The 139,964-nt window shown below is 42.6% G+C and overlaps 7 protein-coding genes across 15 annotated transcripts in view; 3 read left to right on the top strand and 4 right to left on the bottom strand.

Moving 5' to 3' along the window:
• Positions 1-23,562: 23,562 nt before the first annotated feature.
• LOC311009359 (mitogen-activated protein kinase kinase kinase 11) lies at positions 23,563-67,882 on the bottom strand. The gene is made up of 10 exons (XM_084003481.1): positions 65,971-67,882; positions 47,424-47,604; positions 43,385-43,533; positions 42,145-42,320; positions 41,338-41,590; positions 39,088-39,204; positions 35,166-35,337; positions 34,960-35,072; positions 34,187-34,807; positions 23,563-31,764 (listed from the first exon to the last, which is right to left on the bottom strand). Exons 1-10 carry the CDS (start codon positions 66,725-66,727, stop codon positions 31,166-31,168), a joined length of 3,138 nt encoding a protein of 1,045 aa, XP_083859607.1. The 5' UTR covers positions 66,728-67,882; the 3' UTR covers positions 23,563-31,165.
• Positions 67,883-70,894: 3,012 nt separating this feature from the next.
• On the bottom strand, positions 70,895-76,397 carry drap1 (DR1-associated protein 1 (negative cofactor 2 alpha)). The gene is made up of 7 exons (XM_084002313.1): positions 76,197-76,397; positions 75,558-75,630; positions 75,309-75,402; positions 74,694-74,819; positions 73,773-73,863; positions 73,535-73,623; positions 70,895-72,266 (listed from the first exon to the last, which is right to left on the bottom strand). Exons 1-7 carry the CDS (start codon positions 76,236-76,238, stop codon positions 72,092-72,094), a joined length of 690 nt encoding a protein of 229 aa, XP_083858439.1. The 5' UTR covers positions 76,239-76,397; the 3' UTR covers positions 70,895-72,091.
• Positions 76,398-76,819: 422 nt separating this feature from the next.
• Positions 76,820-78,493, top strand: cUnh11orf68 (chromosome Un C11orf68 homolog). The gene is made up of 2 exons (XM_084002312.1): positions 76,820-76,972; positions 77,451-78,493. The coding sequence occupies exon 2, from the start codon at positions 77,492-77,494 to the stop codon at positions 78,233-78,235; it is 744 nt and encodes a 247-aa protein (XP_083858438.1). The 5' UTR covers positions 76,820-76,972; positions 77,451-77,491; the 3' UTR covers positions 78,236-78,493.
• An 82-nt stretch (positions 78,494-78,575) lies between these two features.
• On the bottom strand, positions 78,576-89,469 carry rela (v-rel avian reticuloendotheliosis viral oncogene homolog A). 2 transcript variants are annotated; one of them, XM_084002310.1, is made up of 11 exons: positions 89,306-89,469; positions 87,435-87,470; positions 87,066-87,211; positions 86,423-86,568; positions 84,724-84,815; positions 83,802-83,936; positions 82,445-82,549; positions 81,004-81,219; positions 80,801-80,881; positions 80,616-80,699; positions 78,576-80,440 (listed from the first exon to the last, which is right to left on the bottom strand). In XM_084002310.1, the coding sequence occupies exons 1-11, from the start codon at positions 89,310-89,312 to the stop codon at positions 79,599-79,601; spliced, it is 1,890 nt and encodes a 629-aa protein (XP_083858436.1). In that variant the 5' UTR covers positions 89,313-89,469; the 3' UTR covers positions 78,576-79,598. The 2 variants fall into 2 exon arrangements, with proteins under 2 accessions (XP_083858436.1, XP_083858437.1); XM_084002311.1 differs by having other exon boundaries at positions 78,576-80,437.
• A 1,766-nt stretch (positions 89,470-91,235) lies between these two features.
• Positions 91,236-106,430, top strand: LOC311009179 (serine/threonine-protein phosphatase PP1-beta catalytic subunit). Its single transcript, XM_084003195.1, has 8 exons — positions 91,236-91,388; positions 101,725-101,856; positions 101,943-102,173; positions 102,255-102,359; positions 102,602-102,673; positions 105,002-105,153; positions 105,562-105,696; positions 105,860-106,430. Exons 1-8 carry the CDS (start codon positions 91,337-91,339, stop codon positions 105,962-105,964), a joined length of 984 nt encoding a protein of 327 aa, XP_083859321.1. The 5' UTR covers positions 91,236-91,336; the 3' UTR covers positions 105,965-106,430.
• A 3,696-nt stretch (positions 106,431-110,126) lies between these two features.
• On the bottom strand, positions 110,127-122,453 carry LOC311008866 (equilibrative nucleoside transporter 2-like; the record flags this gene model as incomplete). Of its 4 annotated transcripts, none has more annotated exons than XM_084002803.1 (13): positions 122,250-122,451; positions 118,333-118,389; positions 116,906-116,987; positions 116,039-116,184; positions 115,635-115,774; positions 114,831-114,965; positions 114,507-114,604; positions 114,049-114,118; positions 113,545-113,738; positions 113,216-113,318; positions 113,038-113,123; positions 112,730-112,929; positions 110,127-112,493 (listed from the first exon to the last, which is right to left on the bottom strand). In XM_084002803.1, exons 2-13 carry the CDS (start codon positions 118,362-118,364, stop codon positions 112,382-112,384), a joined length of 1,398 nt encoding a protein of 465 aa, XP_083858929.1. In that variant the 5' UTR covers positions 118,365-118,389; positions 122,250-122,451. The 4 variants fall into 4 exon arrangements, with proteins under 4 accessions (XP_083858929.1, XP_083858930.1, XP_083858931.1 ...); XM_084002804.1 differs by lacking the exon at positions 122,250-122,451 and adding an exon at positions 120,966-120,982; XM_084002805.1 differs by lacking the exons at positions 118,333-118,389; positions 122,250-122,451 and adding an exon at positions 117,091-117,719 and having other exon boundaries at positions 116,906-116,990.
• A 2,569-nt stretch (positions 122,454-125,022) lies between these two features.
• Positions 125,023-139,964, top strand: part of LOC311009532 (basement membrane-specific heparan sulfate proteoglycan core protein-like) — a 17,653-nt gene continuing 2,711 nt past the window's right edge. The window contains exons 1-10 of one of the 5 annotated variants that reach the window (XM_084003770.1): positions 125,023-125,135; positions 125,594-125,944; positions 126,807-127,145; positions 127,482-127,835; positions 131,173-131,523; positions 131,788-131,904; positions 132,016-132,205; positions 136,220-137,503; positions 138,203-138,565; positions 139,690-139,800. In XM_084003770.1, coding sequence (XP_083859896.1) covers positions 125,078-125,135; positions 125,594-125,944; positions 126,807-127,145; positions 127,482-127,835; positions 131,173-131,523; positions 131,788-131,904; positions 132,016-132,098 — 1,653 coding nt within the window. In that variant the 5' untranslated portion in view covers positions 125,023-125,077 and the 3' untranslated portion in view covers positions 132,099-132,205; positions 136,220-137,503; positions 138,203-138,565; positions 139,690-139,800. Of the gene's footprint in view, positions 125,136-125,593; positions 125,945-126,806; positions 127,146-127,481; positions 127,836-131,172; positions 131,524-131,787; positions 131,905-132,015; positions 132,206-132,400; positions 133,793-135,262; positions 137,504-138,202; positions 138,566-139,689; positions 139,801-139,964 lie in introns of those variants that run through there. The other 4 variants (XR_014596658.1, XR_014596659.1, XR_014596660.1 and 1 more) reach the window with 4 other exon arrangements.

Below are 139,964 nucleotides of genomic sequence, written 5' to 3'. Positions count from 1 at the left end.
CTGGCCAGCTTTTGCAAGGAACAGACATTAATAGAGTACATCATGGTGAAATAGTGCCGTAGAGCAGATGTTTGTGTGTGATACTTTGTGTATCCTCGTGTCTCAGCTGACCTCTAGACATGGAGACGAGCCATTTGTTACGCTTACTTTGCTGTGTTGGTATGAGCACATTAGTGTGTGTTCTATACCTTGTTGAAATTCTTTGCACCGGCTACACCACAGCGCTTGTTTACAAGGCCAACATCCACAATGGGCTAATGGAGCATGCAGCGCAATTAATGCACTTCCACACACATCACTTAGACATTAGATCCCAATGACAGACCAATTAAACAAGTAATTCCAACAGGCCTTCCTCCTAAGTACGAGGGGAAGGGGAGGACTGAGTAAGAGCAACATGTTGCTGAGACACAGTGGCAACCTAGGAGGAGAAGTGTCGATTTTTGAAGAGCTTTGAGGCGATAACCCTGAGGATTCATTAGCTGTGGTTGGTCAACCACTTCTGTCCTGGCTCTAGTGGTTGGATGGATTGCCATGACATTCATAGTCCCGGGAGGATGAGGTCTAACCCCTGGGTCCCCACAGGGTGAACTGTAATACTGATGATCCCCTGACCATCATCAGGCCAATCCAATACTGGCGTAGGATGAATGTTTCAGGATTCAGATGGAGCAGGTTCGGTTATTAGTAATTATCTATCAATAACACCACAAACAATAAAGCATTAATCTATGACTTCACTAATAACATCACACAGGCAAAACGAGTGTGTGGTTCAAAAAAGAAAAGTCTGACTGACTGTAAAATACAACAGTTTTTGTTACAAGCCGGGCGAACAAACCCTGGTTGGTCGACCGCGGTACCGGCCCTTTAACTGACGGGGTTAATGTTGGTCTTTTAACAATGGCGAAGAACTAACACAAGTGTGGAAAACACAAAGCAGCTTAACAGGCTGAGAAACCTCAGTGAGCAGCAACAACAGGAACTGATGTCGTCTCAACACCATTAAATGGGACTCGGCGGTCCGATAAACCTTACACCAAAAATAAATCCTTAATACACGTTTACGAAAGCTAGTCTCTGCCCAGACTAAGCATCTGACTTGTGATAACTTCAGAGCGGTTACGTTGTGTGAAAAGTCCGTTTTCTCTGGCTTGGAGTTATAATCTGTTATCTGATATTTATTGTTTTTTAAATCCAATATATAATTTCTTAGCAACAAAAGTCAACAGCCACCGGGGGGCAGTAGTCTATAGTTATCAATCACTCACCCTCCACTGGAAGAAGAGCTTCAGTCAGTTGTAAACCAACCATTCTTATTTAGAAACAAAGGCACTACTTTGTGCTGTCCTGGTACAAAGACAAGATGAACTGACTTTTTTTTATAAAAACGAATTCATTAAATATGCATTGCAGCTAAACATTTTTTTAACTAAAAAAATATTGAATGTAGCTTCACTGTGATGAATGTAATACTTTAGTTTTGTGTTTGTACGCCCTCATCCACCAAAGATGAAGAGATTCCTCTCTGAATTATGTTTAAAAAAAAAAAAGCAGCTGAAAAGTTTATGCAGTTCTCTCTCCACAGGGGTCGACTGTCACAGAGAACTTCCAAATCAAATCAAAAACTAGCTGTTTGTGTATCTGCAGCGGAGGTTAGAAAAGGTAAGGAAGGAAAGAAAAACTGCATTTAGTGTGGTGTTTCCTCCGCATTTCATCATCCACTCTTCTGTCCAACTGTGAGATGTACCCCATGGCCGCTTTTCCCATTTACTCGGAAATCTGAAAAATATGATGCGTGGATCACACTGAAACAAGACATCTGAAAAACTCCCAGACTAAACCAGATGACCTCCTTACGCGTGGCGCCCCTCCTCCTGACAGAGCTTTGATTCTGACCCGCTCGGCTCCACACTAAAGAATTAAAGAAGCCAAAAACAAAATGCTGGCATCGTCTCCCCGCTGGCAGGAGGCGTTGCTGTAAACATGCCGGAGAACTCGGCTTTCACTCACAATACAACATCAGTGGTTAAACAGACAATCAGCAGTGACCCCGGCTCAGCAGCTGCCCAACACACACATGATCAACGCTGTGCATGAGTGTGAATCCGTGCACGTGAGCATCAGAGGAGCACATGCAGCTTCAGACTGTTTCTAGGCCTCTGAGGACCTCAAACATATATATGTGTGTGTGTGTGTGTGTGTGTGTGTGTGTGTGTGTGTGTGTGTGTGTGTGTGTTCTGTTCAGGGTTTAAAAGTGTGTTACGATAGAGAAGAAGCTCCCTCAGGAAAAGTTTTCCCCAAAGACAAACAGGCAGGTAATCCTCACATTGTGTCACCCAGCTTACTGTGTTTATGTGAATCTACACCTGCAGACTGCAGGAAATGTTGTGCTGCAGCTACAACCTTTAAAAAAAAAATACCCAGTGGACTGATATTAAAAAGACATCCTGTGGAATTCTGACCACCAGATTATGAGCAATACATTCAATACATTCCTGCAGACAAATTCCTGCTTTTGCACTCAGAAACAGTTTGTTGCGATAAAGCACCAAACAACTGCTGGTTAGCATTGTGCTAAAGCATGTTACATGTTAGCATGGTGCTAAAGCATGTTACAGAGTTCATGTCGGACATGGCCGAGAGACGTGATGGCTGCTTGAACTAAGAGCTCCGCCGACCTCATTTTAGTTCTTACCTCCACTCAAAGGAATTACACATTTCAGATTTGAGAAAATAATTCTGTGGTAAAAGGAAATAGGAAGCCAATGCTATAACGATATAAACCCAAAGAAACAAAGCATCAAGGACAAACACAAAGTGGGGCAGATTCCCATGAGATCCAGAACGGTATAAATGAGATAATTTCTGAGTTCTCTGAAATACTGAGCCGTCTAGGTGGCATTGGCAATCGTTTGGAAAAAGTGTCAACGACGAAAGAAGCATTGTCTTTTATAAACCGAGTATAAACAACAGCAACAAACAGCGGTGTATGAATGAAGCAGAATGGCAGATTTCAACAACAGAAGATACTTTGCACGCTACTCAACGGGATCGACACCAAACTATAAAACTGATAAAAGCATAAGAATCTGAGACTGATGACATTGACAATGACAGTAGAAGAAAAACAGGCGGGAAAACAGCCAAATGCTATTTGAATATATTCAACAGAAATGGCCCGGCAGGCTGAGATCAACCACTCGAGCTGGAGCGACAGCGCTCCCCATGCCCACATCCAGGACCTGGAAAGCCTCCAAGGCCGGTCTTAATCCACTTTCTATGCTTCAGAGATGAAGAAATGATACTACAGTCTGCAAAGAAAATATCAACCCTCAAGGCTGCAGCTAAACTCACCGTTGGCCAAGACTTGTCTGCAGGGGTTTGTTGAAATCACCAGGAGTTTAACCGGCTAATCAAAGTGTTCCTCAGCAGGGGGATGTTTCCAGAGTTTACATACTACCATCGGCTTTGTGTCTTTCTTCAAAACCCCATTGTTTCTTTTGAAGATGCGGAGGAGGCAGAGTATTTGCAGAAAGTCACATTTCCAAAAGTCTGAACAAGAGGGGATATAAGCAGCTGATTTCTACCCTGGAGGGGATTTTTCAGTTCAATTGCCGATGTCCGTACTTCCTGCAATAATAGGTAATGAACTATATGGGATGACAACAAGAATGAAAGTAAAGGAGGGGTTTTAACAAGATGGTGCAACTTCACGTTTAGTTTTTCTCCCTGTCGCTTTATCTTTGTCCAACACAAGGGCATTATTAGTGAATTTCCTTCTTTTACTTTCTTTGATACTATGGTCCCAAACGACCCACTGATGCTATTTGTATTGGCTTGCTGTACACAAATGTGCTGCTGTCATTACGTCTAATGTGTAAATACACTCATGGAATGTTTAAGGTTCGATAAGTCTCATCAAAATGAAAAGATTGACATTGCTTGTCTTGTCTTTCAAAAAATCTTTTTCATCCACTCAAAATATATGCAGGTGATAAAATTTTTAGCTCTTACTTTATCGGCAATGATATGTTGTGGTTTCTTCCTTTTGACAAATGTACTTATTGTACGTCACTTTGGATAAAAGCATCTGCTAAATGCCCTAAATGTAAATGGAAATGTATTATTATATATTATTAATAATCATAGAGAAAACTTTATGGTTAAGCGATGGACATTTGTTTCCTCTTAAAAATGAAGAATTTAAATTGAAAATGAGACTGTGGATTCCAAATTATATAAAGGAAAACTATGATCTCATCATAGATCCCAATATAATCTGGGAAGTCTCCAAAGCCACTTTAAGAGCATTCATTACGTCATAACACATTAAAAAACAGGAAGAATGTAAGCGAAGGCAAGAACCTGAGGGAGAAGAAGAAACGTGTATTTCAAAAGAACACATCGAAGGAGGCGAATTGGAGACTATTAACTGTAGCCTGAGCTAAACTTAATCTTAACATTTGAAATTAAATCAGAAAAGAATGAACCATATCAGACAAAAGCATTATAACCCAAGAAGATTACTTGCCCATCAATTAAAAAGGGATCAGCCGAAAGGGTTATCAAAGCAATTAGCACCGAAGATAATAACAACCTATCACCCAAAAGAAATTAACCAAGCTTTTTATTAATCTTATAATAAACTATGTAAATCCCACAGTTACTATTCACAAAAGGAACTGGGTAATTACCACCAAAGTATCCACTGACTTAAATTATCGGAATTGGACCAACAACACCTCAATTCAACATTTACAGAAGCAGGCTGCAATTCATTTAGTGGCAAATAAATAACAATGAAAGCCCTGGGCCAGATGGCTTTTCAGACGGATTTTATAAAGAATTCTGGACTGATTGTCACCTTTTTTTTAAATACTAATTATGACACATTTTTTGCAATACAAAACTCCCTAAATCAAAGAATCATGCACATAGGATTCCTTAAATTGCTCCTCCTTTACACCTATAAGTCTCCTCACCAATATTATAGAATTATTACTTACTTATTAGGAAGTGTCTTATTAATCAATCCGGACCAATGAGGTTTTATACGCTGTATGCTGCTCACAATATAAATGAGACATTTCAATATTATAGATTGATTAGATGAGTCCATTTCTAAGAGTCTTAAGGTTATCACTATTGGGGATAGTTTTTTCTTTAACTGGAGGGAAAAGACGAGGCTGTCCATTGTCTCCTTGGCTGGTTGCAATGCTGATGAACCATCGGAGTCATGAGTATGAGACAATCTCAACTCTACAGGGATTGAAGATGAATAACAACAAACACAAAATATGTCTATATGCAGACGATTCGACATGTAACAGACCAAGAAAATCCAATATTGCATTTTAGGGATGACACATACAGTACAATTGTTGGAAGCACCAAAAGGTGTTGAACCCACCGAAATGTACCAAACATTTCAGGTATGAATACCGTTAAACCCCTACACGCTATTGTTTCCTCCTCATCACCACCATCATTTCCTTCCAAAGTGTATTGTGTCATTACTTATTCATAGCAGTGTGCTGGTGGACTGGGCGGGCGTGAGCGTCTGATTGGTGCTTCTCGCCAAGACGCTGAGTAGGATGGAGTGGTTGTCTAATGGCACGAGTACTGATCTGGGATTTGTTCTCCCAGCGGGAGGTCCCTTTGTGGTGCGACACCAGGCAACACCTTCCCACATGCCTCCTAACTGTATTTATGTCAAACGTCTCTCTCCATCTCTTTTCTTTTCTTTTCCTCTCCTCTCCCTCCCTGCCTTCTTCCCTCTCTCTTCCTCTCTCCCCACAAAATGCGTCACAGTGTTTAGACTAATTGACAGCACCTCTTGGGCATGACACAAATAGAATCTTAATTTACAAGTCAAATATGTATAAGGAGCGGTGCGTAGATGAAGGGGAGCCAGTCAGAGCTGTGGAAGGAAAGGGGTGAAGAGTGATAATAAAAGAACTGGATACAAGATAGTGAGCAGAGGCTAAAAATGGGGCATAGAGGGTGCTGGAGAAATGTAAGGGAGGCTTTGTAGACCCATTTACAGGCATCCAGAACAGTATGAGGATTTAGAGTGTTACCAACATCAACATGTCATTGTCATGTTTGGATGACAGAATCGATATCCCAACAACAGACTCACTTCTACAGAAGCAGGTGGTTCAGTTTAACAAGTGACCGTGTTAACTGATGACTTTTAGAACGATGCATCCGTAGTTGCTCATTATAACTTATGGTGACGTAGAATCAGATGATTGAACAGCAGCCGTCACTATGGGCAACCACAGATGCATTTGGTTGAGTCACCATTTAACATGGTCACTTATTAAATCGAAACACCGGCACATCAATGGCTGCAGGCTTTTAAATGTGTGACTAACACTGGACTGATAAAAAGGTGTTTTTATCCATTTAAAACACTTTCTGCATTCATGTAGAATCAGTTCACTTTGGCATCAGAAGGAGGCGTGAACAACATGACAATGTCATGTCATTATTATCGTGGCCACAATAAAAGAGATTCAAGATATTATCCTGATAATCATTAAAATAAGCTTAAAACTCTTAAAATGGTATGTAAAGAAATTAAATACTGCACTACATCACTTGACGTTTAGTTGAAAAACAAATATTTTTATTGCATCACAGATAAGACTTTTTCTGTGGAAAACAGTCAGATAATCTTAAATATGATGATCATAAGACTCTCTGCATAAGTAAAGGATAACTATAAACAAATATATTTTTGTATCCTGTATTTCTGAAATCGGGCTCTATTTTTTCACCCCGATAGCGAGCTAGACAGCATTTTCAGATCACTTGTGATGATATTTACGATAATCCTGAAAATGGAAATTCACTACGATGAACTGATTGTGTTTTTTTATATCATCCCATCCCGACATTCTGTACACGAACACAAATAATGTAGTTGGAAGCATCTACTCTAGTAACAAATCTGCTCGTAATTTCTCATTAGTGTTACACGCCAACAAATATATGTATACATGCAGCCACTAAGTATTAGAATAAAGTATTCTAAACTCTCACTAATAGCACAGGGATCTGGAAGTCAATAAGTTTAGATTCAATCAATGACGTTTGATGTCGTATCACTGTCTCCAAACTGCATCATTGTTAACAAACTGTAGGGTCTATAGAACAAGAGCGTGTGTGTGTGTGTGTGTGTGTGTGTGTTCAAGTGTGTGTGGCTGCTCACTAAAGTTTTGAAGTGAGTTTTGTCTGCATGTGTGAAGGTGTGTGCTCGGGTCATATGCAAGAGTGTGTTTTTATACAGTCGGCGGTATGAGGGTGCCCATGCATGTGTGTATAATACATATAAGCATCAGTGTGTGTGTGTGTGTGTGTGTGTGTGTGTGTGTGTGTGTGTGTGTGTGTGTGTGGTTGCCGCTGCAGAGAGGAACCCAGACTGCGGGGCAGAGAGGACGATGATGGATGAATAGGTAGCTGCCCTCCAAACCTTCGCTGCTGGAATGAAGCCGTACAAACACACCACACTTACCAATCAATCTGGCTGTCAGAGGATTACACCGTCCGACACACATACAGTACACACTCCCACCAAGTGTGTGAGACGGAGAGGGAGAGAGGAGCCGGGCGAAACAGATGCCGTGGAGGGAGGAGACAAACGTGGAGCGAGACTGCAAAATCACTCAGCTTCTGAGAGGTCTTGCGTGTTGATGAGCGAGTGTGTGTGTGTGTGTGTGTGTGTGTGCGCAAGCCCCCTCCAGCATCCCTCCCCTTCTATTTTTCGCCCAGTTGCCATGGCAACCACCACCCTTACGTCTGTGTGCGTGTGTTTTGGGGAATGTAAAGTCAACGGCATCGTCCACACCTCAAAGCCGGCTCTATGGGGAGAGATGAGACGACTCCCAAAAATCCACTCCACCCATAACCCCCAAGTACCCCCCCTTCACCCCCCAGCCCCGCCCTCCTCCTCGCCGCCACGCCCCACCTGACCCGCACCGCTCTTAGATAATCATTCACAGTTTGAGATTATTCATGGCCTCAGTTATGTGGAACAAATTAAGGACACAGAGAATGACTAGGTGCTCATTAAGGGCTATTCCAGATAGGGCTCCATTATAGAACGCTCTAATTAAAGTGCCGTGGCATTGAAGCAGCATCCGGCTGACCTCGCTGCCTCCGAAGACACTTCAGCTCCATCACGCAACCAGGATCCACTCATTACCACCCTGTACTTTCCCTGGGCTAATGAGTGTGTGCGTGTGTGTGTGTGTGTGTGTGTGTGTGAAGTCATCAGCTTTGTACCAGGAACACTACAGAAAGTGGTACAGTCGAGGGTGTTGTGTATGTGCACACAGCTACTGTATGCCATGTTTTTAAAGCTCCCCTCATCATTATTTGTTAACAATAAATACAGTGGTATTTATGCGAAAATGCGATAGAGATATCTGTGCGATTTCAAATGAAATATTAAAATGATATAAATAATACAGATGATAATATCGTGTAAATAATCCACTGCCTCTTAAATAATTTCACAGTTATGAGTAGACTCTCTCTCTACTTTGTTACAGTTAGTGAGTGAGCTAAAAAATAAACTTACATAAACATATTTTTTATTCTTTTCTATAGATATTGTGATAATATTGTCAATATACAATTAATTGTATTGTGTAGCATTTAGCGGTATTTATTGGCAGAAATGGAAAATAAGATTAATAATGAATCATTTCTTAGAAAGAGCTGTTTATATCTAATATAGAGCGCGTTCTGTCCACAGAGTCTGCTATGCTGCACTGCCATGTTTCTACAGTAGCTAAGAATCAAGCCCCCAGGATTTTGGGGTCCACCAGGTAACGCAACTGGGCCCCTAAAGACTTGATCTCCTTGATTTAGGATTGGGAGACGCATTTAACCCAGCTGGTATTTTTATTCAAGTGAATTAAAAAAAACATCAAAGTTGTAAAATGGCAGTAATGGCCGAATCTAGAGTTAATTTTTCTTCCTCCATTCGTTTCAAAGAGGCGGGGTTAAAGGATGAAATCCAGAATGGACAAACCGAACACCTCTAGAGAGGCCCGCTGCCTTTAGTCAACGTCGGTCAGCGTAGTTCTACAGACTTGCTACTGAGAAGTTTCAGTTGGGTGCAATCTGCAACCTCACCACTAGTTGCCGGCAAACACTACACTGGACTTTAAAGCATGAAGAATAATCCCCACTGCAAAGACAATATATATAAATAAATCATACACAAACATTTCTCAAGCTGAATCTTTAGAAATCCTGCATGATGAAATGCTCAAGAAAACAACATCATTATTAAAGGGTTGTTATTCGTAAAATACATTTGATTAGTTTGATATGGCTTCTTTTCTGGTTGTTAGTACAACTAATGTGGCTGAACAGAATATCAAAGTTTCTCTTTTAAGGAATGTTCTATCGCTCGAGTTTATACTTTAAATATCTGTATGTATTTGTGTACATTCCAGGCAGTGCCAAATAGGATGAGTGCTGGATCAAAGAAATATCTTGGAAGGTTGAAAAAATGTGAACTGCACACTAAAAAGCTGCTGTTTGGAGCAGCAGCTTCCTCCCCAGGCTTCTTACACATGTGCATATATACGCTGCATGTGTGAATATCAGCAGCTGTGTGAATATCAGCATATTGTATTCCCACACATAAAGACCCATTTGTGTGTACGTATATGTGCAAATGTATGCATTTCTGTGAGTTTGTCAGTGTGGATGTCAGCATGTACAGTGTGGGTGTGAGAACTGTATGTGTGTTTTCATGTTTGCATTAGTATGTGTGACACACACATTAATGCAGACGGGGAGAAAATGGCTTCAACTAACATTTCTATATCTTCGGAGATGGTCTCAATAAAAGAACATGAACGAATGAAATGAAAAGGTGTAACAGGAGCAGGAAGCAGCGAGGAGTTGGACTGGATGTATTCTGCCATGTTGAATTACACCTTAAAAATGGGAACTATCGCGGCTGCTCCGCTTTCCCAGTGTGGGATTGTTTATCACAGCGTTCCCATCGCTCCCAGGCACGGCTGTCACAACCACGATCGTTGACTTGATGATTGATTGTCGTTCAATTAATTGCGATTAATGATTTAATTGCATTTTTTTTTTTCAGTTAATTATATGCCACACAGCAGTGCTGTTGTGTTAGCTAGACCTAAATTCATGTTGTTCATTTCAACGGCTGCTCATCAAAATGGTGCCATGATTGGCAAAGGGGTGTCAATTAGTCCTGAAATAGTTTGCTGTGACAATATGTCAGCTCTCGCTCTGCTGCACATGGTTCTGTTTCAGATAGCTTGTCGTAAAAGTGGCTGAGTGAACCTAATGTCACGAAAAAGGGCTTCGAGAAAGTGATTCAATGTAGGAAGAGGTTTGATTTAATTTTCAAAAGTTAATATACAACAGGGATTAACTCTTCCTGCTTCAGATACCAGGAGAGACTACTGCACTAAACCCCTTCACTTTTCCCAGCATGCAGTTGGAAAGCAAAACACAGGAACTTAAGCACGTTTTAGTAATTGTCGGTTTTCTGCGACCAAGCAGCAACCTCCGGTTCTGAAAAGTGAAGCCAATGCCGAAGCGCCTTTGACTTGCGTTTTTCTCTACTCGCCATCAGGGGGCGAAAAGAAAGTCTGATTGCATGGAAGTCTATGAGAAAATGACCCTACTTCTTCAGGCTTCAAAACCATCGACTACGTCCACTTGTTATATACTGTCTGTGCTACGTGATGATACATTTCAGTCCAAACCAACAAGGAAATCAGGGAAGTAAAACATTTGCTCACTAACATCACGACAACTACACCTTATTGTAAGTCACTCTGGACAAAAGCGTCTGCTAAATGCCCGAAATGTAAATGTAAACTACAATAATAAATTGTGGCAATATATTCTAAAAAATAACACTGTTAGGAAAAAGCATGAATAATATTTTCTAGTTATGTGTTAAATATATGATAACATGTTTTATATTTAAATCCTATTGAGATATATTCTGCAAAGCCTCAGTAAGATTGTAGTAGAGTTCATGGAAATCTGTTCAACTCAATTCTGTGTTTTCACAGTGCATTACATGAAACTACATTCAATCCACTTGTTAATGGTGCCAATAGGGACAAAGGTAGTGTCACAGATATCGTGAAATATATAGTGAAATTTAAAAACTGTGAATGTATTCATATATTCATATTTATCCAGAAGTTCACTGCCTCTCACCATCACCTAATTGTCACAATACAAACATCACAATAAATTAAACACTAGTTGTTCACATCTGGATATGTATTTTTATAACGACATATTACACATTCTGAAGGTGTAAAAAAAAAAAAAAAAATCCCAGAAACCACATGATGCCAGCTAACATTCAATTGTCCAACTAGTTTCCTACGTGAATATTCATCCTTACTATTATTAAAAACACCAAATCCGCCGTCTTTCATTTTGCATCCGTCTGTCATGAATGGAGAGCTAAATAATTGTCAAACTCATCCAGCTGCTGCAAAGCAAATGAGTCCTCATTTATTAACAGTACAAACAGAATGAAATGTTGAATGAAGCCTTTTCTTTTTAATCACCGTTTCACAGAATCCTTTTGCTAATAATGTATCTCACATAATGGCATATACCTGCTTGTCTAATGAGAGACTGCTGCACCATTATAGTCAACACTTACAGGCTCAAAGAGCTACAAGATGAATAATAAATAATACAATCTTAAAGGATTCTACGACAAACACACAAAATTATCTTTTAAATGGACAAATGAGAGTAATTCATGGCACAATTAAAACAGGATCCAAAAAAAAAAAAAAAAAACACTTCTCATCATTGACTGCTGTATATATTTGTATCCTACTGAACGCTGAGAGGAATGTGATCACTTGATCCCCAAAGATCAAGTCATCCTGTAAACCAGCTTGGGTACTCTGAACTTTAAAGCCCTAAAAGTTGAGCTCTGCCAACAATGACTATAAATAGTGAACTGTATAGAGAACATATAGTCTTTCAGTCACTGTGTTCTTACACAGGCATGGTGGCCCTGGTGCAGCTTTTCATACTATAAGTGCTTGCACTGATACTCGCAGGCTTGCCAAGTGCAAACTGGGATACGATCCAGCTCCCTGTAACAGTGAGCAGCGTAAGCAGGCGTAGGAACTGACGGATGATACTAGTAGAAGCAGTAAAACCAATACTGCTATGATTACACGCCGTCAAAGGATTACTTTAACATCTTTGCTTTTTGATTTCAAGTCTCATGTGAATGATAACGGACAGTGATGGCTGTGGTAGGTGATTTTATTCATATGAATGCACTCGTTTATCTGAATGGCTAAAAGACATCGTAAGTTATTCTAAAGTGATACTTATGGACAGATGTGGATATAAAAGGAGAAGACAACAATGGAGTGGAGGAGGAGGTAACGGATACCAACACACAGTAAGCACAGAGGTGGGTTAACGCTGAGGTCTATATACAGGCAACAATTCAACCAATTTATTATCTCCTAAGCGGGATGAATGGACTTCCCGGATTTCATTTGGATAAGAAATGAGGCACGGCAAAGAAAACCAATCCGTCATCATTTCCCCTTGCTCAGGACAGGCTATGAATGGCTGTTAAGAACACCATTTATTAAGGCTCACGCTGTACTATATACCCCCGGTTCCTCTTAAAATGTTCAATTGCACCACAGCTGGTCATGAATCACAACACGGACTCTCAAATCCCCACGGACAGAGTCTCAGGCAAAATAAATAAAGTGCACCATCAGCCCTCTGCAGTAGGACGACTTACTGTGTGTGATGATAACATATCCCTCATTTATAAACTAACAGAACATATTTTATGCTTGTTTTCTTCATTTTCTTCAAATTTTTTTGTTTAACTCACCCTAAAGCTTCAAATTAAAGCCCGTCTGATACATCAAACCATGTTAGCTTATCACACATATTATTGCAGTATAGAAATGCAGAAGATATCATGTCCTCATGGCCACCATTAAAGCAGAAACGATTTATGATGAGTCAGTGAACAAAACACTGATCGACAACGATTTAGATAATTAATTTATCGCTTATGTTACTTCTAGACTGGCGTCCTGTCCAGGGTGTACCCTGCCTTCGCCCAATGACAGCTGGGATTGGCTCCAGCCCCCCCGCGACCCTAAATACACGATAAGCGGTAGAAAATGGATGGATGGATGGATGTTACTTCTTAGCAAAAATACCACAAATGTGCATATTTGCTGGTTTTCTTGGTCTTCTGCTATAATAGATTGAATATCTTTGGGTTTTGGACGTTATCTTGAGCCTGGGAAACTGAAACATTATTATCTTTTTGGCATTTAAATTATCAATAGTAATCCTCCAAAAGTCAATCGTAGTTAGTGACAGCGGGCTTCATGGTGGCTCTGACAGCTTGATGGAGAGGATGGGGGCGGGGCTTAGTGACGGGTCAATAACAGCACAGATATTCTGTCTTGATAACTGTGCTGCAGGCACATACGATGCAGACACATGCAGCATACTTTAAACCCCATTAGCAAATGAAGCAATAGATCCACCACGCAGTAATTAGACTGCACCGCCGCCCGGTGCGGTCGACTCATTCGTATCTGTCCTCCTATGAAGTTACATGAGAGCTGCTCGTGTCTCTGGCAGCCTGCAGGAGAGTGCAGCCGCTGACATACAGTATCCAATAAGATTTATCTCCCCCACTGCCGGGGACTTCTCAAGCTAAATTAACGGCAAATAGCTGCTGTCTCGGACCGTTTTTGTCACAACAATGAAGCATGTAATTGTTTTGTACACATGCACGAAGGCCAACCGCAATATTTACCCTGAAAACACTCTCCCTCTCAAGCCTTTCATGCATGCAGGCACATTTATTCGGGGCTCTCTTATCGGCTGCCACAAAACAGCCAGGTTTGGTGGCAGCGTTGCGCTGTGTAATTGTTTGTGCACTGCTGGCAGGCACTTCACAGTCCTATCTCAGACATGCTCCTGTTGATGCGGCTTAGTTGTGAAATCAAGCGAGAGGATGGATGTTTTTTTTTGTTGTTTTTTTTTAATGTAACGATATAGGCGTGAGAACAGTGAGGCAATTTGGCACGGGGACAGGTGAGGCGTTCTGACATGAATTAAATTCATCTTTGATCCCCACCTCGGATATCTGGAGTAAGCCATCATGATAAGTGTGTGGGGGGTTTCTTCAAATCTGGAACAACGGCGGGAATTACTGATTATTGTTCACACTTCCTTTCTTTCGCATTGCTACTCTATACGTTATGATGAGGCGTGAGAGCTGTGTCATATTTAAATTCCACATGCATTTCCATAAGAGACACTTTAGTCTGTAATTTCCATGATCTCAATCTGTCAATCAGTGCTCCTCTGAGGTGGGAGGAGCCACTCTCCAAAAACATCGTCAGTCAGCCCCGATGTGCCAAGATGTTTCTGACAGCGGCTCATCAAAGGGCCTCCGGATGAGACAGGAAGAGGAAATGCACCCTGACCTCCGACCTCCGACGTCCGACCTGATTCACCGGCGATACTCAATCCAGCCGGTGTGAGGTGGGAAACCACGGCGGTAAAATGGCGGGTAACGGAGATAGAACAGGCTAGATTAGTGCACGAGATCTCATGATGGCTGTGCACTTACACATTGCCCTCTGGTGGTTCCATCCACACAAACAGAACCTCCTCAGTCTGATTAATGCATGCTAGGGAGAGATTTGTCTTTGTGCAATCAGAGCGGAGCTGAATGTGTTTTATATTTGTAATAATTCCACTTTTAATGTGACATTGTGGCGTTCAAATTAACTCAAAAAAATGTAAAGTATAACAGACAACACATTCATCTGTGGGCTAAATGATTACATTCCTTTCCTGAGCTCAGTAATACGCATATTAGTGAAAAGGGAGCTCTGTTATCCCTGAGTTGAGATGTCTTGCTTTCCCATTATTACGGCACTGAGGACATCTTTGTTCCAATGTCAATTTGCTATAAGTCATCCTTATCAGGCTGCTGGCCTCCTCCTGCTCTGACTCACTTAAAAGCGCTCTGTGTAATTGGACTGCGTGAGCTCGTATCACACATCCGATATAACATAACAGATTTAAAGCCTGAGGTTGAGACATTTTCTGTCTGGAAATTAAAGTTATGGAAGGAGCTCATATAGGGACGATATTATACGTGGCACCGCTGCTACGTCTGCTGTTTCGAAAATTATGATCGGAAGCAGAGCCACCTCGGTAGTTAATGCCTCACTTTCACATTTCAGAAAGCTGTATACATCAGATTTGGTGGGATACAATATAATTTTATTATATGAATTACGTCCTGCATATATTATAAATAGTGTCATATATTTGTATATATATTATATTTTTCTCTGTTTATATTGTATATACTTTATATTATAGTCACTGTTTGTTTATTGTCATTGTCCTCAATGTATGCACCTTAGTCACCATGACAAATAATGTATGGAGATTTTATTTAACTGACTATAAAGTAAAGGACATAGAGAAACACTGCTTTTTGATGATGATCTTACTGAAATGGCTCCTTGAACATATCAATTCACTTCACCAAAGAAAGAGCTCCTCGGTTCGACAGAAACTATGACATGAATGTTAATTCTCGAGTGCTAAAAGGTGGTGGAAACTATTCCGGGGCCTAATTAGAACCTTTTCATACGGGTTCATATTTAACATGCACTCGCTGATGTGAGAAAGAGTTAGCGACCTCCTGAAGATCACCTGCATGAATGCTTTTCTGAGGAACTTTTGTAGGAGCCTTGGTTGGAGAAATAAAAGGGATGTTTTAAATATATAATATATGTATGAAAGGTTCAGGCAGTGGAGGCTCCGGCAAACAATAGTTTTTTCACATCAACAGCAGGAATAACAAAAAAAGGTTTTATTTTTACTCAAAATTATTTCAAAGGATTGCCGACACTTTCAGCAAAAAGTGTTAAGTTGTCACCTTGAACTCGCTTGTTCAAAATGTTTTCACATTTAATTGACTGATTAATAAATGAAAGAAATAAATGCCAGAGTAATCAATAAGCATTCGTTTCGGCCCTTAATTCGCATCATCCTCCTGATTTAAAATAAACATGTCTTTTTGGGGGGTGTACTGGGTTTTCCTGGGAGTCTGAGGTCAGTATCTTAGCTACCTACCAGAATGGTGTTAGGATTCTGTTGAGCTACACAGCTTGAGTGTGGAAGGAGGAGTGGCTTCACCCGCTGGCACACCCGTTCCCCATGATCATCACCTTCTCCATAGCAGCCTGGTCCTCTCGTCACTACAACGCCACATAATTACATCTAGTACTACTTCTCGTGTTTCCTCATTAGTCCCCACAGTTGCTCTAGGTTTTGACTTTTTGGAGACCGATCAGGGTTTTCCTTCCTCTCCGTGCTCTGCCTGAATCGCTGCCTGAATCTGAGTTTCTCAGGCTCACAGTCCTCGTGTAGGTGACAACTATCTCGTGCCAGACAGCTTCCTGTCTCTCCTCCTGCTCTAAATCAACTCTTTTTGTACCATCGACTTGCTTCAGTCTCTGCTCTGGGCTCCATTAAAAACTGCTCCCATAACATGGACCCCACAGAGACCGGCAAATGAAGCAGCTCCCCTGGCTAAGACTTCACAACCACATCGGTCTAGCCCATAATCAGTAGGAGTCTGTTCTGTTTCTCTCATTGAGTGAGATGTGAAGATATGACAAGGTTAGTTTTGGTTTAAATCACACAAACACTGTAGAATGTTATACAACTGAATTTCAACTAAATAAAATGCCTATATATAAAAAACTAAAATCCTAATTCTGACCAGTCAGAAGTTTCAAGTGTGACCGAACAGAAACTAAATTCTAGGTCAAATAAAAACTACTAAAAACGACCTTACTGTATCCTTATTCTGCCGGGCTTTAAATATCCAAAATGTCTCCTCACTAGCTCATTTCTGTGCGTATCATTTATACATGTGGCCCCAGATGTTCCGTCTCTTGCAGTGAGTGTGACCTCGCCGGGCACGCTGACACACTCTCTCCCGTCTCATCAAGTCTGTCAGTCAACGGGATCACACAGAGAATGGAGAATCAGCAGCGTCAGCGAGGACGTGATGGAGGAACCGCCTGACCCTCCTCTACCCCGGCCCAAGTCTCCAAGGCTCTGGTTGCCATGGACACTGTGAATGAAAGTGTGTAAAGCAGAGCTCTGCAGTGCCGTCGTACTAAGTATCTCCTGCTTCATTGTTGTTATTCACGTTGGATGTTTTCTATCGTGGTTAAATGGAACATTTGATGTATTATATTCAAGTCAACTTTTAAATACTCCTTAATGAACAGACCCACGTTGAAAATAAAAAGGAGAATGTTGTAATCTATATAAAACATGAAAATACAAAATGTATGCAGAAAATAAACCATTTAAAAATTAAATTATTGGCCTTAAGTTAAGTGAATGGTGTTATACAAATAAATAAACTTGCCTTGAAAGCTGCTTTAATAGATTTTTTCAACTACTTTAGTTTGTATGATTTGGAGTTTGCAACCAGATATCAAGACTTTTTCCCGTAAAACAGCGCCCCCGTCAACACATGAGTAAAGGTTCAGGTGAAGAGTGGTACTGCAGCACCATTAACATAATAAATCTAAAATGACACATGAATGCTAAGGTTGCTCTGTGTCTGCTGAATATGTAATTTAGCAAAGGTTTGTAAAGTTGTTTGCAATAACAACTTAATGAGGTGATAAGTGGCAAAAGAGGGGAAAAACATCCATTTAAATTTAAATTATTTTTATTACATGTCAACGCTTAGGTATTAGTCAAATTGTGAAATTCTGATTCCAAATTGTCTCTTCCTCACAATTATTTAAAAAGTACTCATCATTGTATTAATCTTTGAATTGAAATAAGAAAAAAAAAAACTTGTATTCGTCATCGCTGACCTTTTGTTGAAGACATTCCTTTTTTAACTGCAGACATCTTCATGTCCCCTGGTCTGTGTTAAGCCTCACCATGTCCAGAATAAAGTTTTTTTTCTCTCTCTTTACCAACATCTGTATGTACAGCACTGAGCTTGTGTAATGTTTGTGTCAGTTCAATAATCCGGTCCGGCTCCCTCTAGTCAGGCTTCTATTTCCCCAAAGACAACATCTTATCAACGTTAATGAAGAGTGAGAATGAAGTTTCCCTCAATTGCTCTCTGCTTAGCTTCCTTTAAGCAAAAACAATTTTGTGTAGCAGAGAAGCAAAATAAAAAAAATAATGAGTGTTTCACACATTTCATGAAGCTGCAAAGATGATAATTGTTTTGGGCACTTTGATCCATTTCAATCAGAGAAAAACCAACGTATATAGATTCTAAATACAGAAAGTCAAGCCGTGAGTCGAAGGAAGCATGAAGGTTTGAAGCTACTTTTCTGCCTCAGGGTACACGTTGTGTCAGACGAATATCAGGACAGCTGTGAGCTGGGTTAGAGAATCTGCACCGTCGACAATACACAGACTGAAATATTCATTTTGTGAATGGCTAAATCTGAGAACAGACTTTAAGCTTATTATAACGCTACGGCATATTTGATCTCAACTTCCTTGGCAAAACACAGCAAGTAGAACACCACAATATACATATCATACAGCTACGAGTATAAATGTTTCATATCCAAAATATGAACTCTGGTAGTTAACAAATCACAGAAAAGTCTTATTTTCTTCCACAGGGCCCCGGACGCATGAGGGCCGCAAGGATTTGTCAATTGCATAGCTATTTGTGAATATGCATAACTGAAGTACAATATGCATGTGCATGCTTCAGGGAGCTGAAGTCTGTATTTCTGCCTCACTGTGACCGTACAGACATCCAATCACTTATTTGTACAGACACACAAACTATTTTAATATGTGTTATACACAAAATCACAGAGTCTGTCTGGTGACATTTGTGAAAAAAAATACTACTTTAGAAAATAATATGTGAACGGGCTGCACACCCTGCTATTGGTCCAAATACAAGTCCTTGATTGAGAGGGATTCTTTTACTATCAGTCCATGGTTTTTAGGCAGCGAGATCATTTATTCAAGGCCACACTTTAGTGCTTTAAAAAATGATTATTCATCTCCATGAGTTCGCTGCCTTATAGCAGAGGGATCATCCATAGCTTGAGGCCAGGCCTCCAGACTGCGACCATTTAGTCGCACTTTGCAACCCTTTTTGTGGACTTTATAACAAGTGTGACTTGCAAACAAATACGGCCGCTGTTTATTTTTTAGTTTATTCTATTAAACATCATACGATGTGAAACACCAGGAGGGTGTGAGAATTAGTGCGGGCGGGTCGTCCAGACAAACAGCAGGTCACATGTTTGAGGAGGCACTAATTGCATCCACTGCATGATTAAAGTCATGGATGTATAAAGAGAACCGGATACAGCAAGAAGGAAAATAAGTCTGGATTTGACTATGTGTGAAATTTACAATTTCAGACCATGAGGGCCATTTAAGTGTTTGTACTTAGTGGAGTAAATTCCACTGACTTCCAGACATCTCTTTACCCATATGTCTATGTATGGGGAAAATCATTTTTGGGCCAAGCATCTCGTGACCGAACCGGAGTTTGTAATTCCACAGTTTATTCCATTGTGTAAAAATGTGCTTCGTAGCCTGGTGCTCTTCCTAGGGCTTTATAAAAATATCAACACTGACTGCCACATATTGATTTTCCATTTTTCTTTTGCTATTAGCGCCTCCGTGTCCGTTCAGAACACCCGATCGCTGTCGAGAACAACTCAGAGCTCGTTGAGCAAAAGTGAAATGCAATTAGTGACGTCACCAGAACCAAGTCGATGCAAACATAAACATGATGGGCGATAGTTAATGTGTTTGGGACACGCTGAACTCATTGTTGACTAAGCAGCGGAGGATATGAAAACATATCCCGGCCAAAATATCATGATATGATCCTGATAATATATGCGGATCAAGAGATCATCCATCGTGAGGAGCGTGTTTGAGGAGAAGCAGCGTCTCCCGGGTGAGACAAAGGCAGTCTCATTGTTTCAATATCATTCAGGCGTTCGTTCTAAATATATTTAAATTGATTTCAGTGGGTCATTATGTTTCAGGCTCGCCAAGTCATTCTCGCTGGAACTCTTTGTTCCTCATCGTAGAAAAGATTTGTTCACCAATATGAGCCGCCTGGACGGACGAGCCAAACGGCTTATGAAGAGAGAGAGAGAGAGAGAGAGAGAGAGAGTATAATCCACTGGGTTGGATTTCACATTACATTACATTAGATGAATGAATACATCTAGTAGATTTTAGTTAACTAAACATCATTTTATATTATTCCTGTAGCATGATGAAATCAAATAATGTACAATATGTACATCATAGACCTATTACTGGTACCTGCTGTGTTCTAACAAGCAAGCAATAACACCGACTGCAATGACATACATTTATATTTCAGCTTCTCAAACAAAGAGTCTCTGCACTCCACTGGTGGCGGGATAAGACGGGCACTTTACCTTCAGGCTTACTCGACACCTCGGCTCTCAGTAAGGAGACATCTCGCCTGCTTCCTGCTCAACACGTTGATTTTCTGTAACAAGAACCGTTGAATTCTCCATCACGTTCTGTTTACATTCTGCTAACATTGTTTGGGTTGTTCGGCTGTGGTCGTCTCTCTCTTTTAAAAGAAAATCCATTAGCTTCCGTTAGCTTCTGAGCAGCGTTTGTGAATTGCAGGTTTAGCTGCTGGTTAAAAAGCATCAAGATCAGACATGCATGGCGGTGTGACGTCTTTCATTTTTGCACCAAATTATAGAAAGTATCAATAAGTATCTGTATCTTTTAACTGAACATACTTTTGAGTATAAACAATCAAATAACCTTCTCACCGCATAAATCCCTTTTCCACTTCTCCACCATGATAACAAGCTGGTCAGCTTTTTCAAGTCACTCTGACTTGTGTTGCTTGTTTTGACATTGATATTGTATTGAGATTGAGAATGGACGACTACAAGGCCATCGGTGCGTGAATGTGTAGATCCTCCTCTGTATGAACGTGTGTGAATGGGTGTTGTATGTATGTATAATGGGTAAATGTAGACTGAATGTAGTGTTAAGCACCTTGAGTGGTCCAAACAGACTAGAAAAGCACTATAGCAGGTCCATTTCCCATCATGCTCTAGCAGGAAGGACCTCGAAGACTAAATGGCAATAGATGTTTGTTTGAGCCATGTCGAGCCAAAGCAGTGCATGACGCTGTGTGGCGAGCAGGTAAAGTGAGTGATTACACGGGGATGTGCGACTGCAGCGGGCAGTGTTTTAGAGGGAGGGCAGTATTGAAAGGAGGAGAGGGAGCGGGCGTCTCTGGGGAGTGGAGCTTGGTGGAAGCTCCGGGGTGGAAGCCCGGCCGAGCATCAGCGTTGCCCTCGTTACCGGGGGGTGGTCACCGTGTACAGGCTGTAGGGCTGCCAGCGGCGAGGATAGGCAGGGGGTTGTAGGGCGAGCTTCAGTTAGAGGCGGGGTTGAGGTCGTCTCAGCGGGGAGATGTAGTTCCTTTACCTGCTCCCCAGCTTGATGACGAGGCTCTCCTGCTGCAGTGGAGACGCCTGGCTGTGATGCCCCGGGGGAGCGTCTCCAACCCAGAGAAAGTTATGTGTTGTTCTGGAAAGATTGATTGTTTCAGTTTTGGGTGTGGGTGATTTGGGTTGCAGTGAAGGGGTGTGACTCCTTTGTGGTGTGGTTGATACGGGCCAACACTGGTTTTACGGCTGTAAGGCTTCGATTGCAAGGCTGTTTTACTGACTATATCAACTGGGTTAATAAAGGTTATTATTATCTGAAGTTTCAGTATGTATCTTCTGCACGGTGACGTATTTCTGTGTGAGAAATGATAGGAGGCGGGATAAAAACTTTGGGAGGAATTGGATTTGATCGTCCCAAAGATTAGCCTGACCTTCTCTAGCTTCTCTAGCTGTGCCGATAAAAGTGGTATTTTCATGATTATATTTTTTAAATTGGTTGGTACTAGCTGATGTAAGAATGCGTCATATTTGATTCTCCAAGATGAAAGAAATATTGAATTTTGATCTAAAAATATGAAGTCATATTTTTTCTTCTAACAAATGTCACCAGGCAGGCTCGAGCTAACAGCTTTAAACCCAGCATCATATGTGTGTGGACATCAGCACACAACCACAAAGACATCACTGTCAGAGGAACCATACCTGCAGGGGGATATTTATCATGGACATACAGTATGTACAGTATATAGATACAGTATATACATATATGTGACTATTAGTATAACTTCTGCAGGATTTTACTGTTGCATCTAGCTGAAGTTAAGCTTATTGTTAACTATTTTGTATAAGAAAGCGATTCATAATTATTTTTCATCACGTGACTGTTCGTGCACCCAGCTCCACAATGACTCAGTGTATAAAACATAATTAGGCATACTGCAGCTTCATGAATCTGCCGGAAAGCACAGGTATATTTCTATCTTTCTGCCGAGGCCAACAATAGTTTAAGTTGTGAATGTAGTTTACATTAATGCAGTGGAACACGTGCACAAGAGTCCATTCATGAGTGTGAGCGGTCTCAACACGTGTGTTGTTTAGAGGAAAAGGCAAACACGCATCAGCGCTGTACTCACCCCGTCTCCAAGCTGCAGCTCTCACCACTGACAACACATCTTTACACACAGTTACAGCACAGAAACACACACACACACACACACACACACACACACACACACACACACACACACACACACACACACACACACACACACACACTTCATTTCCACTGAACCAGGGTCTTCATTGCATTTTATGGTTTGGAAATAATGTGAAATGATGTCGTTATATGGTAATAATAGAATATTTCCTTCCGCTTCTGTGGAATTTTAGGTATAATATTAAAAGCAGTGCCAACTGGAGTCAAATGGTTACACGTGACCTAGAGGTGACTACGGCACGGGAGTTTGTTTCGCCTTTTCTGTGAGTAGCAAGGGATTAAAGTGAGTTGGCCCACTTCCATCCACAGAAGATACATGTTTATTCAGAATGTTTTATGATTCATTTTTTAAATTGTTACTGCAAAAACTCAACAGATGAAGACCATAATAAATGACTCAAAGCTCAAGAACAGCGGCTAAATGGACCTCGTTTTTTAAAACAAAATAATCATAATCATAATTACATTGTCAATCCAACATCGTCCTGATCACAGAATAATAATTATTATGTTGAAACCATAAAGTGATCACTTGGCATGACAAGAAAACAACACAAGGGAGATAATGACATGCATGTCCTCTCTGGGCTTCCATAGCCGACAGTGATTCCATAAGGGGATGTAAATGAGAATTACCAAATAATTACATCAATACATCAGCTTTACTCGTAAAACATTAAACCATTCCCTTAGAAGTTTTATGATTGACTGAGATCGCTAAGAGAAAAACGACTTTCTTGAATAAATAATAATAATAATGAATAACGTCACAAGTCAGGAGTGTTACATTTTATTTGGTCTTATCTCTTTTTGAGCTTTTTCCTTTGTTTTGTTTTTTTTCCACAGGTTAACACCCATTATAATAGTCAAGAGAAATAAAAACATTTTCACATACTGTATACAGAAATATCCTCTTGACACACGACAATAAAAACAGTTGATTAGGCCCAGCCCAGTGCGAGATTTCACAAAAATGCAACAATAACAAATTCTCAAAGCCCGACGACCGCAAAAAACCTCCGACTCGCATGAGCGGAGGCCGTTCTGAGAGAGATGTAAAAATGGCTGCCAGGGCAATGCAACAATTGTGTTATCACATCGCCTGGGTTGTAATAAGACACAAAATAGACATGGAAATGAATCTGGAACAATTACAATAAAAGCAAATAGATACAAAGACAGAGAGGAGGTCAACTTTGTCTCCTACTTAAGGTAGCGACACAATGCTCATCTCCATCTAGCAGTTTTATGCACACAAACTGTGTATGGGTGCCTCAAGGAGACGTCAGACCGCAATTTGAGTTTGGGATTTGGCTGCAATGTACACAAGGATCTGGATTTCAAGCGCGACCAGGCAAATTCTCTTGAATGTTCTGCTACACACAAATACCGGGGCTTGTCGAGGAACCGAATTGAAGGACTGGAATGTAAAGTGAACCCGCCTCACGTGAAGCACCCATACATACATCTTAAATACTCCAGTGAAAACCTATACAATGTTTTGTTCATATGAAGCAATCGATCCGTCATCCTAACGTAGACCGCGTCCATGGCCATCTAGAGAGAGAAATAGTTTTTGATCCAGTGTGTAAAAAAGATGGCCACTTATAAATATCCCCCTCCCCCCCGTGGATAAGTTGTGTAAATGTCCTTAGCTGGCTGGTAGGAAGCTGTCACAAGGAAAAAGCCTTTTACAGTACTGTGATGCTGCGAGTGGAAGAGATTCCAGTGAGTCATGGGGACCGTCTCAAATTGCCTCTGTGGCCCATTTAAAGTTGCTCAAGCCCGAGTAGGAGCACCTGAAAGAGCCCACCTGCTGTTTAACGTCAGTTTAAATTATATCTGTGCCTTAGAAGACATTAATCAGAGCAATGACCTGATCTAGGACCAGTACACACCGCTCGGTTGCACCATTTGTAATGGCTGGTAGCCCTCAGCGTCTTAATGCTAACTTAGTTTGTCACTTCACATCTTCCAACCGTCGTTTTGTCTAGAATAACCAGGTGAGATTGGATTTCATTTGAACATTTACACAAGATCCATGCATAGTTTGCATTACTTTAACTTTGGTGAACTTTGAGAGAGCTTGGACCCGAGCTAATGGAGCGAGCTAGCAACGGCCCATTTTATTTAAAGTCATTGACCCCGCCTCCAAACAGGCATTCGCAAAATATGGAACATGAAGAATGTCGAAACACGTGGAATGGTAGGCAAACAGACGTAGTATACCACAGTATTATTATATTTCAGTCCTTTCATCTGCCAACAACATTGAGGAGAAGACAGTACATTTAGCATTTGCAGCCTCTATATTGGAGAGCAGTTTACCAATTTTACCAATTTACCAATTTTGCTTTGCAGCGTTCTGAACACAGAAACAGAAATGTACAGATTTAACAGCTTCTGTTCCAGGAAGATCGCAAGGTAATTGAGTGTCAAAAGCTCGGCAGAACAATACAAAGGGGGGGGCTTGGACTTAATAACCTCATAGATAAAAATCCTTGTTTATTTTGCTAAATAGAGCACCAGCCTTCTCCGACAGCCGTCACTGTGGTCTTGGAAACAAATTGGTCGGCGTCTCCCATTCATTCGCTTTTTCGTTGTCACAGAAAAAGAGGACAGCAGATGGTGACCCTGGACGCACGGACTGAAAAGAATCAGGAATAATGTTCACACTTTTGAGAGACCGAGCATTAGCTTACGCACCTGGCAGCGCCTCTCGCACACATGGCTTTCGTCCACGTCCCCTTAGGGAGGTGCAATTCCTGTACAGTCAGCGGAAGGTCATTTTTGATCATTTGGTCTCGGCCTGTTAATGCCAAACAAAGGCCTCGGCAGGTGTTTCGGTTAATACGAGCCACAAAAGAGCAATGATGCGTCTCTGGCGCCGACGGCTGGCTGCAAGACAACTGAAACGAGGCTGATAAGCAGGTATATTTGTAACCTCCGCTTAATTGAAGACAAGCAAGCAGCGGCAGCGAAGGGAAATGGGGTGAAAGCCGCCGAAATGCCAGGCCATCCATTTTGCTGTTTCCGAATTTACTCTCCGCCGACGCGCCAAGGTAAGATTTCATCAATAAAATAAATGTGATGCGTGTTCAGCCGGAGTTCTCATCCATCCTTCAAATCTTTTCAGTCACCGTGAAGGGGAGAAAACACGATTAGAACGGCAACTTAAGGAACGCAGACTCCTATCTGACTTCTCTAAAGTCAAACATTAGAGATGGCGACGTTCACATGCACACCGCGCTCCGTTACTTTGACTTATCAGGGCGGTTCGATGCAAGCGCTCAAGCTGCTTAATGGGATTCAATTTGAATCAGTGGCTTAATAGCTCGAAATTAAATCATTAGTATGCGTGTAAATATATCCAGCGTTCACGAAGCCAAATTAAGTCCAAAGTGTGAGTGTAACACCGATGGATGGTTACATTAGGCGGCGCTTTCCACTGTTACCCTTCACAAAGCAAGTGAAAAGCGAGTTTGCAACATGATTTCCTTTTTTGCCTCGGGATAATGGCTCCGAGTTCTTTCAGCTCTGCAATTCTGCAACAATCGCCGATCAAAAGCATCCTCTCGGTGGATGAGGGTCACGGCCTTGGGCTCCTCTATTGTGCCGTCTCATTAGCTTTTATTCTTGTAATGTATTGACCATTTGCCATTCACTGATTAGGGGCAACAGTCGGAGCTTGAACTTTAATCTAAGATTGTCAAATCATGTCTGCTGGCCGCCAACCGCGGGCGCATGAAGTGGATCTCCGGTGGCCACATGGCCCTTCTCTCCTGCGGAGAACTCGCTTCCATTGTCCCTGTCAGTTTGGGCTCGGGACGCTGATTTGCGATGACGGATGGGGCGATGCCTGGAAGAGCGGAGCGTCACAAACAACTCATCAGTGCTTTCTTATTGGAGCGCCGGCTGTCAGCTCAGGAAGAGGAGTGGCAGCTACGCTCCCTAAATCTGACAGGCAAAACCAAATATCAGTCGTCCCTGTCCACAAAAGACTTCTTCCCCATGTGTCCTACTCAATCCATCAGCGGCGAAACGAGAGTTTTGTCAGATTAAGAGCAACGGTAGTTTTGTTTATGTAAAAACAAGCAAACAGTTGAACTATTCTGACGTGTTTCACAGGCCGAAAGGTTTCTCCCAACTACAAATAAACCACTTCCTTCCGCCCGGACTATAACTTAATAATGTGACTCCCTTTATTACAAGTGATATTTCATGAAGTAAATTACTTTCCCGCCAGCCGGAGAGTGGCAGGCAACACTTCTCGCCATCAGGTCTGATGGAAAATTAAAGTATGGCGCCCAGCGAGCAGACAGACAAGACATGAGTGGCAGGTCCAAGTGGATGCTTGACACTCACACAGAATTTGTGACAGAAATAATCTGCCAGACGTTTCAATCATCTCAATTTCCTTCATGTATCATTTCTCCTCACAGAGCTTTGTTGACAATAAGAGCCATCCCAGCCAAATGACTATCACAGGATAGCCCGTGTTGCTTTGCGTGTTGACACGGGAGAGCCGAGGCAATAACTCATCACCCGTCACATCTGTAAAATGTTAGCGGTGAGCCGAAGGAAGGTAGGGGGACACTGCTGAGAGAGACTCATTCTACAGCAAACCTTCACCTTGTGCACAGCAGGAAGGAGGATCCACAGGGCTCAAGTCATGGTGACAGCAGGCGAGTTGTTCTGCTGGACCAGAGGTCAGCGTGAAACTTTTGACAAGCAAAAGAGTGAATTTCTTTGTTTGGATGCAAGATACACCTACGTTTTAAAGGAAACCATCTTACTATGATGTAACTATAGTTTTAAGACGAAAACACCCGGACTGGACAACACCGTACTAGCAACCTGTCAATCACAAGGTAGCCCCGCCCTAAAGCATCCCCTGCTTTATGGTCTATTTGACTCTAAATGGACCATTATTACTAAATGAAGAGGACTTGAAACTAGAGATTGAGACTATTAACTCATGTTTACAGTTTAGCACAAGTGAAGTACAATCACATTTATTTTTCCAACCAGAGGAGGCGCCCCCTGCTGGCCATTAGAAACAATGCAGGTTCAAAGCTTCACTTGTCAGACCAGGAGGTTGACTCTTGGGCTCAACCAGGCGGCAACCTCCGGTTCTGAAAAGTGAAGTCAATGCCGAAGTGCTTTAAACTTGCATTCTCTCTGCTGGCCACCAGGGGGCGACTCCTCTGGTTGGAAAAATAAGTTGGATTGTATAGAAGTCTATGAGAACATGGTCCTACTTCTCTCTTGATGTATTATCTCAGTAAACATTGTAAACATGAGTTTATGGTCTCAATCTCTAGTTTCAAGTCTTCTTCAACACAGCATGATGTTCATTCAGTACATTATGGCCCATTTAGAGTCACATAGACCATAAAGCAGGGGATGCTTTAATCTAACTTCGTTAACAGCTTCACACCAGCATCCAGATGGAGCAGACGCAGTGAGGTTGCTGCCCTGCTGCTGACGAACCAAACAGAGGTCACCATGACTACAACGAAAGGCTCCTATCTTCACCTGCAGCCATCCAGAACAGCTAGAAACACTTCAGCCTTTAGATGTGTTTGGGTGACACATTGTTTGAAGCAGACCTTTACAAGCACAGTCTCTTTGTTACTGTTGAATATTACTTAGATGTCCAGCAGATGATGAACAGGCATATTAACGCGCAATAGAAATATTCAATAATGCTCCCGTTTCAATTTCAAACAAATCCAATTGCCTCTGTAAAATGAGCACTCCTCTGTTAATGGACTCTGCCCTAGAACAGACGCCATTTCTTTTTCCCAGACCCGACTGTTACTGAATTGAATGCTCTGCGGTGTCGAACAAAGCTGCCCTCCAGACAACTTTCCAGAGAAGGAGAGAGCAAAGGAGTAGGAGTGACAAGCAAAAAAAACTAAAATCTCCCACATCACCTGAAGGCGAAGGACGTAGGAAAAGGTGAGACGTGACGGTGGAGATTTCATACGGCTGAGGAGCAACGAGCAACACAGAGAAAAGAGGGAAAAAAGGAGGAAAGATAGTTGATTCTTTGAAACTTAATGCATAAAAAAGGACTTAAATCCAGACGTAAGCTGATGCAGGAAGCAACTCAATATAGCTGGCGAGGAGGACACTTTTTGTAAAAGTCAGGGGGGGATTTAATTAACTAAATATCTGAATGCTTTGTTAATGCTCTCTACTCTTATCAAGAGGCTAATTATCACTATCAGCCTGCTCTGTTCGTCAGAGGGATTATTAGGCTAATCACAAAGCTTTCCCCTTCGGAGACAAGGTTTCACTCGACACCGGAACAAAGCGGGTATTGTCCTCCGATGACACGGTGTCAGTGATGAAGCCAATCGGTACAATATTTGGACCTCGTAATGCTCCGGAAAAGACGTGAGGAGTTCGCGCCATGTGTAAGCGGGTCTCTTCCAGTTCCTTACATGCTTGACCTCCACTAATTATGGTAATAGACCTCATGCTCGAGGACCAGTTGACTGCCATTTTAAACATATTGGATAATAATAATTGGATACTGTCTGTGGATATTTCCAGATAAGTATTTGTTGCTGCTGCCATTTTGCCTAACCCTGCTTCCCCACGTATTTCCCAGGATGCCTTTTTTTGTTGAGAAAAGCCCGGAGAAAGTGCCTGAACATTTAATTTGCCGGGTGATCAGTGATGATCATGTCTGTTTAAACTGGTGCTGGTGGGAACATTTGATATTTAAGCATCTTTTCAATTATTTTCTTCCTGTATTATTGTTTAATGTTGAACTTCTCTGCTGGATCTGTTCTGGAAGTATTTAAACATGCCAACACAGGTCTTCACAGGATCCTACCAGATCGTTTTAGCAGTTTTAAAATGGTTAGGATGGAGTTTTATCACACACACAAACAAAACAGGGAGGGACAAGGATTGGGGAACCCTGCTCCTCTAGTCTAGCTTGAGACCGACTAGATATGTGAGTAATCAGTGAATGTTTTGATGCTCCTACGCTTAGACGGTTAGCTTAGCTTAGCATAAAGACGTGAAACGGCTCTGTCGAAAGGTAGCAAAATTTGTTGGGTAAGTTCAAATAGTAATTTAACATTTCCAGAACAGCCACAATGGTCCGAGACACTTTGAAATTTGACTGGCTTTGCGGGGCTGCTACTGTGCAAATACATTAAGTACTCAGTGTAGCTTCCTTACAGACGTTTTGAAGTATTTGCAAATACTTGAAAGTATTGGGTTGAACCTTCCTACAGCATCAGACGGGTAGCGATATGACAGCCTGGATCATATTCAAAAGGATTACCACAGAAAAGTATTTTAAAAGTTCTCTTTAAACACTATTAGTGATTGTCGACACTTTCTCGGTACTGTCCAGAGTGGCAGACCCCACCCTCTAAAAACAATGCATTTGCAAACACTCTTTGTCCCAGCGCTGACACTGTCACAGTGGCACTCTTTGGCATATGAAGGACATTCAGACCCCCCCCCCCCGTTTCCTGTTCTGTGCCGCCAGCCAGCCCAATGAATCTGGCCAATCCCTGGTATTTCAGAGAGGAATGCGACTGGAATGTTATCTGCTTCCAAGTGGAATGTCTAGGTCATGGATTTGTCCTGGATTTGATGAGTGGCCTGAAATATCCTCTCTGAGTGCTTTCTCCCATAATGCAACAGGCAGATGCTGTTTAAAGAAAACAAAAACAGTAAGCTTTCCTTGAGACATACACACACACACACAACATTTTCTTCCACAGCAAAGCTAAGCTGATTTGCAAATTTCAGCCAAATTCATAGCCTTTTCCCTACACACCAGAATAACCATTCAAGATATCTTGAAAAGATATATATATATATACTAAAAACACTTCACGAAGTAAGGCACGCCAATTTGGCATTGTCCTGAATGCTTTGAGTTTGCAGAGAGGTAGAGGCAGATGAAGCTGTGCGAGTCGCCTTATCCACCTCTGCATTGTCACAATGCTTCAAAGGCAGCGGGGGAGATGAAAGCGGGTGATATGAGCGGTCTGATAGAATCTGAAGATGGGACTAGTGATCTGTGTTCTGCTCCTTCAAAGGGATAGAGACACAGAGATAGGGAGGGAGAATGAAATGGGAAACCGGCTATTGGTTCAGAGGCAGCTATCCCACAATCCAATGCAGCAGCTTTCACTGGCTCGCAGGTTTCCGGAGCAGCAGGCTGGCGTATCAACAGGACCTGCGATGATTGAGGGGGGGAAACCTCCCACATGGGTTGAGTGATGGGGGCGTGTTTTCTTTTTAAAAGATTCTAAATCCTCGTCAAGATGTAAGACATAATAGTGGGAAGGGTCGTGGACTGTACTGCTGTGATTAAAACCAAAGCCTCGGCACAGGTTTAGAACCGGTCGTCTCTGAGTTGCGTCGGGGACTTGAAGGGCTTGAGCCCCAGTGTCTTGCGGGGGTGAGCTTTCTCTTTGGTGCCATCCAGGGGCTTGCCGCAGGCGGCCCAGCCCAGGTCGATGAGGGGCGAGTCGGCCGAGTTGAGGGGCGCTATACGGAACGAGGGCAGCGTGGGCGAGCCGTTAGTGGAGCACGGCGCGGAGCGGGAGGTGGGGAAGGGAGCCGAGAAGGGGTCAAAGGGCGAAGCTGTGTCCGAGCCGCTCGGTGGGTCGGCCTTGAGGGCAAATGGATCGCAGTCCGGTGAGGGGAAGGGGTCACAGTTGGTGAAAGGGTTGGTAGGGGAGGGTTGGTAGCCCAGAGGGTTGCTGTCCAAGCGGTGTGGGCTGCGGCCACCACCTGAGTTCGCGCCACCGGCTGAGATGAAGCTCCAGGGGTCGATGCGGGGGCGGATGGGGGATGGGCGGGGACGGGGGATGACGGTGACCTCCAGGCGGCGGGTCTTGGGGCTCAAGAGGGCAGGGTTGGGGTTGAGGGAAGTGGGCATTGAAGGCTTGTCATCCTCCTGCGTGTCTTGGCACAAGGGCAGGTCTAAAACTGGAAGGACAAGAGAAAAAACATTAAAGGGGCACGAAAAGAGATCCATTTACTTTCTCACTGGGTTTGTAGACACACTTTAAATAGACTAGTATAAATAAAAGCAGTGCCAGCAAGCTAGATCCTACATTTCCCATAATGCCCCTCAAGAGAATCTATTATTAGACCGTCCCTGCCCGTTAAATTCCCTCAGCTTTCACACTCCAGTTTATAAAAACAGGTTTTCTGTGAAATATTTCAAGTCTCGAGGCCTAACTCAAAATATCAGGGTTTTCCCTCCAGCGACACAGAAGACATTATATAACTGTTTTTACAGGCCGAGTAGTACAACAACTAAACTGACCTTCATGTCTAAAACCTCTAAACCCGTGAGGTTTCCCTTTAAACAAAGACACAATTCCAGGGAAACGCTGAAAAGTCAACATATTAGATGTTCATCGTCCTTTCCTTCACTTCCTTGCTTGAGGAGACTATTAATCTGAAAGTAACATGTACTCAGCATCCACTGTGTTGTCCTGGTGTTATTTTATATTATATTATTCTGCAAAACACACAAACCTGTACGATGACATTGATTAAAACAGAAACACCAAAGTGGTACATTATTGTTACAGAAAGAAATGGAACAATCACCAGCACGGAGCGTTGATGCAATTAGTCTAAATTAAGTTTAACATAAGCGCTGTGTTACTGGTTGACAGGGCTGCAACAGCATGTGTAAATTAACACCGACAAGAACATTAAACTCAGGATAAATCAGCTCCAATGAACATTTGCTATTTCCAAATGTGATGCGTCTGCCAAATGGCATTATTTACATCAACAGCAACTCTCCGAGGCTGCTAAGCCATTTAGCTGACAAGATAGAGCAATCAGGAGTCACATGAGAGCACAAGGAAAACGCCTGTGAAGGAATCCTCGGCGCTCGCCTCTCGCTTTGGAGCGCGCGTTCACCGCCAGCGACCTTGTGGCAGTCTGTCTGTGCATCTGAGTCATTACAGTCAATAGACATAATAAGATGTTTAGCTAGAGCACTCGCTGCTTAATTATGTGTGGCTTTTTGCCCGTGCGTGCCCGTAGTAATAAGTGCATGCGGTTTCGTGAGATTGCGGATGTTAGCGGCGGTACCTGGGGGCGGCGCTGGGAGAAGCTCTCTGTGGAGAAGCCAAGGCTTTGGGAGTCAAACGGGCCAGATAAAGTGTGTGAAATGTTACCATGGGGCACCCTTAAAGCCCTCGTAAAGCCCGCTCGCTCTTCAAACAACCAATACCCCAGCCTCCGACACCACGGCTCTAAACTGTGTCAGTGCTCTAAAGAAAAGCCAGTTACCCGTTGGGAAATACATGTGAACGTACTGTACAGTAAATGGATGTGATATGCAGCTAATCTCCGTTAGCATGAATTCAAACAAAAGTATACATAAATCCTATAAGAACTGAACATTGTGTACTTCCCGTGTCATTTTGAGGTGGGGGGAATACATGCTAATCCCTCTTGAATGTGATCTTTTATCATGCGTCATGTATGCAGCCTTTATGCGTGTTATAAAAGGCACACAGCTGACACGCCTCCATAGGAAAATGTGCTGAATCTGGAGTGTAAGTACACCCAAGAGACACTGCTGAGCTCCAGCCAAACTATCTGAGGAAGTGGCCAGAAAGAGTCGACCCTGGTGGCGGGGAAGTCAAGAATAGATAAGCAATTTTGAATCCAGCACTTTCTGCTTGCGTGACCTTGGCTGTGCCCCTCGGATGTTTTGCATTCATCTTCAACTTTGCAAAAAAAAAGAGAGAACACTGACTTGGAAAAAGGGAAAACAAAAGAAAATTGGATGCTAGGTCTGCTTAGCAAGTATTAGCAGTGAAGTATGGGGGGGCCGGCTGTTACCTGAGATATGCAAATAGCTGAAGACGAGCTTTGATGTAAATGAAAAAGCTTGTGCAGCATTGAAGGCTCCCTTGTGCCAGAGAGATCTTGCTCAAAAAAGAAAGTTACAAGAATAATCCTGCAAGAACTGTGAGGGAACATTGTCATGCTGAAAAGGTACATTATTCAAGGTTGGATCCATTTTCAGCACGGGGTGTCCTATAAACATGCTCAGAGCTCTTAAGGAAACGTGGATAAATCATTATTAAAGACAAAATGATGGATCCCATTTGGACAGGAGATCGTAATTGAAGGGATGGTGATTTAGTATTGTACTTTCATAAAGTAGGGAGAGTTGCAAAAAACTAATAATAAAAGAACGGTCTAAATCAAAGCAGCAGAGGGTGAAATATCCCACAATGCAACTTGATAGAACCTTTCGCTCACTTCACTTTTCAAGCCCCACACCCCCAGTTAGTAACACAGGCTTTCTTTTAGAAATGAATGAGCTGATAATCGGTGGAGTGCCCTTTTAAGGTGAAAAAGTAAGACTGACCTAGCTGAGAGGCATGCAGGCCTTGGCTCGACCTCCTCCTCCTGTCAGATTTGTGCTGCCAGGCCTCAGAGCCCAGCTCCCCATTAGTCGAATGGCAACATGGGGATGATTCCCCTGGGCTGGTCCTGCAATGCCGCAGGGGGATCCTGGGGCTCTGCGGACTCTGCGGCATCTGCGGCGTCCGTCGGCCGCTCCTCTCGCGGGGGTTCGGCGGTGGCGGCGTCAGGGGCAAGGGCTTCAGTTCTTGGTACTGCAGCGCTAATTCCAAGAGCGGTCTTGGGAGCAGCTCAGAGGGGGAGAAGGTGATAAGATCGTCCACCACAGGGGGGTCTGAAATGAGGGGGAAAGGGGGGGAGATGTCTGGTTCGGAGGGGGTGTGGTTCTCTAAGGAAGGGAGGTTAGTTCGAGGCGGCACCCTTGGGGGAATATCCATGCAGCGACCTAGTCCAATGGAGGCCAAGAGGGAGCCGCCACCCAGCAGGGCCCGGTGGGTGCTCTTAATGAGGCCACCGAGGGGACCCCTCTCTGGTCTGGGGGAGCCAGCCGGGGAGGAACACACTTCCTCGCTGACCGAGTCTCTCTGAGGTAGAGGAAGCCGCAGGCTGTCCTTCACTGAGGAGCCTGCAGACGGAGAAAAATGTTGGTTTTCAAGTTTTAAAAAGATTCATGATTCATTGAGCTGTTATGCATAATTCACAGTCATGAGAGAGTGAGTTGTAACAATGGCTAATGGGAGTTGTGCGGCTGTGCTGGGGATGGCGGTCGGCGGATACCGTTCTGAGCAGGGGGAGGGGTTGGTGCAGAGGGTCTGTACTCCTCAAAGTCATCCTTGGATTCCCCCCTCACGTTGCTGTCGGAGTCCAGGAGCTTGGCCCTCATCGACAAACTGAAGACATTCAAAAACATGGGATGTAACGGTGAGTTTGATCATACCTTTTTAAATGTTGACATGTAAAAGAAAAGGGCAGTCCTGCTGTACCTGCTTTCCTGGGGACTTAGGCGCAAGACTTTCGGGCTTTTGGGACTTTTCGGGCTCTGGGGCCTCCAGTGGGGGCCCAATCTCAGGTCTCCATTGGCTTGTTTATGAGAAGGGGCTTCTAGGGGCCAGACCGGGCTCAGACCAAACGACCTGCTGTTGTCACTGGGACTGACTGCAGGGGAAAAAGGAGGAAAGGGAGAGAGAAAAATAATATCAGCGTGCATGTCATCAGTATGCATACTGCATAGCCGGACCCTAATGAGGTGTTCACTTTTAAAAGCCGGGTTTCACCAATAAATCGACGCAGGCCTGCAATCATCTCCACCGCTATGACCTTAATTGACTCCTGCTACAGCTAGAACTCATGTAACTTCAACACACCTGCTCATATTCCTGCAGTTTCACTCTGAAAAAAGTGTTAATGGAACATCATCATATGGATAGAGTCTCGATGGTAAACTTCTAAGTGGTTTAGAAAGAGTGAGAAGAAGGAGCCAAAGCCAAAAAGAGAGGAGGTCCAGAGTGCGTTTCCACCTGCCATTCAAACGCTGGCACCACATCTCATCCCGCCACTCTCACTGCCAACTAACTTGCACCGCTAACACAAAGTGTGTGAACGTTTATTCGCACACAGCATGGTGGGCTTACTGTCACAACACCTCCCAAAATACAGACTCCATCACATCCTTCAAAAACACCCGTGTGCAGCTTTCTGACATGTTTAGAGCCTAAAGTGGTTTCAGGGACTGGGAATATACTGCAAACACCAGGGAGAAAGCTTTAAAGCTACGGCTTTATTTACGGTGGTTTCTCTCATTCGTTTCATTTCATTTCAGGCCCAGGAATGAGAAAAGGTAAATATGCTCTCTGAATGGACATGTGGTAATATTTCCTTTGGCCTGTCTGCTCCGCTGGGGGCCTGGCTCGATCCCTGTGCCTCCTGCTCTCCAACACAATGTTTTCATAGCAAGCACCGAGGTCAGCTGATGGTGTCACCATCGCAATTTCATCAAGATCGGACTGTGGTTTTCCCACCACGTTCCTCCTCACATTTTTATTTGCAATGTGTGTTTCATCATGTGTTACTGATGAAACATTTCATATTCATAACAATTTCACAATTTCCTCTTCTGCTCATCATCTGCCCAATGATTATATTTACTTTGCATGTGACAGACTTTATATCGCACCTCATTGGGAAAGAACGTGTATGGAGAATGAAAAAGGCTACTTTTGTTTTACAGATGATGGCATTTATTTACTGCTATATACTGTAGGTAACGACACACAGTCTACAGTTAGGCTAGTGCTATGTGAGGCTGTACAGCACAGCTTTGAGCTAAATGCTAATGTTAGTAGGCCAAAAGTGGTAGGTAGAATTTCTGCAACCAGTGAAGGACGTGACCATATTTGGACTGATGAGGAGCAACGGGTGGATCAGATGAACACAAGCGGCTGGTGTGAAGCTGTTCACAAAGTTAGCTTCATACGTCAAGGTCAACTTTACAGCTTAGTGTTGAAGTCGTCTTAGTAGCTAACTAGCATTGGTAGCATGGTAGCGACCTGTCAATCACAAGGAAGCCCCGCCCTAAAGTTTACCCTGCTTTATGGTCTATTTGACTCTAAATGGACCATAATGTACTAAATGATCATCATGCTGTGTTGAAGAAGACTTGAAACTAGAGATAGAGACCATAAATTAATGTTAACAATGTTTACTGAGATAATAAATCAAGAGAGAAGAAGGCTCATTTTCTCATCATCCATCCATGCTATTAGAGTTTTTGCCACGTTAAGGCTTTTGTTGAATGCAGGTGAACTGTGTGGAGAGGAAAAGAGGTGGTCATAATGACATCTGGGAACTCGCAGCTATCATCTGATGATGCTTTCACTTTTAGGTGCTTTAAAATTAGCTTGTAAACGGGCTGCATGTGAAACAACCCGGTCATACACGTCGCCTACCAAACCCAAAGCATTCCCAAGTTGCTAATCAAACTGAAACAATAAGCAGGAAGTCTGGATCTTAATCCATCCGTCATCAGACCGATAGACGTTGATGGTATGACGTTTAAGTGAGTGTGCAGTGTATGTGTGGTGTTTAGTTGGGCGGCATTAGAGGCTGTGGGCAAACCTTTCAAATTAATGTCCTTAAATAATGATTAAACATGGCAATTAACTTTAGTCTTTGTTGTTATTTGATAACTGCTAATAAATGAAACAATTTGTATAGGGTCGAGTAAAAATCAATGCTTTAAAAACATTAACACTGAGTCTTGGCTGTCATTTGTAATTAGGTTTGCAGGAATTTGTTTGTAAATCAAAGTACAGATCAAATTGTAACTTTGACCTGATGATGAAGCTCAATTAAAAAACAGCTAGGTAATTACAATTCATCTGGAGAAAGCATAAATATTTCTCTTTGCTAGAATGTTGAGCAGAGATTTTGACCTGATGGTGGCACGACAAAACGATTCAGGGGATCAACAACTGTTTGATTCATCCCCTGGGAACAATGCATATCTGTACCAAATCCCACCCCAGTGATTGAAAGGTTGTTGATATACTGACTGGATAAAAAGGATAGCCTTTTTGTAGTGTAGACCATTACATACTTCAAGCAATGGAACGAAAAATTACAATTAGGACAGAAAGAAAAGCACAAGAACCAAAAACAATCCTGCCAAGCATAGACAGAAAAAATAGATGAGGATAACACTATCTGTATGCGGCCAACACATGTGATTCAGCCTACTGACATGCTAAAAATGCTAATTTTTACAATTGCAGAGTTCAAAAGTCCCTGAAAAATATGGGACGGTTTTATTTTCTTGTTATCCAATTCAGTGGCACAATGAAATACTTCTAAGTCGATCGTTCCGTAGATTTCATTTTGCCCTCACTCGTATTAACAAAACAAAAATCCTGTTGAACAGAACTCGGTGGACGGATGCAAATCAATGTGGCACTTCGCTAGACAAATACGTTTGGGAGGCCCCGCCGATAAATCACTGCTCGCGACTGAGAGGGCAAGCATAAATACCCACTAAACACATTTTAATGGCAGACACACTCACGGCTTAGTGATAGCCATTAAGGAAAGCCATTACCAAGTAAAGAAAACCAGCCCTCTATTTGATGAATAAATGAAGCTGGCAGATGTTTTAGGTTTATTAACCACTTTTACAAATAAATGTTCTACTGCAATTTGTCCTTTTATCAACCCCCCTTGGGTAAAACATCCCTTTCACTGGCTGTTGCTACACCACAAATATCCCTTCAGGTTTTGTTAAGACGCCCTGTGACCTGCTGGCTACTATTTCCCTCCAAAGGGGAAACGATCTCGGGGCGTTTGTCTCGGAGCATGACAAGCAGAAGAGTATTGTAAATCTCTGCCACTGCTGCAACCCTTCTCAACCCCTTCTACTGGAGCAGTGCATTCCTCCCTGCTTATTTTTAATTCAGTAAACCGCACTGTAGCCACTACATGCATATAAAACCGTGGGCTCTTTCGGCCTGGAAAATACAGCTCAATGGCTCCCCCCGCTGCAGCAGCGAGGAAACTGCAGACAGGAGGGAGCAGCGGAGGGCTGCAGTGGAAAAAAAAAGAAAGCTGCTGAGAAGTGCTGAGCCGCTGGGAGGAAGTCAGATAATATTTGGACAGTGGAAAAAGGAAAAGGGTGTGTGTGAGAGAGAGAGCAGTAACGCAGGGAGGGGGAGAGGGGGGGCACAGGGAATCATGGGAAGACAAAAAGGACGAGTGGGTGGTTGAGAGCACATGAAAGGAAAGTAATGTTGCAACAGAGTCTCTGTGTGCACGCAAGAAGGCCAAAATCCCACATTCTCTGGTTCACTGAAAGTCTCTGGAAGCACAAAGGAACATGTGCACCTGTGTGTTAACGGGGCAAGAAATCACTGCACTCACGCTGGATCGCACGGAAACGTGGGCCGAAGGAGGGCGAGGAGCCCGAACCCAAATCAGGAGAGTTCCTCCTCTTCTCCAGGCCCGGGGAAGCCTGCACCGTGATCTTATGGATGAAATCTGCAACACAAACACATACGACAGATGTTAGACCACCAAAACACACACAAATGTTGTTGTTGTATAGAAATGTTAAGATTTCAACCCTGACAAATACATAATAGCAGTAGCATGTAGCAGCAAATAGGACCAAGCACACAATAATGAGCTTGCTGGGTATCAGGGGTGACATTTTATCAAATCAATTTTTAATTAAAGTAGTAATGCGTGCCGTCAAATTACGAACAATTACCTTGAATTGCTCCCAATAAATCAATTTTCTCACCTCAAAACGTATTTTGTACCGTTGGATTTCTTCATATCTTCCCTTGCAATAAAGGGTCTGTGCCTTTGAATGCCTAAATGATGTTTTTAAATTACTTATTGACTTCCATTTAAAGGATATGAAAGATGATTCAATGCTGTTTTTAATGGCAAAAATCTAAAGATTATTAAATGCAGAGTGTCAAGAGGGCACCGACACATTATACAAATGAGATAGAGAGATATGAATTAATGACATGGTTTGACATGGAAATCAATTGCATGAATTATTAACCCGAGGCTGTGAATTAAATTAAAGTCATAAAATAAGTGCTATTTACACATTTGCTCATAGCACTACTAGCTACTAGCTACCACCTGGTGCCTACTAGTTAACAGGTGAATGTGTTGCTTGCTAGCTAGCTTGCAGAAGGCGATGTTTTCATGCTAACTGAGCTGCCTGAAGCCACGTACGTAGTGTTTAAAAGTGATTAAAAGACATTTCCTTTCCAATAATGTTCACCTTTACTTAAAGTATAGCCAGTGTGCGCACACAGTTTGGCAATGGAAGTACGACGGACGACCGAATATACAACAACCAGACATTTTGATGCTGTTTACAGTTTGAATTCAACGTTTAAAGCTTGCTAACTCCTCTGGATGGCTGTAAAAGCATCCATTGCCCATCTCTGTATATTTAACCACGATACAACCTTGATGAAGCCCGTTTTGTGATGCAACTGCAAAGCCTCTATTACTCTTTTAGTGCAGCTTTAAGTACGCCACACTGCATCAGACATTCTGTTTGTGCATGTGATAAATAAAACCTTTAAATCCTGAATTAGCATGATCGTATTCGTATATATGGGATGAAGCATAATATACGTGTTATTGGACAGGGTGGAAAGAGGAGGAATGAAAACACAGACTAGGGAGCTGGAGGGGAGAGGGGGTGAGGAGGGAGGGAGGGATACCTAAAAAGAAAGAGAGACAGAGAGCGAGGAGTGAGAGTGAGAAAGCAGAGAGAGGCCAGCCAGCAGTGTGTCCATAGACAGGAAGTAACAAGGCGTGGTTGGCTCACTCTCCCCTCTCATCAACCCCCCCCACCACCACATCACCGCCCTGCTGCTGCTGGGAAAGGACTAACCACAACACACACACACACACACACACACACACACACACACACACACACACACACACACACACACACACACACACACACACACACACACACACACACACACACACACACACACACACACACACACACACACACACACACACACACAATGTATTTACGCATGCTTGCTCAGCCTAAAATACACTCACACACGCATTGAGACTGGACGTGAACTGCAGTGGGTCGTGTCTTTATGATCGTAGAGGATGCACGAGGATCAAAGTGTCGGTCAGTGGAAACATCAGACCTGCGATCCACCTTACACAGGATCAAAGCTTCAGCTACGTTTGTGTCTAATGATGGTCTGAAATTAGTTCCAGGGAAGGGGAACATTCTGAGCAGGGGTCGTACAAGGAAACAACCTCAAATGTATCGCATGACAACAGAAACCAGCGGCCATCTGCAGCCGACATGAGACCTACATGAGCCCTGTCCTGATAGGAGCTTTCAAGCCGAGCCACAGGATTAGAGTTGCACCAGAAAGCTCTTTCCCTCACTTCCTCCTCTGCGCTCTCTTGTATTATTTCTTTTGGCCTGTTGTTGTTTTTGTCACTTCTTGAGACTGAGCCAGTAATGGCCCTTGAAATGGAATTTCTCGTGAAGACCGTTGGCTGACACAATCCAGCTACTGGCTGGATTTGTGACAGAACAGCTCAAAAATACATTTCAAACAAACACAAACACAGTAAACACACACACACACACACCTTGGGGCATGCTGATTTTCTCGCCATTCTTGCACTTGAGCTTGTGCTTCTTGAAGGTGCCCTTCCTCTTCTTGACGTTGGGTTTCTCCTGGTTCTGGTTCTGGTTCAGGTGGAGGATGAGGAGGCTGAGCTCGCGCTCGAACACGTCCTGCTCCCACTGGGCCAGCTGCTGCTCGCGCTGCCGCAGGAACTCTTCGTGGGACTTCTGCTCCAGGGCTGCTCGCTTCAGCTCCTCCTCACGGCATCGCAGCTCCTGATGGAGGAGGAAGGACGAGTGGATAAAAGAGATGAGGAGGTGTTTTAATAGGTCCAAGACACGTGTGACTGAGGTCTGCAGTTTGAAATGAGCTGCTGAAGGTGAGAATTATCCAAGATGACTCACAACTTGACAATTTTATATTTTAGTTGACATTCTGCAGATTAGAGTTTTATCTCAAGTTTAAAAAAAAACCTCAAGTATTTGGTTTATTCATTGCTGCTGAGATGAAATTAGAATTTCAACAAATATTACACAAATGTTAATAAAATACTCCATCTCCATCAATAATATAAAGAAAGGGTGGTAAGAATAGCTGCTATTTAGATCTATTTACAATATAGCATTTGGATTTATCTTTTAATTAAAGTATGATCTTTGTTCCAACTGTTGTATTTGTTGAATTGATACATAAATGCTCAGATGGACAGAACACCAGCCTAATCCTCATATTAACTATATGTTATTTTGGGGATGTGTGGATGGATGGACTGATAAAAAGAGGGACACCAATGGTTACTTCACAGAAACACACACTGACAGTCCTTCACCTTCTCTTTAGCGCGGAGTTCATCGAACATGTCCTGGATCTCCAGTTTCCAGTCCTCCTGCAGGGAGTGGAAGGACTCCTGCGGCATCTCTTCCTTCACCTGCTGCTCCAGGGCCATCAGCTGGGTCAGGATGGAGCTGAAGTTGGGTCTGCGGTGGGGGTCCTGGTCCCAGCACTCTGTCGCAGATAGACACAGTCAGACACCAGGGTCCATACTGCAGCACAGATTCATTACAACGACAGCTACACCGTCTAAAGCATGCAATAACAGAAATAATGAAGCAGTGGAGCAAAGCAGAGCAACATATATATGAAGCAAGATCAAGTTGGGGGAAAAAAATAAAAGGGTAATTCAGTCTGGTACTCAGTCGCTTCCTTAAAATGAGTGGAAAACATCCGACATCAAAGTCAACCTAATTCACTGGTTTCCAGCAGTTTCACTTCTTTCTAGCGTTTTCTTGAATCGAGATGCCCCAAAAAAGGGAAGTAAATTTGCCAAAGACATACTGATTTACATGGGGGGGGGGGGGTAGGCAAACTTGATCAACCGATTAAAAGGTGTTCAAGACTTAAAATCAAGTTGTTTTTCTACGATGCACTCATTACACATCATGTCCTGCAACCCCTTCTACTTTTTATTTACACATGTTTCATGCACTTGTGTGATCTAGAACAATCTAGAATCAAGCCGTTCACTTATACAAAGTGTTACGCTTAATTAACTTGCTGTGGGGAGTATTGCATAATTTGCTGTATTACAAGCAGATCAAAAACCAATCCGATAATTAATTAATCCTCTGAGGTGGCTATTGGTGCTTTTGTGCTCTGATCTCTTTATTACAAATTTAAAAAAAACATAAAGGACAAGCAGACATCAGGAGAAAGGCCAAGTACAAAGAATGTTATGTGTTCTTTCTGGTAGGCTGGTGGTAGCAGTGTTAAAAAGCTGGTTGGCATTTCTCTTCATCTTGTCGCTGAACAAAGGAAGAACCTAAATGGTCACAGAGATATTGCACAAGGTGGTTCCAGCGCAAAACACTTCCTCTCGGAGGCCACGTTATTAACAACATACAGCAATATGCTTTCTCAATTTCAACCCAGCTTTGGGGAAATGGAGAGAGAGCGTGCCAGGGACACCAATTTGATCTCACGCAAGAGTACTCCCACCGCGCTGAACTGAGAGTCGGCGCCTAAACAGTGCAGCGAGGGCATTCGATTACAGCTGCAAACATGTGTCCCACCTGACATGAGCTGAGCGAAGGATTCGGGGCACGTGGAGGGGATGGGCAGGGTGAGCTTGTTGACAGCCACTCCGTAGGCGACGGCCAGTCCATCAATCCCTTTGTAGGGAGCCTCGCCTGTTAGCAGCTCCCACAGCAGAACACCATAGCTGGAGGGGGGAAACAGGCCACAAGGCAAAATCAGACACAGCATATATCCTGGAACACGCAGGGTTTTTACAGCACATTCAGCAGAGCAGCATGTTAAACATATTGTTATATAATATTAAATCAGCCCACTGCAGCATTAATGCACACAGCAAGCATCTTAATTTCACTGTTTAACTAGGCCACTGCTATGTGATAATCATAATTAATTATATTCATAATATGTTTACAAAAACTCGATGCCACCTGCAGCTGCGTCAGAGTAAAAATATTCAGCAAGTAGTATTGACGATACCTGGGAAGCAGTACAGGAAGTTAAAAGGCACCATGATCATCTTACAAATACCACATGTTGACATTTTTGACATTTTTGATGAAAGCATTTTCAGGTTATGTAGCAGAAGTTTTTGTTTGTAGAATTATGAGATAATCCCAGTGTAGTCAATATTAAACAATACTGATGAATAAAACATACTAATATATATATATATCAATTAAATAAAAACTATACATTATGTTATAAATCTAAATTAGAACTTGACCAATCTAGTAATATGTTGTTGTTTTTTTGGCAATACATACAATCTGCCAAATCTGATACAATATATTTGTCTCATGCCTACAGATCAATTTGTAGAATAGAGTTTCATAGCAAAATGAGAATTTTATATATATACACACACTAGAGCTTGACCGATAAAGGAGTTTGAAGGCCGATACCGATACAAATTTTTGTTGATTTCAATATCTGATATTCCGATATATTGGCCGATATTTTTTTTTCCAGAAACGCGTAACAAAACATTAACAGATTTCCCTAACATTAGTTATTTGTAGTTATTTATGAGTCTTCACTAAAATAATATAATAATGCAGTTTAAAAATAAACCTGTTGATTTTATTGCTAAAACGGAACAGAGGAACATCAAAATATATTAAAGTTCTGATAAATAAAATGTACTTTGAACAAAAACACAATAACAACAACAACCAAACACAAAGTTACCAGTATTTAAAGACTTGGTAAGCTTCATAAATATAACTTTGAACAAGACTGGAGACAAATTCTGTTAAGTTTCATAAGGGTGTTTCGTCCGTTTTTATTTTATTCTTAAAATATTAATTTATCGGCCATTATAAATGCCGATAGTTTGGAAAATGCCTAATATCGGCCAATAATATCGGCCGCCGATAAATCGGTCGGGCTCTAATATATAAACATATATATATGTGTGTGTATATATATATATATATATATATATATATATATATATATATATATATGGCATATATAGAAGGTAACACCTGGTCTGAACTGTACATCGCAGTATACCTCACACAGTCCTCACCATGAAACCGACACAACTAAGACACATTTGTGGAGTGGAAAATTTTCAGTGAAACGTGTGCTTGCAAAGCAATGGGAACTCATGCATGCAACACCCGTACAAACACAAATACACAAACGCACACAAACGCACACAGGCCTTTGGAGCCCACACAATGGGAGCAGCCCTGTGTCCTAAGAAGATGAAGCGTGGCGCAGGACTTGGATCTCGCACACTGTCAATTAGCCCTCGCCCGGACCTGACTGAACACACTGTGGAGGCTGGCTAAGTGGAGAGCGCAGGCCGCAGCCTTTTTTTATTTAGTTCTTTAATTACAACTTCCACACACTGCGACTGTGAGCAGAAAGGCTGCTCCACGAGGCAGTCGCCGTCTTCTCGTGGCGGCTTTGGAGACGAGCGGGCCGTGGACAGATGAGAAAGAATAGTAGAACAAAGATTACCCTTCATTTCCAGAGCAGGGCTGCCTGCCCGCCTGCTACTTGCTCATTTCTTTTTGCCGTTTTCCAGATTGTGCTGTGATTGCTGTGAAAATGAGTGCGTGGGTTTGTTGTTGATAGACGGGGAGATGGAAACTGAGGGGATGTGTGTTTCAGATAGTGAGATGACACTGAACCCATTAGAGAAGCCACAGAACAAACTAAATAGGGTTCTGTAAAAGTACCAGAAAAGTAGCTTCCACTGTAGGATCTTTTTTGAAGTTCTCAAGGACGTTTCCAAAAAGGGTTCTCTGTAACTCCCTGTTCAATTGGTTTCACATAGGCTCTGTGTGGCGCTGCAAAGAACCATTTAAGAATGGATTAAAAAATCAAAATCCACTGGATTAAAATTAAACCACAGCATATGAGAGGAACTGCTATAACCACAATGCAGCGAAACCATGAAAGTGTATTATTGCTTTCATAAATAGTTTATCTCCGTCCCTATTGCTGAGCAAAAACAGCCTCATCCTAAATGCAAATTCATACGCAGCACTTTAAAAGCCATCATGAATCCCCCTCTTCTCCCAATCACACATACACACACACACACACACACACACACACACACACACACACACACACACCACACACCACACACCACACACCACACACACACACACACACACACACACACACACACACACACACACACACACACACACACACACACACACACACACACACACACACACACACACACAGCTATTCCCAGATAAAGGCCTCGCGGTTAGGTTCTGGTGTGTGGCCTCCTCCTCTGTCTATACTGGAGACAATGGGACAGTGTGCAGTACAGATGTCCCACAACAAAGCACAGAGCAGCTCTTTGAAGAGAGACGCCATCACATGGCCACGGCGGTCTTGCTGCAGTCCATCATTCTCGTCATCACTCTGTCTCCCACCATCACCTCTCTGCACTTTCACCCTGTCCCCTCTATTTCTGCCAGACGCCTGCAGCCGGTCCGCCAGCCTGCTGATCATTACTACAGACACTCTGGTTGCTCTTGTCCTGCAGATTTAGGCACGGCCCCATACAAACAACACTCCATATTATGTTTCAACAGTACACACATTTGTATTCTTGCATCTATGATCATACAGACTGAATCACAGCAATGCTTTTTACTCGCAGGAGTACGCCAATAATACAACCAGCTCAACTTCATCGTCCTCTCACGTTGGACCAAGAAGAGACTGGACGCCAAATTGACTCACTATCGCCTCCTGAGGAAAGAGTGAGATTACAAGTTCCAAAAATTCCAAGATGGCGACGGCCAAACTGCCAAAAATTCAAAGCGTCAATAAATGTGTGTCACAATACGTCCACTTATATATTTATATACATATATATACATATATATATTTATATACATATATATATATACATATATATACATATATATATATACATATATATATATATATATATATATATATATATATTTATATACATATATATATATACATATATATACATATATATATATACATATATATATATATATATATATATATATATATATACATACATATACATATACATACAGTCTGTTATATAGTCATAAAGTCTTTCCTGACTGGGCCGAAAGATGAGAGACTACACATCGGCCTCTTTCACCGCGTGTGATGTCATCCCAACTGACATTACTCTGGAGGCTTTTTGACTTTCTTAACTCTGTCGTGATAATCCCTTGAGGAAAAAATCACAGTGGCAGTTCTGTTGTTGCCATAGTAACATCAACGTTTCCTCCATTTCACAATTCCACCTCACAGCACCAACGTCGTTCCTCTTTCACTTCGCCATTGTTTACAGTTTTGCGTGGAAATTACTCTTTGCTCCTAGAGGGCAAAGATAATCAATCTAGCAGGCTCCACTTTCTGGCGGGATGTTGTGAAGCGTCCTAGACATGGTGTATTTTCATGTAACTCAATAAGAAAGCAAATAATCATACTTCCCAACGTTTCAAACCATTCCTTTAAGGTGTTGTGATAGCATGAAACCATCAAAGGCAAACCTAAGATTCCTGAACCAGGTTTCAGAGACGTCATGCACACACAGGAACTCACCTCCAGACGTCGCTGCCCTTGGAGAAGGTGGAGGACTTGATGACCTCGGGGGCCATCCAGGCGTAGGTGCCGGCGGTGCTCATCTTGGTGGTCTTGTGCCATTCTCTCGCCAGGCCGAAGTCTGTGATCTTCAGCGTCAGACCCTCCATGCATTCATTCTCTATGGGCTGAGCCAGGAGGACTGGAGGAAGGAAGGAGGGAAAGACTTAGCAAGGTTTTCAAACCATATGTCGAGTGCTGAAAATGAAATGCGAAGACAGTTTTTATTTTTGCCTAGTCTTTCTTCAGTACGCACATTTTTTCACTTCCTATTGTTTTTATGCCACTGCGATCCAAACTGTCCGTGACTCACACATTTCCACATATCCTCTGCTTTGATAGAGTTGTATGTGACGAATACATAAATTATCATTAGGCGATTGGCAGCTTAAACAAATCATTAATTGTCCTGGCTTGGTTTATAGCATGGTTTAGCGGGCATGCCAGGCCGAGGTCACATGCATGTCTGGCAGCAGGGAGAGCACAAACTGAGCTGCATCACCATGGTGAACATCATGCAGGCCACATGGGCAGAAAGAGACAAAGTATCGTCTTCAAAACAAATGTTCAGAGTTCACGTTTGTGCTGTGATCGCCGTGTTGCGCAATACGTAAGGAACACTTATCGCTTCAGATTAAAAGCTTCCTACCGCTAGAAGAACTAGAGGGCTTTTATTGTGAAGCAGATACAGGAATAAGTTCAATGTCAAATTAAAAAAGGACATTGTCATAAATAAGCATATTAATTAATTGTATGAAATATATAAAATACCAACCGTTCAAAATTCTGTATTATATATATAATTAACAGTTCTATAAGCGTTTTCTTATTTTACATTTATTTCATGTCGACTTTTAGTTCATAATATAAATTTCCATAATGACACTTTATTTAATAACGGCCTTTTCATGACAAGTGTTGTCCCAACATTTTTCCTTTAAAATAAAAAGTTGCAGCACTGATTATCATATTTTCTGTTCGAAAACAACAGCGGCAAACCTCGCTCTGCTGAGTGTCTTCACTTTGGCTTAATGAAAACTGCAATAATGCAGTTGAAGTGAACAAAGCCTGTATGTGCTCGGAGTTAATTGGATCAATAACGGTTTAGTCTGTCAGGGGTTTTGTCTGCATGAAAACATCCATGACTATGGTCTGCTACTTCTTACAGACACAGAAAGACAATTTAAGTTTTCTCAAGTCCTGCAGCTATTGGCTGATTTGCATTCAAACTCGTTCATGACTGAGAAACTAGAGGGTTTGTGTGCTTCTGAGAGTCTTTCAAACCAAAATGCTGGCATAGTTTCACATGAATCAAAACACAGCGTATGTCACAACACCAGAAAGACAAACAAACATTGAACTAAAAGTGAATTTTCGGATCTTTAAATGCTTCAGACCTTTTATTTATTTTTGTCCAAACCAGTATTTATATTTCTACGGGTACAGCAATCTAAACTGTAGTGTTTTATTGGAAATTTTTAAATATGGCACATGTGTAAATTAAAAAATAATAATTATGAATACATCATAATAATACTATTAATAATAAATATATTGAAACATAGCTAAATAGGTTATAATAAGGGAAGATTCCAACGTGAATAAATGAATATGATATTTAGAGCTGTATGGGGGGTCCTGGCAGGTCTACAGTGAACAGATTAGATGACTGATACTTGTTGCACGATACTCAAACCTCCAACATATGACAGAGGTTACCATCTCTCATCTCGCTGCCCGGCTGTATGGAAAACTACCCACAACCACATCACGGGCTCTGATCACAGAAGCTCACAGTCAACCACAGCGTCCCAACCGGAGAGAAGAATAAAAAAGCCAGGATGCACAGTTGCAGAAGCAGTCTGAAGTTCCCAAATCTGTTGGTCAAACCGCTGCAAATCACATGACCCCCCGTCAACGCAGATCTGGTTAAAATTGTGCTTCGTCTGGTTGTAAACGGACTGTTTTAGACATTTACATTCGTAGAGAAAAACTCCAACAACAAGTGGAGCGGGGTGAATTGCGTTTATCATGAGGGAGATCTTATGATCTAGATTAAATTACCGTATATGAATGTCTTGCAGGTTCTACTGCCAATCGGATGGAGTACACAGTATATGTAGCCTACATTCTAGACCTTATAGCACAGTTTAATCTAGATATCTAGGAACCTTTTGACCTTACCATGCTTGCTGGGACTGATAAACAGATTCATAACTGATTATGCCTTATTGATAGGGAGGGACAACCCTGACGGCAGCAGCACCATGCATCGACCAGATATGGATGACTGATATTTAAGAATAGTTCTCTAAACATAGACGCAAATGCCGAAATCCAAAATGAGAAAAGTATACACTGTAAAATGGAATAACCCTATAAGTAAACACATTTTGGTAACCAGCCAGCGTTATGCAACCACGCAGCGTTGGAAGGCTTTGTTTCTATGAAAATAGAATATAATGCCGAGGACGTCGGTTGCTGCGGTGTGACTCTGTATCACATGTCTCGGTATGATCGGCAGCCATGCCTCTCTTCCCCTTTGTTGGCAGGCAGGGCATCGCTCAGGGCAAGGCCAGCCATCAAACGCAGGGAGGAGAAGCAGCAAAGAATTTGACTTATTATAGGGAAGTAAGACTCCTGCTATTTGCAGTCACTTTCTGACTTTCTGGCGCTCGGCACTCTTCTACTTCTAACTGCGTACGTCGCTGAAAAATCTATTTTCTCGAGTCTCTTCTTCTTTTTTTTGTTAGCCACACAAATATGGATCTTTTTCGACACATACGAATGATTCTCGCTTTGTCGTCTATGTCTTTGTCTCTCTCGTTCTCAGACATCCTGTGCTGTGACTCGTAGCCCAGAGGCAGTGAGTTTGACGTCACAAAGGAATGCATCACAAGAGGTTGTGTGTGTGTGTGTGTGTGTGTGTGTGTGTGTGTGTGTGTGTGTGTGTGTGTGTGTGTGTGTGTGTGTGTGTGTGTGTGTGTGTGTGTGTATAAACGCTGAAGGAGATGGGAGACTTGGTTCTTTCATAATGTTGTTGCGCAACTATTATTGAAGTTCTGCTCGAAAACCACACATACGATACGGACATCCACAGAAACGGCATATGTGACTCTGTCCACTCTGCACCTGTCTTCATCTCAGAGACAAAGACAGACAAAAATGGAGGCTTTGACTTGTTTTTTTTTTGTTTTTTTTTTATGGTGGAGGGGTGGGGGTCGATGTATGTCCATCACAAACTTTCACATTGCCTTCTGCCTCAAGAAGAAGGCACAAACAACAAAGTAGCAAAAGTAGCCCGTGGCCAAAACAAAAACAACCTCTACAGTCAGGAAAAAAAAGTGCCTGCTCATTTAACCTTTTTGCAGAAAATCAATTTCTGTTCATTCTATGGCTGAGTCATTGTTTCTGTCAATGCCACAGGCCCTCAGGGAGGGGGAGGGGGCGATGGTGGTGTTGGTATTGAAGGGGGTGCTGGTAATTACTTCAACAGGTCCTGATCCCTTACTCCACTCCTTTTGTCCGCCTGCCAGTCAGCCTCTGGTAAAAACAAGCCCCGGTCAGTCGCCCCCTATTTCCACCAGGGCGCCCCATCGCTGCGCCGCGACCCCACTTCCAGGAAGTGACGATTGGTATCGGCCAATTAGCCTCCGGTTGCCGTGCACTTCCTTAAAAGAAAAGTAAAGATAGGAGCCGATGTTGTCATTCGCGCTCGCTGTTTGTTGTGCACAGTAAGCTGTGCTATTTCAGGAAACTGAGGTTGAGAGGGGTCACGTGGCTCCAGACGCCGACAGACAACGACGTGGTGGCGGTGTGGGGTGGGGGCGGTGGCGGTGCTGCGGTAGAGAGAGCCGAGGTGACGGAGACAGAGAAGGGTGCCGAATGACGATCCTTATCATATGATTGAGAGCTAAAAGTGGCAGCCCATGGGCCGAGAAAATGGCGCACTCACACGTCGCTCGCACGCACACACAAAATACTCAGTGCACATAGGCACGCACACACACACACATACACACACACACACACACTTAACACGGGGCATGCTCACACTCAATTAATTCAGTTTTTTTTAGCTGCACTCAAGAAGCAAAGTATGAGAATCTTTGCACTCACACGCACACCAAGGAAACGCTTGCATGCGCGCGCGCACACACACACACACACACACACACACACACACACACACACACACACACACACACACACACACACACACACACACACACACACACACACACACACACACACACACACACACACACACACACACACACACACACACACACACACTTCCCAGGGGGTACAGTATGGATGTGTTGCGTGCTAGGGGACAATTCAATAACATCTTTCAATGGAATCATATTGTGAAGAACTAGATGATTAAATGTGGCTTGAAGTGTGTCTTTGCCAAACATGGTGTACTTCTTCATATTTTCCAATTTAGAGATGATAATGAGATGAGACGGTTGAAAACAATCTGTTGAGCGTTAAGTACACAGCTGGGGTTAGCTTAGTTTGCCAGACTGGAGGCAGCGGGCCTCGCTCTGTCCACAGCTCGACAGGACCTGAGAATGGGGGGCGTTACGCTGGCATTTCTGCGCTCTTCCAATTTCAAGCTAATACATAACCGCATAACCATCTGGAATTACCAACAGTGACATCTCCATAACATTGACGACAGCCTAGCTAACCACTTCAGAGTGCAGCTGACGCACACGTCCTTAACCTTTTAAAAATCCCAGAAGCTCAGATGTTAACGCTGGAGTGACGATATTGGTTAAATAAATATTGGTCCAAACATGCAACGCTAGCTTATCGGGAAGGCGGCTAAATAATGCTCCAAATTTGGCGAGGGAAAAACTAACTGGCATGGCCATTTTTAAAGGGGTGCTTTGACCTCTCACCTCATGATATCGGAATGTAAATGGTTTCTATGGTACCCATGACCTCCTTTACAGATATGTCCACTCTATGATGCAGTTTTGCATACCGTATAAATGTGTTATTTGCACCTATTCTAAAACATGTTTCTGCATATTAGGGTCCCTAAACTGTCTTGCACACATTCGATATGCTTCAGACTTGTCGATCCAATGAGCCGAACTGCGTTTGTATTCACCCTTTCACATAGGGAGACCATGTTTTCAAATTTGACATCACTGCACAAAATGTCCCGTTGTGACCTCGAGGATAATCACAGCCTCATGAAACTTTACAACCACAAACTAGAGACAGACGGCATTCACAGGATGCATGGCTTTCCTAGGTAGATTGACAATAACAGGGTTTATGAGCAGATTCCAGAACAGAAGTGCTCACCCTCCAATTGCCAAAAGAAAATGCAATTCTTGCAGAAATCTCCAAATGTCAAACGTTTTTTTTGAGGGACGGTTTGTTAGTTAGAAGGAAAGCTCTAATTTTCAATACATTTTTAAGGAATAGTTTAAATACACTCCGTTGCTTTCTGTGAGATGTCAGGACATAATTAGCCTAGCTTAGCATAAAAACTGGGAAAAGGGGAAAACAGCAGGCTTGGCTCTGTCTGAAGTTCAAAATTCAGACTACCAACACCCTTAAAAACTACTAATTAACATGGGTCTTGTTTAATTCTTATTAAAGAGAAATGCAAAATGACAACTTGTTGCAGGAAGTAACTATATCTTGGAGAAAATCTGCTGAAACCTCATACAAAAACACACACACACACAGACAGATTTACTGTAAGGTTCTGATAGTTTCATAACACACACACACACACCATACATAACTAATGCATGTAACGGTCTCTGCACTTACGGGACGGATATAGCCTACCTGCACACCCACTCATGCATGCACACACGAGGCCACAACACTCACATATGTACTACTCACGCAACCAAACATCGAAATGAACATGCGTATTCACACCAGTAACAAAGGCATTTTAGCAGTGTCAGCACGAACACACACCACATTCTTCTTCCACTTCCTGAGCGAGTGCATCCACAGTTCAGCCTCCCTCCTCTTACTGCCACCATCACACCGGCGACAACCGCCGCATTAGTCAGCTGCTTACTGGATGTTATGTGGCAACACAACTGTGTCCAAATCAGCCACTGACCCACATAGCGTTAAGTCTGCTGCTGACATCTTCAAAAATGTACTGAAAAGTTTCAGAAGTTTTAAGTAGAGGTCTGGAGAGGATAAATTCAGTGAACTGTGGAGGGTAATAACTCTACTCAACTCCCTGCTGTAGAAAGTGATAGAAAAAGCACCAACATAAACAGCCTTTTTGCATATGAGCAGTGTACGCTTGACATCAGGATTTAAGGAAAAAGAATGAAACATTGAAGATAAAATAAATAAACTTGGATTTATATAAATAACAATGGGCTGATCCAATCCAGAGACAGAGGATTTCTTATCTGCATCCTCTGGTATCTCTCAGCTGGGATCACATTTTGAGGAGGTGCGTTCACAAAAGCGGCGAACAGAACAGGAATAGTCAGTGACTCTTGATATATCAAGACTAGATCAGTCTTGCCCGGACAGAACTCCTTCCTGAGGCGAAACCAACAATGTCGCCACAAAAACACCGTGACAGATCTCCATGGCAACGGGACTCTGTTTGGTATTGTTTGTTGTTGAGAAACAAGAGTGTGTCAGTAGTAGATGTGACTCCTACCAGCAGCGGCCTGAGTCTGGTGCTGGGACTGACTCTACGCAACAGTTAGCCCATAAGAACAGTAGTGTCAGGGATTTTTGCATGTCTGTATCAGGGCTGTTTTAAAAGTTGTGTAATACCCTTTTAAATTAAAATGCAAGTATATATTTTTTATATAAAAATCGAATGATCTTGTTTCCATGTAAAACAAAATTTGAAGTGTGCTAACAAAAATAATATGACATCCATCCATCATTTGAAGCTCCGTATCACACTACATTCTAAGCCCGCCAACTTTTTAGCCATCCAATAAAATGCTAATTATTTGATTTAAATCCCTGTTGTAACTGTGCACCGCTCAATTACGCCATACAGATCATAAAGATGCTTTAACTTCTGTTTCATTGGGACTTTAACATGACCAACCTGATCAAACTTCTAATTACATCGCCCACCTTCTTCACATGTCATCAAACGGCTCTATTTGGATTTTATAACAGGAAGGTGAAATGCAGCCTAACGTTCAAAACCCATTCCACATCCTGTTAAAAAATACACTGACATTACAAATGAAGTGAAATGGTTTTCGGGGGAACTTGCTCTGACATCATTACAAATGTAGTGACCTTGTTTTCAAGGAAGTCACAGCTGATAACCACAGTAGATACTTGGCAATTCTGTCCTAAGGCGATAGAGTGGGTTGTGTACTGATCAGAAGATCAGCGGTTTGATCCCTCATATGAAAATTTTTGCATGTAATACAAAGCACTTTGATGGATAGAAGCCTACAAAGGTGCTAAATAAATTTACAACATCATATGGCTGGTTATACTAATGTGTAATGACCATTTTTTTTGGCCTTTGCGAACCTAAAATAGAGTCCAAGTGTTTATTCTTATTACTGATTAAAGAGTGTGCTCTGCTCAAATGTAAGATGTAAGGGCTAATTAGCTTATAGCCTTAATCATTAAGAAGGCCAAGGAGCACATCATTAACTAACTAGGTTTCATAAGGTTAAGGAGTTACAGATTCATCATTAGCAGTTCTGCTCGGCTGGTTATACTCCAGCAAGTCAAGCCGTTACGCAAATCCTCGTTTAGTGTTAAAGGAGAAGAAATATGGTTTGAAAATACGCTCACCGCTACTTTAAAATGCATGTATTTCAATTGGAAGTATCATCACTTAGTTAGGTTAAAGAAATGAAATCAGTTAGGTTAAAGAAAGAAAACCACTTAGTTAGGTTAAAGAAAGAAAATCATTTATTTAGGTTTAGGAAAGAAAACCATTTATGTAGGTTTAGAAAAGAAAACCACTAAGTTAGGTTAAAGAAAGACAATCATTTATTTAGGTTTAAGAAAGAAAACCACTAAGTTAGGTTAAAGAAATAAAATCACTAAGTTAGGTTTAGGAAAAACGTCATGGTTAGGGTTAAAAGAACTACATACAGTTAGGTTCAGGCAACAACAACAATATGGTACCCGCCCACCATGACTTGTTTTTGTCAATATTTAATACTACGTCACTAGCTGACAATTGCATAGTCATGTGAATGCGTTTAATTAATGTGTCCACCATGAGAAACAATCCCACTTGACTTTCCGTTGGCGTTGTTTTCGATTTGAGCGACAAGTGGCTGCACACGGAACATTCCGTGAGTACTTCACGACCTGCCGTGAGACTGGATTGAAATCTGCCATCGTTCCAATTCTAAGCTGCATCGGTGTCGTGTGAAAAAGGAGCATCAGTACCAACAGGGGGCTTAGCAAACATCGGACATGCACCTGACGTACCGAGAGCAAAAGCTGTGTTCAGGGTCATCGTCCTGCCCAAGGACGTTTTGAGAGGCCGTGCGGCCGTTGCTGAGCATACAGCACATGTAGCGATAGAGGCTGCAACCTTTCAGCTGCAGGACACTCGTTCTCCAACCACCCGGCCATGTCACAATAACACGTCAGATGCAAAAAGTCAGCTCCACAAAGCCGCTCTGTGCCTCCTCACTCCGCACCTCACTTAATTATGTTTTCTCTAGAACGCAACCCTGGAGCTCCACCGCCATCGCTCACCACATTCTTCTCATGTACGCTATCATTCCTCACCCCCTCCAATCTCTGCTGCCCGGACTGATATATCAGCGTGTGAGTATGCTACTGGTGGAGGTGGAGAATAGGCCGCTATTTTGTGCTCATTTTTCTAACCAGGAAATACGAGAAAGGCTAAAATAGCTGCAACAAACAAACAGACAAACCGCTGACCAAAAGTCAAATGTATGTATTGGTATCGGCTTTTAAATACCCACGTCGGTTCAACCTAAGCTTCCTCTATGCCCCCCCCCCCCCCCCCCTCCCCCCTCCCTCAGCTGCACCCGTAGGCGAAGGGAGAATTCCAGCAGGGTGGGGGCTTTCCCCAGGAAGAACGGGAGCTTTGTCCCCTGAGGGACGAGGCCATAGGCTGACAGACAGTCTGGCAACCTCTGACCAGCCACTCAGCGAGCGAGGGAGAGAGAGAGAGAGAGAGAGAGAGAGAGAGAGAGAGAGAGAGAGAGAGTGATAGGGCATAATCACAGTGCAGAAGATGAAACTGGCGCTGGAGTTTCGTCTCAGCTCGAGGGCACTGAGTTTAGGAATTAGGCAACTTCAGCCAGTTCACTAACCGGGCCACAACCGGCCGATTCAGCAATCAGTCTGAGGACGCAATTTATTCTCATTTGATGTCGGTAAACATGAAGTTGGGATTCAAAAATACACCCTCCACACCAGTGTTTCACAAACAAACCACAGCTACCGAGTTCACAATAAGCCATGTTTATAAACTGTGAGAAGAGAGAATGTGTGTAAATTACCATTTTTATTGCCATTTCCTTGAATGTTATTATCTTACCAGCCATTTAGAGGAGACATCCAACGTATATACACGTTAAATATGTGATAAATGAGACCAAATCATTGCTTTTAGGTGGAGTTAACAAGCAATCTCCTTTTCATTTCCTCTCATCAGGAAAACAAAGAGAATGTGACTAGCCTTTCACATTAGAGTCAATAGTTGTGTCCCGATTCGGTCCGTTGGAGGACCCGGCCTTCGCAGTCTTGGCCAGCCGGGTCCTTTGAAGACTGCGAAGGCCAAATCGATCGGTCTCCGAAATGAGACAGTGTGCTCTGCAGAGGATTTCCTGTCTGCGTCGCCTAGCAACCAGCTGTGTCCGACAAGAAAGAGTATAGAAGTGGTAACGAACATTATGTGATTTAAATGGAGCCAGAGATCATATTTGATTCCTCTTGTGATATATTATGATGGAGGATATGCTTTGTGATATATTTCTGTCTGAGAGTGTATTCTCCAGCATCTCCCTCATCTCCTGCCGCTGATGCGCTCGCAGACACCATGTTGATTAAAATCCAATCGTCACCAGCGTGCAATCAATCTTGGGATACTGAGGAAGGCGTGAAGCTGATACGCGTCTGTGTTTTTAATGTTTTCCAACCCATTTTAATAAAGGCCTTTTACTCCAAAAAACTACCAGAGAGCCTGGATTCTGATTATTTTAATTCCAGCTACAATTATCACAACAATACGAACAATCAGACTCCCCCATGTGGCTCAAACACGAACTGCACATTTGAATGTTAAAGACTATGGAAGAATGGTTTGGCGACCCTAATAAAATCTCCTGCGACCCACATGACCTTGAATCCCCTGTTGACTGTTTCATTATTGCATGGTTGTTATGTCAATGTTTCGTGACACACTTAAAAATGACTCATTTAATTCAAGACGCTCTAAGTGCTCTGGCGTTGGCGATTGTAGATCAGGTTTGTCGGGTCTCACTTCTCCAGGTTGCCAAAGTCAGTACTGTCTATAATTTCATCACTTCAAGTCAATAACAAATGTGTCGCCGCCTTCTTTAAACGACTTGGACGACATCGTCCTGGGGCTCATAGAGGATTCCTTGTGCAGTATCTGTATCTGTTGCCAGGTAAAAGGCTGTCACTTATTAACAATCCAGTGCTCATGTGTTGAAATTTAACCTTCATTAGCGCCATTTTCTTCCCAACTCAGGCAGGAGGCGGTTACAGGCTTGACCCCAGCAGCTCTGAGGTCAAGGCTGTAAGATGTAAATATAACTGATCAAAGGCGACCAGGTACAAAGAACTACATTTAGACGCCGATTCCTCAAAATGAACGTGCAGTTGCTTAAACGTTCCTGGGTTCTTGGAAATGTTCCTGCAGTGGGAAGGGGCTTTAATATTACATGACATTCTGTCTGTGATTGCAGTGACCTTACATTAACATTAATGTGCTTCTCGTCATTTAGACGGTATTCATAGGGAATTTCTGTGGAGTTTTAGTTATTCAAACTTTTATCTCAGAAGCAGATTGGAAGGCATGATTTAATTAAATCAGACTACATAATGCTTGGTTAAGTCACTAAAGTTTTGTGAAAAATGCAAAGTAGCAAGTTGAAGTAGCAAACGAAGGTGGTATATATTATTAGAGAGTTGTCAGTAAAGTGAAACAACGCGAGAATATATATATATATATATATATATATATATATATATATATATATATATATATATATATATACTATAAGTCAAAGAGAAGGGAGAAAAAATAAAGAAGCGAAAATCCACAAATATTGTAAGAAAAAAACGCTTCCCCATGCACCGCCATCCCCCAAATGTGGGAACTGAGATTACCACGGTATCACCTTGAACACGCCACCTACAACAAAGTCAACAGACTTTACGTTGGTTTCCTTCCTGAACTCCAAACAAATCCTAAATCCTCAGAAGCGGTTCGTCTTCCACAGACACGTAGGTTTTTGCTCATTTGCATGGGAACTGAACTGTCTTGTGATCTCTGTGGCGAGAAAGAGGCCGGCCTGAGAATGAGGTTTCAGACCGGAGAAGGGAAAAGGACAACAATAACACACTCTAGCTGAGTTCTGGAGCCCTCTCTACTTCCTGTTCGCTCTGACCTTCCAGTGTCTGCTTTTCTTTTTTTTTCCCTCCTCCTTCTCCCCTGTAGTTGTTGTTCTGCCCCCTCGCTCATCCTGCTCCAACAAACACATTGTGCAGCGTTCGTGACTAAGCTTCATCGTGTGGGAACATTTTGCTCCTACAGTACATAGTGTACCGTATGTAAAGACAGGCTGCATTTTGCTGATACAGTATCAGACCGCAGTTACTTTCTTATGAAAGTGCATTCAAAATTCACCAGTATGAAAATGAACCTGACATGAACAGCAATCGCATTGAATTTCCATTATCTGGATAATAATATTGTCAATATTGTCACGAGGAAAACTTAAAAATCTCTCTAGCTTGCAATCGTGGTGGATACTTGAAAAATAGTCTGATTTAAATAATACAAGACTATTATTATTATTTATGCAGGGAGACCTTTTGTTAAAAGATCATCTTGTTCAAGATTATTTGATTGTTGTATCTGTGATGCATTGAAATATTATTTTTTAATAAAATACGATTAAATTCCAATTAAAGTGACATTTAATTGTTTTAAGCCAATTTTCTGATGACAAGCCTAATGCCATGAAGTACCTGAAGTAGAAAAGGCTAACGTTTTAAGAAAATTTGTAATTTAAATACTTCTATTATTGTGACTGTCCAGAGTGGGAGGGGCCTGAACCCAAGCGACCCGTCAAAAAGACACGGAGCCCGTCTCGTTAACCATGCTTCGTCAGTGTGACCTAGTTGCCTTTTTTATATCTATACAACCAGTGAGTCTAAGTACAAAATTGTTTAAAGATCGAGACACTTTTTTTGGAAATTGCATCAAATTGCTGTATTTAACTTTAAAGTCGAAGTGAAACGGCATTTCAAGAGTATCTTTATTCTGTACGGTGACGCATTTCTGAGTGAAACAAGATAGGAAGTGGGACAAAACGTTGAGAGGATTTTGATTTGATCGTTTAAAGATTAGCTCACAACTTTTTCCATCTGTGCAGAGCAGAGAACCTTTGTATAGTGATGGATGTCATGATATTATTGGGGGAAATTGGTTGGTACTAGCTGATAAGTTTGGTCAAATTGAGTTTTACAGGAAGAAAAAGACAGTGGATTTTATTATTGGATTTCTATTTTTGGGATATTGTTAAATAGGTGTACAATATGACCTGAGATGTGATCGGAAAGGGTTAAAAGGGCTTTTTTCATTTCAGCTTGACTTTAAAATGTATGAAATTTAAGGTGAAAATTCCCTTTTTTCACCCATATTTCATGACAATGTCGTGCACCTCTACTTCTGCCTGTCTTTTCCAAACTAAAGAATAAAGAGTATGGAAACTGGCTGCTGGCTCACACACCAGACCCCCCTCTGCCTTATCGCCCACTGACACTCAGTCAGAGCCAGCAGCAACGCAGCTGAGCTCCACCCCCGGTGACCCGCTCCTCTCCCTGCCAGGACCCCGCCGGCACACCTCAGATGTGCCAATCAGCAAACTGCCTCCAAGGACGCATGGCCCATGTTTATGGATGGGTGACTTAATGACGATGCGTTTTCTACTACACTTGACATCCGAGGTTAGGTCTCCCGCTGAATTAAAACACTTCACATATGCATACATTTGCTCTCCAGGGTGGCGTGGATCAAAAGTGGTGAGATAGTTGAGCAATTCAATGAAGTTCGAAAGCAGACGCTTCAGTTCATTTCAGAGCCCCCATGTTGCTTTGTATATTTTAATGTTTTCACTGTATGTTACTGAAATATTTCAACACTCTGACGCAACCTTTTCTACACAGCACTAAAAAGATAATGCTCAAGTTCCTCATTGTCTTCCCTTCTTTGGTGTTTGAGGCTCTCTGCTGTTTCACTGCATTTCCCAGAGATCACTTGTGCCAATCAAGCAGCATGTAAGCAGCAGGTACTGATTTTCTTCAAATGATGTTCTCTTCCTTGTTTTTTCAGCCCTAGCAGCGGTCTCTTTTCATGCCAACTGCACAGGTCTTATTTTTAATTTCAAAACATTACAGCCAATCCAGCATCTCCAGCCACGTTTTAGTAACAGAGAACAGTAAACAAATCACACTTTTAACAGAAACTGTATGAAAGCATCCCTTACTTCATTCATGCTGCACATCATGTGTAAATATCATAAACGTTTGCTTGACACATAACTTATTTATTCACAATATTCCAAAATACAATCCAACACTTGTTCCCTCTATTCTATTGACTCCAAAGACGAAACAAATATTCGCCTCGGGTTTTCACACGATTTTGACGACAGGATAATTTATTTTTATTTGCACACAATTTTCCAGAGATATGTATACTGGTATCTACCTCCATGTAGATCCCAGTATACGGTTCAGAGCATCTTTGATACCAACGGTTCTCTCTGCCATTCCTCTCCATCATCAGCCCTGACCCAAAATAACCACTATTGTTGTTTTGTGCCTGTTGTGGAAGTCCCAGTTGAAAAACAACACTGTTGTGTCCCGAGGCTTTCCCCGAGTTAAATCTACTGTTTCTAGCAAGTCGCATTTGGGCTAAATTAAGCTGGTTTACTACAGCGGTATGGACCTAAAATAAACTGATTTTGCTCAACAAAAAATAAAGTGTAGATCTCAGCCAGGTGTGTCTGCAACGACCACTGCTGTTTTTGTGATTGAATGGATGCAACTCACAACTGGCTAAGCCCCCTCTAGACACCAACGACGTAAGGCGTCATAAAACACACTTCATTCAAATTCAAAAACAAGCAGCAATTAATGCAGGTAATCGTCACGAAAGCGGTCGTATAAGACCACGCAATCTTGCCAAAAGACAAAAATAAACTCACCAAGCTGTCCGCCCGCTTAGCAGCGGCTGAGTTGTAGTAAAAAGGTGTTTTTAGAAAGTGTGACCGTTACTGCAACCATGAGAGGACCTTGAGTTTGCAGCCATAACTGGGCATCCAGTTTGCTGCAGCAGACGGCACGATAAGCCGTGGACAGACACAGAGGTGCACGCTCACTCATGCACAAGTCACAGATCGCATGATCCTCCTGGTAGAGGTAGTATCTACATCAAAATGAAGCCGAAATAGCTACACCATGATGCCGACTTGTAAAAACTCTGAGTTCATGGTTTATCAGGTTCGAAAGATGACAACACTCAACTTATAAAATGCTTGTTTTCTATTTGCTCCTATTGATCTATAACAGTGTACCTGCTCTGACAACACTCAATATAAACTTCAACTAAATAAGGCATAAATATGACAGCAATGATTCCGTTTGTACAGATTTTTGTCTGCTCTGTAAAATAGTACGAATTTTATGCTACTATCGCAGGCACCTTTTTTTCTTCCATTTCTGATGTAATACCTTGTAATAGAGGAGAGCATGACTTCTCTCACATCCACCGCCGAGGTGAAATAACTTTAACAGCCGACAAAACATTTGACTGACAAACTGACAGCAAAACTCCAGCCTGACTGACATTCTTCACCGCTAAATTTCCATCTGTAGATAGGATTTGTATCGTGTTCTCTCTCTCTCTAAATGGCCAGCTGGACTCTGTTATAGGCTCAACGCTGAACTATATCTTATAATACAACGACATACAGGTGCATGATCAGATTTGATCAGGTTTAGAAATCCCTCCGCACCCCCATTCCCTTCAAAAATACTAAAACATCTAAATTGCCCTCATGTTGAACGATGGTTGTGTGTGTGTGTGTGTGAGTGAGTGTGTGTGTGTGTGTGTGTGTGTGTGTGGGAGGGAACGGGAAGCCGCCAGGGGACACACACACACACGGGATGTTTTGAGTGTGGAGCACTGGGGGCCCTGAATGAAAATATGCTGGTAGTGGGATGTATCAGATGTTTGTCCACTGGCGGAGAAAAAAAAAAGACATGTTGATCCAAGATCTAACTGTGGTTTCTTCCTGAAAAACGACCTGTGAGTTCCAGCAAGTGGAACTTGGCACTTTCCCCACCAGCTCTAACTATAACCTCTGCAGAGATTTAAACCGTGTGGTGATGCTGTTTTTGCATCTATGAAGGCTTTGTGCAGAGAGATAACTGACGGCAACTGCACTGAATGAGCTTTGGGGGTTTTAATAGCAGTATTTTTACTGTATTTTACTGTAGCTGCAGTAAAAATATGCGCTAGCAACAACCTGTCGCACTAATAAAGTGACGGGTGGATCTGAAGATTATGAAGCTAACAAAGGTAGCTTCATAATTCACGGTCAACTTTACAGCTAAGTGTTAAATGATCGTAGTAGCTTATTTTCATCTAGACTTTTTAAGTCCACCAGAACTTTAAATTAACAAAACAAAAGTTTTTTTCGTGCTACAGCTAGGTATTTACCAGTTTGTTCAGAGGTTTTCAACCACCAACACTTGCTTTCAGTCAGTGTTGGTCAATAAGGGTGAAAATGAAACGATTTTAATAAAAACAGCAGCTTTCTGAGAGCGTTTCCTTTAGACCTGCATGGCTTTCGGGTGATAAAGTCCTGAAACGTCATTAAGCCGCCCAGCAGATACTAAAACAGTAAAAACAGAAGAGAGAAGTCCCCCAGACTCTCATCACCAGATACACAGACACAATCGTGTCAAAGAGCCTCCTCTGCCCTGCTCTGTATTTACTCTCACTGGAATTCCAGTTATGGCCTCTGGCTTGGACCCAAGCGCCCCACCATGCCGGTCTTCAATGATCCTGTTTCATCAGCATCTTCCAAAGCAGGTCAAAGCGCTCCGCCGCTTGTTAGCTACAACTTTTAGCTTTGTTTACGAGCTCTTCCATCACTGTAACGGCTGCTTATACTATCAATATGTTCGACTTTTCTGGTAACAAACACATTGCCCCATTGCATCATGGTCCACTTTACGTTAATATAGGAAATAAGTCTTATGGCTGATTTCTTCCTGTGACTGCAGACCATTACTCTCAGAAATATTTTGTACCGGCGGCCTAACTGCCCCATCATCTCATTTCTTTTTTAAACAGTATTGTTATGTGCACTATTCCTTTAAAATGCCTTCATGTTGAGATGCTTTTGCACCTGTGCGTTAAACCCTGTCAGCACCCGACCACCCGCATTACCACCACCACCACAACAGGATATCCTTCAGTGGCACAGCAGGGTTATGGCTGGATGGAGGCATGTAGATGCAGGCCGGGGGCAACGATTCAGAGCAGAACTAAATGAGCAGAGAGCGATACGATCTCCTGGGGCACGGCGAGAGAGAGGGCTGTGTTTGCGTTGGCCTGCCTCGTATACAAACACTATATTGACAAAGCTCAACTTGCTGTGGCCCTACAGGACGCATCGTTCACGTGGAGAGGTCTAAGGGAAGGACCCGACACCCAGGTGAAGAGAAGTGAAGTAGGGCTGCACGATATAGGAACAACTTATATTGCAGTATTTTATTTTTTATCTGCAATACTGCAATAATAATTAAAAAAATACAGGAATTTTCACCCTAAATGTATACATTTTTAGTTAAATGCATCAATTTGATGGCTAAGAGGCTAGATCTATAAACAATTTTGGATGACTTATATTATGCAGTAATACACTGATTATTGTACATGCGCACATCGCAATGTCGATGCTGAATCAATCAATCAGTGAGTGTGGACAGGAGTCAGCCGTAGGTTTTTCAAGGCTATTAAGGATAACTGTATTTTTAGATCAAAGCTGATTTTCTTGTGTCGATATCTTTCATGTCTTCGAGATGAGGTTCTAAGAAGATTTATACCGAGTTGAGGTGCTTAAAGTTAAGAGCCGGAACCGGGAGATGATTAGCTTAGCTTAGCAAAAAGACTGGAAGCAGGGGGAAACGGCTAGCCTGGGTAGCAAAAAAAAAAAAAAACACATCGATGCTGATCAATATCGTGCAGCCCTAAAATGAAGGGTGAACCGACATGTAAAGAGAAGCTGAAAGAGGATGGGAAGAGGAATGGTTGATGTGAAGGTGAAATATGTGCTGAATAGGAATCCTTTGCTTTAGTTAGAGTGTTATTCAAGGGAGGAATCAAGGTCACATTCCTAGAAACTACGGTACGGTAAACTAATGTTCTGCTGCGTCAGTCGTTCCCAGTTAAACAAGGAGCAACCATTGGCAACAAGTAACTGAAAGGATGAGCTGTGGACGGTTGAAAAAGCCGCCATAGAGCCGATGGGGGATTATACGCAGCATCACAAGAATGATAATAACAGAGGGGAGGCTGCTGTAGGATTCAGGTGGCTCAGTGTTTGGCTAAATATACTGCTGAGAAAGCCACTTGTTCTGGTCAGGAAGCTTCATCAGCGATACTTCTCTGTGCAGTGTCACTTTAATGACGAGGTTCAACGCGTACGCGTCCGCCGCCAAGGCCCCAAACACTGACGCAAGACCTTCCCCCGGCTGCCCCCCGCACGGCATCAAAGTCCAAAGTGTGAGTCGTGATTGTGCCGAGACGGAATGCCTCCTCTCGGATTCCTGACCTTTGCTAGCGAATCATGGCACGGTGTCCTGTCAACGACGCACATTTTGCATCTCTACTCTTGGCCTACAAGTCACACAACTGGGCTGCATTCCAAAAAGATGTGTTGTTGTCCCACTAATCTTAATAATAGAGATAATTCCCAGACTAGTGGGATGTTGGAGTTAATAATTGCAGTGGAGCAGAGGACTTACAGTATGATGAGGGAGTTAAATAAGCTGCCTTTGTTCTAGATGTGGCCTTGGAAACACTAAGACGAGCCTTTAGCGGCGTGTGCAGCGTGTTCCATCACTGCCACGCGTTCTGTTGCCACACAGAAGGCAGCCCAGCAAATCTACTTTCATCAGTCTAACTCTGACAGAATGGTGCTGGCTTTGATCGATGACCGACTTGCAACGGCAGGCTTGAAAGACTTACTGTTGTTGGACTTGAGGTCCCGATGGATGACGGGGACGATGGCCTCGCTGTGCAGGTACAACATCCCTCTGGCTATCTGCACGGCCCAGTTGACCAGGACGTGCGGCGGGATGCGACGGCCCGCCAGCGCCCGGCTCAGCGCCCCACCTGAGGCGTACTCCATGATGAGGCACAGGTTGGGCTCCTGCAGGCAGACCCCTGTCAGGGCGATGATGTTCGGGTGAGTGAGCATGGCGAACAAACGCGCCTCCTGCCTGACGTTCTGCGCCGTCACGCTGATATCCTCGTCCGGGTCTTGCCGGGCCGCCTTCACGGCCACCAGCCGGCCTCTCCATGTACCGCGATACACCTTCCCAAAGCCCCCGACCCCGATGACCTCCTCCAGGCTCAGCTCCCGGAAATCCAGCACGACGGGCTCAAACTCGCTCACCACGGCCGGGCCGAGCTCGCTGACCACGGCGCTGCCCGGAATCTTCCCATACCCACTCGGCTTGAAGGAGCCGTAGTTGGATGGGAAGATGCCCACCTTGTTGTTGACCTTCCCCGCCCACCAGCCCTCGTCCCCTGATATCTCAGAGTCCAGAGACAGGACCTCCACCAGGTCACCTTTACGCAAGGTGAGCTCGTCTTTACAGGACGCCTCATAGTCGAACAAGGCCGTCCACACGGGGTTGGTAAAGTTCCCTTTTTGCGATTGATCCAAGTTTTTCCAGTTGGACAGCGAGCCACGACTGAATATGTTCTTCAGTGGCTCCATGGAGCCTCAAGCAGATGTTTAGACTGGATCAGATTTTGCACCCCAAGGGTTTGGAAATAAAGTACAAAAGAGTACTTTATTGCGCCTCGCTCCCTTTCCTGGCTTTCTTGTTGGTTCATCAGGGACCAGTGAAATGTGTTCAAAAGCTTGACCAACAAGTGGGCTACAGAAGACGATTCGAAGATAACCGAGTGGTGAGTGTCTTTCATTCGTCTTGACATTACATGCGAAGCTCTCCACGGGATCACTCGAGAGATTGTCCTTCTTCTTGTGTGATAAGAAGCGTCTCAGAGCTCAGAAAGGCAGCACTGTCTCCACTGAACTTCCCTCTGTTCAAGTGATGTGTGGTTTGCCATCATGGCTTGAGCACATTATCATTTCACCGGCCTGTAAAGAGGCTCTTCACTCGCCTCATTGTGGGAAAAACTCTTCCCTCATTCAAAGTTGCCACCTGTTGAGTTGGGATTTTTTAAAAAACTAAAAAAAGTGTCAGGACAAAAAGGTGAAACCATCCAAAGCTTGTTGTAAAAACAAAAAGTATTCCAAAATGAGGGTTCCCGCTACATGTAGCTGTCCATGTTGAGTTTTTTTTTATGTATTTTTAGCCATTAAGTGCAGTGGCCACCACAGGCAGGAAGCGCTGCGAAGCGGAGAAGAATAGCAGGAAAGGAGCATTCAGTCCGGCCAACCAGTGTTTTACGACAAGTTTCAGGGCGAACCACTTCGCATTAATCAACCTAAATCTCCAATAACCGCGTCTGACCGCAACTTTGCGGCGCTACCGCAGGAAACCCCGCATCCCTCCGAGCGACAGGACCCATAGTTAACGGTGTTACGGAGCACACGGCGAGCCGCGACTTATCACAACATTTAACAAAAACAACTTAGGAAGCGACGACTTTGTAACAGGAAGAGCTAACCCGAACCTGGCTGTACTTCCCAGAGAGCCGCGCAGTAAAAACAAATCCCGTTAGGTCCGAGCTGGAGTGGAGCGCGTGGCCTGGTCCGGCTCGGGGGTCTGGTTGTTAAGGTCGGGATCCAAACAGCTGAACAGCTCCATCTTAACTTCTCCTCATCTTCCTCTTCCTCGGTCAGCCTTCACTCGTCCGGACCTCGAACCACTTCTACGTCTGCTTACAGTCAGCAGAGAGGGTGGGGTTTCAAAACTTTTTCTCTCCCAACAGGAAAAGAGTCAGATGACAGGCGGCCGTGAAGTAGCGCGCGATACCCAACGACATATCCGGTTATAACTGTCAAAATAAAAGTTGGACAAACGCGCACGGTCGAGATAGAAATTGCGAGAGAAATATTTGCATTCAAGGGAAGAAAATACTTGTGAAGGTTTTCATGGGAAAGATTAAATATTACTACTTTCTTACCAAAACAGAAGTAGACAACAATTGTATTTGTATTGTTCTTATTATTGTTTCTGTTATTATTTCTGTTATTATTATTATTATTATTATTATTATTATTATTATTATTATTATTATTATTCCCATTATAATGGGACTTGAAGTGTAGTGAAACATCATATAGTGTGAAGTGAATTTACTCAAAAATCTACAAATGACAGGCTACAGTTTTACAGTAAATAAGTAGAATTTAGTATTTATTTAAACATTTATTTCACTCTCTAAGTAAAAGTTAAGAATTAATTTGTGGTGTTTGTGGACGAGTACATGAGTGCAACCCATTTGTGTATTTATGAGACTTTTATTTTGAATTATTTGTCCTGTATTTTCATGGCTATTTTCCTCCTACGCGCTAACTGACTAACTAAACACAGTTACTGGACCGGAACCAAACGCTGGACGTGAGTCAAGCTGGAAGCATTTACTATAGCTGTTCTCTTGCCACACGCCTCAGCTTTGCCTGGATATTATTTTGAAATTGGACATGGACGTCCTATTTGTGTATTGTGGCTGACTTGGTGTTGGTGGGAAGAGGTGGTAAAAAAACTGAAAAAAACATGTTCAAAGATAATTTCCCACACAATCATAATAATGAAGTAATATGTGTATAACTGGCCTTTCATGTGTAATTATCATGAGCAGAAAAGCTCATGAAATCAACTAAAAAACACCATTTCCTAAAAGATGCTGGAAATTTCCTTTTCTATAGGTGATGTTTCCGTAGTGGAGTTATTTCCTTGATTGCATATATTCTCAATGTTAATGTATTTATATTTCATACGCCATATTGTAAGTTTACATTCATGCCATTTCCTCTATTGCTATTTACCCTCCTATTGTTTTTTGCTCCCATCTGCTCCTATAACAACAACACAGTAAAGTTCTTCCTGTTGTGTCAGTTGAGATATTATACTTAAGTGACATTCAGTCCAACTCAAGGACGGTGGTTAATTTAAAAATGTGTCCCTCAAAGGAAAAAGAGGATGAAGTGCTGCCGTTGGCTTTCTGTGAGGAGGAATTTGCTGAAGATTTTCCTTTTGTCTGGTGTTACTTTGAACAACAAAAGGAGTTTCAAGCCTATCCTCAAGCAACACATTTAAAAGCCTTTGGCATATGGCTGGTTTAATGTTCTTTATGCAGTTTGATGGGCTACTTACCCGACGGAGGTGGAAGAGCTGTTGATGAAATTTCACTGAAGGGGAGTCACATTTAATGCCGAACAGTTCTGTTAAGATAGAAGTCAAATGGAGCTCATTTAAAAAGTTTTATTCCGAGGAGAATATTCTCACTTATTCAGCAGAGGAGTTCTCTAAATAAAACCTGTGTAAACTATTGCAGGTCTGTGATGCAATGTTGATGAAAAACCCCCTCTTTCATGACTAATACCAGGTTTTCAGAATTATGTGATGATCAGTCCATGTTTTGTATTTCATAATTTGGATTTATTAAGTCAAAATTTGGATGTAGCATCGTGCATTTTTTATTTTTTATCATGCATATGTCGATTGTTATATATTTGGTAAGATATGTCAATATTAACACCACTGACGTGTTACATGTACAGTCGTATAATTTGGTTTATAAAACATGTTTAAGTGTGTGAAAATGGTGAAGCTGCCATTAGCTTTTAGTTCTACAGACATCCATCGTCCCCAGCGGAGGAATTCACTGATTCACTTCTCTTCTAGCGCCACCATGAGGTTGAAATTTGGATTATTATTGAAATCTCTTTACACCTCTTTGCCCCAAACTTTGGTTCACAATCCCTCAACTTTTCATTTAGCACCATTAGCAGGTCAGGAATGACACGTTGTCCAATAGTTTATGACCTGCAGAGCGATCACCCTCGGCTGCACCTCGTGTTTAGTGCTCTCTGGCATTCGCACGCTGGCTTAGAAGTCAGTGGCTTCGTGGGGGCGGCTGGGAATCAGAGGGCCACCTTTGGCCCCTCCGGTGGCTGTGTGGAAACAGTGTGCTTCCTTCTGTTAGCCTTTGATGGCTCCCCCCCTACCCTCCCTCCTTCCATGCCTCATGGCTGCCGTTTGTTTGGACACCAACCTCCTAATGTCAACCACCTACACCCACCTCCTCCCCCACCACACACACACACACACACACTCACCCACAGAGCTAACCCCACCCTCCTCACAGTCCGCTGAGTCAACGCTTGTGCAGGAAGGATGCAGTTGTTTTTGCGGCCCCGGTTCAGGGTTGCATTTACACGACAAAATGGGACTGCTTGAAAAATAAAGAAAGTGGGAGGAAGAGGAAAGGGCCTGGACGGACACTCGGGGCCCGAGTGTGGCGGCTACCGTTAAAGTACAGTGTGGAGGTAGGATGGTAGCAGTCGCCTCTGTGAACTCCTTCCCACAGACCTGTACGGTCTTGTACTTATCTGGTCCAAATACCAGGAGGGATAAACATCAGCACTTGTCTTCAGTAAATCAACAGGAGATGCATCCGTGGGAAACTTTTATATCATCAAACACAGAAAGTAAATATTCAAAAAAGTGCAAGAAGTCACAGCATCGGAACTACAAAGGATACGTTTCATGTATTTGAAAATGGAAAACTAAGTGGGAAGCTCTCTGAAATAGTTTGGTTTAAAGATGCTGCAGGAGTCAGGTTTGGCCCTTCCAGCTGGTAAACAAAGAAGCCTGTTTAAAGGTGAATGCTGCTGCAGATTTGCTTGATGCCTCAAAGCATTCCAGGCTCTTCATCTCCAATATGGAAAAACACAACAAGGAGTGCCTTTTTTTAATTGAAATATGAACTTTATTTTACCCATACAAAATAAAAAGAATGTTAAAAGTTTACAATACAGTGTCAACTTTAACGGTCTATTCAGAAACATTTCATACTGAGACTGACACATAAATGGGAACCCCATCTCTGTTTTTCAATGGATACATTTAAAACAATCTAAAATAGGGGAGGGGGGGGGGGGGTTTTAAAGATAAAGGAGAAAATTACTCAAAATTGGAGGGGAGGCCAGAATAGAAATGAGAGAGGAGACAAACAACTTTAAAAACAAAGTTATGGTCCAAGAGTCACAGTATAATTCTGATGGGCAATTCAGGGGAATTTAATGGTCGTATAAAAAAGAAGAAAAAAAAAAGCAGCGTGGAAAAACAACAAACAAAATGTTAATCATTACCCTCTTGACATGGTTGACTTCATGGTTGTGGTCGTGAAGGTTTATAGTTCTCTTGATAAAAACGTGAATTAAAAATAGAAACTAATTCCCAAAAGCTGCGGTTGAGCTAACCTATAGTAAAAATACACCTGCTTCCTTGTTTTTGTTGCAGACGACTGGACCGACTAGCAAGTTGTGACAAAGCCGGGAAGTACACAACAGCAGCGTGACAGCCAATCGAACTCATCTCAGCGAGTTGCCTTTCTATGAGCATCAACGGCTACATTAAGGTTTCAACTACCACTTAAAGAAGTTTTTCAAGCCAAACAAGAGTGACTGATCTGTTCACTTCAGAACGTCTACTACAGGTGACTGAGGCGGAAAGAAAAAGTGCCAAAAGAAAAAAAAGCTACAAGGCAACACAAACCACACCTATCCTGTCTGCGGGGGCTCAGAAATAGTGACGACTGTCATTTTTAATATTCAAAATAGAACAACTGACTTTTTAAAAAACATCCTCGTTGGATTCTCCTCGACAATAAAATAAAAACTTTTTTTTTTTTAAAAAGAAAAAAAAGAAAAGAAAATTAAAACACATAATGTACAACCAGTTTTCCGTCTCCTGCGACGGCGTGTCTCACTGCTGTAGCGTCAGCGGGCCGCGGCAAGGAGACCTTTCCTCCTCCGCTTGGCGCAGCCGCCGCAAGATCAACTTAAGAAATCGAAAATAACGTTGGAAGAGTGTGTGTGTGTGTGTGTGTGTGTGTGTGTGTGTGTGTGTGTGTGTGTGTGTGTGAGTGCAGGAGGAGGGAGCTAAGAGTCATAGTCTTCATCGTCATCATCGTCGTCCTCGTGTTTGTGCGGCTCGGGGGCTGGGGGAGGTGGTGCGACGCTAATCATGGATGGGTGGGGGGCGAAGGCCATGCCGCTGTGGGGCTGTGCAGGAGCCATGCTGTCCATGTGCATGTACTGGGGGTCCGTCTTTGTGCTGCGGGGGTACAGGCAGAAAACCAGGCGTTAGGATTCACTCACATTTAATGTACTCTTCAGAGGTACTACTACTTTCTTTTTTCTTTGCCAATGCGTTGAGCTCTCAAGCAGTGTGTGCCAAATCTACACAGCATACTAATTATATAGAGTGTACTATATACTTACCGTCATGGGAGATGTTTTTGCAGTTAGTGTACCAAAAAAAAACGGGAAATGATACCATGTGTGTGAAACTGCATGCTAGTCAAAGTGGGACCTTAAAATGAAAGATGCTTTACCAGCATCCATACTTTTTAAAATGTGTCCTCCAGCATGCAGACTTTTTTTTTTTTTTACGTGTACTATATTTTTCAGCTTTTCAACTCAAAACCTGCTTAAAATGTGACAGAAGTGTGGAATTGGCACGCAGCAATGGTTTTAGCATGGTTTCTAGTGGAAAAAACAGCACCCATATATAAATACCTACAAACACATACTAGTTCTGTCGCATATCTTAACTGTACTGTGTCTTGAGTGATCTCATCTTAAGTGTCATTCTGAAAAAAAGAGTGCTCCAGTGGAGTAGGAAATGGTAATTACATGAGAAATTAATCAATGATCTTTATCAGGCGAAGAGCAGCTTTATTTAATGTCACTTTTCATGACAGCGGTCTTGTCTCCGCCCTCTCATCTCTCAGCCAATCACACGCTACCTGCCTCTTAAGTGACCAACTGCTACCAGACTTAGCCAGTTAGCTCCTACCATAAAAAGAGTTCCATAATTTAATGAAAATGATATCCAATAAAACTAGAAAATAAGATCGATGAAATAACATTTCACAACAAGGAGTTTAATTATTTCTTCAATAATTTCACGCTCTTCCGTTTGATTTCACACTCAAGAAATATATATTTTTAATTTCCATATTTGACTTAATTCATTTATATCAGGATTTATTTCATAATGTATTATTCATGTATTCAATGTTAAACACTTTAGGGCCACAGGACTGCTGAGTCAACTGTGTCACTGTCACATTATGTAAACACTTCAAAATTAATTGGCCAATCTGCAAAATGAAGTGTCTCAAAGCTGAAAATAAGGCCGCCTTTGGTTATGAAAAGTTGATGTTCTGCATTTTGGAGGACAGCATGTACGTGCAACAAAGTACCAGACCAACTCTCGGACTATGTGGTCTGAAAGACCATTTAGACGCATGTTGTGATGTGTGAACTATGATCTATCTGGATCTACAGCATCTCAATACGTAGTCTCTGGGTCCGTACCTGCAGAACTTGGCTGCAGCCGGCAGATTTGTGCTTGACTGAGAGCCGTCCTCCTCGTCCGCGTCTGTCTCGCTGTCTTCAGAGTCATCCTGTTGCCGTCACAAGAAACATGCCAGTGAGCCTCAAACACACACAAGTCATTCAAACTGTATGGAGTCCGTCCTTTCTTGTTGCACACCCAGGAAAACATAACTATAAAAACCAGAGATAGCTGCTGGCCATATAAGCACACCCCCACCTCTTGCTCCGACTCTGTGCCAGACAACTTCTTGTCCTTGCTTTTGGAGCCAGCTCCCCCATTCTTGCGGCCAGACCCTGGTTTTCGACCCCTGGGGAGAAAACGAAAAAAAGAACAAAATGTTATGTGACTCATTCCGATAAACAGAGACAATTCTGATGTGGCCAATATTGCTGGTGGAAATGACTTTCAGCTATTTATATTCAAAGACACTGGGTCTCCACATGCCTCATTCCCACAGCTCAGACTACGTGTCTAAATATTAGAAGCTCACAACCACTTTAAATTGATTCAGAATTCAATAAGCCACTCGTTAGTGAAAAGAAGTCGCCTTACTCATTTAATTTGGGTGTAATTATCTGCCAAGCTCTCTGCATCAAATGAGCCACAGTGCTTGATTTGTCAGTAAATACTGCTTTTTCTTCTCTACAATCCTCAATAATTAGTGCCCTCTCTCGTTTCTCCTTTTTGCACTTAATGTACAAACAAACAAAATGGAAACAGTGATTAAGTAACATTTTTAAGGATGACTAACGTATTGCATTAGTCAATTACTATTTACAGTAGTAGCTTTCTTTGTCATCCTGTCGGGTTATTAATTGTTTCTAAGTAATAGTTTAAGAAATTACTGAATTAATTGACAAATCACGCGACCGAAGTTGCTATGAGCAACCGTGGACACATTCTGCTGAATGTCACAAGTTAACAGTGACTTGTTAAGCTGAAACACTTTACACTCTAAAACAGTCTCGACTTTGTCGGGATCTAAATCAATGTTTAATGATAACTCCTCTGGGAGGCTGGGGCAAAACACCACTTCCTTTGTGTGTGTGTGTGTGTGTGTGTGTGTGTGTGTGTGTGTGTGTGTGTGTGTAAGAGAGTGAGAGTGAGAGTGAGAGAGAGAGAGAGAGAAAGACATACCTGCGTGGGACCTTTTCTCCTCCCCCCTCCGTGTGGTTCTCTTCCCCCTCGCCCTGCATGTCCGGCACTGTTGCCACCAGGTCTTTCAAGAAATCAAACTGTTGCTCCAGCTCAATACACTGCTTTCTGTGGACAGTCACTTTTAGATCAGTACATTGCCTTCCCCACAGACTTGCATGTATTGTAAAAAGTAGTAAAAAGTCAACCTAATATATAAATTAGGATTAAATACATTGCAATTTAACAGCAGAATCTCAGTCACACAGTAAGATTCTCCCAGCTGCTGCATTTAACTCATAACCAGGATTAATTTCAGAGACAGTGGATTTGGCCATTTGTTGCAAATGGACTCAGCATCACTATCAAGATAAAGCAGGCACTCCCACAATATACCATACATACCATACAGCATACATGGTGCTGTAAACGGTCTCCATCTAAATCCAAAAGGTAAAAAAACAGCTACATGTGTCCAAAATCAAATAACTTAAATACGATTTCCTGTTATTATCCTGCTGTCTGAATTCATGTCTGTGGTATGACAGTCAGAATGAACTGAGCAGAGGATGACTCCCAAGTGAGTTCAACTTCCAACACACGGACACAGAAACTTACAGATGTGATGTTGTCATCGTCTTTGCGTTCCTAGACTGGGTGACTTGACAAGCCTTTGTAAGCAATGATTCCAAAAAAAGCTCCAGGGCTCTCGCTGATGTCTTAGTTAAGGAAGTTTCAGTTTACAGTCTTTTGAATAACTTATTGGCACCATTTATGTGAAAATTCAACATAATTCTGTGCAATCAAACATAGAGATGACTGAAATTTTGGAGCATGCACAGTGAAGATATTTGGCAGGAAGGATACAAATAATAACAGGTACTGCTGCAGCCACTTTTCCTATTTCTTCATCTGTCTGCATAATCTTCTTAATCCGTGCCTGTAAGGAGAAACATGCTTAGTATTACAGATGTGTGTACAGTGAGTCAATACGCGTGAATAGGTTGACACGTTTTTATGAAAACAAGACTTTAAGATGGATTAGTGTAACAAAACCAAACGCTCGTTAAGTCAGTTAACCAGCGACCAGCATATGAGAGTTAAACATGTTGAGTCTTCGGTAACAAGAGGACTCTCATGGCATCTATGTTCGCTAAATGTGCGCCCACAAACAACAGATTTAAAGCCTTCAGTTTCACTTAGCTCGACATGCTAAAAACAACGGTAACTGCTACACTCGCTAGCTAACTTACGTCGCATCTCTCAAATGTAGCGTACCAAACACTGACGTAAAGTAAGTTAGCCAAACGTATTAAAACAACAACGTCGGCACAATGCAGTTCACATTTTATTGTTATAGCTTGCGTTTGTTATTTGGCTTGGTAGACCTCAAGGCAACAACACAGGCCAAGACCCAGTCAAGCTAGCTAGACAAGATAGCTTTCCATCATACAGTTTGCTAACGTTAGCTAGTCTTAACACCGGTTCAGCTAAGTTTAAACTCACCGGAGGGAATCTGGCGTTGTATTTCTTCTTTTTGCTGGGCATAATTAAATCACCTGGGTGGCTAACCTACAATAAAATTGACTATATTCTGTAATATTGATCTATATCATACATAAATCGCCCCCACCGCGCACACACTAGGTAGCGATAGCTACCCCGCTAACTCGTTAGCTCGTCGTCACTCGTTCCTGTTGCCTGGCAGGTCAGCTTGGTCCGCAGGGTCAAAGAGCCGTCATTTTGGAGAAACTTTGTACAGGAGTATAATGTTAAATCATTTTGAGCTAATAATATAAGACTGTTACACTCTATTACCATACAAAATGAAGACTAACGTGTTTGCATATTTGCGGAAAACACACCACATGGGGATCTTGTATATTGTCGTTTAAGAGTATTTGGACGTAATTAAATGTAGCACGTTATATCTAAATTTAAAGTGTTTAAATAAATCAACCTCGTTATTTTTTGTTATTTTATAACAACGACACTGCGCTTTAATGCATTATTTGTGCGCCTAATTGATCAAACAAGTGTGATTTCCGAGCTACGTCATCCAGTATTACATCAGTCAATAGGCGAGGAAAGATAATACGATGTAACTATTTATATGGTAGTTTTTTTCATGTCGCTCCTTGGATGAGTGAAACTTCGTTGCACCGTTACCGTAATTGCATGAGTAGATCATGGAATAGACGCGCAGTCTAAATAAACGGCGGTAGCTTCTCCACCACTGCAGACGCAGAGGGACACTGCACAACAATTTCCAACATCCACGGGTAGGTTAAGCCTCAACGTCCATAGTTTGCGACCAGTGCGAGTTATTTCTTGAAGTCCAAATAGAAAATATGCATGTTATAATGTTAGGTATGATAATAGCTAATTTGCAAATTCATCAATAAGTCTAACATGGACGATTTGTAAAATGGCTAACGTTAGCTTGTCAGCTAGCTACAGTTAGACTGGAGCGAAACAATAACTGACATTCTATTCGGGTTTTAATTGCATGTCAACCGTAGAGAGTAAACAAACGGTATGTATAGTAACGTACTTTTTAAAAATTAAAGAATCGGCGGTTAACATACGTTAGCTATCGAACAAGTGTTGCTAATGTGACAGGCTAAGTTGCGTTAGCTTTAGTAAACATCCAAACAACCCAGCTGTCCACTATTGCCGGACTTGTAAGTACTGCACACTAACGCAGAGGCTGCGCCGGTATTTTATATGTACATTTTAATGACATCTTTAATTCCACAGGATACGTTCCGGCACTTCAGTAGTCTGACACCGACGGCATAATGGAGGAGGAAGGGGCCCCAGGAGACGGCGAGGTGGAGACCCCCTTTGCTTCGGACACCTATGCCGCCGAGGCCATGGCTGCAGACATGGACCCCTGGATTGTTTTCGACTCGAGAAGAACTCCCAGATCCGAGTTTGACAGCTGGCTGGAGAGCAACGGGCCCTCACAAGTGAACAGATTTGGTGATGAGGAAAGTGGTGCCAGCCCTGTGGGCTGGATCGCTGTGCTGGGTCTGAACCACTGCCCCGGCACTGGGGATGTTGTAGGTCTCCAGGAGAGCTGGGAGCAACTTTTGGCCAGCGGCCGGCCTGTCAGCTTCCAGACAGTGAAGGAGCTGGCCCTGAATCACGGCGTGCTCACGGGGAAATGGCTGATGCACTTGGACTCAGGCTTCAAGTTGGACCATGCCTGGGAGTGTGTGGCCAGGGAAGCCCTGGATGGCAAGATCTCCCTAGTTAAAGTCAGTCCCCATAATCCCAAGGGAGGGGGCAAGCAGGTCATTTGCGCCTATAACCAGAACTTCACTGACGAGAGTGAGGTTATAAGGCTGGACAACGTCATCCGTGCCACAGGGGTCAAATGCCCTCTCACCTACAAGCCGGATGTGTACACATACCTGGGAATCTACCGCAACAACCGCTGGAAACTGTGTCCAACCATATATGAGAGCAAGTTTGACCTGGAGTGTGTACCCCGGCGTTCACACATTGTCAACAAAGTCACCAATCTTGAAGTAACATAAGCCTGTCACAATAAGAGGAGTTTTGGAGAATGGGTAAATGAAGCGGCACTTAATGATCCCATGAGCTGGGTTATACAGCACCTTACTGACTAAAGTGTTTGTTTTTTTAAGTCGGTGGTTGAATTTTGATCGCGAGTTCTTCCTTTTCACAAAATGCATTACATCTCATTTCAGTCTTTAAGAGTTCCAAAGTGACCTGAACTATTGTCACATTTCTTTGTTCATGTTTTTGATTTTCTTTTTTACAATATACATTTGTCATTTGTTTGGCTTATTTCTTTGGTTTATATGGAACCACAATAACAGAGTTGCCAAATAAAATCTACTTTTGAAGATCATCTTAATATGCCGTGGTTTTTTATTGTCAAGAAAAGTGTTTTGGAATTTTTTGACAGAATTGATAATTCATTACAGCAAAAGGCATAGTATAGTCTGCTTACATCATAACAGCATATAACAGCATAATCTCATCTCGGAGCATCTTTTACTACGAGGAAAGCAAGGTGACCTACAAGTCTGAAAGTGCAGTTCAACAGCAGCCATCATTCACAAAATAACTGTCGAAAAACTGATTAGAGACCAGAGGAAATTCAGCAGACACAAAAAACACGATCTGATACAGCTCCACAAGTGTTAGCTTCTCTGCTATAAGCATGTACTTATTAATGTTGCTTGTTTGATAATTATACGTAGACCTTCATTTGGTTCATAACACATTACTACATTTTGTTGAGACTCAACAAAGGCACCTGTTTGAGAAGGTTGTTACTTACTGCTGACCTTCAGAAGACGTTCCAAAGTAATAAATGGCCATATTTAATTACAAGGAAAATCAGCATCATTTGCATAGACTTACCTCCAGACCTGAACACCTACCGATTTGTTTAAAATAAAATGGCAGACCAAACTCAGGCATTAAAGAGTGATACTCACATGAACACTGATAAGTGCTATCAAAATTGTTAAAATGACAGTACAAAAAACATGCTAACATGTTGCACAGGAAAACATTTAACATATGCCTTCAGCAACGCATCTGATCCGAGCGTCTTTATGAAAGCTTAATGATTGATGCTGAACAAGCGTGATGAAATCTGAATTGGTTCCTTCCTTTATCATTTATCGCTCAAGCTGTATAAAGACCTGACAAAACCCACTAATTGAACACCATAAAGAGTCTCGTCCACAGTGAGCAGTTTTGCTACATTCTGTCGCTTACAGCCCTATTTTACCCACCTTGTTTCCTTTTTTTGTCTTTTATAACAACAAAGGACTTTTAGTTCTGAAGGCTAAAAGGGCACGAACAAGTGGTCTATGTAAAAATGTCCTTTAAAAAAAAAAAAAAAGAATTACGTGGACACGCTTAAGTCGGGTGTCCTGAGACAAACCCAGCTTGGCTTCCATTATTAAAAATGGAAATAAGACGATCCTCGTCAGCAGACATCAACTCGTCGAACTCATCCAGCACAGCAGGCCGGTGCATGCTGTTGCTGCCGATTTCAATCATGCCCTCGTTCTGGAGCAAGTTGACGATACTGTTGGGGTAATTCATCCAGGTGCTTCCCGGGGCGCCAGCGGGGTCGGAAGTGTTCTGGGATGCCGTGTTGTGGGCAGAAGAGCTGGGGAGGGCTTGTTGACAAGCTTGAGCCAACATTGAGGTGCCGTTTCCACTCTCGTTCATGAGGGCGGGGTTCAGAAGGTCCACAAACTCATCCATGTTTAGGTTGTCCAGAGTGACGGGCGCCTGGGCATCGGAAAAGCTAGGGAACTCTGGGATATCATCGTCCACAAGTGGTGCATCCACCCGGAATTGAGAGCCCTGGAGGGTGAAGTTGCTGCTGGTCTGCAACGAGGCTGAGCTTCCCTGGGAAGCTGCCGACTCCTGGGACATGGCCGAGGAAATGTTGGGGAAGAATTCGTGAAGGTCTGACAGGTTGACCGTTGAGTAGTCCTGGTTGGCGGTGGAAGTGGTGCTGGAGGAGCAGGAGGATGGTGCCTGGCTCATTGTGAAGTTGGCTACTGGAGTGGCTTTGGGCTGTGGGCCCAGGTTCAGGCTCTCCATGATCCTCCATGTTTGGTTTGTAGTCGCAGCGGAGATGGAGGGGGAGGCCTCTAGCTTGGGCTGGACTGAGAAGAGCTGGCCTGGTTGACAGGAGTAGGAAGACTGGGCTTTTGCTCCACTGGCACCAGGGGGCACCACAGCTGCTGGAGACACACAAGCAAGCTGAGTCCAGCTACAGAAAATACTGCAGCAACATGATCTTTATGCAGAAGAATCACCTACTAATCATCAGTTTGGGGTTGTTTTCAAATAAGCTGTGATATTCACAGATTCAAGTGCAACGTATATGTCTTAAATACGTCTATTAAAAGCACTCACCAGTTTGTGCATTCATTGATGGAGGCTTGGCCGTGACGGTTCTCCTTGCCGGGCTTATGTGCCGTCTATCTTGTGTAACGGACACTGGATTCAAACAGACACGGTTATCACACACCGCAACTAAAAACTCTTCACCTATTTGTAAAGCTGTGAGAACGATAGAAAAATACATCTCTTCCACGTACCACTAGATAGCATGGGCCCCAGCTTCAGGCTCTGGAACATGTCTCCCGTACGCTTTCTCTTCTCACTCAGCCTGTATTCATCTACAGGAATCATTTTTAATGAAGCAGAAGTAAGAAGACTGCGTTTGTAGAGTTGAAATGTTCAATAATCTGAAGAAAAGCAGACGTGATGTGCCATGGTACGGAAAGTATGGGACACTTACCTGGGTCAGAGGGCAGGTACTGGAAGTCCATCGGCTCGCTGACCTCGCGGTCAGAGGGCCGGCGGAGCTGCATCTTGACTCTAATGGGCACGGTGAGGTTCGTGTCGCGGTACGGCGGTGTGCGGAACACGATGGCCACCTGCCTGTGGACATCAGCCTGGGAGAAAGTGCCCTTTCCCTCCCAGGAGTCCTGGAAGAAACGCACCTCGATGTCCTCTACGGGAGCACAAGATGGGGAAATCACTTCAGTTTCATTTATTTTTAACAGAAATAAAACTACAAACACTAATAAATAACAAACAGTACACATATAGTAAACTCGATGTATACATTCTCATTAACAACAAATAAACCACCAAATAACATGATAGGAGTGGGAAGAAGTTTTCACTTTTCTAGTCCTGCCCCTTCTCCATAACTCAAACAATTAAATGATATTCATCAAATATACAACATAACGACTATCCCAGTGCTCTCATGTCCAACCCAAAGATCCACCCTGTGTCAGTCAAATATACATCTTAAACAACTCCCTCTGATTCATCCTTGGACTGAGACTGGCAACCCTTGTTGTTCAGCATCGGAAATACTAAAGCTGAGAATTTAAACTCCATAGCAGAGAAGCTGAAACTCAAACATTTCAATTTTAAAAAAAAGTGTGAGATCACATATCGTTTCTTTGTTGAACTGAATGTTAATGAGAAATAAGAGCTGAGTGCTGATAAGAGATAATACAAAGAAATGAAAACGGAGGCAGAGTTCACAGGCTGAACGTATCAGCACCCACGCAGGAAACACTTCTCATGTGAGCCTCATGATGTAAAAACTCTCCACGTTTAGCAGGCACAGAGACACAGCAGGAAGCCACTCATTGTCATTAGACACGCACGGCATGCTGAAAAGTGAGAAGTGGAATAGAGGAAGACGGCCTTTGGTTTGTGATTGAAGTAATTGGATCAGGTGACTGCTCTTCTTCTTCTAACAGGCGACCTCACATCGGCCACGTTGGTCAAAAATATCACTTCATAGTGGTTGTATCTGAGAGCGGAGGTTTTCAAAGTGAAGTATGCTCCCCTCGAGATTGATCGCGTGTGTGCATGCCTCCTTGTGTCTGCGTGCGTGAATGAGTGACTGTGCACCTCTGTGTCTGTCCATGGCGGATCTCTAATTCTGTAGCTGCAGGAGCTCTCGTGGTTGTGGTGACTCAGACTTTCTCAGAACATCCAAAGTTACTGCCGGTTTCATACTGACTCCTCACTCACTACTCCTAACTGGCCCCCCAGCCAGGAGGCGCAGCACATGCATCTGCGACCCCCCCCAGCTCATACTCTGTGCCCAGAGACCAGCTTAGGTAAGTTTCACAGCGGGGGATAATTCAGTGTGGGGATAATAGAATATAGAATACATATTCCAAAGCACACACAGTACAGACGTATTGTACCTTTTTGCACTTTGTCACACAGCAGAAAGATTTCATCTCCCCCTTTGCAGCTTCCATTGTTGCGGTTGACTCGGCAGATCTTCAGCTCAGCTGTGTTTGGGGCCCCTTTAAGACACACAAAGCATTAACCCATACATATAAATACAAATAACCACAGCTTTTAAATGAAGGGCGATTTGGGCTGCTCCACACCTTAAAGGAAAAGTTCGGAATTTTGGACATAGGACCTCATTTCCAACTTACCCGAGGTGATATAGGTCGGTGGAGACCGTTTTCAGCACAATTGGTCCAGTCCTTATAGTTGCACAAGTCACCGTTGCTAAGCTGGTGTTGAGCTAGCGCACGTCAACGGTAACATCCAGCCTGTCTCTAAAAACAGCTTTAACTGCTCCGCAGAACACCCGAGACAAATGTATTATAACGTCGGACTATCGATGTACATGTCAGTGTTGGTAGAATAATTTTAGAAATTAAACCAACCTTGCATTTTCAATGATAAAACATTTTGAGGGACTAGTTTCTCAGCAGCGGCGGAATTTTACTTTGCGTGTTAGTAGTAGTGCGTAAAAACGAAACCTAAGCGCCCTACAGTCGTGACAGCTAGTACTAGTAGCAGCGTTAAAAACATTTTTTTTAATTATTCTACCAACACTGACATGTACATCGATAGTCCGACGTTATAATACATTTGTCTCGGGTGTTCTGCGGAGCAGTTAAAGCTGTTTTTAGAGACAGGCTGGATGTTACCGTTGACGTGCGCTAGCTCAACACCAGCTTAGCAACAGTGACTTGTGCAAATATAAGGACTGGACCAATTGTGCTGAAAACGGTCTCCACCGACCTATATCACCTCGGGTAAGTTGGAAATGAGGTCCTATGTCCAAAATTCCGAACTTTTCCTTTAAGGAGCCAAAATAATTCAATCATTTTCTCAGGCAAAAGGGAAATTGCTCAATTTGTCTACTGTATATGATTCAATGTTAATGTATGATAATTTAATTTTATTATGACTGCTGTTCATTTTGAAAAAGGCCAGTCTGGCTTTAATTTAAATAGTGGATATCACATTTCAAAAGTCACACAATGAAATGTGATAACGGGTTGGAGAACCCGACAGACTGTGGTATTAGATCCTCAGCTGAGATATACTTCACTGTGGAGACTCCTGACAGAATAATGTGTGCTCTGAAATAACTACATTTAGTGTGCAAAACGTATGCAAATGTCTTGATGACACAGACACTGAACGCATTCATTTCACCATGACATTTCTAAACTTTGAGTCTTGCCTCACATTATATTTTCAAAATGATTGTTCCTCACAAGCACGTATACAACACCAGTGTTGCCCACTCACTGTTGTCGTAGATGGGCTGCGACACCACAGGATCCATAGGGAAGAGCTCCCCTGAAGGCAGAGTGATGGAGGCCTGGAAGCAAAGCCGAACCGAGTTCAGGTCAAACTCCTCCTCCCACACCTTCGCCTCGGGAACTGCAGCCAAGACACAAGAGGGAAAGGGTGGGGTGCACAATCACACAAACACAGCCGTCTGGCAGAGCGCTGCATCCTGTCATATGTGGGCTATCAGTCAGGGCCAAATTACACTTCCTGTTCATATTGCAACTGTATAAATACTGGCTTTCAAGTCAAATCCTTTTCTCTCAGTTTCGTTTATAGACGTCTGTATTTTACCCACTGCTGTAGACTCAAGCGAAGGGAGTTTAATAGCAGGGACGAGACTATACCATGGTGGCTATCACTGCTAATGCTAACTAGCTAGTTCTTAACAAGGTTACAAGGCAAAAGGTAAAAAAATAATAATCTAGAAACAGGTTTAAATATATGTTGTATAGATTGGAGGACAAGGAGACACAATTATAGAGTAAATGTAGCACACTCAACATTGAATGTAGCTAGCTTGACATTAGCCAATAAGCTAGCTAGCTACAGTCTTGTACCACAGTCTTGTATAACAGCAATGTTTAAGTCAAAAGTTACGTAAAGTTAGTCGGCTAGTAGTCATTTTAAAATCTCACTTTTAAAGTCATTGAGTAACTTCTGTTCTCAGTCCATTTTAAGTGAGATTCTTTATACTTTTATCAGTTTGAGAGAGAAACGTCGGTTCCAGTCCAGTACGTCTTTACACTTGAGTGGGACATTTAGGGACTCTCTCCAGACCTCACATTGACGTTCACACAATCCTAGATTTAGCAGGAAAAGGGCAACGACAAAGAAAGTGCTTTGTGTCACACACTCTGCTTTCCGCGGCACCACTTACTGTTGAAGGGGTTATTGTTAGTCTGCAGCCTGCAAGTGATGGCCTCATTCACATCCTTCTTCTTGACACACTGTATGCCCAGGTTCTGAAAACTGAAAGCAAATACAGTGAAAGACCGAAACCAAAAGACAGAAACCACCGGAGCGTACATGTACTTTCTATTTTGACATTATGATTTCTTTCATATTTCTGATTTTCTGTTCTTTTTCTAATGTGAAACAAAAAACACATGGTGTGAGTATTCGCTCCATTAAAGGGATCTTTTAGAAGTGTGGCTGGATGAGGAAATTATCCATAATCAGTCGATAATAATCAGTCGATCAGCAGCTATCATCTTCTGCGAGGTAAAATTACTTTTAGGTCAAAATGTCCCCCCCCCAAAAGGAGTCTGTTGGCTTTAAAGAGAACATAGATAACTGTCAGAAAGGGCTGACAGCAAGGGAAGGCAGTGAAAATATTCTACATATAGTGTATTAGGTGTAATTGTGTAATTATTCATTGTTATAGATATCTTTTAGTGTCTAAAGTATGTTGTACTGCTGTCCCCGCTCACAGCAGCACATTACTTTGCTCCTCTGCTGGTACTCCCGTCTGTTTCTCCAGAACTGGGGCATGTCGACCTCCGTCGACTAAATACCAACACAACCCCACTTCAAAAGATCCAAACTGTCCCTTTAACCCCAGTTTTAATCATCTACGTGCCTCCATTTTTGCTCCCATGAAAGCCACATTGCAAAATAATAAAGCATCATCGCTATGGGTCACTGAGCAGAGCACATCCGCCAGCTGAGAGGACAGTTTAGCAGATTAAAGTGTGAGTGTAATTATACTTGACTTCAAGTGCACTCCCCATAGAAGACATTTTAGACAGACAGTCTATTTTAGATATTCTGCTTTAGTAATTTGGAGTATCTGTTTTACGTTTAATATATATATATATAGAATTGATATTCTGCTTTAGTAATTTGTAGCATCTGTTTTACGTGTAATATATATATATATATATATATATGAAACTACGGTAGGCAAAAAAATTAATTGTATTTTAAGAGAATCATTTTCTCTCTTGCTTAAAAGAAGCGACGCTCATATTACTTGACTGTACAGTCAATGTGAAAAAACAAATGACTAATATAAAAAGTGTATCACAACACTGGGAGTGGAGGGCTGTCCACAGTTTTTGTTTGAATTGCATCACCCTGGTGATAAAGATAGACGGACAAACATCACTCTATCTGCTCAGATAGACTGGTTGAATTATGTCATATTAAGTTAAAAAATGATGTAATAAAAAAAGATCAAACAATCAGTGCTGCTGCGTTTTCTCTCTACAGACCCATGATGCTTCTTTACTCCTGTATTTTGAGCAGTAGCATGTTTTGATGGTCCTACAAGAAACTAGACCGAAAGGCCGCCAAGCAAACAAAGGTAAACTCAATTTTGTCATCCGGTGAGTTATGCTGTTAATGTTTGACTTATTTCCAAACCCAAGGTGAAGCCGGTGACTAGTTTTACCATGGCAACGGTAAACACGTCATCTCACATAAATGATGTTATCCTTATCTTGGTCAATCTCTCACAAATGCCAGCTTGTTTTGATGTGAGACTGCAGTTTTCCCCACACTGAGGCAATTCAGCATGATGTTCAGCCTCTGAAGGGTGCTCGACACCCCAACATGAGATGTCACCCGTTCCCTACCTGTGTATCCGTCTCTCCTGCAGGTCCGCCTCATAGTAGCCATGTTTGCAGTCTTTCCCGACCAGCTCGTGGGGGTGCGGCTTGTGCGGTGGATTCTTCGTCACCAATGAGATGCGAACACGAAGGGGCCCGCTGTAGTTGTGCACCTGCCGGAGAAACAATCCTGTTAATATTGTGTTATGTTAAACATCTTGTTTATTTCATCCGTAAAAACACGAAAGTGTCAAAATGACCATTTGCAACTGTATGGGGGTTATGTGCTGCATTATTTATTGGCTGGCCATGCATGTTTGTTACTTTGTTCTTGATTTTTTTTTTTAACCTTCATTATTAATCATCATATGACCCTGCCAGGTGTTTTTTTTTTTATTAACAGTTAATTTTGTTGACCAAACGGGAAGGAATTGTGAAATAAAATATACAAAAATACCCATTAAAATGTCCAAGATCACATTTTAACCTACAAACCTCCTTGGAGAGTCAAAGTGCAACATCTGAAGTTCGGGTAGAGTAGTATTGTCTTGTAGTAGCAGCTTGGTCAAAAGTAAGGACTTTCTAACCCAATCTTCCACCAAAGTGGAATATGATGTCATCGTATCTACATTAGATGGTAAAACATGCTCAGTGAGCTGCACCATCTCACCTTGATGGCTGGGTGGGTTTTAGTGGTGTCGTTGCTCTTCTCCCCCGGGATGCTGCCAGCTGAACGGCCCTCACACTTGTACCTGAACCTCATCCCTCTCTGCTTCGGCTGCTCGATGATCTCTATGTAGGGGCCGGCTGCTTGGACTGGAGAGGAAGACCGACTTAAAAGCAGAGTCACCGTATATATTTACAAAACCACAGTGTCCAGATTGTGCAACACTGTGTCAACACTGCTTTACTCAAATCAGTGTCTCAACACAGTAGTAGCGCTGTCATTGATCGTCGGTGGTACACAGAGTGCTGGAATGTTTACTTGTGACACCCAGTACTGGTTTATATGGATCAGTTACGGGAAGGAACTTCCTACCTGGGTTGAGTGGGGCCAGGCCCCATCCATACACACCTGTGGTGGACAGAAAGCAAAAAGACATGTTAGTCAACCTCTTAAGAGCAATTAGTGGTCTTTATCCACAGTACATGACACACGGCATACAGTGGCAGCACCGATGACAAAAACCAAAATCTGCTTTCAGCACATATTTGTGGTTTAGTAACAGTTTGTCATTTGTACTGTGGCCGGGGTGGAAATCTACTAGGCTGAGATACAAGGACTTCCCAGCTAAATATAATTACTTGCCAGAAACTGCCCGTCAAGTGCGGAAAACAAGGAGAAGTGCAGAATAAAAGCAAACAATGGCGCGAGGCAGAGTGTAATATCGGTGTCCAATTACCTGCCTTGTTGCGAGGAGACGCCATTGTTAAGTAAGGAGCAGCTCGAGTTTCAGGCGCTCAGTTAATGAATTGTTGAGATTCACAGAAGTGACACAAGCTCAGGTTGGTCAAAGCTCCACCCATCAGCTAGTAGGACGGGTTTGGTGTGAGAGCATGGGTCGGATGCTTCCCAAGTCGTGACACGCCTGCTTCACAGCCTCAGACCAAACTCATAGAATGTGGGTCAAGTGTCAGTCTGCTTCGACTCTAAGTTATACTATACTATGAATATGGATCTGGAAATAGACAAAGCATGGAGACCAAAAAGTGTGCAATATAATTACACTTCTGAATTATTTATCTGAGACACATTCCTGCCTATTTATTGAGCCTGATGTTGTGAAAGCAAAAGTAAGAGTGTACCACAAGTTGGCCTTCATAAATCCTTAAATGCCCCAATAACAAATCAGAGCCGAAGCATCCGAGATGCTTTCGTGATAAGCTTTCACTTGGAATTGCGTGAACAAAAGAATCACTGCTTCCATGTGTGTGTGGGTGTGTATGCATGCTGTTTGAGTAATAAAACAAAGTCAACAACTTGTGGAAGCAGCATTCAAGTGAAAGTCGATGACACAGATGCTTCAGCGATGATTTATTTATGGAGGTCAAATTGAAATGTATTCATTTCTAAACTGTCCTCTTCCTATCCATATTGTAGATTCTGATAAATTAACAATAAACTGTGATGTGGGGGGAAAACAACCTAATGATGGAACCAAATCCAATGTATACATTTTTAATCGTGCTATTTAATGTTATTTGATTTGCAGGCAGAGGTTAATCTGACACAACATGGAAACACGGGTAGTTTTTAAATCGTCACAAAACAGTCTTCACATCGGCATACATATGGGCCGCATAAGAGCCCGCATTCCGCCACAACTGGTACGAAATGATGATGCCGTTTCCCTAATTTCCGTCCAGTAAAAGTGAGGTGGGCGGTTGCGAGCAGCGTGGACCAATGATAATTGGACAGATTTTAATTGAAAAGAATGCTACCTTGTGGGTTATATGTAAGCCGAACTCAAGAGAATATATTAACAATGACACAGAATGAAATAGTTTAGCACATATGTGCATAAATAGACGGAACGTCAATAAATTGCTAATTCTTTCAATGTGGTTTGGCATTTTGAGTGACTGGGGAAATCCATGAGGTGGACTAAAACCCAACGGGCCTCTTGGCAGCTCGACACTGTTTGGTTGGCGCGTGCCAGGTGAGTTAGCAACAAACAAGAGGAACCATTACAGTCGTCGTCACGTCGACTCTCACTCGGATACGGCAGGGACACGTAATACAAGTTACGTGAAAACGCCGAGTGTACTTAGCTTCCAGCAGACTCCCCTTGTTAGCGCAGCAGCGAGAGCGGGGCTTTCCCCTGTGCGCAAAACAACTCCCTGTACAGTTTCACCCCCAGTGTCTGAGCCCGGTAAACACGCCGAACAAATAAATCCGGTTCCTCTTACCGTCCATGGCTGTGTGTCCGAGTCCGGCTTAACAGGTCTCCGTCGACACCACTGTTTGTCTGTCGTGTATTGTTTTGTTTTTTTTCCCAGCTAAGAGAAGCCGCATTCACGACAGTGCGGACAATCTTAAAAACTTCTTGACATCGCTGTTCTGTCGCCTCGCTTGCTCCGCCCACATCTGTGGCAGACAGAGAGTACGGAACGTCAAGATAAACAGTGCACGGACACGGTTTCCGGTCGGAGTGCAGAAATAATGCATTATTTTAATACACTGTTTACAACAACATTAAGTCCACTTCATCAAAATGGCTCGTATCCATTTCTTCTGTTCTCCATTCATTTATTTAGTGTATTTAGATGAATTAGTGAATCACATACTTAATAATAGTATACACCCACTGTATGTTCATACATATAAAGTTGTAATAAAAACAATAATAGAAAATAATGATAATAATAATATCTGGATTTATATTTTTGAGTTGAGAACCACCTGATGAAAATGTTTTCACCAAAATATGTGGAATAATTGTAGTGCCAATGTTCAGGAAACACTTAATTAAGCATTTATCCAACATTATGGCTATTATTCACCATTATGTTGACTTGTAAAGTTACAGTACAATATTTCATTTAAATAGTTAATTAAAGTTATTGGGAAATTATAATGGTTGCATATGTTTTCACAGCAACTGCGCTTTTATTTTGAAGGTGTAAAACTGGTCCGTTTCCGGGTGAGTTCAGCCTGACGCAGCTGCACCCTCTTTGACTTTCCTCCGCAGCGCAACTTGCCTCCGCCCACTCAAAACTGTGCGGAAATACCCAGATGACGCACTTGAAAGGAACAGAAAAATAGGTTGTGAGTGGGAGAGGCAAAACATAACTTTTGGCATTAGTCATTATATGGAGAGAGCGCGAACGTTAGACCGGATCCACTCTGCTGCTGGTCTTCGCTGCTGGTCTACACAAAGATCCGACTCCAGGCCTTAACGATGGCAAAGTTATGCTAATAAACATGCAGGGCTCCTGTCTCTATTTATTCATTATTATTTGTAGTTTACTTGATTTGTTGTTCAACCGAATAAATCATAAAATACTCATGAAATCAAAAAACTTCACACTCGTACAATTCACATTCTGCCCAGAAGAGGTCGCTGTTGGTCTATAAATTAGCATCTGCTTTATTTACCGGCACCGTGCATTTGTCCCCTGATCATATTTTGTGACAGGACCTGAAATATGTCTTAGATTTCCACAGGTTTATTCCGAGTTTACTCCAGTATCAATAAAAGCGGATCATGAAAAGCAAAAATATCAGTCAGATTATCATTTTCTGAGCAGAAATTAAAGAGGCTTGGATATTCAGTTGTTGCAAACAATGTCAAATTAGTTTATAAAATATGTATTTTTCATGTATTGCTTTAAAAATGCTTCTTATTATCTTGAAATATCTTAATGACCTGTTGCAAAAGCTATCCTGGTGCCTTCAGGTACTCTCGGAAATCACAAATCTACTTAAGAAATCTGCTTAAGAAACAACAATACAATTATGATTGTATTAATGATTACAAAGTGGAAAGCGTGCATTACATTTTTGTATTGGGTGTCCTTTGGGTGCGCAGAAACATTCCCCCACACTGTAAAGTATTGCAGGTAGGTCTTTGTGAGTGGGTGCTCAGGTTCAGGATGAACTGTGACTCATCCTTGTATTTTTTACCTACTGATCCTACACATGATGGCGGGGTTACTTTTTTATTTATCACCTGTCTCAAAAAAAATGAACGAATGGAAAGTAATGTCGTATAGAGTTGAACGGTTTACCCTTTTGGCTAATTGGTCCCAAATTAAAAGCTCTCCAATCCCCTTCCTGTGATGGAAGCCAGCGTGTCCGAGCTGCATTCCAATGCACCACAATGGTCCTGAACGGGAAGCCTGTGAGTGGGAGGAGGTTGGCGGCGCGTTTATGTGCAGTGAGGCGGTGCCTGCCCTGCCTGCTCCTCACTGCGGCGGGCAGAGCTGTTTGCTACAGAAATGGCGGAGGGGGAGTTGGACGTCGACTCGCTGATTTCCAGGCTTTTGGAGGGTGAGTTTTCTGCCGCACTGAGTTCACATTCTCCCGTTGTTGGCGGCGGTAGTCCTCCGGGGTTATTTCCGTTTGGTTTCGACGGGAGTGGAGCAGAATGGCGTCCCGCTTTAGAGTACCCCGGCGTCGGAGTGAACGGGACTGGTCCCGTGTGTTACGGGAGAAATCATACATAATGAGACTCTTCATGAAATTAGTTGTTTGCTTTACTTTAGTGTCGGTTGATAACAAAGTCATAGTTTGAGGACTGTTTGTCTGTTCGAGTGCGCGAGACCAGCCTTAAAACTAAACCGCCGTTTATCGTCTCCTTGATTGTTGTCACAATATTTGTATTGATGAACACTAATGGTGTCATAACTTTGACACACGGCTAGTAAAACCCCAGCGGAGAGAAAAACAACTCGCGCTTTATTTCCAGACGCTTTCCACAACAGAAGGCACCGTGGTGGGCGGTAGCTGCTGGTGCGGATCCGTCCCAGAAGTTGACATTTCTTTCCAAACAAAGTGCAGCTTTGTGAATCGAGTACGCCGAATGTTTCAGCACAGTCGTTTGTTCTCTGTAGACTCACAACACCGCGCTTCTAGTATGTGTGTCTGTCGTTTGCCTGCAATTATGAGAACAAATGTCAGGTTTTCTAATGGGCTCCGGCAGCCTGCTGGATGGGGATGTTTACACAAGCCACAGGCCTAGCTTGGTGATACTCCACTTTAAATAGACCTGCAGAGTTTGTTCCCTGTTGGCATTTCAAACTGAACTTTAAGACCTGCCTTTAATCCTGTTAAACAGTGCATAGATTAACGCTGTTATCTTTCAAAGGTTGGCACATCATCTCCTGAGCTTTAACTATAAAGAACATAATCATTTTATCATGATATCATCAGTGGTTTAAAAATAATTCAGTGTTTTCTTTCTACTCGCGTCCATGTTTGGACATCATTTGGCACAAAAGTAACTTCTAGAAGAAATCTTTGTTGAATGTTTGGTGTGGATCCTCAGCATTGCTAAATAAGGGGGTGAGCTGGTCCGTCCATCTGTCCGTGTCTCCAGGACACGGAGACAGTGTCCCTCTGTGTGTCTCCCAGTAAACTTGTGGACAGCCCGGTGAACAAACATCCATGATCGATTGTCGGTCCCACGCTGAAAATCACACACGCATGGAAACGTATGCTAATGACTGTACATCAACATGTCAGTACAACCTAATCATCTGGACTGATGGGGACCGCTTACATAATGGTGCCTGTGTGTGTGTGTGTGTGTGTGTGTGTGTGTGTGTGTGTGTGTGTGTGTGTGTGTGTGTGTGTGTGTGTGTGTGTGTGTCAGCTGTACAGTAACAGCAGTGTGAGCCTGTATTGTCAGCTGGGCTGTACTGTCACCAGTGTGCTGGTTATGTAGTTGTTTTTAATGCAGGGCTGAGGAAACCTCGGTGGAGGAAATTGGTGGGATCTGGGCCTAAAGGCTTCCAGATGTGAGCTGTGATTATATCCAACCATCCGTCTTCCTTCAGCCACTTTCTCTTTCCGTCTCCAGTGAAGTTCGTATCCGGCCGGCTAATTTTTGGTGTGATCGAGCGACTAAGAGGCTAATGTGTTGGTTTTTTTAATACCTTCGTTTGGGAAATATATACGTTTCCTGCAAGTTCTCAAATCGTTAAATTTAAAATGCTCTAAAACCAGAACGGTCTCCGCTTAATCGCCTCTTCTGGAGCTTTTGACCTCGAAACATTTTCATCTTCAGCAGCTGATGGGTTTGAAAACGTGCCAGATTTTTACTTATTTTTTATTGTAACATTTAGATTTGAATCAGGAACTGCCTGGTCAAAGTAGGATTATGAGGTTTCTGGGCATTTTCAATATCAACAGTTATTTTCTTGATTAATCAATTAGTCATTTCGTCTATAGAATCTCAGAAAAGGACTAAAGGGCCTGGCTAAATCTTTTTTTAATTTAATATAAGGACAAGAAATGCTAAATTATATGTTTGTATGACGGCGTATTAGTTACTATCGATAGTTATTATTGTAAGTTTAACAAATAGGGGATCTTTCTAGTAAATTTGTAGTTTTCCCTCATAAATGTATGACTTTAATCTTGAAAATGATTAGTTTTCTCCCTGTTTTCCTCTACTACCCCTCTGCCACTGATTCGTTTTTTTAAACCTACAATGGCATCGATACTCCGCCGTATATTTGGAGCGTTCACAGGCAGAAACACACACTCGCACCGTCCCTCGTGTGTCCGTTTTATTTTAAGACTTGACCTTTCAACAACACAAAGACCTCTCACAGGCTTTTCCTCACTGATGAACTCAGATATCCATCAACTTGGTTTACTTAACCAGATCACATCTCCATGCTCTTACTCCGAGCTTTGCTAAATGACCCGTCGCTGGCTTTCCCCTGGCATTCGCTCCAAGAGGCTCACTAGGGGTTTTTTTCTCTCTCTATCTGCCACATAGGAAGTCTCTCCCTCAGTGTAGGACAGGAGGACTTCAAGTTCCTCGTGCCAGTCGGGAATCCACGTACACGTGCACACAGCGCACATATGGAGGCTCTGCTCTCCCATTAAATGTCAACGGGCACAGCTGTCCCTGGGAGAAGTGAACTTACCCTTTAGGTGACACCGACGGGGCCGAGGAGGGGAAGAAGGGCAATACAGTAATACAGTAGATGTCCAGCTCCTCTTCAAGGACTCAGAATATATTATAGTAAAGTGTTTTTTAACATTTTTAAAATTCTATACAATTATTGACCATATTTAACGTTTTGATTTGTTTGAAACCTATGGGAATGTGTTCATAAAGTCAAGTTTGGGACAAATCAAAGTCGTGTGTGAACATCCAATCACACACACACACAGAGTGCTCTGCCTCCGGCAGTAAGTGGTGGGTTGACAGCCGTCGTCTAGCTGACAGGCTAAACCTGATCCACTGACAACATGGTTTACAGTCACTGGAGCGTCCTCGAGGCCTCGTCGGCGGGCGTTCTGGCCTCTCCACTTCCATTTGTCACTCTGACTACAATGACTTGGCGTTCGCTGTCTCGTGAGTCACAGTTGGAAGGTGAGCAGCCACAGTGGTGCATAGCTGGACTCGGCAGGCGGAGTGGCTTCTAGACGGGGGATTATGTTCTCAGATGGGATTCACGATATCATCCCCATCGCCATGAAAATATGCTTAAAACATCCTGGAATCTTACATTTAGTCGAGACATTTATTACATCGCAGAGAGAACTAAGATCACAAATCTTAACGTCTTACTGCAGAAATAAAGGATACATTATTTTTGTATCATCTTTTTCTCATTGGGCTCTATTTTTCATTTGTTTCCAGGATACAGAGCTGAACATCCATTTTAGTGGAAAAACAAATAATCCATTTTTAATAAGGTAATCATAAATCACATGGTCTCCCTGCATTAATTATTAAAAACAATGTTCTTTTTAAATCGGTCAGTCGTTTTTACTTCTCTACCATGATAGTGAGCTTGGTCCTGGTCCCGTCCCTGGTGTCTGCTAGAAGCTGTGATACGATGCTTATTCTGGGATTCATGAGGGGGTTCAAAGTCCACCTTTAACCCCAGTGCAAAGGTATTTATGAGTGCCTTGATTAAGAGAATGAATAATTGTCGGTTAGGTGTCTAATCACCGGGGTGACCTGAATCAATCACTACCGCCACATCCACGTTGCACAGTATTGCACGGCACTCTGGGAAATCAATCCGTCGGAGTCAACTCTGCAGTGTTTGACATTTCACAGCAGAATCGGAGCTGACGATGATGAAATCCTTCAGTCTGTCCACGCCGGCCCGTCACGTGTCTGCCATTACAGGCCCCGGCCTGCCCATGCTACGCCCACACCGGCCCAGCTTCAGAGACAACAGGCCGCCAGCACAGGTGGCGTTATGTGGCACGATCCACGCCACGGCCCCCCGAGCGTCGGCCAGCGAGCGTTCTTCATTTTTAGTTTAAAGGCAAAGACGCCAGCCAAGTTGTAACCCCGTACGGGAACGATCTCCACGGGGCACGTCTCGATTTAGGAGCAGGTCGTGTTCATTTCCTCAAACTGGAGCGCTGCCTTCACTTTCCACACTGCAGCCCAAAACCTTCCTCTGTATTATGCAAGAAATCATAATCCATAAATATCCATCCTATTTAAACTTTGTATTAGAGGTTTGATAGCACACAAATGCAATGGTCACGTATAATATTACTATTTTATAAAGCAGGGGGCAAAAAGACGAAACAGGTATATCATTATGGTAAATTGTTAATGTCAGTGATGCTCCATCTTTGTTAATAAAACCTGCATATATGCAAATATATGGTGGATGGAAAAAACAGCATCAATAACTGGAAAATATTCTAATTTAAGCGACCGTGTCTGGAATTACAGAAAGTTCAAAGGTTCAAAAAACAGATTTTGGTTGAGTCGTCCTCATCTAAATGTAGCTAGCATGAGCTAACATTAGAGAGGGAAGAGTCTGGCCCGTCTCCAGCCTCAAAGATGAAGCATCGACCGCTCGGGACTTTCTCAAGCTAAAAGCGGCGTCGCGGGCCAGAAAAAGGTCGCCTCCTCCGGCGGGAACGGGTTAAAGTGTCCTGCTCTCTGGTAACACTGCGTTGGCGTGGCCCTGCTTGTTTTGGTCGTGGAGGCCCGCCGCTGTGCTGCGTGGGGCTCAGGCTGCTGCCGTGGCATTCTGTTGTGGAAACAATGGCGGAGCCTGTGTGGCGGGGAGCGTTCACCCCCTGGCACCCAACGTGGCACAGAGCGGCTCACCCAGGCTTTTCAGCTGTGCAGCTCGGCTTTCCAACGAACCCTCCCCTCCCCTCGCGTCCCCCCCCACGTCCTCCCTGTGTTTCTCCCGTCTTCTCCTCCTCCCTGTCTCTCCCACTTTCTGCACCTCCTCTCAATTTCATCCTTTCTTCGGCCCCACAAAGGCGGCCATTCACCCGTGGCACTTAAAGGCGAACAAAACGTCCTCTGAAAATGCCATCGCAGTCGGGATTTCTGCCTTAAGATTGGCTCTCCCTCGCCAGCGTGGCTTTGTGCTCCTCGTTCACTGAGGGGTCAGTGTTTTCCATCGCGGCTGTGTGGGAGAGGGTTGGATGGATGGAGGGGGGGGGGGGGGGATGCTGGCCGCCTGCCCAGTTGGAGAGAATAGAGAATGGAGGTGGAGAGCTAAAAAAGGACTGACGGGGCATCTTTAATGGTGCGGCAGCGACTAAAACATGCACATGTCATGCCTGCTTAGAACTCATGACTCAGCTCGATCCGATTTTGTTACCGTCATCACAAGTGAAACATATTTTAGCATTTTATTTGTTTTCCACTTGATGTTCACACAAAAAAATATGTACTATCTGTGACCATAATACAAATATTTGTTTCTTATCCAAATGTGAATTTATTTTCCATTTTAAGCATATTTTGATCTTTTATCAGAATAACATTGTGAATCGCAATTCAGAACACCTCCACAGAGAGCTTCAACAACTTTATACAAACTGTTTTGGTTTCCTGGGAAAGTCCCGGGTTCTCCCATGAGGACTTGAAAAGTGTTGCTAGGGACAGGGGAGTCTGAAATGCCCTCGGGACCCGGACCCGGATCAGCGGAGGAACGTGGATAGATGGAGAGGAACTAAGATTGTGTGGCAGTGGTGATCCAGGAATATGTTGTAATATAAAGTCAAAAAGCGGTGTACAGTAATAGTGTGGGTGTGAGTGGAGTTTTACATTGTTGTGGACCTGCAGAGTCCTGGTCTGTGGTGGACTGGCCTCATTCTCTCCCATTCAACAACCGAGCATTCAAGTGCTCCATCTATGTCCTCACACACTCGCTCACTTCCTCCTTCCTCCATACAGTAGCGCCCATATATGGTAATCTCTCTCTGTCTCTCTCTCTCTCTCTCTCTCTCTCTCTCTCTGTCTCTCTCTCTCTGTCTCTCTGTCTTTCTCTCTCTCTCTCTCTCTGTTCAAGTGACCCCTGCTCTCCCAGATAAGCGACCTCTTTGACCCTTTGAGCTCTGAGTAGTTTGCAATCAGTGAAGCACAAGGAATGACGAGTCCATCCACTTTAAGTGAGTTGGAACTGTGTGTGATTGTGTGTCTGAACAACTCTGGTGTGTTCAACATGCAGCACAATGCTGGGTTGGGCAGTAACCAAGAGATCCTCCCAAATATTTAGAGAATTAACTCGGCAACGGCCAACAAGCAGCCGGACTTGAAAGTGAACACGGGCTCATTAGTGGCGAGGAGGAAACCCCGCAGCGACACCGGTTAGGCACTAGATTTCATTGAGGATTAAAGGACCTTCTTACACAAATAATGTCATTTTTAGAAATTGAAAGTATTAATTTGAGCATATAATGCTTGTTAAACTCTTAATTTAAAGTTAAAATACACTGTTTATGTGTTACCTAAACAATTCCTGATGTAGACAAATGTTACCTTTGCTCAGATTGCACAACGATGGTGTTACAGGGACTGTGATCAATGAAAATGCAGATTATTTTACTTTTTCCGTACGTCTTCTTTATGCTGACAGTTTTCCTAAAACTCAATAATTCATGTCAATATGTTGAATCGTAACCTCTGTATAATGATACGTATCATATCTCTGTATGTAAGACACAGCCCTGATCACCTTTAACACATGATTACCTGATCAAGCCCAAAATAATAGATCAATCAACAGGATCGTTATCTTTCCAGCTCTTACAATGTAGGTTTTTAATTAGTTTTTAATCCAAACCTTAGTGTTTGTTTTTGATCTGTTGAAATGTTTCATGATTCATTTCCTCGTGCATGCTTGGCATGTTAGTCATCCTCCTATACTTTTAAAATATTTGTGGATCTCAGACGGTCCCGGACAACCAGAGCTGTTTAGGTCTGAGGGGTCAGATCTACCAAGACAACGGTGGGACGGAGGAGGACGGAGACCTCCACCCGAGTTCAGCCAAGAATGCAATTTAAAGATACATGGGGGGGGGGGTCTGGCAAAGAGAATGGAGGTGCTGTGATCTAGAGAAGCCGCACAGCGTTCAGTCTGACGAGGTCAGAGGGCGACCAAACATTAAAGCTCCAGTAAGCCGACACACACCTGACCAAATTAGGAGCGATGCGTCCGCTCACAGAGGGCTTTCTCAAGGAAGAGACTCTCCAGTGATCTCCCCCGAAGGGAAGCTGCTCCGCTGTTTCAGCCAGAAACCCGATTCATTCCCTCTGAGAAAGTGTTCGTCTCGTCTGTCACCGTGTGACTCGTCCAGCTTGTGTGTGCGTGTGAGTGGTGGGATGCATCAGCAGTGTGTTCTTCTGTCATCCATCTATTCCCTTTACTGTATTCCAGTAAACGGATTACAGAGACTCAGTGGAGATCCTGACTGAGTTCCTAATATGGGTCCACAATGATGCTAACACACAGCATGCTAGTGGCCTTTTTCACAGCAGCCATTTTGACAGGTCGGCCCTGGGTAAACACGGGTGTGATTAACATTATGGCACTGTTCCATTTAGGTGGGCCCTGGGATTGTGCACACGGCTCAATGGAAAGCATGGGAACGCGATTCAATCAGCTGATAGCGGGGAATTTCCATCATCGGGATAATCATGAAAAAGTTGTCTAGCTCGCCGTCATGGGAGACAAATAATATTCAGATAAAAATAAAATAATAAAATGCGTCTCCAGGAATGGTCAGAAGGTAACACCTGTTGCTGTCGCTCCTGTTAAGTGTGCAGAGCAGAAGGCCGGACGGACTGAGTGACTTGGAGGATGACATGATCAGTATGCATTCTGGGAAATGTCACTTTATCTGAACATGAAGCATTTAATGATAGTAATTATAATTGTTGTCACCTTTGAGTCACAGAGACGCCCGTCCACCACAAACGAGGTTCCTGTGCCAGGTGTTTTTATAATGTCTGAACACATTTAGTCACCTCGGCATCATCACATCTTGTGATGGGGGCGGGACTATTCAGCACCTTATTGTCACAATCAGTTGACCACGCCCAAATTTGGTCAATCACTGATGTGGATGCTCCGCGTTGAGGCGGCCGACTGAGAGAAACCACTTTATCTGCAAATCAGCAGCAGAAACAGCAGCTCCGCTCACCAACACCTTCCAGGCTGGAAATTGGTCTTGCTGGGTTGCCATGGTGACGAGACGTGGGGTACCACCTCCCGTTCCCTCTCTCCATCTCTCTCTCTCTCTCGGTGTCTCTCGCTCCCTCTCTTTTCTCTTCACCGGGGAAGCTGCAGTGCGGTGGTGGGGACGGAGTAGAGGATGCTGGGATACCTTCCCACACGGCTGACACGGTTCAGAGTCAAGGTCACACTGTGTGTGTGTGTGTGTGTGTGTGTGTGTGTGTGTGTGTGTGTGTGTGTGTGTGTGTGTGTGTGTGTGTGTGTGTGTGTCTGTGTGTCTGTGTGTCTGTGTGTGTGTCTGTGTGTCCATCTTAACTTTACCATATGATGAAAGGGGATCCTCCCAGGAAAGTGAGGCCAGTGCTGCTGTTTGGGGGGTGTGTGTGTGTGTGTGTGTCCTATATTAGGCCTGTCAGCTGAGCCAGCACAGACCTGCAAGCGCGTCATGGCAGCGCTGGAAGGGAGGGGCGTGAAATCAACCTCTCGGCAGTCGGTGCACAGACGCTCCCGCCCGTCTGCTGTTCTCACTGTGGGATCGGTTGTACACGAAGACCAATAACACAAGATGTTGTTATTTTAAGGGCTTGATGACTCTATGTGTATGTTTTGGTTGATTTGGTAGCAGTCTCGGTGTGGGAGGGGGGTACCAGGAACAGGAACCAGGTTTTCTTCCTCAGCTCTGTGCACTTTCCAATAAAACGGAGCATGTAGCATCATCTGACTCTTCTAAAAAATAAGGATGTTTTCACATAACTATCATAAAGAATTAAGGTGTAATATGTACATTTTCAATGGCTGTTTGATAACCCGGCAATCCAACTTCTTTCCTAATTCGGCGAACAAAGCGAAGAACAACAGTATTGAGTGATATTTCCCCCGGTGGTTACGTTACAAAGCACTTTTATAAACATCCACACTTCGTGACAAACAGACTGGAAGGTGCCGATGCGTTTCAGCCCACTCTCCCCTCAGCGCTGGTAGCGAGGTGTTTCGTTGTTTGCTGGTAAACATATTTTAGAGGCAGCGTGGGCAAATAAACTACAAACATATTCAGTATTCTATGGAGTAGAAGAGTCCTGCAGAGATGCACAGTGTGTGTCCTTCAGTGCTAAAGTTACAGGTATCACTCATAGACTGCTTTAAAGCCGAGTTAAATCTCTCAACGTGAACCGGTCCGGAGCAGGTTTGGTCTGCCGCATAGGTTACCATGGCGATCAGGTCAGGTTAAACGAGGGCCTCCCTTCTGTGACGTGGAACACTTGTGACACAGTCCCAACATACTTGGCTGAGCCTCTGATCTCACCTCGTGGTACGCCCTCAGGTGTGTGATCACAGAGGAGACAGCTCATCGCCTAGGAGACACACACACACATACCACCTGTCCGTCACATTCTCCTGCATGCGTCGTCACTGCGTCTCCAGCAGGATTGCTCTCACGCCGTCCGTCTACTTGATATGCCTACTAAGTGGCGTTTGACCCCCGCTCAGATTCCCATGGTGCTGCTGTGGTGTCGTCTGACAGTCGGTCAGCTCGGTCTGTGGTTTACCGAGCAGCAGGTCTGTGGCGCTGCCGTCCGTCTGAGTACAGGTGGAGTCGGCCTGTCTCCTGTTATTTAGGACAAGTTATTATCCCGATATTCCTCAAAATATGCTTAGAATTTAATCATAAACCATACATGAATCACTTGCATCAGAGAACACGCATCCAATTTAGTGGAAAACTATCAAATATTTGATGGATGGATGGATTTGATCATTATTTCTTCCAAACTGGGCAGCTCTTTTGTTACAGCCAGTCATCCAGTTATGTTGGGGAAGAGTTGTGTGGCTTTAATCTTGATGGAAGGACTTAATGACATACTTATTTAGCACTGCTGACTTAATGACCAATCTTCAGTACGTTTGATGAAATGACTCCACATCCCTCCACTTACATCTAAATGCTCCGTGTCACATGACCTCCTCTTTGCCTCGGTTACACAACAGGACGTCGTCTCCCCCGAACCCTCCCAACGTCGGCGGTGCCCACGCGAGCTATTTCCGTCCTCTGTTTACTAAACGCTGCCTCCCATATTTAGTTTGAAGTTCATGTAGTTCATCATCATATCCTGGAGCCGCTCAAGCCTGAAAGCCTGGACGCCTCTCCAAAACAAACATACAGTTGTTTAACCTGCCCCTCCTCCCCCCAACAGTGCGAGGATGTCGTCCAGGGAAGATTGTCCAGATGACGGAGGCCGAGGTGCGCGGCCTCTGCATCAAATCCCGGGAGATCTTCCTCAGTCAGCCCATCCTCCTGGAGCTGGAGGCTCCGCTCAAAATCTGTGGTGAGTAAAGCGTTTGGACTTCTGAACTGTAGTGTGTTTTTTTTATCATCAACCTGCTCCATCACTGCCTCCTCTCCACCCTCCAGGTGATATCCACGGACAGTACACAGACCTGCTGAGGCTCTTCGAGTACGGCGGCTTCCCCCCGGAGGCCAACTACCTGTTCCTGGGCGACTACGTGGACCGAGGGAAGCAGTCTCTGGAGACCATCTGCCTGCTGCTGGCCTACAAGATCAAATACCCCGAGAACTTCTTCCTGCTCCGGGGCAACCACGAGTGTGCCTCTATCAACCGCATCTACGGCTTCTACGACGAGTGTGAGCGCTCTCGTACTGTTCCCTCCTAGATCTGGAAACCAGGTGGTCTCGGATCCCGCTCATCTTCTCCATCTTTTGCAGGCAAACGCAGGTTCAACATCAAACTGTGGAAGACGTTCACCGACTGCTTCAACTGCCTGCCCATCGCTGCCATCGTGGACGAGAAGATCTTCTGCTGCCACGGAGGTATTCATGTTGTCTGTAGTGGGGGGGCCTGGAGTCCTGGATGTGGGTGTTTACTGTAGCGCTCTCCTGTCTGTGTTTACACCAGGTGTGATTCATTGCATGAAAAGTCAAGTGTAAGCTTTATTTTCGGTTGGCCCACGTGAAGTAAATGGGTCAAACGGGAGCTTTGCTGATGTGGGTTAATACCTGCCGACGGCACAGGTGGAGATTAACACCGTGGGGGGGTGGTGTCATCGTTTCAGGTCTCTCTCCAGACCTGCAGTCCATGGAGCAGATCAGACGCATCATGAGACCCACAGACGTGCCTGACACGGGTAGGGAACACACACACACACACACACACACACACACACACACACACACACACACACACACACACACACACACACACACACACACACGGGAAGCTACAGAATTATACAAAAACCTCATAAGTAAATAAATACTGAACCTGCCCCCTTTTTAAATACACTGCTCAGAAAACATGAAGGGAAATAAAAATGATGTATAATGACACTAGCAGAACCAACACCAGAGAAGAACCAACACTAGAGAAGAACCAACACTTAGAGAAGAACCAACACTAGAGAAGAACCAACACCAGAGAAGAACCAACACCAGAGAAGAACCAACACTAGAGAAGAACCAACACTTAGAGAAGAACCAACACTTAGAGAAGAACCAACACTTAGAGAAGAACCAACACTAGAGAAGAACCAACACTAGAGAAGAACCAACACTTAGAGAAGAACCAACACCAGAGAAGAACCAACACTAGAGAAGAACCAACACTAGAGAAGAACCAATGCCAGAGAAGAACCAACACTAGAGAAGAACCAACACTTAGAGAAGAACCAACACTAGAGAAGAACCAACACCAGAGAAGAACCAACACCAGAGAAGAACCAACACTAGAGAAGAACCAACACTTAGAGAAGAACCAACACTAGAGAAGAACCAACACTAGAGAAGAACCAACACTTAGAGAAGAACCAACACCAGAGAAGAACCAACACCAGAGAAGAACCAACGCCAGAGAAGAACCAATGCCAGAGAAGAACCAACACCAGAGAAGAACCAACGCTAGAGAAGAACCAACGCTAGAGAAGAACCAACACTTAGAGAAGAACCAACACTTAGAGAAGAACCAACGCTAGAGAAGAACCAACACTTAGAGAAGAACCAACGCTAGAGAAGAACCAACGCTAGAGAAGAACCAACGCTAGAGAAGAACCAACGCTAGAGAAGAACCAACACTTAGAGAAGAACCAACACTAGAGAAGAACCAATGCCAGAGAAGAACCAACACCAGAGAAGAACCAACGCTAGAGAAGAACCAACGCTAGAGAAGAACCAACACTTAGAGAAGAACCAACACTAGAGAAGAACCAACGCTAGAGAAGAACCAACACTTAGAGAAGAACCAACGCTAGAGAAGAACCAACACTACAGAAGAACCAACACTACAGAAGAACCAACACTACAGAAGAACCAACACCAGAGAAGAACCAGTCAGGAAGGAAAAGGAGAGAGCAGCCGACGGGCCTCCACAACAAACCATCTCTTTTTGGGGCTCGTGTTGCTTTTTCCTCCATCTCACCTGATCTCCCTCCAGATATACTTTTATCCTCCACTGGTGCAACGACAGTAAAATAATACATTTCAATTCAAAAACTTAAATTCTCCCCGGGGGTCAGTTAAATATTTTCTTTGTTGAATTTGTTTTTTGTGTTCATTAAGATTCGTATTAGAGGTAATTATTTACTGGTTTAATCTTTTGGTCAATAGACTAATTAAGCTGTTACTAAAGAATGTTTTGTTTGATTAATGAATCAGCTGATTGTTTCAGCTCTAGTTGATACCAGTAAACCAGCTAGGATTGTTTATCACTACTTATGCTCCGTACCTGCCAGCTGCTAAACACACACAAGACTCCTTTGACAAAAGCGGTCATTTTAGCTCTCGGAACACAGGAGATGCTGATCTGCCACCGAATGAATTGGTTAGTTTGTTATTGTGACCTAAATACACGTCAACTGTCGATAGCTTATGGTGGAAACAAATCTGAGCCCATATTTATCTTCTTCTGGTTGGAAATCGGCCCAGAGAACTCTGAGAGGGATTTGCAGGTTCGTTCTTCCTCGTAGCCTCGGGAGTAAAAGCAATTTAACTGAGGAGATGACTCCTGTATCAGCTGATATTCAGGCGGAGGCACGCTCATTTAGTGGGCAGAGAGGTGTTTATTGATGCCAATGAGGTTATTAACCGATACCGTGATCCTCTCCCTCGGTGCCTCAGCTAGTGATGTGCTCTTCTAGTAAACCAAGCGGAGTCTCGGCCCCCTCGTCTCCAAAACCGGTTGTTTTTGTCCTTATAAGGCAGCCAGTGTTCAGGCGGTAGCAGCCGCCGTCTCTCAGATCCTCTTATGGTCTTTCAGGGAGCCTCCGACGTCTGGAGGTGAAGAGTGTGTGTGTGTGTGTATATAGGCAGCCTCGACATTGAATACCTGGCATACTACGGGTGTGACATGAAGGCCACTTCCAGCAACGTTGATTTACGCAGACGAGAGGTCGAGCACGGAGATGCATCACATGTTGAATCACATGAAACTGTGTGTGATCTGGTGTCCTGGTTCCTTCCAGGCCTCCTGTGTGACCTGCTGTGGTCGGATCCCGACAAGGACGTCCAGGGCTGGGGAGAGAACGACCGCGGCGTCTCCTTCACCTTTGGGGCCGACGTGGTCAGCAAGTTCCTGAACCGCCACGACCTGGACCTCATCTGCAGAGCCCACCAGGTAACTAACACACACACACACACACACACACACACACACACACACACACACACACACACACACACACACACACACACACACACACACATTCTGCCAATACAAGAAGGCAGGTCTTCATGTGTTTATTAAACAGAGAGAGAACTCTGCTCTTCCCACAATGATTTATTAGTATTGGTTATTAGTAATGTATTCAAACTTCATCAGAAGTCTCGCCAGCTGTGATCATCCGTGACATCATTCACGCTCCAGAGGAAAGGACGTCTCATTTCTGTAAAAACCTATTTCCTCACTCCCCCTCTCCTCGGCCCCCCGGTGGGCGGGACTAAGACATGGGCGCAATGTAAGCGATTTGGGATGCACCCCCTACTCTGTCGTTCACTAATAGTCCTGTGTGTCTGACGCCCCCAGGTGGTAGAAGACGGCTATGAGTTCTTTGCCAAGCGGCAGCTGGTGACTCTGTTCTCGGCTCCCAACTACTGCGGGGAGTTCGACAACGCCGGCGGCATGATGAGCGTGGACGAAACCCTGATGTGCTCCTTCCAGGTAGGACGTTACCCAGCATGCACCCCAACTCACAATGCAGGAAATAGTATTATTAGTAAATGATATAGTACTAAACGACTAACAAGACCCCATATTAACTGCAATAAAGAGAGTTACCAGATTGTTATTCGATGACATCACAGGCTCTTGTATGTGTTTGTAGATCCTGAAGCCGTCTGAGAAGAAAGCCAAGTACCAGTATGGAGGGATGAACTCCGGCCGGCCCATCACTCCTCCCCGCACAGCCCAACCTCCAAAGAAACGATGAAGACGGACGGACGGAGGACGGAGGATGATGGAGAGGGAGATGATGGTCAAAGATCGTCTCCTGTTGGCTTTTCACAACACGAACGAAGTCAAAGCAACACTTGGCGGAGAGGGAATAACGGATGAACACGACTATTTTAAGAGACACACCCACCCTCTTTCCTTTTCCCTCCTCTCCCTCTGAACTGCTGTCACTCTCCTGTTCTTCCTCCATGCTTTTTTGTTTTCTCTGCATTTGTGTAACATTTTTCAAAACAAGTGTTAAAAGAAAAAACAGTACAAGGACGTCATTCTGTAGCATATCGGAGTGTTTTTCTTTTGTCTTTTTGTCCTTTTTGCCTTTTATTCTCTTGACAACAGAATGACAACTAGTTTAGTTTATCACATCCCCCCCCCCACCTGTACAGACACAACAGGTATTAATAATTATGACTGCTGGGTTTTCAATAAATAATACAGGAAATTAATGCGTCTGAATGTTGTGTGGTTCTTCCTGCTACAGAAACCCTGAGAGGAAAGTGTGAAAAAGATTCTGGTGATTGTAAATTCCAAATTCAGAGCGTTAAAATAGCAGGAAATGACTCTGGTCTGAGTAAAATCAGTCCCTCGTTGAGTCCAGGTGGACAAGTTGGTCAGATTTGAAATATTCTCCTCATTTTATACTCTGAAGTCACACTTTTTATTCAGGATGAATGAGACTCTGCCTCCAACACTGTATTCAGTCCTCTTTATAAATCATGATATCAAAGGATGCCAGTTAAACATCTGCCTGGAAAGTGTCATACAAAAGTAAACCTAAAGTATTTCTACCAAAATGGCCTAAAAAAATGATAAGTATGAATACTTAATAGCAATTTAGTCATGTATTTATTCAACTTTTGCCCCCCTTCCCAGCGGAGCATAAAGTGGACCTCCATGAGGACCAAAGTAGACGTAAACCACAGCATGGACGTATATTTGAGGTTGTACCCTTGTTTTTATCTAGTGTTAGTAAATATCTACAACTAACACTAGGTTATATTCTGTGCTAGTAGCACTACTATCTACCGGCTGATAGCCGGGTGTGTGGGAACAGAGCCGTTAATAATATCTACCACGGTGCAGGCTTTCCAGCATTCAGCCAGGATGTATTATAATGTAATACAAGTGATGAATTATAGCCAGGAATCCATGATTACAGCGAGAAAGAAGCAAGCAGGACCGCATATCTCCACCAGGGGGCGCCGTCCCACTGGAGAAGAGGAGTACAGCAACATTCTGGGTGAAATATAGCTCAAATAGATTAAATGCATTTATTTGAACTCATAGGATGTTTTTCCAGATCAAGTAGAGGAAAAAAATATGGAATCATCCAAAAAAAACACACACACAGTTAGTACTTTGTTGCTGCTCCTCTGGCTTTTATGTTAATAATTATTTAAATATATTCTCCATCAAGCTGGTTCCAGCGTTACAGGATGGAGCCTGGACATGGAGCATTTTTTAAAACGTCCACCTGAACTGCAGCTCGTTAAGGCAAACACTCCCTTTCCCTGCAGACTCATTTACATACTTCAAACTTGTGCTGGTATTTGTTTCAGAAATACAAATTACAAGGTGATTCTATAATGTTCTCCTCAACATTCATAGTTCCATTATTTTTTTTATCATGAAATATTTGAATCGGTTTGAGGTGTTTCATGAAGCCAGAATGTTAAACAGCATTAGTTTTGTTTCGGATCTGAGATTTGTTTATTTGATCTGAAGTTAAAAAAGAAAAGAAGAAAGCTGGTTTAACATCCTGTCTGTACTTTCCTCAAAATAAAACAATCCTCTGATTTACAGACGTCTCCTGATAAATAAAATCACGGCCAGATTAATTGGCGTTTTCAGTCCATAATAGCGCCAGCGATACTCCAGCGCCATCTAGCGGCGTTTGACAAAAACGTTGGTAGCTTTTTTTTTTTTTTTTTTAATTACACTCAACAAAAAATATAAACGCAACACTTTTGTTTTTGCTCCCATTTTTCATGAGATGGACTTAAAGATCGAAATTAATTCCAGATACACAATATTACCATTTCTCTCAAACATTGTTCACAAATCTGTCTAAATGTGTGATAGTGAGCACTTCTGCTTTGCTGAGATAATCCATCCCACCTCACGGGTGTGCCACATCAAGATGCTGATCTGACATCATGATTAGTGCACAGGTGTGCCTTAGACTGTCCACAATAAAAGGCCACCCTGAAATGTGCATTTTTTTGCTTTATTGGGGGTCTGGGGACTCAGAACCAGTCAGTATCTGGTGTGACCACCATTTGCCTCATGCAGTGCAACACATCTTCTTCGCATAGAGTTTATCAGATTGTCAATTGTGGCCTGTGGAATGTTGGTCCACTCCTCTTCAATGGCTGTGCGAAGTTGCTGGATATTAGTGGGAACTGGTACACGCTGTCGTATACGCCGGTCAAGCACATCCCAAACATGCTCAATGGGTGACATGTCCGGTGAGTATGCTGGCCATGCAAGAACTGGGACATTTTCAGCTTCCAAGAATTGTGTACAGATCCTTGCAACATGGGGCCGTGCATTATCTTGCTGAAACATGAGGTGATGTTCATGGAGGTATGGCACAACAATGGGCCTCAGGATCTCATCACGGTATCTCTGTGCATTCAAAATGCCATCAATAAAATGCACCTGTGTTCTTCGTCCATAACAGATGCCTGCCCATACCTTAACCCCACCACCACCATGGGCCACTCGATCCACAACATTGACATCAGCAAAGCGCTCACCCACACGACGCCACACACGCTGTCTGCCATCTGCCCTGAACAATGTAAACCGAGATTCCTCCGTGAAGAGAACACCTCTCCAACGTGCCAGACGCCATCGAATGTGAGCATTTGCCCACTCAAGTCTGTTACGGCGACGAGCTGGAGTCAGGTCAAGACCCCGATGAGGACGACGAGCATGCAGTTGAGCTTCCCTGAGACGGTTTCTGACAGTTTGTGCAGAAATTGTTTGGTTATGCAAACCAATTGTTTCAGCAGCTGTCTGAGTGGCTGGTCTCAGACGATCTTGGAGGTGAACCTGCTGGATGTGGAGGTCCTGGGCTGGTGTGGTTACACGTGGTCTGCGGTTGTGAGGCCGGTTGGATGTACTGCCATATTCTCTGAAACGCCTTTGGAGACGGCTTATGTTGGAGAAATGAACATTCAATGCACGAGTAACAGATCTGGTTGACATTCCTGCTGTCAGCATGCCAATTGCACGCTCCCTCAATGCTTGTGGCATCTGTGGCATTTTGCTGTGAGACAAAACTGCACATTTCAGAGTGGCCTTTTATTGTGGACAGTCTAAGGTACACCTGTGCACTAATCATGATGTCAGATCAGCATCTTGATGTGGCACACCTGTGAGGTGGGATGGATTATCTCAGCAAAGCAGAAGTGCTCACTATCACACATTTAGACTGATTTGTGAACAATGTTTGAGAGAAATGGTAATATTGTGTATCTGGAATGAATTTGAGATCTTTAAGTCCATCTCATGAAAAATGGGAGCAAAAACAAAAGTGTTGCGTTTATATTTTTGTTGAGTGTAAATAGACATAATATAAACATATGGAGTGAGGGAGTTACGTTTGAAATTAGAGTCATTAATTTAGTCATTAAATTGAGGTAACATGACATCATAGAGTGCAGGAGATGACAAAAATAAATACATTTCAGGTTAGGCAAACAAAATAATTTCAATAAGATGAAAACAGAGAATACTAGAGTCTTCATGGCTCTTATTTTCAGACTGACTAATTATGTTGATGTATTGTTTGATTTCCTTTTTGAGACGGTGAGTACAAAGTATTTGCTTAGTGAATTTGCGGTTATGAATATGAGCTAACTCGTTGCTCCGTAGTCCTACCTTGCCTTCAGTGACGTCACTATCATATGATATTGTACCCGTACTATAAGGATGGTAATTAAAGGTACTCACAAATACATATTTGTAGAAATTCAACTTCAAGATATCTTCATGTTATTGTACTTTAGTCAAAGCTAAATCTAAAGACAGCTTTTAATCTTAAAATTAAATAATAATTAGCCTGAATTAGCCGTAGGTCGCTCCCCTCATTCAGTCACACTTTCATACAAATAAACGTTCCCAGAAGCCACAGCTCGTTGAAATGATCCATTTATTGACAGTCAAATCTATAAAGATGCATTATGCACAAGCATAGGCATGAATTCCCTTTACTCTGGTAGGTCAGTGGAGATGCTCTGTGTGAGTGAACCGCACACAACGGCTCACGTTATTAATGTTGTGGCGGAGCTTTGAATGCATGGAGCCCTGATTACTGAGGGGTTCCCTGCTGCTCTGTGAGAAAGAACAACTATTGTTCAGGTTCAAGTGAGTCGTCTGTAATGTTGGTCTGTTTCATGGCTCACACAGCCATGTTTCTATTCCTGTAAACCATTAACTCAAGTGTGAATGGATTGTAAGTGTTTCAGTTCTGATTGAAAACTCCCACTAGATGTAAATGCAGCACAAATCAAGTGGTATAAAAAAGAAGTCCTATTAATCCCCCTCCCTTCATGAGGACTCAGCCCTTTGCGTTTTCACCGTTTACATGAACTCGACACGTCATACAGGAACCTCCTCATCTACAGATTCAGTACATAAAAAACACTTTGAACAATAAGCATATGAATCAATCATAAATCAGCACTTGAGCAAAAGAAAATTGTTCCCAAAATAAGTTCCATCTACATAGATTATGATGCTGATCATAAACAAATCTATCTGCAGCAATAAGTTAATTCTCATTAATGTGAAGACGTTTGTGCGCTACGATGAGAAAAACAATCCCAACAAAACAAGTTATTCACATCACTGGAGCATGGCACATTGGTTGCAACGTCTATAAAAAATCCAATACTATCTGACATCATTAAATGGCCAATAGTGTAACCGTACAATACAATATTATGTCCACATGAGTTTTAATGGCTTACAGCAGCATCACTACATTGGTACATTTCCTAACAACAAAAAGCAGCCGCCAGCTGATTTACATCAACTCAAAGTAAACCTTGTATTGAGCCACGATTTGCATGGTGGCTTCGTATCAATAGGAGAATGTGGTCACGCTCAAACAACCCGTTCACCTGAACTCTGCCGTCACCGAGTAAGGTCAGCCTCTAATCTCCATTTCACCTCATAATAGCTGCTCATGCTTGAGCTTTATTTTGAAGATCTTCCGTCTTCTGACCAGCAGAAGGCAGTAGTTGCCTTGATGCTGGACAGACAAATGATTTCTGCACCGGAGAGAAGACCAGGAGGTGAGGAAAGAGTCCCATGAGTGTGGATGAATTAGAAAATAATTGGCTCCTGGGGACAGATGTGTTACCCGGAGATTTTGTGCCTCTGCAGTCGTTTATGTGTCCATCTGGTCATTTCATTGGCTTTCCAACAACAAAATGTTAACGGTCACTTCAAATGGAGGCTTTGGATCAGGGATAAGCCGTTTTCTTTCTGGGGTTCAGGTGTTGCCAGTAGATAACAGGGTCACTGTTTAGAGTCCGATTAGCAACTGGAGTTGGAGTTGAGAGACAACTTCAACCATCAGGTTTTTTTTTGTCAAGTAACCAGTTTGAGGGCTTATTTTAAACCAATAAAAAGTGAAATCCTCATCAGAGTGTTTACATGCATTCATCAAGGCCTGCTTGAACATGACTGATCAATACAACAGACTACGAACGGAAACCAGAACTGCATATCACTGCAGAATCTATTTATAGAGTCCAAGGGTCCTCTGACCACTCGGGGCCCCCCTGAGCCCAGTCGGACCGGTCGGTTATCGATACATGGCCATGAGGCAGCTCATTCACCTTTTTGTTTGTTCTACTTCTGCAACATCAAGCTATGTCATTAGAAAATACTAAAAAATCCTAGGAAGAAAAATACATCGACATGTAATTAGTCCCCAAAAAAGTCAGCATTAAAGCAAGCAATCAAATAAAAATAGATAATGCCCTAAACTGCCAACAACACACCTAATTTAAACATAAATACATCTAAAAATATAGAAAGACAATGAACTTAAAAAATATACAACAAAACGCCTTCTATGGATTCTGCAGAGGAAATCGTCTCATGTTTCATGTATTCAGGTTAGCAGCAGGTGGCGTAACCCGCAGTTATTCAGAGCAACATACTATTTCCCTTTCTCCTACTTTCAAAGGGAATCTTGTCAGTCATTCATGAACAATAGCACTTCATGTGCTGTGTTTGTCCAGCGTCAGCGAGGGTGCTGGGTTGTCGAGGCGGGCATGCCGTAACATGACATGTGAAAGGAAAAACACAAGAAGGAAGTCCCGTTTGTGGAAGATATACATCTACAGTGTCTATGACGTGCTTTATGTTTGTGTAACTAGACCAGAGCCCGGAGAGGGAAGGACAGGGCGGCTCCTAAGGACAGACCCAGGGACAAGAAGAAAGTCATCAGGGCTCCGGCAGTCTCGGCGTCCTTCGCCTCCACCAACCTGAGGAGAGAGCAGACGGTCAGACGTGTTTGGTCAAAGACCACGTCGGTCCGGGAGTAACGGCACAAGCATCTGGATCTGTGCCTCAAATGATAGCTAAAAGTCAGTTAACCTTTAAATATAAGATGCCATCACCGTGGCTTCTTAAGGGTTAAAACCGTGGAAACAGATTTGAAAGCTCTTCACGATGGAGTGATACCGACACGTTTGCATCTACTCAGCCGGTTTGGACTCACTGTGGTGCGTAGGACATGGAGAGGCACACGAAGTAGCCGCTGGACATCGAGAAGAGAGTCATGATGACGGCGAAGGCGGCGTCGTGGCTGAAGTAGACGGGAAGGAAGGAGCGATTCTGGACGTTACAGAGCATCAGCAGAGGAACGAACACGACCCTGGAGACGACGAGCGCCGGGAACAGACGGGACTCTTTGCCGGGCTGCAGAGGAGACGGGGAGGAGGGAGAGGAGATGGTGATGCAGAAAATGACAGCAGGACATTTATATCGTAAAAAATGATATTTGTGACGACAGCAGCAGATACTCACCCAGCGTATCAAGGTGGTGATGGTCCGACCGAACCAGTCGTTCATGTTGAAAATCAAGAAGCAGCACACGGAGATAAAGAAGCGCTCTGAAGAGACAACCAGGGGAAAAAAAAGAGGATTTTTGTTTGACTGTCAGAGTTTATGAACAGAATAAAGTGTTCTTCAACTGAGGCCTCACCCCATTTTCCTGGGAATGAAGTCTTGACATCTGCAGTGACAGCAGGGAAGACGGACAGAGTGACCGTGAACACAAACGTCACGCAGAACGCCATCACCCAGATCTGAAAATGAAGTGAGAGCTTTAATATTTTAAACATTTACTGGGTCTGAAATGATTTTATATCAAAAGGGATAGTTTGGATGTGAAGTGTGCTTGTATGAGGCACTTCTCCACAGTCAGTGTTACAACCCCACTTCAAAACATCCAAACGGTCCAAAACGCAGCTCACAACTATCACAGAACATTTTATTTCCTCATTAAGTGGAACTCTCTTATCAGCAGTTCACCTTTTTGAAGACCTCCTTGACCGAGGCCTTAGCTTGTCCCTTCTCGACCTGCTCCGCTGACAGGAAGTTGCTCTTCTGCCCGTCTGGACTGGGTTCCACCTCAGCCTCGGCTGCACCGTCCCCCTTGGTCGTGCTGCTGGTCACTGTGCCGTTAGCGTGGCCATTCAGCTTGCCGTTCTCCACCGTGCTGCTCTCTGTAATCAAATGTATACAAATTATTCCCAAAAGAGACAGAGTCTGTGTCTGACAGGCTCCGTCTTTGTCTGCCACCACCAGGATCCTAATTGGCTAAATAGGGCTAACTCACTTAACGAGATAATGTTCCACTTAATTGACTTTATTCAATCACTCAGCGATCACAGAATAAAGAACTCAGTGGAAAAGCAAACAGATGTTCTCTCACTTTCAGACAAATGTTTGATGATATCTATTATCTATCATTTTAAGGAGCGTGCCAACGTGGAGAAGAATGAAAGAAAGCGTTTGTTGAAGCCAAGATCCCACCTTTCAGCAGCTCCTCCGCCGCGCTGGCCTCATACCTGCTGCTTTTGTTCAGATAAAACTGGGCAAACTCCTGTATGGACACACCAGAGAACACACATATGAGGCCTCAAAGCCCAACGACAACAAATAACATTTCACAGGAATTACACTGATAATCAAAGACAGTTTGCAAACATTACTATTTAGCTTTAAAAAAAAGACGATTAGGTCATTTAGGTGAGGTTGAATGCATTATGGGTAATGTCTGTGAAGGCTGTCAGTCATCCAGGTCATAGTAGTCCTTGAAAGCTTTATTAAAGCTGAATTATTTTAGGTTGAAACTTTATTATTTTAGGTCTTTGAAGACATTTCGCCCACCCAACCCTCAAGTGAACTATTCACATAGGTGGGAATGGATTGTGGGTAAACTTCCAAGGATTCTGGGTAATGTGGTCATGCAGAGCTGGGAGCTGACTTACCAGGCGGGACAGCAGCATGTAGCTGAAGAGTGTGACCAGCGTCCCCACACATGGCGTGATGAAGTAACCCAACGCTGCCATCTCAGAGTCTGCATCGCCTGAGTGACAAACACACGAGTTAGCTACTTAGGGATTCTGGGAGAGACCTATCGGAGATGAAAGCACCATTCAAAACATGAGCCGTGTCTTTGAACTGGAACAGAGTGTGTTGTGTGGCGTCGTGCTGATTTGACAAGCTCGACATCCACTTTGAATGTCCCCTGTTGCTAGGCAACTGGGGATTAGGCATCGTGCAGCGTTTTTGTGTGCATGTGGGTGGCTCACTGGCTATGGCCAACAGCATGGCGATGGCGGCGAAGGTCCCGGCGAGGCCCTGGCCGCTCATGAAGATGGCGCTGTACTTCTGAGGCAGCAGACCCACCAGGCCAAACAGACTGCCCTGCAGCACGGCACCGAACGCTGGGGACGAGAAGCACCGTTTCATTCAACACTGTTTAAAGGGTGTAAATCTTTTGAAGCGTGCTTGTATGAGATACGTCTCCATAGTCAGTGTTCGCTGCAGTAGATGGAGCACGGGATCAAAGCAGTGCACACCAAAATAAAAAAATCTATATCCGTTTAAGCGTACGCTATATTTGGAGTACTTTCACTGATTTTCCAAAGGCTTACTGAAGCCATTATGTCCATCTATGCTGTTTTAAAGCCACTAGAGATGGAAAAATCAATACTCTAATTTGCTTAAGTGTGTGCAGTCATTTTGCCTTGCAGAACATAGGAGTGGCTGTTTTTTTTGCTGCCTCTCTCAGTTCATTTTTTAACTAAACCTTAAAATACCAAAGTCACGCAATAAGCAGCAAATCCAGTGATGCTTCAACGGTAAATTACAGTTTTTGTAGTTCTAGTCGCTGTGAAGAGAGCATAGATGACTGCTTCAGTTCCCCATCAGAACGGGCTGCCTGACAGCAAGGTAAAGAAGATAATATATAATATAATAATATCCTAAATATAGGGAAGACTTAAACGGACGTTTTTAGGTGTTTAGAAGAGGTTTTGCTGTTGCCAACATCCTGTGATTTTTAACTCAAATGTACACTACTCTCAGCCTCTCTTTTTTTCACACACACTTACAGTTGATGAACCAGATAGTAGCCATGGTGACAGCGAAGAAGCGGTCTTCCTCCATGGGCACTTTGACCAGCACTGCTGTGAGGATGAACAACATCAGGATAAAAACCAGGCTACCTGCGATCCGAATTGCCGCCGATATCCTGAAAACATTCGGTCATTTAACCAAGAAACGCACTCCACATCAAACTGGACAAGATATAATCCACAGAGGAACATTTTGACACAAGATCATGTATGCGACTTCCAAGTCTAGACCATATGTCTGACACTAATAAGATGCATTCGTTTTGGGAAAACTGATATCCTTCCGTGTATGGCAGAATGTTATTTCTTAGAAACAGCTTTGGCACATCTCCGTATGCAGAGATCAACTCTGACTCTTGACATCCACCCGGGTCACTGACCTCTGGTAGAGGAAGGAGTTGAGCAGGGTGAACACCAGCAGGGGCAGCTGGGACAGCAGGGTCATCCAGTTGTTGAAGTAGTACTCCTTGCGGACCACCACAGTCCCGTTGCTCCATTCTGTCGTGTTCAGGCGACCTTGGAAATACTGCAAACCCAGAGGTAACAAGACAGGTGTTATCCTGCGTATATGCCTATATCTTTGCATGCCACGACTTAAAACAATCTTAATAAACCAACGATGGAAAATACATTTTCATTGTCGTTTTAACGCTCCATTCTTTCAAATTTACAAATTCAACTTGTTAACTTGTTTGTTCCCTGAATCATAATGACAACATAACTCTGAAATGTACTCATGGAGTGTAAAAAGTATCCCTATGAAGGACATTTCTACTGACTGTTTTTTTGCGTCTACATAGACATTAGATAGATATTTTGCTCAGGAGTTGTTGCTGGAGAGCCAATCATGTGGATCACATGTTCTAGAGCAGTGAACCACATACTTACCCAGGAGTTACCAGTCATGTGACAGACTGTGTGGATGTATGGGTCCCGATGGGTCTTTACATTTTAATACCCTACACACAGTCTGCATAGGACATCATCCATAGCTTAGTCCATTCCAACATTGTCATCCCTCCAGCATGTGATTCTTTAAGGAGGTTTAAGACGTGAACCACTGGACCAACACATTCCTCACCATCACATCAGAGAAGAGGCTTTTATGCAAATGTACTGTGAAAATGATGAGATATTACCACCTTATTGACCGAGTTCTGGTTGTTATGTGATAAAATATCTAAGCAGAACACAGATAAAGTACCAGGTCTCCTGTCTTTGAGGGATTAAGTAATTGCTGTTTTTACCAATGAGGCGGTCATGAAGAAGTTCCATGGTAGCAACGTTCCCAAGCCCAGAATGAAGAAAGAGACCCCCACCAGGCAGCCGCTGCAGATGGGAGGCAAAGGCAGACATGAGAAAAGGCTTTACATTGGACAACAAGGATCGGCCATTGAATGCATTTACACTCTGTCATCCCCTCTATGTACAGTAGTTTTCCCAAGGTAACTGCCTTTATACGCACAAGAGATTAACATGCGACTGTGACACGAATCAGCATGTAAACCCGCACTTCTCTTTGCAATTTGATGGCGTTGATATCACCCCGACTGTTCAATGTTCACTCTCCTATTAACTATCCAACAGGCAGGCCAGAGAGCAACAGGATACATGGAACGTATGTCGAGCAGAATAAGAGTTCATCAAGATTATTCTTTTTGACAAGAAGCATCCCAGACGGGTTTAATGTCCGTGTCAATTTGTCTTTTAATATCCTTTGGGTTCTTCGCAGGCACCTCTCGTCACCAACATCACTGATGCTCAATCGACGGGTACCAATGATGCTCTGGGCAGTTTTCATCACCCGCTGTAGAGCCCTCCTGTGCTCCAAATCCCAGTTTGTAATGTTGTGAGTCAGAATGCTTTCTATTGCTCCTCTGTAAAAGTGAACAAGAACTGGGCACGAGTATTTAGCCTTCTCAGACCCCGATCACACTGAGACATCCTAACAGGTCCAGATGTGTCAAACAGCCCCAGTATAGCAGCTGATTAGCCTGTGGAGTGGAGGGTCTGTGATCAACCAGGCGATCAAATGTGGATTGAAGCGGAGTGGAATTCGTTCTGTTGCATGAGGAGGAGGGAAAGAGGTTTTGGATTCATGTACTGAAGAAACATGTAGTTTATCATAATTAAAAACAATCAACCTTTCGTCCACATTTCCCATTGTTCATTCTTATAACAAATACCAGCATCAAAACAGGAAGAAAACGGTTAAGTAGTTAAGCCAGCCTCTTGCTCGATTTGATTGGCTGCCTGGGCCAAGTGTCAAATGACGGTCGGTGTGACCTGGTGCTTTTATTAAGAGATTGTATCTTTTACCCGTATCTAAAATCAGAGATGAGAGCGTGCCAAGAACTCTGTGTATGAAACTGTAAATTCATAATCAGAGACAACACACGCAAAAGTGACGCATGTCTCTGAAGCTACGCGTGTTTGGTACGAGGAAGTAATGGTACTCAGGCTATGAAAAGGTATGCTCCTACTTCCCGGCTGATAAAAAGGGTTTCAACGCTGGTAACGGGGCTGTATATATTACTGCTAATATAAATTAATAAAAAAAACATTAAATGCATGATTCATCTAGTAGATATTATTGTGTCAGAAAAAAGGGAAATAAACTGTGGTCGAGAGCAGACAGTGGGGAAGTGAGAGTGTCGTGTTAATTGTAACTCACCGGTCCAGAGGAGCATCTGTTCGTCCCTTCATCCTTATATAGGAAGTTCTGGTGAAACTGAAAGGGCAAGAGGGGAGAACAAAGGTCAACGATATGCTCAAAGATAACAAAGGGGGTAGTTTGTGTTCTAGGCACCCCTCTGCCACGGTTTCACTGCTTAGAGATGCAGGAATCCATTTATATTCTGGCAAGAGGCTGCGAGAAGCTGGCAAGAGGCTGTAAAAAAAACCCAAACTGTGCCCCAAGTAGTGCTACAGTACAGAGGTTCAAAACGTTGTCTGGGAACGAAGGAGATATGTCACCTTTAAAATATTACAATGAACCCAAGTGTCAAAAACCTTCTAGTTTAATGCGACTAATAATGGGAATAGCCGAGTTTATAGACTCAATCAAATGGCCTGACTAAGTGCAGTGCAGGAAAAGTTTCCACTGAGGCTGGAAAGAGCACCCTGAGGCCAGGAACACAGTCGGTCCCTCTTTGGTGTGTATATAGTCAAGAATCGGAGAGTCCACTCCCTGTGTACACACGATGGGACTGAAAAGGTCCTGACCTAATCATTGGCAAACTTATTTTCCCCACTCACAGTACACGGCTGCGTCACTTGTCCTGACTTGTTGTGAGGATTGGGCTAGACACATAATCTGGACTCCCATTTGGCCTACTTTGGGAGTCTGCACTAGTTTGTAAAATACGGCTCATAGCCACACAACAGACGTTGCAAAATATAACTAAATAAATCTGTGTAGCTGTGGGGAGGCTGTGAACTTGTTTTTCCAGTGACTCAACCTTTTATTGTTTTTTTGGCAACAAGGATATTGGTTTCCATTTGTTTATCAGCGTTTTGTCAACCTGTCAATAGACACCTCCTTGTTACACAAAGGCAGGCGTTGGTAACGAGACCCAAAGACAGCTGCGTCACTCTCAGGCACATGCTCTCCAAATCACACAAGTCAGTTGAGCAAACTTCTCTCATGTCCTTGATTTTCCACGGATCGCAGGACGCAATGTTGCCAGCAAGTTATAATAAAAGCTTGTTTCCTCCTCGGTGAAATAACTGCATGGCCTGACTGGAATCTTAGTGAGACAGGACCAGGTTATGAAAGCCAGTAAATCGGCTTGGTCAAAAGCCATTACAGTATAACTGGAAATAACGGTTTTGGCAGCTGAACAGAAGTCATTACAGCCAGCTAGTAAATCATGAACAAAGTGATGTGGACATACAAGTCATAAAAGCAATGATTGTGTATCATTTCATCAAAAATGTCTCAATTGTAAACGAGTGCCTGCTGGTTCGTAGCTCTTCCTGCTGACTAGGAGTGTGTGTTATGGCCAAACACACATTGCATACATCCAATGACGGCTTCTGTGTGTAGGAAAACAGTCTAGGGGTTGACGCCACATAAAGGTCATGAAGGTCCATTCACCAGGAATGTCAGCTGGTATAATCTCACTCAGAGCTGGGAAAAAAGGTTTCAGCAGACACTCTTTTCAATGAAACGCCATGGAGTTAAATGTAATGCAAGATTTACTGTGCATTAAAAATAACACAGCTAACCGAGGTCTCTTGGGCAACACACTGAAATTCAGAGTAAATAACCACATGCATTTATAGACTTAAATACCTCCTCTTTTTGCAAAGCGTGTCTCAGTTCCCATACACTGTTTTATCATTAGCCTGGTTCCTGTAACCATGTTTGGTTTTGTTTTTTCAAAAACAGAAAAAGTACATCGTCTAGCAACTCAAGTCTCGTTTGAAAAGCAATGCCTTGGACGCCAACAGCCGTTTCACAATGTTACAACTCTTCTTCGTTAGTGAGTAGCTGGCTTCCTACCTGCATCTGCAGAGAACCTGTTTTATCTCTGTGGGACTGAGGAGAGAAACGTTTCCCAGAGTCACAGTCAGGAGGACGCATTTTAATGATTGATCTCTGTGAAACTGACTGAACAAGAGCTTCACGCAGTCAAAGAGAGAGACTGTGCTCTAAAGAAAATCTCTGCTCACCTCAACCTGGTAGCAGATCAACACACACACAGAAGTTGCTCAGGCCAGGGGTTAAACCTGTATATAGACATTGTAGAATAGAAGCAATGGAAATTGTTGTTGTGCATTATCATAGAACATGTATTCCACACAAAACTAGACACATTAAATCCACCATAAAGCCTTATATAAGCTACCAGAGGCTTCCATTCTTTGCCCATTTCAGTCCATGTTTGTAGCTGAGAAAGATAAGATATGCCAACACAAGATAAGATCATCCTTAATTGATCCCAGGAGGGCAAAACGTAGCAGCATCTGCACAGCGGTGATAAATCTTGTATTTCGGATGTCATTATCGGAGCACAGATCTTTTGCTCAAGGAAACAGAACTTTCTCCTGTGACAGATGAAGGTGCACAGTGAAAATGAAGGAAGGAAGGCAACAAATAACAAAACAGTAGTGACAGCAAAACTGTGGAGTGGGAATTTAACATTCTCCCCTTCTCCGTATTCTGTAAGCCTCCTCTTTAAGCACCAAATCATACAGGGCAGACCGGATAAGTGGCGCCTTCGCTTCACATGGAAGACACTTCATGTTGAGACAAGTGCAAACTATTAAAAGGAAAAAAAAGGTTATGTCAACCACTTTTACCTTGATAGTCTGGCTTGCTGCCTGTTGATGACCTCAGAAGGTGTGGGAATACCGCAACAACACCAAAAACACACCTCTCTCTCTCTCTCTCTCTCTCTCTCTCTCTCTCTCTTTCTCTCTCTCTCTCTCTCTCTCTCTCTCTCTCTCTCTCTCTCTCTCTCTCTCTCTCTCTCTCTCTCTCTCGGGAAAAACAAATTAATCTCCAAACAGCTATTCCTGTAAATTCAGTCTTATTCTGTGCACTCTAGTTTATATTCGGTATAATATCGGCATCGGTTCATTCTCTGGACGATACATGTAGATATAAAATGCATTTTTTCCAGAATCCAACATGCTTAGTGTTGCCAGAATTATTATTATCCAAAAGAGAGTAAATTAAACACCAAGGTGTACAAAAAATATGTAAAAAAAATATAAAATGAACAGGCAACTCATAAATCAGGATATGCTTTTCTGATAATATATATATATATATATATATATATATATATATATATATATATATATAAATAAAACAATAATATAATAATAAATCATTAATTACAAACATACACAGCACCCAGCTGCTTGTGAACTGACAGATTCAAGCAAATTCATTTAAGTAATCTGATATAATTTGACAATCATAGCTGAACCAAGCATTTGCAGAGTAGAGTAGGGGCTTTAAGGAAGGGCTGGGTTTTTCCTGCCATCTCAGTTCATCACATATCATGTAACCCTAGAAGGCTTCCGTTTCACTGCTGAGTCAGATTATTAGTCCTACATTAAACCAGACTGAGTCACACCAGCCATGTGTTCCTCACATGGAGGGGGCCATTAGGATTATAGGAGTAGTGTTTATTCAAGTTAGATCATTTCACTCAATAGTAGCCTACGGTGTAATTGGGAACTTAATGAGCAGCAAACATCCACGACTGAATTTGAGTAGCCAAACCATATTTAAATTCAGTTAAATGGGCCTCATATTCACAATACACCTGCTACGTTCTGCACCAGAGATAAAGATGGAGTAGCTCTAACCTAAATTAAACCAGTAACACCATATTTACTGCAGTTTAGCTGGGTTTACGGTGCGGTAGCCTAGGTTACGGTAATGACATCCCTCTGAAGAGGGAGACCGAGGCGGCAGACAAGCAGCCCTATTGTTTTCACCCCGACACTGAAGTAACGACGTTTTTCTTAGACTACGTCGGAAAACAACGGTTCGCTATCAAACACAGCGTCGCTAACGTAAAAACATCCTCACCACGACGTTCGGTGCTAGCTAACAGCAGAGGGACTCACCTTGGCTAACGTTGGTCGGCTCACTGTATTGGCATTACTGGTAGATTCAAGCACGTGTGATATCCGAAGTGGTCCAATTCAAATTCAACAAGTTAACAGCTTCTTATCTGTGTTCGTCGTCCACACACGTGGCGGGAATGTACAAATGGCTGGCGAATTTCTGTCAACCAGCAGCTCCGTGTGGGTGTTTCTGACGTAGAAGCGTCTCTTCGTCACGGCGCCCACCTACAAAGCTACAGCAGCTCAGAGCTGAACAAAACAAACCAGAGGAGCACTTCCGGTGTCGTGTCAAAGTTGGTATCCGCGCCTATTTGCTTCTTCTTCGCGCACATTTGACAGCTGGCGGCAAAACAAACTGTAACGGTTCTTGATGGGCGCTGCTGTTCCACGTCATCGTTGATCGGTTAGATACTAGACAGAATAGCCTGTATTTTATTTTTTAGGCTCATTATAACGTTTATGTTCGATGTTGTGTTTTTTTGTTGTTGTTGCTGTTATTTATTATAGTTTTCATTTTTCAGTTTCAACTCCTATTTTTCTTATTTTCATTTGGTTTTGTCCTGTTTGTTTGTTTTTGTGTTTTTTTCGTTTGCTTTGCTCCCTTCGTGCATGCTCTGTATACAGTTATTAAGTGTTATTACTACTTTATCATAAATATTATTGTCATTGTTTTCTTGACTTTCAACATCACTTTTCTTTTTGTTCTCTTTTTTCAACAGATTTTTTCCTCTGCTGTCTTTGTTTATTTTTCATCATTATTTTATCATTAATATAATGATTAATGAGTACAGGTTAAGATAATATCATAAATATTATACTTTACCAGCTGTAACGTTAAAATTATTAATTGTTTTGATGCTTTGTGTTCTTTTACTGCAGTAATACTTCAAATGTATTCATTTCATGTGTTTTTTTCCCCTGTAGTGCCACACACTGATGAGGCAGTGTAAGTTGTCATGAATGGCACCGGTGACGCGGCCACTGAATTACTGGTGTGCTGCGCCCTCTGCTGGTACCAACTGGAAACTGCATTCTCAGTATCATGACTTGGGTACAATGCAGCTGCACATCATACACATATTTGACCCTAATAGATCTATGTGTAATAGAACAAAATACTAAAATATTTATTAAAGTCATTATCAAAGAGGGATTTTTTTTTTAATGATGGCCTTTTCTCAGACCATACCGATCTTCAAAGGTGAAAACAAGTTATGCACTGCTTGTTATTACATCCAATTAGCTCAAATTAAAGAGACATAAATATAATGTAGGTCAACTTGGCTCAAGACATTAATGATTTCTGCAGCTCTGACCTTACAGGTGCCAAATAAGAATTAGAATGGGAGTGAATGGGCCGCAATGGAGTTGAATGTATTATTTAAGTAGTCATCATAATGAAGTTACGTACAGCTGGTTAGCTATAGCAGTATAGAATTTTAACATATCCATGGAGTTGTATACAACGGCTGAGTTGTAAATATAATGTACATGGCATTACCATAAAGACACCAACTAGAAAAGCCATCCTACCCAACTGCAAAGAATCACACATAGTTTGACATGTGTTATATCATATTAATAATATCTTATTAAATATGCAAATTAATGCAGATGTTGGAAAAAGTGCAGGACATTTAAATTACACACATGTAGACATGTAACTAGTAAAACCGTGTAAACAAAATTATTGTTGTGAGAATTGTTTGTTTGTGTGTTCTCACAAACAAGAAGACCTCAGGGCCACAAATAGGGTGTTAGCAGTCAGTAATGGGTGTGAAGACTCACCACTGAGTCCGAGTTGAGTCTTCCTGTTTCCAGTCCAAAGAGGTGCACCAGTTCATCTCTGCGTAGATCTCTGAGTAGACCTCATAGAAGAAATGACCACATAAAACAGGCTGACTGCACCATGCAAACGGCCGGCTCTAAAAACTGTTTACCAGAGATTGCTGGTTCAATTCCCCCGTGAGGAAGGTAACCGTTAAATGGTAACAAATGAATGTGAATATGATAGAGAATGGATGGGGATTCATTTTGATATTTGGCACTGCTGTATTTAATACAAGATGTCTGTATTTTAAACAAGGTGTTTATTCCAGTAATTTATGCTGTTTGCTATTTTTTTTAAATAATAATTTAAATACACCGTTTAGTGTGCAGCGCCACCATAGAAATATATGGTCTAATCATATATGATGGTGATTATAAAGCATCGCTGTACCGTTTTTCTGCTTCTTTCGTGAGTCGATGAACTACATGTGAGCCACTCAAAAATCATTGAACCCAAATGCATAAATTCAGCAGCTGAATGTCCAAAAGCCGTTGAGGAGTCCAAAAAAAGCAAGCAGGAGTCACAACCTTCTCTAGCTTTGTGCTGTTAAAAGTTGGATTTTGTGATAAAATTATAAAATCAGGTCTAAATAAAGGCGTGCTCTCTCTACTTTTGCCGGTGTGACCCACGCATGGGTTTGTTATTTATCATAGAATTTAGATTCAAAGCTGAGTTGAGTTGAAACGGTCTGAAAATCAAGCAAAAACATATTAATAATTAAGAGAATCGCATCAATAAATAGGAATAGATAAAACACAAGTCGTATTAATAATAATTACAATATTGTTATTTTTAATTTTAGGACTTGGCTTCTGTTTTGCAACTTTTGATTTCTCAAGCAAAGTTGGATATGGGAGAATGGGAGAGGTGACTTAATTATCAAAATCCAAAAGTTTACTAGATTCTGTATGTGTGTGTGTGTGTGTGTGTGTGGTGGGACACATACATCACAGCAGCTGTAGATGAGTGTCAGTCGTCGGTGAATCAGAGAGTGAAGATGAAGCTTCTACTCAGCAGTCTGCTGCTCGCCTCTCTCTGTGTCCTCTCATCTTGGAGTGAGTAAAAACACAACTTAACCTTTAACATCACATCCGTTTTATAAATGTAAAATCAAAATATCACAACTAGGACAGGTTTTGGCTGATCACTGTATTTTTTTATATAGTCAATGACAACAAGTAAATGTAGGCTATGTAGAATGATGTGTTTTTGAAAAGTGCCACACAAGTAAAGTTTATTATTATTATAATCATTATTATCTAAATGTTCAGAGTGTATTTTAACGTTACACGTTAAACCAACATGTTTCAGCAGTTTAAAATTAGTCACAGGAAATGTGTGACATTAACACCTTGGTTGGTTTTGACTTATGTGGAAATCAAATTATCACTATGATCTATTTGGTGCCAAAAGTCACGACTCGCTACATGTAGCTTCTGGTTTGGCTTCTGCACTTCTGCAACATGTATGAACAACCGAATCATGTTCAACCATCACGGTTGTCTCTTCATAGGTGTTTCATCTACAGGCACACCTGCTGTTACCCAGACTCCTGATGTCTCTGTTGCTGAGGGGGAGACAGTAAACATCTCCTGCTGCTGGACACTGGACGTTGGTAGAATAAGGGTTAGGTGGCTGAAAAATCAGACAAATATCAAGTATGAGACTGTGAACTCTCAAGGATTACTGGAAAACATGCCATCTCACTGCTCACACTTGACCTTTACGAATGTCACAAGAGAGGATTCAGGGAGATACGTCTGCATGGTGATGTTGGAGATACCAACTTTCTATGTGATTGAAGGAAACGGTACCGTCATCACAGTTACAGCCAGAAACAACACAACGGACAGCACGGCGGGAGGTAAGTGACAAAACACCAGTAGCTTCACAGTGTTGCATTAAGGGTTTGACTAATATTTTGGTTTTAAAATGGTTTGTGTTAAAAAATAATGTGTATTGTAGAAGAAAATGTGTTACCTTACAATTCTTATTTGTATTTCATACTAATGTTCCTTTCTCTCTAAACATCAAATGTCCTGCTGAGCTGTTTTTATTGTGTTTAACCCTTGCCGTCTTGATGAAAAGACTCTTTGATCTTTCCCTCTTCCTGAACTGTCTCCGTAACATTTGTCTCACATACATTGATCAAGGCCCGATGGGTGACCCCTGTAGTGACATCGTCTAGCTGTCCCGAGAACAGTCACCTTGTAGACATCCACAGATGTCTCTTCCTCTGCAGAGAGACATGTGTTGATTCAATGCAAATCCACTCATGACGCCTTCCCTTTTGTTCTCCCAAATGTTCTGTATAAATCCACCTCGGCCGGGCCATTCGGGAGACTGGATCTTCATGGATACACTGTGAATTTCTTTTCTCCACTGTCAGTGATTAAACCTCATTTGAACCAGCCACAGAATTGGACCTGGAGAGTTTTTCTTCCACAGTATTCAGAATGGATCTTGCCTGTTCACATACAGAAGCTTTATATCACCTTGTAAACCTTAGATCAGGCAAATGCTTGCTTGTTTTATGTGTTTCAATCAAGTTTTATTTCTATAGCATTTACAAAGGCGTAAAGTCGGTGTGCTTCAAAATAAAAAGGAAAAGATCACACATGATGAAACCATAACATATAAACATAAAGAAGATGTTACATAAATAAAAACATATCAGATAATAACATATAAGACAAGAAGGTATTTCATAGGTGTTTCATCTACAGGCCCACCTGCTGTTACCCAGACTCCTGATGTCTCTGCTGCTGAGGGGGAGACAGTAAACATCTCCTGCTGCTGGACACTGGCCGTTGGTAGAATAAGGGTTAGGTGGATGAAGAATCAAACAAATATCAAGGATGAGATGTTCAACTTGAATCGCTCTCCAGGATTGGAGAGGATTCACACTTGCTCACACTTGACCTTTACGAATGTCACAAGAGAGGATTCAGGGAGATACGTCTGCATGGTGATGTTGGAGATACCAACTTTATCTGTGATTGAAGGAAACGGTACCGTCATCACAGTTACAGCCAGAAACAACACAACGGACAGCACGGCGGGAGGTAAGTGACAAAACACTAGTAGCTTCACAGTGTTGCATTAAGGGTTTGACTAATATTTTGGTTTGTGTTAAAATATATGTGTATTCAGAATGGATCTTGCCTGTTCACATACAGAAGCTTTATATCACCTTGTAAACCTTAGATCAGGCAAATGCTTGCTTGTTTTATGTGTTTCAATCCATTTTTATTTCTATAGCATTTACAAAGGCGTAAAGTCAGTGTGCTTCAAAATAAAAAGGAAAAGATCACACATGATGAAAACATAACATAAAGAAGATGTTACATAGATAAAAACATATCAGATAATAACATATAAGACAAGAAGGTATTTCATAGGTGTTTCATCTACAGGCACACCTGCTGTTACCCAGACTCCTGATGTCTCTGTTGCTGAGGGGGAGACAGTAAACATCTCCTGCTGCTGGACACTGGACGTTGGTAGAATAAGGGTTAGGTGGATGAAGAATCAAACAAATATCAAGGATGAGATGTTCAACTTGAATCGCTCTCCAGGATTGGAGAGGATTCACACTTGCTCACACTTGACCTTTACCGATGTCACAAGAGAGGATTCAGGGAGATACGTCTGCATGGTGATGGTGGAGATACCAACTTTATCTGTGATTGAAGGAAACGGTACTGTCATCACAGTTACAGCCAGAAACAACACAAGGGTCAGCAGAGCGGGAGGTAAGTGACAAAACACCAGTAGCTTCACAGTGTTGCATTAAGGGTTTGACTAATATTTTGGTTTTAAAATGGTTTGTGTTAAAAAATAATATGTGTATTTAGAATGGATCTTGCCTGTTCACATACAGAAGCTGAGAAATGCTTGCTTGTTTTATGTGTTTCAGTCCAGTTTTATTTCTATAGCATTTACAACGGGCGTAAAGTCAGTGTGCTTCAAAATAAAAAGGAAAAGATCACACATGATGAAAACATAACAAACATAAAGATGTTACATATGTGGCCCGTCGCCACCGCGGCGTGCACTAGGCCAGGGGCGTTGCTAGACATAAAGCTCTACTGGGGCACAGAGGCCCCCTATTACTAAAATCACAAAAAACATCCTTGAATTCCCGCTGTGTGTATGAAATGTGCTATACAATGTGCTATATAAACTTCCCTTGCTTAGCCCACTATTACTGCCACAGCCATACTGCTGCTGCTAAAACTGAAAGGTCAAAATGTAGAGATATAAATCTCTAAATCATATTTATTTCAACATACATAATGAACATGCTCAACATGTTTTTGATGATTTTGGAGTATCGTTCCCACATTTGTGAATGAAGAACATCAGACTTTTGGGGTTGGGAAAATCACTGTGACTGTAAATCTTACTTTAATGCTGAGCCATCACTTGGTTTACATACTTACTATAAATGAAATTGTATTAAAATTAAAAGATAATGGGGTAAACCGTCAGCTATCTAACTCCTATGAAACAACACAAAGAGTGATCTGTGATTCAGAGCAGCAGGAATGAGGACTGGTGGTGATTATTGAGTGGTAATAGAAATGTGTAACACGTCGTTGTTTGAGTTACTTACTGGAACGACCGCAACACTGTCAGAAACTATGTGCACTGTGCCGCTTCACGCCGGCTACTGCGGGCATCGGGGCAGGTGGGAGAGAGAAGTGGATCATACCATGACGTGGTGGGGGGTCTGTTGTATTTTTAAAGTAAACCATATCCTGTCTATGGTTTTTTGACCATGTTTAAGCTTGTCAAACACGGACTTGCGTTTAAAAAACAACATGACTGCTATTTTTATTTTTTTTTTGCATTTATCTATGCGTGCGCGCCGCGGTGCCCCAGCTACGACATGCACACTGCCGTGCACGGACGTAATGTGTGCGCCGGACCCGGACCACAAGGTGCAAGCCTCAGCTTGTATTTTGGGTTAAACTGCGTTGGTTTGAGATTGTGGATGAGAAAGAAAATCTATTATTTTACCGTTATTATCAATATAAATGAATCCACTGCCAAATATAGTAGCTCGTTAAAACTCGGAACGTGAGATTTTACTGAGGCACAGCAGATCAATACTGGGGCACGTGCCCCAGTAAAAGGGGTCTAGCGACGCCCATGCACTAGGCCCTGTCTAACTGTGAGCAGCAGATCTAGAGAATCTATACAACACCGACAACGCCACCTTAGGACTTTCACCTAAAGAGTAACTTTAAATATCTCAGAGAGGGTTTCCCGAAAACATCCCATACACAGGTCCGCACACAAATGAATACAGGCACGTATGATGTACAAGTTAACATTTCTCGCAATAAACAATTTTTATTAAGTTAGCTCTAAAACATTTATATAGTTCTTTTCGTTAATGTCGGACAAAATATGGTGTTCCACTTACACCCATCCGTAGCGGTCCAGCTAAGGGGAAGGGGCCCGATAAACAGCTAGCTCCAGCAGAGGCCACTGCTCTTAAATAAACTAAAAAAAAACAAAGAAACAAATCAACTGGAAACTCAAACAAGAAAGCCAAGATAAACCATGCAACATATATAAATTTAGCAGGTCCTTCACTGTCACTGCTGCAATATTTTCCCTCTACCTCCCAACTCCCGGTCTGATCTGAGCGGACAAGATTGAACTCCAGTAGCTTCAAATAGTGTCTATGCGACAAGAGCAGCGCGACTGGTTACGCTAAGTACGCAGAGCAACGCGACTGGTTATACTTACGCAAGTTACGCGACTAGTTACGACTAAACAGAGCAACGCTATTTAAACAAAGCGAGGCTAATAAAACAAGAGGCTAACTACACAGAGCAAGGCTAATAAAACAAGAGGCTAACTACACAGAGCAAGGCTAATAAAACAAGAGGCTAACTACACAGAGCAAGGCTAATAAAACAAGAGGCTAACTACACAGCGCAAGGCTAATAAAACAAGAGGCTAACTACACAGAGCAAGGCTAATAAAACAAGAGGCTAACTACACAAAGCAAGGCTAATAAAACAAGAGGCTAACTACACAGAGCAAGGCTAATAAAACAAGAGGCTAACTACACAGAGCAAGGCTAATAAAACAAGAGGCTAACTACACAGCGCAAGGCTAATAAAACAAGAGGCTAACTACACAGAGCAAGGCGAATAAAAAGAGAGGCTAACTACACAGAGCAAGGCTAATAAAACAAGAGGCTAACTACACAGAGCAAGGCTAATAAAACAAGAGGCTAACTACACAGCGCAAGGCTAATAAAAAGAGAGGCTAACTACACAGAGCAAGGCTAATAAAACAAGAGGCTAACTACACAGCGCAAGGCTAATAAAAAGAGAGGCTAACTACACAGAGCAAGGCTAATAAAACAAGAGGCTAACTACACAGAGCAAGGCTAATAAAACAAGAGGCTAACTACACAGAGCAAGGCTAATAAAACAAGAGGCTAAATACACAGCGCAAGGCTAATAAAAAGAGAGGCTAGGCAAGTGTGAATCAGAGAGTGAAGAAATCAAAATATCACAACTAGGACAGGTTTTGTGTGATCACTGTATTTCTTTATATAGTCAATGATAACAAGTAAATGTATGAATACTCGGATATATTATCTTGTTCCTCATTCGAGCCCCGCGGTTGTAAAACTTCTATAGTTTCTATCACTTTTCTTTTTCATCTGTTATTAATATGCATGGTTTTATCCGGTCTTATACTGTGTTTTTATCTTATGTTGTTATTGTGCATTATTTTATCTTGTTTTATCTTGTAAAGCACGTTGCAACTGTGTTTTTGAAAAGTGTCATACAAAAAAAGTTTATCATTATTGTCTAAATGTTCAGAGTGTATTCTAACATTACACGTTTAACCGACATGTTTCAGCAGTTTAAAATGAGTCAAAGGTGACCACTATTTCGTAACGCGCGGAAATCAAATTATCACTATGATCTATTTGGTGTCAAAAACTCACAACTCGCTACATGTAGCTTCTGTTTTGGCTTCTGCACTTCTGCAACATGTATAGTGTTGTAATGAACAACCGAATCATGTTCAACCATCATGGTTGTCTCTTCATAGGTGTTTCATCTACAGGCACACCTACTGTTACCCAGACTCCTGATGTCTCTGTTGCTGAGGGGGAGACAGTAAACATCTCCTGCTGCTGGACACTGGCCGTTAGTAGAATAAGAGTTAGTTGGATGAAAAATCAAAGAAATATTAAGAATGACGCCGTGAACTCAAAGAAACACTCTCAAGGATTTCTGCAAAAGGTGCCATCTCACTGCTCACACTTGACCTTTACGAATGTCACAAGAAAGGATTCAGGGAGATACGTCTGCATGGTGATAGTGGAGATACCAACTTTAAATGAGATTCAAGGAAACGGTACTGTCATCACAGTTACAGCCAGAGACAGCACGGCGGGAGGTAAGTGACAGCTGCCCCCAAAAAGGTGGGACACCCTGTAGATGTAAGTTGTGTCCCAAATCAGTGACCGCATCCTTCGGAAGACGCGACCCACCAGTTGGATCCTCTGAATTTGGAAAAGGAAGGCCAGAATTCTGGGCTGCATTTGAAGGAGTCTTTGAAATGGGACAACCTCGTCACAGCCTCTTCAAATGCAGCCAATGTGGTCTCTGGACTGGGACACAGCTGGAGTCTAAGCATGTTGCCTTTGTGGGTGAATTTCAGGTTCTGGCCAGGAGTTAATGCTCATTAACATTGTGAGGTGGCTGCTGCTCCTCGTCCTCGTCATTACCTTCTTCTACGTCAAGAACTGGCGGCCCAAAGCTCAGCAACACACACCAGGTATAACAGAACTTTCACTCCATAATGACGAACGCATGTCCTCAGCGGTGCATTAGCAGCATGCACGTCACAGTGCATTAGGACTAATGGATCAGTGCAATCATGTTTCAGCTGCTCTTGGAAATGAAGAAGAAGAGGACGAAGATATCAAGCAGAGAGAAAAAGGAGAAACAATGATCCCACCGTCTCGATGAGGACTCAAAAGCAACATGTGTTCCCTTTTATGAGTGGCTGATGTTTAAGAGGAATGATGTGAGATAATTCTGCACTGAGAGGTGTGTCTGGACCCATGGGGTCACAGGTCACATTTCCTTTTTCCCTTTGATTACAGCTGTGATCTTAAAAGCACATCATAATAAACAATGGAAACAGTAACATTCTAATGCATTGGTGTGAGAATGTGTTGGATTAATATCATTATTGACATGTAAGATGCACTATAATGTTATATCTGGCTGAGTATATTCATTTTGTATACTGTTGTGGTTTAATTATATTGCATATATTCATGCATTTTTAAAATCTTCATCTGCAACGTCACTACTCACTAAAGTTATCAACTAAATGTAGTGAAGTAAACATTTCCCTTGAAAATGTAGTGGAGTAGAAATAGCCTCAAATTAAAGGACCAGTGTGTAGCGTTTAGGGGAATCTATCTGTATCTAATAGGATGCATCAGGGGAGAGACTCTTCCACCACAGCACAGGAGAATGAATATATGCTTATATGGAGCGTTGAATGATTTCCTGCAGCTTTGCAGACTGACAGGTGGGAACTCCAGAGCCACAGGACCCTGAAGACCACCACTCTGATTAACAGAAAGACCGGCAGGGGACAACACACACGACACACAAGGAAGGGCAAAACCAGCAGAGGGAGCAAGAGGGCAGACTGCCAGATTCTAACACCTGCAAACAAGAATCATTGTGTTTTTGGTCACCTTAGAATGAGCCGCTTGTATCTACATAGGGAGGGTTCATCTTCACGGAGCCTCCTGTTTCTACAGCAGCCCAGAATGGACAAACCAAACCATGAATCTAGACATGGTTATTTTGCCTTTTTCAGCCTCCACAGTTCATGCTTGGCACACGGGAGAAGTTTTACTCTGCAACTTCACCACTAGATTCCGCCAAAACTCTACACACTGCAGCTTCGAAACACTCAAAACAAACAATTGTACTTTAATACCGTACTTACAGTACTTTCCACCACTGCTTGGTGATCTGTTTCAGTATTCCTGCGTTAGAGTCAAATGGACTTTCATCTTTAAACTTCATCGTGAGAACGATTCATTCGTAGGACAGGCAGAAAGATCACACATGATGAAAACATAAAATATAAACATATAAGATAAGAAGATGTTACATCGATAAAAATGTAGAAAATAAAACATATTAGATAATAAAATATTACATTGATAAAAACATATTAGATAAACATAAGATAATTCAATATGACATAGATAAAAACATGTTTTATTATTGTTCCAGGCATTATTGTTGTTATTATTAATTATTAATAAATGAATTATTAATAACACAAGTTAGAAAATACAAATAATAATATTGTGTCTTAAAACACCCTAAACACATCGTGAGAACAGAAAGATGATCTCACAGAATCTAATGCTGCCTTCGATTTGAAGGAGGAAGGAACAAAAGCTGTGGGTTTTCACACTTCTCTGCTGAAAAACACATGATGCCCAGTGTATGTGTGTGTGTGTGTGTGTGTGTGTGTGTGTGTGTGTGTGTGTGTGTGTGTGTGTGGTGGGACACATACATCACAGCAGCTGTAGATGTGTGTCAGTCGTCGGTGAATCAGAGAGTGAAGATGAAGCTTCTACTCAGCAGTCTGCTGCTCGCCTCTCTCTGTGCCCTCTCATCTTGGAGTGAGTAAAAACACAACTTAACCTTTAACATCACATCCATTGGATGGACGTATAAAATGCTTAAAATGTGAAATCAAAATATCACAACTAGGACAGGTTTTGTCTGATCACTGTATTTCTTTATATATTCAATGACAACAAGTAAATGTTTGTAGAATGATGTGTTTTTGAAAAGTGCCACACAAGTAAAGTTTATTATTATTATTATTATTATTATTATTATTATTATTATTATTATTATTATTATTATTATTATTATTATCTAAATGTTCAGAGTGTATTTTAACGTTACACGTTAAACCAACATGTTTCAGCAGTTTAAAATGAGTCACAGGAAATGTGTGACATTAACACCTTGGTTAAAGGAAAACACCACCGCATTTCCATACTGAACTATGTTCTGCTCTGATCTTAGACGAGGTGATACATACCTCCCTCTCCTCTGTGCGTGCACTCAATGGCTCTTGCGCGCACTCCGCGCAGCGCTAATTTGCTAGCATGTAGCTTGTCCTTAGGATCCAAAGGGGGGTGAAGTTAGAAGCGACCAAGCACTTCCACGTTGTCCCTATTTAAATACGGTTACGTGAGTAGTTACACGACCCAAGTTTGGTTACACAAAATGAAACATGCCAATTTTTCTAAGCGGATAACAAGGATAACTATATAGTATGGCGGAATAACAACTGGAAGCACTTCGACGTCGGCGCAGTAATGTCATCACTCAAAACATGACGGGACTATATACCTTCTGCTTGTTTTCACAACCCTGTACGATGCACGTTATAACCATGATGTTTGATTGTTCACAAACTATCTTACTACAACCTGATGCTTCCTCAACTGTGCACAAACTACTACAGGTAGTGCAGGCGACGGCGTGCAGGTCACGTAGGTTCTATTGACGGAAGTAAGAGGGGGAGCGGAGTGATGATATTACTGCGCCGACGTCGAAGTGCTTCCAGTTGTTATTCCGCCATACTATATAGTTATCCTTGTTATCCGCTTAGAAAAATTGGCATGTTTCATTTTGTGTAACCAAACTTGGGTCGTGTAACTACTCACGTAACCGTATTTAAATAGGGACAACGTGGAAGTGCTTGGTCGCTTCTAACTTCACCCCCCTTTGGATCCTAAGGAATATACTGGGACAAGCTACATGCTAGCAAATTAGCGCTGCGCGGAGTGCGCGCAAGAGCCATTGAGTGCACGCACAGAGGAGAGGGAGGTATGTATCACCTCGTCTAACATCAGAGCAGAACATAGTTCAGTATGGAAATGCGGTGGTGTTTTCCTTTAACACTTTGGGTTTTGACTTATGTGGAAATCAAATTATCACTATGATCTATTTGGTGCCAAAAACTCACGACTCGCTATATGTAGCTTCGAGTTTGGCTTCTGCACTTCTGAACATGTATAGTGTTGTAATGAACAACCGAATCATGTTCAACCATCACGGTTGTCTCTTCATAGGTGTTTCATCTACAGGCCCACCTGCTGTTACCCAGACTCCTGATGTCTCTGTTGCTGAGGGGGAGACAGTAAACATCTCCTGCTGCTGGACACTGGCCGTTAGTAGAATAAGAGTTAGGTGGATGAAAAATCAAACCAATATCAAGAATGACACTGTGAAGTCAAAGAATCACTCTCAAGGATTTCTACAAAACGCGACATCTCACTGCTCACACTTGACCTTTACGAATGTCACAAGAGAGGATTCAGGGAGATACGTCTGCATGGTGATAGTGGAGATACCAACTTTATATGTGATTGAAGGAAACGGTACTGTCATCACAGTTACAGCCAGAAACAACACAACGGACAGCACAGCGGGAGGTCCCGAAAAAGGTTGGACACCCTTTAGACGTAAGTTGTGTCCCAAATCAGTGACCGCATCCTTTGGAGGACGCGACCCATCAGTTGGATCCTCCGAATTTGGAAAAGGAAGGCCAGAATTCTGGCAGCCGATGTGGTCTCTGGACTGGGACACAGCTGGAGTCTAAGCATGTTGCCTTTGTGGGTGAATTTCAGGTTCTGGCCAGGAGTTAATGCTCATTAACATTGTGAGGTGGCTGCTGATCCTCGTCCTCGTCATTACCTTCGTCTACGTCAAGAACTGGCGGCCCAAAGCTCAGCAACACACACCAGGTATAACAGAACTTTCACCCCATTATGACGAACGCATGTCCTCAGTGGTGCATTAGCAGCATGCACGTCACAGTGCATTAGGACTAATGGATCAGTGCAATCATGTTTCAGCTGCTCTTGGAAATGAAGAAGAAGAGGACGAAGATATCAAGCAGAGAGAAAAAGGAGAAACAATGATCCCACCGTCTCGATGAGGACACAAAAGCAACATGTGTTCCCTTTTATGAGTGGCTGATGTATAAGAGGAATGATGTGAGATAATTCTGCACTGAGAGGTCACAGGTCACATTTCCTTTTTTTCCTTTGATTACAGCTGTCATTACAGCATCAAATTAAAGGACCAGTGTGTAGCGTTTAGGGGAATCTATCTGTATCTAATAGGATGCATCAGGGGAGAGACTCTCCCACCACAGCACAGGAGAATGAATATATGCTTATATGGAGCGTTGAATGATTTCCTGCAGCTTTGCAGACTGACAGGTGGGAACTCCAGAGCCACAGGACCCTGAAGACCACCACTCTGATTAACAGAAAGACCGGCAGGGGACAACACACACGACACACAAGGAAGGGCAAAACCAGCAGAGGGAGCAAGAGGGCAGACTGCCAGATTCTAACACCTGCAAATAAGAATCATTGTGTTTTTGGTTACCTTAGAATGAGCCGCTTGTATCTACATAGGGAGGGTTCATCTTCACGGAGCCTCCTGTTTCTACAGCAGCCCAGAATGGACAAACCAAACCATGAATCTAGACATGGTTATTTTGCCTTTTTCAGCCTCCACAGTTCATGCTTGGCACACGGAAGAAGTTTTACTCCGCAACTTCACCACTAGATGCCGCCAAAACTCTACACACTGCAGCTTCGAAACACTCAAAACAAACAATTGTACTTTAATACCGTACTTACAGTACTTTCCACCACTGCTTGGTGATCTGTTTCAGTATTCCTGCATTAGAGTCAAATGGACTTTCATCTTTAAACTTCATCGTGAGAACGATTCATTCGTAGGACAGGCAGAAAGATCACACATGATGAAAACATAAAATATAAACATATAAGATAAGAAGATGTTACATCGATAAAAATGTAGAAAATAAAACATATTAGATAATAAAATATTACATTGATAAAAACATATTAGATAAACATATAGATAATTCAATATGACATAGATAAAAACATGTTTTATTATTGTTCCAGGCATTATTGTTATTATTAATTATTAATAAATTAATTAATAATAACACAAGTTAGAAAATACAAATAATAATACTGTGTCTTAAATCACCCTAAACACATCGTGAGAACAGAAAGATGATCTCACAGAATCTAATGCTGCCTTCGATTTGAAGGAGGAAGGAACAAAAGCTGTGGGTTTTCACACTTCTCTGCTGAAAAACACATGATGCCCAGTGTGTGTGTGTGTGTGTCTGTGTGGTGGGAAGGGCACATACATCACAGCAGCTGTAGATGAGTGTCAGTCGTCGGGGAATCAGAGAGTGAAGATGAAGCTTCTACTCAGCAGTCTGCTGCTCGCCTCTCTCTGTGCCCTCTCATCTTGGAGTGAGTAAAAACACAACTTAACCTTTAACATCACATCCATTTTATAAATGTGAAATCATAATATCACAACTAGGACAGGTTTTGTCTGATCACTGTATTTTTTATATAGTCAATGACAACAAGTAAATGTATGAATACTCATATATATATTATCTTGTTCCTCATTCGAGCCCCGCGGTTGTAAAACTTCCACCTGAGAAACTCATCTTTAAAATCACTTCTACAAATGCATTTTTACAGGAAGGCCTGTTTACAGTAACTATAGTTTCTATCCCTCTTCTATCACTTTTCTTTTTCATCTGTTATTAATATGCATGGTTTTATCAGGTCTTATACTGTTTGTATCTTGTGTTTGCATCTTATGTTGTTATTGTGCATTATTTTATTTAGTTTTATCTTGTAAAGCACGTTGTAACTGTGCCATACAAATAAAGTTTATCATTATTATCTAAATGTTCAGAGTGTATTCTAACGTTACACGTTTAACCGACATGTTTCAGCAGTTTAAAATGAGTCAAAGGTGACCACTATTTCGTAACACTTGCGCGGAAATCAAATTATCACTATGATCTATTTGGTGTCAAAAACTCACGACTCGCTACATGTAGCTTCTGGTTTGGCTTCTGCACTTCTGCAACATGTATAGTGTTGTAATGAACAACCGAATCATGTTCAACCATCACGGTTGTCTCTTCATAGGTGTTTCATCTACAGGCACACCTGCTGTTACCCAGACTCCTGATGTCTCTGTTGCTGAGGGGGAGACCGTAAACATCTCCTGCTGCTGGACACTGAATGTTAGTAGAATAAGAGTTAGGTGGATGAAAAATCAAACCAATATCAATAATGACACTGTGAAGTCAAAGAATCACTCTCAAGGATTTCTACAAAACGCGTCATCTCACTGCTCACACTTGACCTTTACGAATGTCACAAGAAAGGATTCAGGGAGATACGTCTGCATGGTGATAGTGGAGATACCAACTTTAAATGAGATTCAAGGAAACGGTACTGTCATCACAGTTATGGCTCTCAAAAACCCAAATGACAGCACAGTGGGAGGTAAGTGGCAAAACACCAGTAGCTTCACAGTGTTACATTAAGGGTTTCACTAATATTTTGGTTTTAAAATGGTTTGTGTTCAAAAAATATATGTGTATTCAGAATGGATCTTGCCTGTTCACATACAGAAGCTTTATATCACCTTGTAAACCTTAGATTAGGCAAATGCTTGCTTGTTTTATGTGTTTCAATCAATCCAGTTTTATTTCTATAGCATTTACGAAAGGCGTAAAGTCGGTGTGCTTCAAAATAAAAAGGAAAAGATCACACATGATGAAAACATAACATATAAACATAAAGAAGATGTTACGTAGATAAAAACATATCAGATAATAACATATAAGACAGGAAGGTATTTAATAGATAGAAACAGAAAATAAAACAGATTAGATAGGAAAATATTACATTGATAAAAACATGTAAACATACAAGATAATTAAAAATGACATATAACACAGAAAACATAATACAAGAAGGCATTATTGTTGTTGTTGTTATTACTCATTATTAATAGTAAAAGTTAATAATAAAATAATAATACTGTTTCTAAAATCTAAAAAAAGTTTTATCCGTTATCCAAACACAACTAAAAGCTTGCAAGAAAGCATGTGATTGTGATTGCTTTTGAAAGCAGACAGTGCTGTAGCCTAGTTGATATGGGGGAAATCCAGCTAATTATGAATTTATTCAAGGTATGTGTATTCAGTGAACATGACAACAAAGCAGGAAGGAGGTAAGCCTTTCAACATGAAGAAGTATTTTGGAATCCGGTGCCTCAAAGCCTTGGGACCTATTAAAGCAATCTCTGCCGTGCCCTTATTGAACTATAAATGATCATTCACCAGGCTAAAATAGTTGGTAGAAACAGAGATGTATAACTGTGTGTCATCAGCAGAGGAGTGATATGAATCATTATATGTAAATGATGGAACCAAATGGGACCAGATATAAATCAAACAGTCGTGGACTTGAACCCTGAGGGACTCCATAAGGAATACAAACTAATAATTTTAAAAAGTCTAACTCACACAAATAATATTTTCTTTAAAAAATCAACAACAACAATGTCAATCCTGTTACTTTAATTAGAATATTTGTGTTTCATTTTTTCCTCACAACATCAGGACATCCAGGTTCTTCCAGGACTCTACCTCCCTTGATTATTTCCCTGGCTGTGGTGGCTCCATTGCTCCTCATCTCTCTTGTGTGTTTCCTCACTCTGCGAAGGAGACAAGGTATATATTTTTTTATTATATATGTCTATTGGTATCCAGATATGCAGATTGTTTTTTTGAGTCATCTGCCTCCACCAACATAAAATGGAGGTGAATACAATTTTCGGCTTTGAAAAATGACATTTAAAAAAAAATCAACAACATTTATGTAATTAAATGTAATT

This window comes from Eutrigla gurnardus (assembly GCF_963514095.1).
Source record: "Eutrigla gurnardus genome assembly, chromosome: 23".
In the NCBI taxonomy this organism is placed as follows: domain Eukaryota; kingdom Metazoa; phylum Chordata; class Actinopteri; order Perciformes; family Triglidae; genus Eutrigla; species Eutrigla gurnardus.
The sequence above is the reverse complement of the archived record's forward strand: the minus strand, read 5'-3'. Positions and strand labels throughout refer to the sequence as shown.

What these genes read in the sequence shown, in the direction of transcription:
- LOC311009179 (XM_084003195.1), top strand. Translation starts at nt 91,337, where the DNA reads ATGGCGGAGGGGGAGTTGGACGTCGACTCGCTGATTTCCAGGCTTTTG. An exon ending in CACAGACGTGCCTGACACGG is followed by an intron (nt 102,674 to 105,001) that starts GTAGGGAACACA and finishes GGTTCCTTCCAG; the next exon opens with GCCTCCTGTGTGACCTGCTG. An exon ending in TCATCTGCAGAGCCCACCAG is followed by an intron (nt 105,154 to 105,561) that starts GTAACTAACACA and finishes TGACGCCCCCAG; the next exon opens with GTGGTAGAAGACGGCTATGA.
- rela (XM_084002310.1), bottom strand. An exon ending in CAGGAGAGACGGATACACAG is followed by an intron (nt 84,816 to 86,422) that starts GTAGGGAACGGG and finishes ATTTGCTTTCAG; the next exon opens with TTTTCAGAACCTGGGCATAC. An exon ending in GTACCTGCCCTCTGACCCAG is followed by an intron (nt 80,882 to 81,003) that starts GTAAGTGTCCCA and finishes TGATTCCTGTAG; the next exon opens with ATGAATACAGGCTGAGTGAG.
- cUnh11orf68 (XM_084002312.1), top strand. Translation starts at nt 77,492, where the DNA reads ATGGAGGAGGAAGGGGCCCCAGGAGACGGCGAGGTGGAGACCCCCTTT.
- LOC311009359 (XM_084003481.1), bottom strand. Translation starts at nt 66,727, where the DNA reads ATGGAGCCACTGAAGAACATATTCAGTCGTGGCTCGCTGTCCAACTGG. An exon ending in AAGGGCAGCGACGTCTGGAG is followed by an intron (nt 43,534 to 47,423) that starts GTGAGTTCCTGT and finishes TCCCCCCTCCAG; the next exon opens with CTATGGTGTTCTGCTGTGGG. An exon ending in ACGTTTCCGTGCGATCCAGC is followed by an intron (nt 35,338 to 39,087) that starts GTGAGTGCAGTG and finishes TTTCCCCTGCAG; the next exon opens with TCAGTCCCAGTGACAACAGC.
- drap1 (XM_084002313.1), bottom strand. Translation starts at nt 76,238, where the DNA reads ATGCCCAGCAAAAAGAAGAAATACAACGCCAGATTCCCTCCG. An exon ending in GGAGAAAAGGTCCCACGCAG is followed by an intron (nt 73,864 to 74,693) that starts GTATGTCTTTCT and finishes TTTTCTCCCCAG; the next exon opens with GGGTCGAAAACCAGGGTCTG. An exon ending in GCTGCAGCCAAGTTCTGCAG is followed by an intron (nt 72,267 to 73,534) that starts GTACGGACCCAG and finishes GTACCCCCGCAG; the next exon opens with CACAAAGACGGACCCCCAGT.